Source organism: Netta rufina (genome assembly GCF_964035555.1).
Source record: "Netta rufina genome assembly, chromosome: 3".
NCBI lineage: Eukaryota > Metazoa > Chordata > Aves > Anseriformes > Anatidae > Netta > Netta rufina.
In genome coordinates, this window is record NC_140125.1 from 115,296,512 (window position 1) to 115,440,690 (window position 144,179).

General features: G+C 39.6%; 4 protein-coding genes across 6 annotated transcripts in view; 1 reads left to right on the forward strand and 3 right to left on the reverse strand.

Moving 5' to 3' along the window:
- Nucleotides 1–4,152: 4,152 nt before the first annotated feature.
- On the reverse strand, nt 4,153–79,304 carry CD2AP (CD2 associated protein). The gene is made up of 18 exons (XM_084283297.1): nt 79,153–79,304; nt 57,597–57,757; nt 39,642–39,795; nt 36,899–36,999; nt 32,509–32,629; nt 30,693–30,877; nt 27,353–27,461; nt 24,193–24,284; nt 23,334–23,438; nt 21,760–21,796; nt 21,319–21,378; nt 19,416–19,575; nt 17,156–17,298; nt 10,382–10,497; nt 9,524–9,613; nt 8,666–8,856; nt 7,526–7,589; nt 4,153–6,447 (listed from the first exon to the last, which is right to left on the reverse strand). The coding sequence occupies exons 1-18, from the start codon at nt 79,154–79,156 to the stop codon at nt 6,406–6,408; spliced, it is 1,935 nt and encodes a 644-aa protein (XP_084139423.1). The 5' UTR covers nt 79,157–79,304; the 3' UTR covers nt 4,153–6,405.
- A 32,049-nt stretch (nt 79,305–111,353) lies between these two features.
- Nucleotides 111,354–115,492, reverse strand: GLYATL3 (glycine-N-acyltransferase like 3; the record flags this gene model as incomplete). The annotated part of the gene is made up of 5 exons (XM_084284365.1): nt 111,354–111,777; nt 112,652–112,778; nt 113,760–113,901; nt 114,843–114,950; nt 115,415–115,492. The coding sequence occupies 5 exons, from the start codon at nt 115,490–115,492 to the stop codon at nt 111,354–111,356; spliced, it is 879 nt and encodes a 292-aa protein (XP_084140491.1).
- A 3,955-nt stretch (nt 115,493–119,447) lies between these two features.
- On the reverse strand, nt 119,448–125,093 carry LOC311208235 (centromere protein Q-like; the record flags this gene model as incomplete). The annotated part of the gene is made up of 9 exons (XM_084284776.1): nt 124,989–125,093; nt 124,559–124,687; nt 123,207–123,264; nt 122,403–122,517; nt 121,951–122,019; nt 120,792–120,921; nt 120,284–120,403; nt 120,022–120,099; nt 119,448–119,576 (listed from the first exon to the last, which is right to left on the reverse strand). The coding sequence occupies exons 2-9, from the start codon at nt 124,682–124,684 to the stop codon at nt 119,448–119,450; spliced, it is 825 nt and encodes a 274-aa protein (XP_084140902.1). The 5' UTR covers nt 124,685–124,687; nt 124,989–125,093.
- A 23-nt stretch (nt 125,094–125,116) lies between these two features.
- MMUT (methylmalonyl-CoA mutase) overlaps nt 125,117–144,179 on the forward strand; it is a 19,531-nt gene continuing 468 nt past the window's right edge. The window contains exons 1-13 of one of the 3 annotated variants that reach the window (XM_084283343.1): nt 125,117–125,223; nt 126,120–126,531; nt 128,658–129,025; nt 129,699–129,856; nt 131,281–131,452; nt 131,617–131,865; nt 132,880–132,991; nt 134,107–134,222; nt 134,607–134,722; nt 139,553–139,684; nt 141,902–142,049; nt 142,148–142,315; nt 143,633–144,179. The exon at nt 143,633–144,179 is cut by the window's right edge and continues 468 nt beyond it. In XM_084283343.1, coding sequence (XP_084139469.1) covers nt 126,153–126,531; nt 128,658–129,025; nt 129,699–129,856; nt 131,281–131,452; nt 131,617–131,865; nt 132,880–132,991; nt 134,107–134,222; nt 134,607–134,722; nt 139,553–139,684; nt 141,902–142,049; nt 142,148–142,315; nt 143,633–143,761 — 2,247 coding nt within the window. In that variant the 5' untranslated portion in view covers nt 125,117–125,223; nt 126,120–126,152 and the 3' untranslated portion in view covers nt 143,762–144,179. Of the gene's footprint in view, nt 125,283–126,119; nt 126,532–128,657; nt 129,026–129,698; nt 129,857–131,280; nt 131,453–131,616; nt 131,866–132,879; nt 132,992–134,106; nt 134,223–134,606; nt 134,723–139,552; nt 139,685–141,901; nt 142,050–142,147; nt 142,316–143,632 lie in introns of all 3 variants that reach the window. The other 2 variants (XM_084283344.1, XM_084283345.1) reach the window with 2 other exon arrangements.

Below are 144,179 nucleotides of genomic sequence, written 5' to 3' on the forward strand. Positions count from 1 at the left end.
CTGCCTTCAGCAGGTGCTACCTTTGATTCAGCACATGGCAAACTGTCCAGAGTTGGCAGCCAGCCCTGGCAGAGCACCCAGCCTTTATCATCAACATCATAGGATGTTGAAATATATATTGAACAGTTTTAAAGTTAGGTTTAAAGCTAGCAACCATTAGCCCTTCTAAGGACCAAAACTGATAAAGATAAGTGAACCACAGGACTCAGATCAACACTGCTGAGGAACAGGAAATGACCAGGAAGCACCTAAGGATATTAGGTAAAGGATTGTACCAACTTCTTTTCCAATTTCTGCAGTCATTAAATGATATTTATTGTATGCTCTTAGCCTGAATTCCATTTCACATTTGGAAATCCTTGACCTCGTCATGTTCCATTATTAATTCATATCCACTTTGTATTTATACACTGATGTAACTCCACCTAGGGCTGTTACCTCTAGGTGAGGTAACAGCCTGGGACAGCTCCAGGTATCTGAGGCTCATTGAGATAATGAGCCGTGTTACCGGTGAAACACAGATCTCGTTCAGTCTCATTGCTTGACTCATCATGGAAACTACCCAGCCTCAGCACTGCAAGAACATACCACAGTTACTACTACGCATCAGTAGAAACTTAAAGCAAGTAATACAGCAAGAAGTCAGTCACTTTTGGGAAAGAATATGGATACACTTATAGAAGCTCATATTAAAAGTATATAGACTTGCAGGTGTCTCCTGCCCAATTCAGGAGATGGTCACCAGATGTTGCATCTCCTCCTCCAACTAATTTCATTTGGTTGTAGCACCCCAGGAGGGCAAAGGTCCCAGCAGAAGGAAAAGAGGAGCAAGGAATGAATGGCTGGACAGTGGTTAAAGGAGAGGGAAAAAAAAAAAAAAAAAAACAAACAAAAAAAAACTTTTAAAATAGTAAAAAAAATAAAAATAAAAAAGTAAATTGATTTAAAAGTAAAAGGCAGTCTGACCTTGCATAAGCACAGCTACAAAAGGACCCTGCTCAAGAAGCAACAGTGGGAACTACACCCTCAAACTGGGGGACCCAAGGTTTCTGGCCTAAGGGTTCTCCATCACCTTAGGTTACAGCTTTCCCCTCTCCACTACCCCAGAAGCAGAACTAGAAAGAGATACCCATTCCTTTATAGGAGTAGGTATCCAGCACAGAAATTCTAAGCACATATTGTGCAAAAAGAAAGTTTACATCGGACTTTTCTATTCAGCTATACAATTTTATTCCCCCAAACTTTCACTGCAAACTTGTGCTATGTGTATGTAATATCTGAAGAAGAAAGTTATGAAAATCCTTAGTTATGGAACTGATTTATTTATTTAGGACTTGAATGCCTACATGTTTAGCTTAAAATCCAGGCAGTTCACAAACAACCATATGACCACTCATACAGCTAACTGCTGCACGGTAAGTTAAAAAGGCTACAGCAAGAGTCCTCAACGTGGTCATTTCAGGAAAAAAATTAAGGCCCTTATTTATACAAAGGCTTAATTGATTGGTATTAATTACTTTTTTAAAGGGATACAGAAAAGGTGAATATAAGTAAAGCAAGTTGTACAAGGAGAGTGATCTTTACAATAATTTCATAAGAAAATCTGAATTTTTCTGAGAACTGACAACATTGTGACTAGAGACCAATTACAAAACACCAAGCAAAAAACAGAGGTTAATTAAGATGTCTAATTACTTCCACAGACATAAAGAGCAAATACAAAATAGAGCAAACAAGCACAAAGTAAAAATAGCTTAAAGCAGTTAGATTTAGTTTAGTCATCTGATTTCACAGATGACTTCAGTTCCCTCACTGATAATTTTCAAACAGTCCTGGCAAAAATGTTTTGTGATAGTACTCACTGTTTTCGGAAGTCTGGGTTAAACTGTAAGCAAAATTAACAGAGCCAAAGATCCTCCAGATATGACGGGTTAGACTCCAACCACTCATCTGCTGCCATCTTGCCCCAGTCTCGCTATTATGGTCTTACCCAGCCTTGCTTCTGTGCTCTGATTCATTCAGTTTTCCCATGAGGAAATAACCTTTGGCATCAGCCTGCCTTTTTTTCTTGTCTGACTGGATCAACAGCAAGGAACCTGCAGATGATGATAAAGGCATTGCACTGAAAAACGCCAAAACAAGTTGCAAACACGCCCACAAAACTGCTGGATTGCCACCTTGGTCGGGAGTCCTCACGAGTGAGTCATGCCCGTGTGGTTTGCACCTTCCACCCTCGTGGAGGAGGCACCGTCTGCTCTGCTGTATTTAGGTCTTCAGATGATCAGTCTTCAAAGACGAAAAGAATTCACAACCAAAACTTAGCCAAGTTAATGCATCATGCTTCATAAATCAAAAATGACACTACCGATAATACCCTCTGCAGCTAAAAAGCTCTGTGACCAAGTGATATTTTCCTTATGGACTGCACAGAAAGGGGGCTACATTTGCCTGCTGAAGCTTGTGCCATGTTCAGCGTTAGCTTTTTTAATGTTGGCTCACCATCATTCCTGCTTTTCTGAGGATTGCAGGAGCCAGTACCGTACAGCATGCAGTTTCTCATGACAGAAGACCAATTCCCACTGCTCTACCCACAAGACTGTTTCAGATGAACTTTGGTCAAAGAAAAAGTTCTACAATCCTGCAATGTGTTTGTTATGAATTTATAGGGTTTCCAAGTCATTTTGTTTGCAACCACAATTTAAAGCCAATCATCAGCCAGAAGACAGTTCTCGTTTTAGCCCAGAGGTACGCAAGATTTACTGTGCTGTTTTGATACAGACAGCATCGCATCTCACATCGGTATCAAGCGGGAATTAAGCCAAGCACAATTAAACAGCCAACATCACCGACCTGGGGAGGTTAAATGATTTGCATTCAATACAGTACCAGGTAGAGAAGAATTAAAAGTGGCTCCTCAGCTCACCTTTAAGTCATGAATTAAGGGGTGAATACCAGATCATGTCAAAGTATGGACAGAAGTTTTAAAAGACCATTTTTATTAATACATGGAGTTGTTGTTCTACGCACACACGGAACATTTGCTGTGATGACAAATGAATACCCCCTACTCCATTCTCAACTCCCCCCCCCCCTCAACCTAAACAACTGTCAACCTTCGTATCCTTCAGAGGACATTTCAGCACAGACACACACACACTTCTCCCAGAAACAAAGAGGTGTAGATCTGTGCTCCTTGGGGCTTAGAAAGACACTCACATCTTGACTTCCCATAACCAGGATAACTGCTTCAGATGTTGAACGAGCCGCATCAGTCTCGTGCTTCACAAGTTGGTTGAGGCTGTTTGGATTTTCAAGATGGGAGGTATGTCCCTGGGCATCCCAAAGGGAGTGGTTTGTCTTTTCAGCTCTTGCAAAATCCAATTTCCCAAGATAGATGAGCAGCTGTTTTGACGCTGCTCTGAGAAAGCAATCAGGAACATCTTAAAGAATTTCAGTAACAGACAAGGCAGCTACAAAAACCTGTTTTCATCATTTCCGTCTGAAATAGCTGAGAGATGAAGAGATGTGTAAGTTTTATTTTTCCAAAACTGTACTTTGTATGCAGACAAAAGCTTTCTGGAGAATATGAAAATTGAATAAAGTATTGCATTTTTAAAATGCTCTTCTGTTGTTCTGTTCTTCATTCGCCTTTTTCCTTCATCCATACCCTTTTTAAATGTTGTAATCTCAGTCTTCAGTTCTTCACTATGTATTTAAGAGTGATTCAAGCACACATATTACTGGGTGGCATCAGGATCTTTAAAATAAACTTAAGATACACAGAAAGGTCAATTTGGACCAACAAAAAAAAAAAGAAAAAAGAAAGGAACAAGAGTTACTAAAAAGTTGAGACTTCCAGTCACAATTAAAAAAAAAAAAAAAACACCAACAGGAAGATTTTCAGCTGTTGGGATAGCTATCCTGTAAGTCAGGAACCAGAGTATCCTATTGAGTAAATTCAAATATGAAAGATGAAAGTCTCCAGTGGTGAGCTATATGAATGATAATGAATAATACACTTGTTTTTCACCCAATCTCCTCCTGCAAAGTGTTTTTTGTTTGTTTGTTTGTTTGTTTTATGGCATATACATTTCTGAACATAACCCAGAAGACATTTCAACAGTTTTAAATTATTTTATTTACTGAGTTTGGATAGCATGCGTCATTTTACAGCACCAGTAAACAAGTCAGAGAAGCATACTGCTTTTAGGAACTTGTACTATGGAATGTCTTCAAAACCATTACTCTCTTCTCATCCACTCTAGTATGTAACACTAGCTGAAGATAAGACAGACATTTATTAGGGCAACTTCTTTATGGCTATAAACACTCATAGCAGCGACTTTTAAAAGAAGGTTTTATTAAATCAAGTCATTGCACTTGGGTCATTTATTGCTATAGCGAACAAAGGCCATTAAATAATTAACACCTTTCATTTATGGTTTTAACTGATTGTCTTGTTCTGTTTGTCTGCTACGAGCTTATATGCAGACTATTTCTGTAGAGCAATCCATTACAAGGTTTGTTTCATGCTCTAATCATGATGAAGAGCTTGTATAATGAAATTTGCTATTCCATTAGGCTCAATTCTTGCTCTTCATCATCTGACTTAGAGGTATGAATTCTAAGTACGAGCTTAGTGTCTGACAAGAAGCACTACTGCACATTACTCCTCAATATAAAGATCTGGCTCAAGTCTTCATTTGTGATGCATCTAGGCAATTAAAAGTTAAAAGCATTAATATCAAATCAGCTTATTAGCGATATGACTAGCAAATATTACCTAATACCTGCATAGTATATTAATCAAATTTTACAGAAACTTTGATCAGCAACCAAGACACAGAATCCAATTGAATTTTTGATGTTTGTTTTTTTATGATGCATCAACTGTTGAGAAAGCATATTCTCAAGAATATATCTCACTTCCGTATCTCTTGCTCAAGTGACATAGTAAATAATTACTATATTTATGGCTATTCCCATGAATAGAAAGTTATTTCTCTTATTGGTTAAGTTGTCTACTAATATGGTATGTTTTTGTCATTTAAATTTCAGTAGACCAAAAGGAGATAAGTTTGTTACTAACAGAAGTAACACATTTGATTGGCTTTTTAAAATTGTTTTTCATTTTTTATCAAGTGAATAGAGCAATACATATAATTGTCTCCCACAACTTTGAATATTATCTGTATATTATTCTGGTGCACAGTGTTGAGATCAAGGGTTAAAGATAATGGCAGTCCACAAGATTTCAACGATTTTCTATATAAAAACAAAAGTGAAAGATGCTGTCTTGGATGCCAGCACAGTGCTGTCAAAGCAATCATTCCAATCACTCGTTAAATACAAAGATGTAATTAAATTTAGAAGTACACAATACACTGAGAAAGTTTATGGCATAAATATATAAATATTGAGACATTTTGAGAGTAGTAAAGTTCCAAAGTGATTTATTTTGAGCCATATTATAAACAAAAACTGACTACTGTAATAACAGATCAAAATGCATACTTAACCACTAGAAAGACTGATGACTTCAGTTTAGATACACACAAGCACAGACATTGTGAGTTAAGGTTTACTTTTTCACATTGCGTGCTGTAGTATTTTAGGCACAACAGGTTCTGTTAAGACTGGATTCTAGCCTTGTTTCTGTATTTCTTGCATTTTGTAGTATTAAAAGTTACTTTTGTTGTAACTTTGTGATGCAGTCCTAAATCCCTTTTTAATCCAATAGTGCAAGTGACAAAATGTTCTGCTAAATTACTCTGATTAGGTCATCCATTCTTACTGCAATGCATAGGTGTGTCATCCGATTCATTGCATTAACAAATTCCTATCTCACTGCTCAACTTATAAACAGCATATTATTAATATTCTCACTGCAGACAGGCACAACAGCATAACCCTGGATAAGACTGCCAAAATTAAAAAATATACAAATATTCCCTTTTTGCATGTAGGGGAAAAATAGTGACTACAATTACGATACAGCTATTCCGTCCCTCCCAGTAGATTATTTTACAGATTACTTGTAAAGATAGATCACCCTATTTATAGTATAGATCTCTTTAAAAATTAAGCTACAGGTATTCAATAAAAATCTATTAAGAATTCCCTCTTCTTTTTATACAGATTCAGTAGTATTTTCAAGCAAACCAAAAAATAAAGGTCTGCAATTCCAGCACAGTAAGAAATAAGGCCTCTTTTATATTGGCAAAAAAATTACACCATTATTCTCTTTTGTTTTCTTATCTCTGAATAAAAGACTATATTCCTCTTTACTATATTATTCTTTAAGACTGTAGAACACCAGCATCCGTTATTACGAAATAAGAGTCAGTTCTGCTTGTGTTCAGCTTGAATTCCTGGCAAGTTAAAGATAGCAAGTCCATGGGTGTCTCATGTAGACATCACTGATTTCTTCAATTTTTCTATTTCAACCTGGAAAACAGATATTTTGAAAAGTCAGTAGAGTAGCAATAACCTAAAGTTTCCAGAGCTTTCACCAAAATAACAACCTTGAAATCTCAAATGTTTAAGCAAACAAAACAGAAGCATTTGACAGCTTAATATTTACAGCTGATTTTATATTACGTTGCTTAACAAACAAGAATTTATTGGATAATCTCACTCTGAATAGTCATTTAACAAAACCGAGTTGAGAAATCATTTAACAAGTCTCTGCATAACAATGCATCATCTCAGCCTAACTTCCTGAGGCATCCTTCATGCAAAATATGATGACATGGTTAATCTTTATTTCTTCAAATGAATTTAGAAGATACTAGGAAGTTGGTTCCTTTTCATTTCCATCACATATTCCAGGCAACTTCATAGATTGCTTTAGAGATTCCTTAAAAAGAGAACTTGCCAGAAGTTCTTCTCAAGTTTTTAAAGTAGCTTTAAAGTCAGTAAAAAGTACTTTTTAACAAATATAATGCACTTTTGTATCCAACTGGAATATTTTTCTATAATGAATTCAACTTATTAACCACTTAACAGCATTATACAATAATGCAGGCAGCCTTCATGAAGAAACTAAGGGGGTGGCACTCATCATGAAGGGGAATTTTTCAGATACGCTCTATTCTTTTTGACTCTATTTAGACAGATAATAGAGAATTAAAGAAAGATGACTTTCTTCCTATTTTTCATTTGATTACAAAAACTAAATTTGTCCTTTAAAATCCACAAAAGCAAAATATTCATCATCTCTCTTGGAGTAAATCCAGTTGTGACATATTTCTAGTACAATGTAGAATCTAACAACACTAAACTGACATCCCAACACACATATAACTAAAAGTAATTATTTTGCATTGCAGGTAAGCAAAACTGAACTAAGATGAACTGTGAATGTTCTTAATACTTGCCTTATGAGGCATTCATTCAACTACACAATAGAAAAGCAGTACAAAAAAGATTGAGCATGTCCATTAAGAATTTACTTCAGCATCACGTTCTTGAACACTCTATATGTACTTCTAATTTTTTTCTCCTTTTAAGTTATTAATATTACCTCCAGAATACTTCGCTTCAGCTTTTCTTCTTCCAAATCCTTCCTTATTTTTTCCAGTTCTCTCCTGACAGTTTTTAAGATAGCAGAAATCCAAGTTAGAGAAGAAAATATTACTGAGAACAGTAAGCATAGGCCTTCTTAAAATTTTACAAGAGGGACGAACGTAAATCTGATACTATATCTTATAAATAAAACATAAAATTACAGGTCCACTAGTGGACTGGTATTTAATTTTGTTGGACCAGAAGCTTCCAACAACTCTCAACGCCTCTTAGCAATCACCATGCAACTATCCCTAACTTTTAATCGCAACTTTTAGTAGTGTAGTTAAGAAATGTTTTTACAGTTATCCCCTCCTTGGAGAGAGAAATTTAAAGTAACTTAAAGTAACCTGTCAACTTCTACATATTCCTATTCTTTAGAATAGGAATTTCCTGTTCTGTTTTACTTCATAACTGGAGTCAGATAAGAAAATATTAAGAATGATCATCACATCACTGAAAAAGTAATTCATTAATCTCCTGAACTCATAATTTACTAGTTTACTTTGGAAGCCAACTGATCCAGATGCTTTACAGCCTCTCAACTGGTTTAGTTAGTACTCATCATTCTGATAGGACAAGAATGAATGCCTGTGTTCTCCAACTAAAGAGAGAAAAATACAATTTCTGCAGATTTGTATTTGCCTAAACACAGTAAAGACCAATTTTCTTTTACATCGTCTGCCAAACACAACCCTGCCCACACGCACACATGATGGGGCCATCATGACTGAATTTAAAAGGCTCAGTAATCTTTTCCCTCCTACCAGTCACGTCAGTGCTGCAATTATTATACAATGCTAGCACATGTACTTACACTAAACACCACAAGAATTATCTAATTTTCCTTACAATGATAGTACCAACAGCTTAAGAAATATTTTCAAAAAGCAGTAATGAATGAAGGAGCACAAGGTAGAATAGAAAGTGTTTACAAATTCCAAAAATACTCTGACATCAAATTGGTATATATTTAGGTCATTTAGTTGGATCAACTTCTGAAGGAATAAGTTCTGAACATTAGTATTAATACACTTTATCTTTGTCATTAAAGATGTTAGTGTATATCCATTTGCAGATTGAGAAGAAAAATATTTACCCGTGTTCTTTTTTCAGTGTGTCTACTAAACTCATCAAATCATGAATCTGAGTCCTGAGCTCTTCCACAGATGTTTGTATTTGCGTATTCTCTGTTTCTCCTTTAAGTTGGACTTCTCCCGGAAAAAAGTTGAGTATAGCAGAACTTGGTCTCTGAGATGAAGATGTAATTGGTGGACTCAACACAGATGGCTGAAAAAATAAGTCAGTAGAAGGCTAAGAAGTGCAATCTTTATGAACTAACCACTTACAGTATATAAGTTGTACTAGTATAGTATCTTCTTGTATATACTTTTTAGCTATTAACAATTAACTATACATATACAACTTTCCATTATTTTCTACCCCAAAGATTAAAAGGAATGCCCAGTTCAAATGGACTACCGTAGTATGTAATATACGGTTATTTTAAAAGCTGTTTATTTAGCACTGCACTGAACTTCCTGTAGCCATTAAACGAAACACACTGCAGTTCTATACACTTAAAAAAAAAAAAAAAAAAAAACTTTGATTTAATCAAAAACCTTAGTTTACTATAAACAATCATTCATGTGCCCTTCTGATCTGCTTGTTTGTTTTACATGTCAGAAGATTAAAAATCAGACATTAAACTTATGTGAGAAACAATACCATAGTTTCATGCTACCTGATTATCAGAACTGAAAAACAAAACTTTATACTGAGGTATAAATTAACTTTATATTACAAATTCTAATATGAACTCTATACCAAATGACATGGTTCGCTCACATTTAAATACAATCAGTTGTATTTAGATGGTTTCATCAATCAAAAGCGGAAATACAAGCAAGATGAACAGAGAACTAGCTGCCTGGTACCTAGCTCCTTGGTGACATACCTTTTTTGTTTCAACTGGCTTTGGTTTGGCACTTTCTTCTTCTTCCTTCTGCACCTTCAGTTTTTTTTCTGCACTGTCGACTTCACTTGACTGGTAAATAAACAATTCAAAAATACCAAAAACAAAAAAGGTTTTCAGAACAAGAAAGAAAAGAGTTATGTATTTTTAAAAACGTGATAGATAAAAGCTTGAACTGCTAGACTACTATGGGTTTCTTTCCTTGCTACTCAGAACTTTCCTACCCTACAGTTTTAATTTATCTGAATTTAAATCAGATAGTAAGTTTGGGCAGGATTTGCCATTATCTCTACAGTACTTAATAGAACAAATACTTGATGCTTTTGGGAACCTTTAGGTACCTCCATAATACAAAGACAAGGCAGTAACAGTCTATAGTAATTGACATGACTGAACTATAAAACACACGATTCATATATATATAACATATATTTATATGTAAAATAAACAAAGATTCTGCACTACCTCGTTCTGTCTCGTGCCTTGGCACATATGATCACTTCTCCAACGTAACATTAAATTACAACTTTATTGAAGTGAAAGACTACATACCATTAGTATATCATTGGTGCTACTGGAAGATTTGGGGATTTATCACAGTAATACCCCACAGAACAGAGAGACTCCCTCAGGTGCAATACAGTTGTGTTGTTTTTCTTACGTACACTTTCTTCTACTTGCAAACAGATATCCCTATAGACAATCTATACAAACAACCTCTGAGCATTTTGCATTTCACTCTCTGATAAATGGTTCATAAGACTGCTTCTGAGTGCAACTCTGTTTCCTGGGAATTTAGTTCTTAGTTCACGTCTGGAAAAAACACACCGATATACTCACAGAAATACAACCACTGAAACGTGCAGGCAGCCTCCTACCAGGCATCTTGGGTCGACTTGCAGTAGGGTGAGATAGATTATCTGAGGTAGCTATTACGTCATCAAAGCTTAATAGATCTAGAGAAAGATGAAAACACAAACCACCATCAAGACTAGGAGTTTTACTATGCTCCTTTTTGTCACTTTTTTTTTTTAATGGAGAAAAAATAAAAAATAATAATTTTCGGAATTCTTATCATTTCAAAGATTTTTCAGCATATACGACAACAAGCCATGTAAAACTACATGACTTTGGCCTATCTGGGAAGTCACATCTTCCCCCTTGAAAAAAATAAGAGTTGATTCAACTAGCACTTGAATTCAAGTTCTCAACAGAATTAGTGTCAACATGGCAGCATAAAAGAGACCTAGTGTATTTGGAGAAAAAAATGCAGCTTAAACTGTTTTCTGAGAGGACTTAAAACCAATTTTGAGTTGAAAATGGCTTTTTTTTTTTTTTTAATGCCCAACTCATGAAAAACATCAAAATCCGAGTTTAGCAACTCAGAGGAAAATAAATATGGTAAAGTGCGTCCAGAGATTTATGTATGTTAACAAGACATTAACTGCAAATATTTTTGTACAGTACAGTTTTTCATATGCAATACTTTTCGTCTGCAGAAAATACACGACTCCATCAAGTCTATAATAAAATATTTTAGAATTTAGAACCCTATTTGTATACTTTCTTAAGGCACACAGATCTCTTTGCTGATTATTCTCTTTACACTCTTAACTCTAGTCTAGGTAAACTCTCTTAGATGAAGTCTTGCTTTATTCCACAATCTATTTCCTCCTTATGACCCCTGATCAGAAGAAGTTCTTTACACCCTATGGGAAGATACAACCTTATGAAAAATCTATTAATGTGTAGAGCAGAACATAAGTAATTCATCTAGTTAACAACTGGGTTTCTTACCACAAAAAAAAAAAAAAAAAATACTTACCTACCAACAGCTATACAATAAAATTTATCTATTTTTATTATTAAAGCAGTGATGTAAATTACAGATATTACATATGGTTTTACAACACAAAATCATTAACTTGTTCTTCAGACTAAATGTTTAACTAAAATGCCACAAAGCATTACTATAGATACCAGAAGTAACATTCAAACTTGGGGGGGGGGGGGGGTGGTTAGTTGGTTTTGTTTGTTTGTTTTGCAACCTCTTAGTTTTGCATTGCATCATTTCAAGCAGAAACCATAACACTTCTTCCCCTACTTTCTCACTCATTTTGACACTACAGCAAGAGGTCAGTACAGGAAAAAGCCATAGAAATACTCGTCCAGAGCTTTCATTCCACTTCAAAGTTAACATGAATTAAAATCATCTGATTAATTCAAGTTTTATTCATTCATTGTCAAAGCTAATTTATACCTGTAGAAATAAATTCAGTAGAAGCTTTCTACTGAAAGTTTTAACTAGTTTTAATGTCTACTACTGTATATTACTGTCTTTTAAGCCCTTAAAACATTTACATCTTTCAAACCTATCTGGACTTATGTACTTCATTATCTGTTGCCATGTTGAAATACAAGAATTTGCAACTTTATCAGTTACCAATCAGTTTTGCTGCTTTTCAATTTTATTAATGAAAATGTAAAGGTGGTCTTTTGTAAATATGTAACCATATTTGCAATTTAACAAAAAACAGGGAAGAACAAAGTAGGAAGAAACAGAAGAGTGATGAATGGCAAGGGGCTGACGGAAGAGAGGATGACGGAGAAATGACTATTAAGGTATTTATCTTACAGTCTTGGCCAATAAAGCATTTAGCTTGTTAGAAATCATGCAGCAGTGATCTAGGAGTGTATATTAATGTTTTTTACTCAATCTTCAGTAAGCTCAAAGCACTAACCGAAGTCCTGATTCAGATTTTGATGTATGTAGGTTAGGTATTTAATATAAAGGTAACAAGGCAGGAAAAATATAGACACATTTCCTCCCCTCTTCCCCAACATCACAACAATTTTTGCATTTCTGTGATCCTCTTTCTGCAGGAATAACAAACAAATTTAAATAAGAATTGTAAATTGAATTACTGTTACAATTGCAATGCTAGCCCTGTCTCCATGAGCAAAGAAAACGTCAGTAACTGACACCTTAAGGATAACACGTACCGCCAGAACTTCACAAACCTTGAGTATATAGATATTCAAGGCTGTAGCAGTAAATAATTTAAATTATAGATAGTGGGATGACACAAAAGCCAAGGTTCTCACCAGTTTCTTACCAATAGAAACTGGTATACCTCACTCAACAGCTCAGCCCTAAAAAATTACCAGTACATTAGCGAAATAAGGGGTGGAAGCAGGTGTTTATTATTATTTTTTAAAACAACTTTCCTAAGTATCTTAGGAGGAATCTTGGCCCCACTGAAACCAATATGGATACTGATAAAACACACCTCATTTTCACAATTTACACCCACTTCAGTGAACAAAGTGATGTATCAATTAACTTTCTTAAAGACTGTCTGCGATTAATCGTTACAGGGAACCTCGTCATTGTGACAGAAGAGCAATACCATACATCTGGAGATAATTTGAGTCCACAAATTATTTTAAGGCTGAGCTAGAACACCTTTTTCATGAGCAAGATAAACTAACCTGGAACAGTTACTTAGGAAAGACTACTAGAAGCATTTTTTCTGCAAGCTTAACCTGGATAAACGCATTATAGAATTGTTAGGTGCTTTAAGAGATAAAGTTAGGTGAGAGGCTTTGTTAAAATTTGTCAATGTTTTAGTGTATTTGTATCAGTTTCTCTTAAAAAGCCTTCACAAAAAGAAGCAAAGCTGAAGGGGTTCATATACCTCATCTTGCTGGAATTTAAAAACCCATGGTAAAAGCAAAATGTACCCAGTATTTCAGAAGACAATACTCATGTTAATCTGCAGAGTGAAAAAGCTGGCAGCCCTTTTTCCTATTACTCATCCTCCAGAGATTGAACCCCCAAAACTTAGGGGAAAGATATAAGCTTTAGAATATTGACGTTTGAAGTCAAGCAATAATAAAGTATTTGCTATAATTAAGCATTTATTTGCCCAATATGTAACTCTCATAAATGCTATTTTACAAGACTCATAATGATAAATAGCCAACACTAGAGAATTCAGTGCCAAAAAAAAAATCACAGTAACATACTTTGTGTGCACAGAAAGACAAAGACATTCAACCTAAATCTAAGTGCTATAAATATTGAATACATCATACTATAAATACTATACTTGGCTCATCAGTAGACTGATAGAAGTTAGACTGAGAAAAGGGTGTTTTGTTTTTGTCTTTTTTGTTCCTTCCCACCTATACACACACTCCTCATTGTAAAATATATTTGAAGTAACTTCTTGTTTAACAGCTAAGGAAAACAAGCATTCAAATAAACGAAAAAGCATTTTAAATTGAAACCCAAATAACTGCAACTGAAAATTACGCTTATGAAGTTAAGAAGAGGCTAGGTGTATGGCATAAAGCATTTGGATTGCCTTAGAGATTGTTATCTTACCAAAATGGAGAAGGGTAGGGTAATTTCCTGACACGTAAGAAGGGAAACATGGCAAACAGGATAGGAAACAAAATCTGGAAAGAAAAGTCAAGGAGAGGAATGTCTAGAAAAAGATTCTGAACAAAAAATTATTTTACAAAGCAGGAAAAAGAAACATTTGTAGAAGAAACAGAATTGCTTTAAATGTTCAGCATGCTAGTATTACAGCTTTAGGTCGTTTACAGAACTTTAATTCTAATAAAACAAAGAAACATTTACGCAATTTTTGAAATTAAGCTTCAAGAGAAGGAATTTAAACATGATCAAAGTTTGAGTATTTTAGAGTATTTGTCCTTCCCTATCTGATGGCTGGAACCTAGGTTATTTGTTGTCTTTTTATTGCCTTTTTTTCCACATTTTCCTCCCTCTCTTAAATATAAAGAATATCTACAGCTGCTCCTTAACCTAAATTTGAAGTGATGAACAAACTTAATTGTCAAAATAAACTGGAAAAAAAAAAGCACACTTAAAAAACTGGTCTACTAAAAATTCATCCATTTCAGAAGAAAAAGAAAGCCTGTTGGTAACTTCTACACCTTCAACAATACCCAAAAGCACCAATGCCAGCCATGTGTTTTCCCCCATATTTTAATGTCTTACAAGAACTAGAAGTCTTAAATTTAATATCACAAATACCTTCAGAGCTTTGCGTGCCATGAGCTACTGCACTGAGCATTATGTCTTTAGCAGAACAGTGGATGCAGAGACAAAGCATGAGGTTCCTCACGTTTTACTGATGGGAGCTTAGTCCCTTTTCACAAGAGCAATAAAACCTAAATCAACTTACGCAGATCATTTTAAACAAGGGTGGTTTTACTTTTGAAACTTTCCTCAAATAGCAGCTCCTTGACTTTGTCGGTGCTGCATCCCCAGGTGGGCTGCCCAAACCTCCTGTGCTCGCGCTCTGCACCAACCAAGGAGTGGAACAGACCTCACCCTTTGCTTCAAGCAAACTGAATGTATCTGTAGGTCTTTCCTAGAACATACAAATTGCAGGGAATTATCACTACTTCAGTGAAACTTCAACAGTAAAAGCAGGCCCTGTTATTTGCTGCTCTGCAAGTAATCCCCTGCCAAAGTATCAGAGTCTGCACAGAGGATGCTGCAGGACTGATGCTGCGAACTCTGCCCAGCATCTCTGGATTTTGGTAGTTTCCATCCTCCATCCTTGTTAAATGCTGCAAAAGCTAGTCTGATAGTAAAGTACTTAATATTCACTGTAATTTATCCCAGATCTAGAATTAACCCGTTTTGGATTTAAACTTCTCAGATTATTAGAAACACAGTGCTGATGACTGCAAATCACAGGCTATTTCCTGTCAGCCACTGGATACTGTTTTTTCCCCCCCTTCTATCTACGCATATAAATATTAAAAATTTCTCTTTGAGCTTGTGAACACTTATGTCAGCAAATAAGATCAAATAATTTTGTGTTTTGTTTTACCCCCATTCCTTTTTTTTTTTTTTTTTTTTTTTTAAATCTGTTAAAAAAAAATGTTGCTTTTATATACATGAATACCTAGTACGATGTCTACTACATTCCCAAGCTGGTTATTAAAGGTGTCAAGATAACTGCACCTGGGGAAAAAAGACATTCCATCTTTTTTCACAGAGCCTTCTCCTGGGGATAAATGGTACTATGCAACATGGTAATACAGCTAGCATAATCCTAGGGCTAAACCTCTGAGCAACAGGGCAAAGTTTATGTTTTTAAGGCTAGGTGGGGCATCAATCTTTCATCTCAAAGCTAACTGTGGCCTGAAAGTGTTTACTCTGTACCCTCACTCAAACTCCATATTTGAGTAACAGTGGCAGTAATTAAACTGCCAAGTAAAAACTTCTAAAACAAGGTATAGCACAACATTTATGTGTTTGACTAGTGAAAAAACAAAGGACCTTATAAATACTTCCGGGAATATTCAATGGTTATACTGATACACATACTGAAGTCCAACTTTCTGTGGCTCAGGAAAATATAACTTTATTTTTAATTAATGAAATCTGTTTTAATTAATGTATCGTTAATTATTAATCACGTGGGCTCAACCAATAGCAATTGAAAGCATACCTGAATTAGCATTTCCTCACATAGGGCACTTCAGCTTGGAAGCATATTTTAAATGCCATGAGTCTTAAATGAATAAGTCAGAAAAACTCCTTCCTATTCATAAATTGCTTCATTTGTTTGATGAATGATTTATTTAATTGGTGAACTTAATTATCATTTAGGTCAAGCTATTCTACATCCTGTATATCATAGTTGTCCTTAGAAGATCAACTTACACTAAAATTTTAAATGTATTATTAATAAAACTTTTTTTTTTTTGGACAATAAAGGTTGTGTTCAAATATGCAAGCCAAACACTGCAGGTACAATACAATAAAACTTCTTCTGCAGTGCTTAATCACACAATAAAAACAATTCAGAGCTTAAAAAAGATGTCCACAGCAGACACACTCTGCACAAGATGGACACAGATGAGAGAAATCAGTTGTACTGTCAGAAAAGGACAAAATACAACTATATTACAACCAGGCTACATGAATTATTAATGTTGGTACTCTATCTGCTATCAGTGTTTTAACTAGACAAATTCAGATTTAAAAAGATACCAGATTTGGTTCAAGGTGCATTACGCAAAGCCATAAATATGAAATTCAAACATAGAATATACTACTCTGGCCCAAATTTAAGGTATGGTAAAGGTGCAATCTATTGTAGCTATGAATTTAATTACAGAATACTGAAGTTAATGGCATTACTGAAAATAGGCAAGTTAGCTAAAAATGCAAAAGTTATCTAAAATGCAAGAGCAGAAGAACAAACAGAACCAGTCGGTAAGGAAAACAATTTCATAAAAACGCAAGATAAAACTGATAGCAAAAAACATGCTTTCAAATTAGAAGAACAAGCTATTACCTACGTTCCTTCCTATCAGCTGTTATTAACTCTGAGCTTAACCACCTCCAAATAGCCTACTGACACCTGCACACCCTTTGCTAACTCTCACCCTGAGCTATCTACAACTAACCTTTAAAAAAAAAAAAAAAAAAAGGATTTTCTACTAACAGGCATAATTACACTCCGTGGTATTTTGTATAAATTGATGACCTTATTCTAATCCTGTAAGATACTGCAATCCAAACAGAAAGACACAGAAAAAAACTGTTTGTTCTTTTCTTACCTGATTCTCGAGAGCTCTTTACCACAAGCGAATCTACCTCTACTGATTTTGGTCTAAGTGGTAAATGTTCAGAGTCTAACTTTGGTTTTGCTACTGGCTCAATTTCAGATTTTGGTCGAAGAGAAACAACTTCTCCATTAGATCTGTAACAAGAAAAGTGCAAAAATACACCTAGTAATGTATAGTAACATTAAATAGTTCATCAAAATACAAAACACACCAAGAATAAGAATTAAAAGGAAAAAGACACACCCCCCCCAGAAACAGCTTTTACGTTTTTTTATATCCTTGCTTAAAAGTTTTTCAGAGAGAAATTCTAGTACTATAGAAGTCAGCTCTTCTGTTGCAGCTTTTGTAGAGCTGTCAGACATGTACAATCCCCTTAGAAAAGCATACAAAATTTTTAGTGCATTTACTACAGAGCTTATTTTGGCACTTAACCTAAAATATCACACTTCACTGCAAGAGAAAACAAGATAGCTGAATAGCACCTTCCGTAATCTCTCCTGAAATATTTCAGAAACAAATCGTCAAATTCCTTCAAATCATTTTTTTTTTTCTGTAAAGAAAAAAAGCTATCAAGCACAAGTTATTTTTTTCTGGGTACAGAATAAAGTGTCTTGTATGTCTGGTATGCCTGGCTATGCTTCTACCATGCGTCCTTCATGCCTAGTCACATCATCCAAGGACCAAAAAAAATAAAGAGCTGACCTTTTCCTTTACAATTCGTGCCATCATTTATGTCACTGTAAAAAAAACGCAGTATGTAGACAGGCCAGTTGTCAGCTTCAATGTGTCCCTTTCATAAACTCATCGCCCATATTCTTTTTTCAAAATCCATTACAGCAGAAAAGTGCTAACAGCCTAATCTCCCTACAGCGATGTTAAACTTCCAGACGTTTAAACCTATTTTAAAAACCCTCTATATTTTTTTAAGTTTGCAATTATTAAATGACCACAGTTTACTACAGCCTCTCTTTTAGCTGCACACATGTACCCCTTCATATCCTTAACTATGAGGGAGGGGGAACCCTGTTTTGGTTAAAGATGGGAAAATCTCTACTTGGGAAACATTCCAAAATGTCAAGTGATGAAACATGATTACAAACTGGAAACCTACACAGAATGAAAGCTGCAACAGTCTAACCCTTCAGTCAAGCACCCAAATTTTCCAGGGCTGTGCAGGGCGCGACCAGATATAGGCTGTTGGAGTCAACCCTCCAAAGTCTGAACCTTTCCTCACTGCCCTCCTGTTTTCTCCCTTCACTCCTTTTGGCTCACAATATACAGGACTCGCTGGAGGGAAAAGATAAAACTCAAAGAATGTTTGTTGCCACTGTATATTTGCAGGTATTTAGGGTGCAAGCTCTTTGAGGTAGCAGCTGTCTGCTCTTTTATTGGTAGAAGGCCAAGTTCATCATGATCTCACTTTCTCGTGGTTCTTTCAAGTCAGCTGAATATCTCAAAGGGACAGTTACTTGTCAACATGGATCTGCTGTTGTCAGTAAGAATCTGGCAAATTCTTGGATGGAGGCAAAAAGGAGGGAAACCGCTGCAGGGGTTGGGTACGAGGAGGGATTGTATTGATGCAAAGCTGGTGAAACACTAAAAAAATTTCACACTTGTGAGAAAGAAATTTAGAGAAGTGAAACTAAGAGTGAGCAACTGCTTGCTATTCTGTTCTCTACTTGTCTAGTAAACTCAACTGAGAATACTCGAGACAGATCCAAGAACCACCTCCAGTCTCTGCACTGTTTTCTTCCCCATGAAAGAGGACATGAGCCATGCTGAGTACCTTTAGCATGGATACTAACTATGCTCAACTCTTCCTCTTCTTCTAGTTTACTCTGAAACACTGGACTTTGACTCTACTCAAATATTTTCCAACACAATGATATTTTTCTCAAGTACAACATCCCGAGATTCTTTTATACCATATTGCTACTTTAACTTCTTTATTTTGGGGGCAGGTTTAAAGCAAAGCAGACTAGATTCATAAATTGATCTGCTTTATGGTTATCTTGTAATATTTTCTCCAAGATGGATTCAGCATCTTAAAGAATTAGGAAGTTTTAAGTTCATATTGATAACACTTGAAGAAAAGAAAAACTGGTAGGTGCAGTGCAAACTTATCCTTATATCCTCTTTGCCTTCAAAACATACATCTTTTCCCACCTCAGTTGTGAAGGAAGACAGAAAAACAAACCACACTAAATATATGTAATATATTGTATATAACATTATATAAAGTTATACTGACTTGGATGCAGATGATGGCAAAGCAGGTTTTTCTGGACGTTTTGGGTGCTGAAACCCTGCTCTCAAAAGGCTGTTAGTCTTGCTTGGAGGAATGGGCTTCTTGGGTGGTACTTGAGGAGCTTGTGGCTTCAAAGGCTTCTGATCCAAAGCTCCTTTTTCATCTGACAAAGTAAGTCACAAAACATTAAGAAACACATTGCCTAGGTTTCTTTCAATGCTGATCAATTAGAAAGTGACTGCTGTTAGAACTACTTTCTCTAAAGTTCAGATGAACAGTGAAAAATGGATATATTGACATTAAATAGTAGTCACTTTGATTTTCATACTTTCTTCCCCTTCCTCTTTGAGAATAGGGGGAGTGAGAGAGCGGTTGTGGTGGAGTTCAGCTGCCCAGCCGAGTAAAAAAAAATTCTAGATTGACATTATTGCACTGCAAATAACACCTAATAAACAAGAATCTCTCTGTACTGCTACTGCTTTGCCCTTACTGTGAATTCATCATATCTCCCCCTAAAAAGTCAGAGGGCTTTTGTTTTAAATACTGCCTGTATACAACTAACTCCCTTCGGAAAACTTCTGCAACCCTTGTGTGTCACCTGCCCAACTGTAAAATAGGGAAATCCTGATTTTCTTTCCCAGGAATACTCTGAAAAACAGGTCATAGAGGTTTCAACAAAAAAGCATCATCCAAAACAGAATTGTATTCTTGATTTGGGACCTTCAAACATTAGGATGTGCAAACGAAACAAAACCAATACTATGTAGCTGGCAGTCTCTCTTAGTACAGAGTTACTAGTCAGTCCTTTGCAGTCTCTCAGGACAGTGTTACAAAATTAATAAAGCTCTGATGTAGCAGGACAGTACATAATTTTGCCGCTTGGTGGTGCTGACTCTCCTGTGTAAAACACATGGGGCTCACTTCTGTCTACTGATCCTATATACAAGGCTTACATTCCTAAATGCCCAGTGGCAGTATTACTGGAGATCAGTTCTTTACATTTTAGAGGAGAAAGAATTCAAGAATTATGCATTATTACTTGTAAGAACATGCAAGTTCATAAGAAGGACAAAAAATGCTGCCATCAAATTATATTCCTGAATTATCATCAGTCAGGTTTCCCTTCAGTTGCTCCCACTCAAATCTGAATATAAAAACTGTCCAGAGTTAAGTGGATGAATGTAATACTCAAAGCCAAGGTTCCTTATGAGCACAGAAATCAGCCAATTTTGCTGTAAAAATGGCATGCCATTTTTTCAGCTTTTATTATACAATGAAATAAGGGTTGACTAAAGATAAGCATTTAGTAATTGTAATAAAAATACCAGTCTTAGCCATTGATATTAGACAAAATTACTACATGATACCAACAAGCACCCTTCACTGAAAACACAAAAATAGTTATGGGAGTATTGCTTTTACCTGTTGATTAGCCAATTTTTTATTGCAATTAAAGGCAAGGTTAACATGCATTAAAAAATATATGGTTTGGTAGGTTGAGATTAGAGCTGCTCATTTATTGAATTAAAAAAATAATTACATTAAAATTTCTTAATCAGTTTGATTGCTAGTATCAACATGGTTATTTTCCACCAGTAAAGCACTGCACCGATAGACGGACATTTTTTCTAGTAAAATGCTACTACTATCTAAATACGTAACTGTTAAGGCCAGAGGAGACCACATATAATTAATTATTCAGCCTGACCTTCAACAGAATTCAAGAGAACATTTTCCTGCATCATTTCTTCTACCACAGAAAAGGATTGTTATTTATCACACAAGTTTTCAGAAGCTTTCATGTTCCTAAGCACGATACCTATTACATAGAGCAGCTAAACTAAAACTTATTACCTTACTTTTAGCAATATATCCTGAAATTCACTATAAAGTAAACAGGTCTCACCTTTTTCTTCAGTCCTCAAAGGGAATTTCTTCTCTCCAGTTGGCAATTCAGGTTTAGGAGCTGTGTGTAAAACCAAATCATAGGTATTTCTGAAAGAGCTTTAATTATCTTAGTCACTATCTAAAAATATGATATACACCAATTTGTGTTTGTATTTTTTTTCCCTTTGCAAGGAGTGTAATGCCATTTATAAACATTCATTTGAGCCCAGCAAACTGCAGGCTTGTATTAAAATGTCTGAAGTAGTCTCCATCATAATTTGGGAAAATATATAGCAGCAGCAAAATACATAAGGCATAAAAAGGTAACCTTTAACTAAGGGCAGCTGCATTACAGGGAAATACAAAGCTACTTCTGAATTTAAATTTTTTTTGAAAACATGCACTGTTTCTGAAGTTCAATACTTCTTCAGACACCTATCAGCAGGCATATTTTACGTACCTGGACCTTTAACTGGAGGAGGAGGTTTCTTTGGCTTCTGAAAAATAAGTACATAAACAAAACAGATTATCAAAACACAGAAACACATTTGCTTTCTGTTTTGCATATGGTAGTGTCCAGCTTATTTACAGCTCTTTTCAAAGCATTTCATAAACGGCAATCCCAGACAGGAAGCAAAGACATAGAACTGGAAAAATTCATCTGGTATTTCCCAGCCAACCTGATAAAAAAAAAAATGTGAACAAAATGCACAGTTTCTTCAAATCTCAGATCAGCATTTCAGCAGCAAGAGTAAGCAGAAGAGGTGCAAACAAAAATTAAGAATTACATCTTATCTAGTCCAAGGAATTGCTCCAGTCACACCCATTTTAATTTCAGTTTCAGTAAGTAAACCCCACAACGTTAGTTAGTACAACGGAAGTATCAAAAAGTAATCAGGTAAATTTTAAAATCAAAAAAGGTCACTTTCACTGAACAAGAGTTCTAAACTAAATATCATGAAAACTATTTAATTTTGCAACAAGCACTTCATTTATATGAAAAACATTTGTCTGAGCTTCTTCGTCTTATACTGGAGAAAGATGCATGAACTACTCCAGCCATTAAAAACTTGCAAAATATTAAGGTGTCACAGTTTGTACGTTGACAATAACCCTACTGTACTAGGCAGCCACTTATTGCTTTCCTTGATCTGTTAAAAATAAGTTTGAATTTCCCCCATCACGGAGTACGGCTTACCTCAAGAGAAACATCTCAAACCACCTCACCCCCAGAGTCCAGCTAATGAAAATGCTCTAGAACACCTATCTACGTGGTTGCACCAAGGACAATGCTCACTGATAAAACGGTCACAAAAGCCTACTAACCCTCAGATGTTTATAAAAACATTGCTGAAGTTGTATGGGCTCAGTCCAATGCACTCCCACTAAAGTACATGTGTTAACTTGACCATCTTTGCTACACAAACTTGTCAGAACCAAAACATCATACTAATCTTGACAAAACATGGACTAAGAATTACAAGAACAAGGAGTACCACATAAAAATATGAATTTCTTTAAGTCAACACAAGAGATAATGGAGAAAAAAAAAAAAAAGAAAAAAAAAAAAACTATTTCTAAATCCCAATCAAAGATTATACGCTGCAACCTACTGGCAGGTCTTAACACAGAAAAATCCCAGTCAGTCCCCCAGGGGTTATTCAGTATTTTGTTCTTATATTTACTTACAGAACAGGATGAAACAGAACTGACTGCTTGCTTCCTTTCAAAACGTTTAGGGTTTAATTCAATCATCAGTTACACATATCACCACAGTATCAGAACTATACGTTTTTCTATATGACCTAATCATCCTTTTTAATTACAGTTAATCTGAAAAGGCAGGTTTCAATTAAATATTTAAAAATAAGTTTAACCTTTAGATCTTCTTGGTTATAGCTACTTTGAGACAGAGTTTAAAAACTGACACAATTGTATTAATATTTGAAGCAGCAGTATGCGCTGAAGTCTTTTATTCCTTGCATTCCTGTCAATTCGTTTTTGTGACACTAGAAGAAATATATAGGAACTTACAGGGAAGTCTTTATCATGTTCGTGTATTTGAACAGCAAAATTATCAGGGAAGACTCCTTCTTTACCATTGAGTTCTCCTCTCCACCAGCCTGGCTCTCCAGTATCCTAAAACAAACAATAGGATATTTAGATCAATCCTTATTTTTCCCAGAACAGATAGATTGAAAGTGCTGTTCCTGTAGCTGTTTCTCACAATATAATTGTTTTTCCAAAATATTGCATTACTTAGAAGAATACTTTAGCTACCTTAGCAAGGGGAAACAGCTAAAGATCAGACTATGTTTGGTCACTTTGTTTTCTAAAATACAGGATATGAAATTATATTTCCTCATTTATACAAGGCTAACATCTGCAAGTGGAAGAAAAGTACATAAAACCAGCTATGATTCAATGCACAATATTTAACGTTCTCGACTTCCTCCACTAGATTTAATGTTCTCAACTTCCTCTACTAGAAACACTTTCAGTAAATACTTTCTGTAGTTGGAATAACACACAATTCTACTACATAAAAGTGATTCTGATGCAACTGATCAGGCTCACTAGTCTGAAAAGCATGAAGAAGTAAGACAGGATGGATACACTTCTGAGGAAAAAATAACCAAGTAATAATAACATAACAATAACATAAGGGGAAAAAACAAATTATTAATTCTGTGTCATAGAAATCCATCACACGATCTAACTGGATAGAAACTTTAGTTTATTTATAACAGAAGTATGTGTGTTAACATCTGAAATTATTTACATATTTTAGCAAATACTTTACTCAACCCAATAAACTCTCCTGTCTATATTCTACTTACCTGTGCATAACTTACAAAAGCTACAAATGGTTAAAGTGCACTGAACATCTTACCTTAGTGATAATTTGAATAATCTCGCCTTCTTTAAAACTCAGTTCGTCATTTGTGCCTTCGTAGGAAAATACTGTCCTGCAATATTCCTTGGCTGGAACGACACAGCATAATTACTATACTTGCATACCATGGGTAGTAAAGTACATAAAAGCTTACTTGTGCTATCCAAAAGGAGAGCTCAGAAATTAATACTATAATCATCCTTCCCTTCCGGACCAGCCATCTGACGCTGCTCTACAAAGTGTTCACTATGTCATTCACCTCATGAGAAAATCAAGTTCATAGCAATATTTACAGAGAACGAGAGATAAATCCTCATGGAGTCAGGGGATAATGCCCTAAAATATTTTTATCCACAGCAGACTGCTCACTTAAAACTATAATGGCTTATCTGACATATCTAATCCCCACTGCCTTATATATATTCAGTTCTGCTGCTTTAGACGAAAGACTGATTCATGATTTTTATTGTGAGTTTATATGAGATTTTTATAATAAGCCTAATTAAATATACACAATTGTTTCATGGTGACTTAAAATTACAGGAACTTCAAATACCCAAGCAGCACATTTGCTGAAATTCTGCAATGAGAACAAGTAATTGAAGCAAAGGAAGTCCTTGGATATAACCACCTGAAACCACAGCTCAACTGAATGACTAAACTGACAATCACAGCCCCTTCTGTAAAAGCAGAAAGAATAATTCCTGTCTTTCTACTTGGTATAGGGCAATAAGGACTCTATCGTGTGGCCACAACATACCAGGACTTGGACAACACACACAGGTGAGCAGCAGCATACACCCCTGCTCAGAGGGCAGCACAACCCTAAGCCATCTCCTGTACACAGCCCGATTCTGTAACAAGGTACGCATTTCCTTGCTGCTGGGAGAGTCGGTCAGCACCACTGTACTACGCAAACCTTTGCTTCTTTCCTTCTCCAAGCACTTCTCCTCATGCCCTGGATACACCAAGTCCCACAGCACACAAAAACCATGTCAGGAAGGACTTTCCTCTGCACCAGCTGCACAGAAGGCAGGAGGCAGCAAGTGCTGAAATCCTGCAGGCTGCATCTTTCTGCCCATCCAGGTGGTCAGCTCCACCCAAAAAATCCACCCACCTTCATTAAGAGCACGTACAATTTGCCACTTCACCGTCTTACTTTGTGAGCCTGATATTCTCTAAGTCATGGAGATAAAGAAGCCCAGTTTCACTTTCTAACACTTTCATATGCTGCTTACAAAGTAATAAATCTGAACTTTGAACTACCTTTTATTAAAACATTTACTAAGTTTTCTCCTTTCCAAGAACTCAGGGGTGACCGCAGGAATCACAGATGATGTCCTCTGACATAAAGGGGGAAGGAGAAATCACCAAGTAGAAATTTCTATTTTATTTTTTAAACAAAATATTTTACATATTTGCACCAGAGGCCAAAACAAGCTTCCCAGAAATAGCTGAGGCGTACCAAAATAAGGCACACAAGTCTAAATATTTTAGGAGACCTCTGTTGTTAACATACTGAACACAGATTATTTTAAACTCTCTCAAAACTGAGGATGCATAAACAGTGCAGTCTGTATTAAAATAAAAACATTAAGAAAGAAAACCTAGCTCTTTCAAAAGTTACAAGATACTTTCAAATTATTCTATAGGTATTTTCTACTAATAATCTCCTACAATATTTATCTGGGGAGCAGAGACTCAGCATGGCTAACTGGATTAGTCCAATTTCTATACTTGTAGCATGAAATGCACTTGAAATTATGAAAGGAGCTACGTACTGAATGCTTTGAATGTTTGGTATTGAACACCCAGATTTTTCAGACAGACTTGGGTTAATTTTTATGCAAAGTTTAAGACAGGCCAAATTTCGCAATGCTCTGGGCTGCACACTGCCTTGCTGGCTCTGCAAGAAGAGCACTTCCAGCAATAGCACTGAAACGGTTTAAAAGCTGAAAATTTTAATCTACTAAAAGTAAAATCCCTGATAGACTTCAAAATCAGGATAAAGTCCAAGTAAGCATTGATTTCCATAAAATCATACACAAACTTATTTCGATATATGCTTTGGAATGGCAAAACTGAAGTGTTAACTACTCTTACCCCCACTACATTAAACACTCCTAAACTGTAATCGGCTGTTTATAAACATGGCCGTGCATACATCTATCCCACGAAATAAAGCAACACTGCTCAAGTGGCACAGATGTCCTATTTGCTGTTAGAACTCGGCCAAAGCCCTGGTTTGGCTGTACAAACCCACCGTTTCAAGTGCGCTGTTCTGCTAGATTACACAACCCCTAAAGACAGGCAAAAAGCCAGCTGTTTGTTGAAGTTTTCGTAATTCTGCAAATGATGCGTTCCATGTAAAATAACCCATTTATGCAAAAATAACTGATTTCTACATAAAAGAAAAGTACCCTTGAAATTCCAATACAGGAGCTGAAAAGCATTGTCCCTGGAACTAGGCAAAATGAGCTGTCAACACATCACAATTTTTTTATGGGGGTTGGCACTCCCAAAAGAAGTTTTGAGTTGACTTTAAAAAAAAAAACAAAAAAAAAAACAGTAGCTCTCTAGATAAAGCTAGGCAATTTAGTAGTTAAAGTCATAAATTCTCAGAGAAAAAATTTTTTTTCTTTTTTATTACTGTAAATGGAACCAGGCTACCTGGAGAATAGACTTCAAGGGAACAACAACTTTCTGATGCAAGAAACCCAGCATACAACCATGGACAGCATGCACACGAGCAACTCCAGAGTAAGCACAGCATCATTCCTATCATCCAGGAACAGAAACCAAACTGGGGGGCTGCTCTGCAACAACAGATTTCCAGCATCCCAGCTGACCACTGAAAGCTAGGCAGAATGAAAGCCAGCTTTAGCACGTCAACACAAATTAACACAAACTTAATACCCCTGCCTTATTTGCTTCTGGGAGACAACCCTACAACTGATTTCTCACTGAAATGCAAACAAAAACTCCTTCAGACACTTTTGCATTTGAATAACTTCTCAAAGATAAAGAACATTATGCACAAAAAGCAGTATACACAGAAGTATAATGCCAACAAGGGGAAAACAGATCAGTTTTGACAACCAAATACTTCTTCACCAAAGACTATCAAGCAACAGATGCACATTTCCATTAGCCTTACCTTTTGGTTTACTTTCACCTTCTGATTTTGCTCCTTCTGACGAGTTTTCCATTTTCGTTACGCAAGGAAAATGAATTGGCTTTGATCCAGGGGGATGGTGAGGTGAGGACTACAGAAACAAAAGAGAACTTTATTAACAGAAACTCATGTTTTCAGTAGCTGAGATGATGTGAAATTATCTCCAAGAGATTCACTGCGTTTTTCTTTTAAGTACTTAATTTACTGCAGTTACTTCATTATGGCCACCACAACAAGAATTTTGTCTACTGACCAAAGACAAAGCACACTGCTTTATATCTGGCAATGTCCAGCTCAATTTTTGCAATCATATTTCAATCTTCCCAAGCGTCACTGTTCCGTTACTCTGAAATTGCCTTCTCTGGCACAGAAGTGGTCATTTAACAGCTCTGCTGAAAGTAACTCTGACCATAGTTACTTGACACTGGAATGACACAGGAATATTCAGTGACCATAAACCATCTCAGCTGAAGAGGTAATCAGTTTTTCATTACTTAGGCAAACATAAAAGCATGTGAAAGCCCGTCCCAGCTTCCCTTTGCTCTTGGAGATTCAAACAGCACAGAACCCAAACACACACTTTCTCACCAGACATTTTCTCCTACACCAAAAAAAAACACAGAGGCATCACAACTGGTATGAAGTTTCAGAGTTAACACCTAACCAAAATAATTGCTCTAGTTTTCATTTCAAGATATTTACTGAGCTGTCAGGAGGACTGCGACAGCTTCAGCTGCATTCTTTTCTTCACAGTCATAAGAGCTACAAACATTAGTCAGTGCTTACCTGAGCAACCCTAGCAGTGTTACTGACGAGAAAATTCCCATTGCTTTTACTTATTCTGTTCATTTCCCTTTATAACTAGACTTTGCAGACCTACTGATGCCACAGAAACCAGCCTGAGTCTCTTTAAGAACAGATGGTGTCTGTGGGCTGGTGTTTGGTACCTCTGACATACCATAGAGGAAGCTACGGTCATTTGGGATGTTCTCAGAGTGCATATGCAATTTAATTCACTCCAGAACATAAAGGAAGCACTAAAATAACCCACCTAGGAGATTAAAGAAGGCCAGTATGGAAAGTTTTCTACGTTCTCCCCTTCCAAAAAAAGGATGCAATTAGTGTGAGAGGAAGTTTAGGCAGGCAGGGTATAAATAACCTGAACCCATGCAGGATGCTGGAGCTGACTGAAATCTATCTTACAAAAGCAAATAAACATTTGAATTGCTCACGAGTCTAAGTGCTCAGTCTTCCTGTGCTGAGCAGTTCTTGAATTCCCATAGGGGAAAAACAAAGAAGCTCTCTCTGCTCTAGAGCTTCCTGAGGACAGCTTTTATTTCTTTACTAGCTTAAGGATGGAGAATGCCCTTCCAGCATCCCTCCATTTAAACCCAAAGTGAGTTGAGCATGTACCTGAAGAAACTGTTTTAGCAAAACCTTCATAAGAATTTTCCCCATAGGGCTCTTTACGCTGTTCTCTAAGCCTATCTGCCTTTGGGATGACTTTGGCAATAAGCATAAGTGGAATATTAAATGCAAACCTCAATTGTTTATTTCATTGTCTTCAAACTACGAGAAGTTTGTTTTCTCACTTCATTTCCCATCTTGCTGAGAAGCTGCCTACAACAACTTAGCAGACTGGCTAACAAACCAAATACAGCGCCAACGTATCTTAGTATTTCTGCACAAAGAACAGTTCAAAATGACTGAGCAGGCTTCCTGTCAACTCAGTATATTTTAGAAAGGATCTTACCGCTCCCAAGTTATAAGCTGGAAAGTGAGGAAGCATGCCTTCGGACAAGCAATCTTATAACAAGAAGGCAAATTGAGAAAGCTAGCTCTTGAAAGCCTCCTCTAACAGCAGTCATGCAACAATGTAGTGGCTCCCATGGATTCCTGTACTGAGGTATAAACCTGGAGAGAATGGAGGAAAATGCATGTGCCCTCCCTGGGACTTCACAATCAATACCCCAGCTACAAATGACAACACTTTGATAACTTTGGTTTTCTGACTTACCTGAAGTTTTGATTGATTCAGAAAAAAAAAAAAAAAAAAAAAAAAAAAAGGATGCACACAACATCTACAGTTGGATAAGCATCTTTCAGCTTTGCTACTGAGGTGGGAGTGGAACCAACACATTAAAAGTATCTGTCCCTGCCCTCTTCCTGAGGACTCTCTTCCTGCCCTCGTGTCACTTTTTGCCCCGCACCAGCGCAATTATTTCTGGGCAGGCAAAGGAAAACGAATCAGTCAGAATTGCCTTTTCCAAAAACAGTCATAACCACAGACAAAAAAAAAAAAAAAAAAAAAAAAAAAAGAATTTGGACAAAGATTTAGAAGCTTTCTTGAATTGATCACTTGAATAAAAACCGAAACACTGAATGATCTCAGCTGTCAAAAGCTCGAAAAACAAAAAAGTTCTTGGTATACACTATGCATAATTTCAAGATAAATGCATTGCTGTTGTACTTATGAGGGGTAAGAGCTTCCTTGAGTTCAGATATACCAAAACCAAATTAAAGTAAGTAAATAACATGATGTTCTGTAATACTTCCTAACTTCTAAGTTAAATTTGGAGAACAAAATGCTCACACAATCTGCACATTACGGAGACACCAATGAAGCCAAAAACTTGGCAGGATTCACTGAAGGACATTTCCATTGGTAATAACACATGACACGCGGTACGGCAATTTCAACATCCACCAAAACGTGAAGGAAAAAAAAGAAACACCCCAAATATTCCTTGATTTAAAGGCTACATTCAACTTAGAATCATAGAATATCCCAAGTTGGAAGGGACCCGTAAGGATCATCGAGTCCGAATCCTGGTACCACACAGGCCTACCCAAAATTTTAGACCATGTGACTAAGTGCGTAGTCCAAACGTTTCTTAAACTTGTATAGAAACTCAGCAGTCCTGCCCCTGATTAGATACAAAATCTGTTACAGAGAAAAGAACTACCAAAGACTACAGTAGGTACATATCCTGCTATATTTTAAACCCCTGGCTTTTGAAAGGACAATTTTCATGTTAGTTTGAATTTCCCTCTTTAAAAAAAAGTCAAAACATTTGACTAGACCTTTTGGAATCCATGGTAGATAACTTACCGTGAAAGAAGTTTGAGGTGTTTTGCTTTGTTTTATAGGCAAGACCCTCTTCTTGCCTTGCCTTTGGTATCCGACGGTTACAGCCTGATTACTGAACAATACTGACAAATCTTATAAACTGCCAGCATCTACAGGATTATGTTTTCAGTTTCCACACTTTCTTTTTTAAATACAGGAAACCCCAAAATAACAACACGAACCCCTACATACCTTATCTTGCTTTTTGTCTTCTGATTCACCACTGGATAACCTTGTCTTAAGTTTAACTGAGCCTTCTTTAAAGATATCTCCAAACCCAACACCTCGTATTTTCTTTGGCTGTGCTGGTCCAGATCCAGGTTCAGCTCCATTCCCTGGAGAAGCCACAGGTGAGGTAGGACCACTGAAAACAGACTCTGAAAGTGAAAGGATAAAAAAACACAGTTGTTTTAATAGCTGAAATTATTTCTTTGCTCTTCAGAGGAAAAAAAAAAATGGAAGAGACACAGCTGTGTGCATTGCTCTTACAGCTTATTGCAGCTACAATACCTCCCTTTTTTGTCTAGCTGTATGTTTAACATAAGATCATCTGAAACAACACACATTGAATAGTCTGGCAACTCAGTCATTAGATTATTAATATTCCTTGCCATTTCAAACATCGAGGCTCCACAGTCTGTAATCATCAGCATTAGATTTTATGAAGCACTGCTGAGTAGTGTAAGACATGGGTTTTGTCCAACACTTAAAAGCTTATCACATGCAGCAGAGCTATAGCTGCCAAAGGCTATGATCAATAAAGGGCCATCATGACGCCAAAATGAGTGCACTTGTTTCAACAACCACAACAAAGAAAACTGTGGTGCAGTAGCAGAGACTGATGCCTCTCAAGGCAGCAAGTGAAGTTTTCCTACAGCTCAAAATACCAAAAAAAAAATACCTGAAAACAGTTTCTTGTGAATTTATTTATGTTTTGGTAACACTGTGAAGTTGTGTTGCCACTTCAGTTTCTGAACTATATTACTCTTCACTTGGTTGTTTTCCTTTTAGTTCTCTAAACGGATAGCTACAAATTTCATTAATGAGAAAATTCCAAAAAATCACAGCTCAGAGAATTTACTTTTTCTCAGGAGTAAAGAAATATAGCAGATACCTGAGAACCTGACTGTCAAAGTACTGAGCATTAAATGTAAACCCCAGGCAGGAGGGTGGGTGGTGGTGGTGCTGAAAATCATAGCTTCTAAGATACTAACAGAAAATACAATCATTTCGAGATTACTGTTCAGTTTCTCTGAATCTCAGTATTCGTGAAATAAGATGGACACATACCCATTTGTACACTCATCTCACCAGATATCACTAGTCTCAGCAAAACTAAGCTCTAAATAGGTGTTGATCTATTTGGGACTGCTCAAATCAAACAACTCTTGGCTTACACTACTGAAATTATTTCCAGAATTTACAAAAAATCAATTATTTTTTCTTTCTGAGCAAACCCTTATTAGAAACTATTATTACTTAACATCTTGTAAATGTGGACAGAAAAATATTAAAAACACACACTTTTTGCCCTTGAACATTATACAGCTTTTTTTTTTTTTAAGCATTAACTCCCTTCAGGACACTACTCCCAAAGATTGCTCCCATTTCAGCAATATCATATCAAAGTTCCCCAGCCTTCAAACAGGTCTTCAAAAACATAAGGCCTCAGGAATACAGTTTCAAGGCAACAGACTAAATAATTGTCTGGAAAGCATGTACCTGCCTGGCACCCCTCAGCATTTAAACTACTGTTCAGCTACAGACGGTCTGCTTCTGTCTTAGCTATACAGTCAGAGCCAAAAAGGAATGGCTAAATTTAAAAGCTGCCTTAAAAACAATCCAAGGAATATGTTTGATCCAGTGTCCATTTTAGTATTTGTTAGACATGAAAAATACTTTATTCTTAGAATCAAATATAATAAGATTGCACAACAACCACAACGTTCCGAATTGTATGAGATTTAAAATAATTTTGCTATGAGCTTACAAGAAAACAGAATACCACCTGCGTCATCCAGAGAGTCCTGTGTTTCTCCATCATCCATCGATTCCAATTCTTTCACAAAGTTGGAAGGAAACAGCCCTGACTTGCCATTTAGTGTTCCACTCCACCAGCCTTCTTCTACCTGTACAGAAATATTTTGCACATTAATTAAGCAAAAGGAAACTAAAATACAACACCTGTTGCAACATTTAAGTACAGCAATTTAAGCAATCTAAAAAAATGTATATCAATTGAATTCATACTTCACTTAAGGCAATCTTTATGCAGTCTTGTTGCCAGTCCAGTTCCCACCAGTCCCATTTCCATTGGCCCTGTATCCGTTGACCAACTTCAACGCTTGTATCTTCTGATCAAAGATAATTTCTACAGATGACGTTCAGTAGAAAAAAGTCCTTAGGGACATCACAGCTTAGTTTTCCACTACTCTGTCATCCATTCCTTCTGGCAGGAAACAGCTGGCTGAAGAGCAGATGCCTAGCTCTAGATCAGTTAGAAGATATGGATCCCTTCCCATCTGAGTTGGCCAACCAACGTAGGCAGCCAAGATGCCTGAGTTTTGTGACTAAGGGTACAAGTCCACTGGATATGAAATGAGATGAAATTTTGTTAGCTTCGCTATTCACAAACCATCTCATTTTTGTACTAGAAACAAACCTGTTTTGGTTTGTTTTAAGGACAAACCTGTGATGATCTGTTAAGTGCTTGGATTCCTGGTGTTATTCACTCTAAAATATTTAATGGAAGGCTCATCATGAATATGACACCATTCAAAACACAAGGAAAAGCAGGGCGCACGTAGGTAATGGTGTAAAATATGATGCCAGAAAACTGAATAAGAATTGTGTTCTTTTTTTTATGAACACATTTGAAGATATCTGAAATTATGTGAAGGTAATTTGCCCAATGAACAATATGTAAAACTGAGATGAGATCAACTAAAACAAAATATTTTGAAGTTTTTCTGCTTTAAGGCTGGAAAACTGTTTTTAGAAGAGAAAGAAAAACAACAGAATAAAACAGCATCTGTTTATGTAATCTTTTTATAGCCTTGCTTTGTAGGACACTGCGCCTGACACAGACATAATTTTTAAACCCTAGCTTACCTCCAGGCAGGCAGAATGCATGCAAAGCCTGGCAGCTACAGAGACAGACAGGCAGTGGAAAAACAACGCCTTTCTTTTAAAAGACATCCTAGTTACCGAATATAGCTTCGTTGTGGATGGTTTAAATACGGAGACTGGTCCAGCAAATCAAATTTCAAGCAGATTCCTGACAGATGCTGATCACACTCCAGCTCCTCATGCTTTACATAATACATGACAGAAAACTGAAATTAAAACGCCCTGAATCACACATACTACCAAAGAGCCATGAGAAAGGGTCTTTTCATGCTTAGGATATAGAAAGAGATTGAAGCATCCCTTTATTTCTGCCATTAGAAAAGGTCAGCAAAGCACTCTACAGACTTGCAAGGCAAAGCAATGCCAGATTCAGAGACAGGCAGGAATAGATTAAACGTTATCTGAGTCAATACCCTCACCATGATGTCCTTAAAAAACCTGATGACATACAAACCAGTGTTACCAGAGAATGCATCTTTAATCAACATTAAAGAACAGATGAAGAAAATAAAAAAGGTTCTGTGTGGCTTGGTGAAGAGCAACTGTGTATTTCTGGGTGCTAATACTAATGATGACAATTTCAGGACATCTTCCATTTTAAAACCCTACTACAGGATCCAATTTCCACAAGAGGGAGATACAGCTCTGGTACAGCATCGGTACTTTTTTTGAATACCATCAAGTTGCTGCTATAAAAAGATGAACTCTCAAGACTTCTGAACAAAGGGGGAAAAAATGACTGAAACAGTTTTACCAGTCTGAACTTCAAAAAAAAAAAATCCAGTAGTTGAGCCTTATGAACTTGTATTATGCAATACAAATACAATACTACAAAAAAAGTTTCTTTTAAACCTAGTCTTTAGTGCTGCATCTGACAGGAATGTGAGAAAAGATATGAAGGAGATACAAAAAGGTTAGATAAATTATACAATTACCACATGTACTTTGTGTATACTGTATGCATAACTCACAAGTTCTGTAAACAAAAGGCCCCGATGATTCAGCCACATAGCACAAAGGCCTTCTTCCCTGCTCCTGAACCTTGTAACCTGCTCTCTTCAAAATTAGTCATTTACCTTCCAAAGCCATGACCTCCACTTTTAATTTCATGATCATTCCTGTAAATGACTAACCATTCAATTTAGGAAAACAATTGCAAGTGCTACACCTGATAACACTGCTCTGTTATCAGGTGTGGCTGGTAGAGCTTATTCCCCTGAGCAGGTGATTTTGCTTTATTATTTTCTCCAAAGAAGTGACCAAATGCTCTCTCAAAGTAATAATCCTAAGTTATCTGTAAATTTAAGTTACCCATTATATAAATAGCACCTTTTATATATAAATGAAAGCAAGAATCATTTCACAGTAATGAAGACAAGTTAGCCACAACTAACAGTATTATTTTCTATGATTCTTCACATTTCTGGCCATAGAATCATGGAATGGTTTGGGTTTGGAAGCACCTTAAAGCCCATCCAGTTCCACTCTGGAACTACAAATACTACAAATACGTATTTTCATTTCATTATTTTAAAGTGTTTTTGTTGTCTTTGTTGTTTTTAAAATATATGTGTTCCTTGCACCCATTCTGTGAGAGACATAACAGCACAAAATTGTCCTAGGCCAGCTATTTTTACAAAGTTCTGTGGAAACATATCAATTTCAAGAAGTTTAATCTTTTTTGAAAGCCAGGTGAGGTATATGAAAGGAAGGAGCACAGGCACAGAAATAAACATGAGAACAGAAACAACAAACCGTGTCTCCAAAAAAAAAAAATCAGTTCTATCTAGGAAACCAGATGAATAATTACCTTGATCTTTTTGTTTTCATTAGCTATTTGGTCTTGTGATACATCATACTGAGCACCCCTCTCAAAATAATTGCGAAAGTTAACATGTGAGACTCAAAACAGCAGCTCCCAAAGCAGTTTACTGCTTGAATGGTTTCCAGTGATATTGTTCTGTCTACTGAATGGTACAGTGCAAGCATTTATGAAGCCAGGACTGCTGCACACAAGCACTATCCACAAATTAAACTGATGAGGTTACCCAGGAGCACTCCTTTTTAAAAAAAAAAAACACTCTCACACAATGGAATTTATGAGACTGATTTTGGTGAGCAGGTTTAACAAGTCACTTGGTTTTATTCAAAGCTAACAAAACAAATTCTAGAAATCATTAGCTCAATTGCATCTAAAAGCACAATTATTTCCTTGCTATGAAAATGGACAAGTCATTCCTGGCAATTATCAGAATCCTGGAGAGTTAGCATTCTCTTCAAATGAAGTCATCCAAGTGAAAGATGCAATCTCAAAGCTACTTCAAGAGCACCAACAGACTCATGGCTAGAAAGAAATATTAAGTCTTTTTCCTTTCTTGGATTCTCAAGGAAACAACAAGGAGGGGCTGTACCAATGGAGGCCAGAGTATGCTGTGCAGTTTTCCATCCAGTTCTGAAAGGATCCTTCCGTGATCACTCTGGTCTTTTCCACAGGTTCTCTGACAGACTTAGCTCTTGTAAGAGATACTCTTCCCATATAATCAAGCCTCCCACAACACTAGTTGATATTGAATGGAACAGGTAGCAAGGAGACAAGGAAAAAGAAAATAACTCCCCCACAAAACCCCTCTCAGATGCACAGGGTGACTGCCATCAAGTTCTGAACATCAATACCAAGCTTTAATTGTTTTCTTACTCAGTGGAAAATGAAATGGAAATTACCAACACATTACCAACTACATTTGTAAGTCCCCTATTTCTGTGCAAGTGGGTAGAAGTGCATCGTACAACAAGCACAGTTTGTTGTAACAAATGCTGTTACTATTAGTTCAAAGTTTAAGCGATGAAAGACTTTGTACAAAAGCACCAAACTGGAAAATCAGGTCAAATAGCATTTTTCATCTAAACCGAGTTAGGGTATGTCATGTTAAAGGCAAATGGTCAAAGAATTTTAGTATAAGCATCCTAAAAGCAAGGATCACATTGACAGAGCCAAAGAACTGTGGAAGTCTTTTGAAAAAGAAATGAGCGTGCTGAATTACAATTTATTGCTGTGAAGATGAAATACTTCCCCTAGTATTTGTTGATTTAGGGTAAGAACCTGAGAGAAAGAACTCCTAAAATATTAGCTTTATCCTCTGCTATACCAACTCCTTTGCTATTTTCCAACATCCTTGTATTTAAAATATTACAAAATAAATTAAAAAAAAATAATAAAAAAGTCACTTTTGACCACACGAAGACAAAACCAGCTCTGTGAAATAGCTTACCTCTTCACTGATGTCGATCACATCCCCCACCTTGAGTTCCAGCTCATCCTCATTCTGTGGGACATATTCAAAGAGCACCTTACATTGCCTCTTCTTGGACTCTGATACAAAGGAAATTGAAAAATAATATTTTAAAATGAAAACTCATTTTTCCTTAGCTTCCAAGTATCAAATCTGACCAGAACACCGGTAAACCACCCCAAAAAGCTACATAAGCTTCTGCTTCTGTTTTTCCAGTTTGTTTGCGTCACTTCAGCCTAACAAGTTATACCTTAAATGTAGCTTGAAAGCCCTTGAGCGTCTCACACTGTGAGTTACAAATAAGCAAACAGTGCACAGACAATTACTAACTGCTATTAAAAAAAAAAAAAAAAAAAAAAAAAGACATGTTGACTCAAGCAAGTCCCCAGTACAATAATTTTCAAGCTACTTCCTGACTGAAACCTGCAAAGATGACAGTAGCTGCCGGCTGCAGTGTTAGCACTTGCTTGGAAGAAAATCTGCAAGTTTCAGCCTCCAGTCTTTAAGCAACCCTGCCCCTGTTCAAGCAAAAATATGTATCAAAAGCTTGACGTACATCACACTGTTTTCTTACAGTGGTCTTACAGGAGCTATACTCATGTAATTTCTGTACTCCCTCTTACATTGTGCACTCCATCCATACTCAAGCTTCAACAGATAAGATTAGCTGCGTAAAAATAATGCAAACATAGATACAGATTGATCCTTGTCTTCTTACAGCAGTATTGAAATTCCAAAGTCAGAAGTTAAGAAGATCGCCACACCCAGCATCCTCAGTACGGAACAAGCCAGACATCTGAGTAATATGCAGCATCTAAAATTTCTGAGAGCGATCACTAAATTAAGAGTTTTCTACATACTGCTATATGGCCTCTGCTTTGGAGAGCTTAAAGTCAAGATGCAAAAACATGAAGCTCTAGAGGTTGTTTCTAATAACATGTAATTGCTCACATAATACAGCCTTCTTTCAAGTCTACAGAAGTTTATACAGCAGCCAAGAAGGACTATTATGTAAACAATAATTGAAATAAACAGTTCACTGGCCTCTACTACCACCTACAATGCTTTTAGGGTTCCTTCTTTGAACGAGATTAATACCAAAAATGTGAATTAAGGAGTCACACGGCCATTTGGTATACATCTGATTTCCACTTTTCTTTTCATATTGTAATTCTCTCTAAAATAGGGTTAAAAAACAGATGCATTTTGCATCTAGAACTCTCCCTCACCAGCAAGCTGTTTTCAATGCTATCTACTTTCAAAAGTTCCAGTTTTGAAAATCCCTAGATTAACCTAAGAAGCTAACTGATCAGTTCAGAAAACAATATTCCAGCCTCACACAATGCTGGGACTGTTGGGATGGCAGCTGCCAGACAATTCTGTCCATTTCCAGAAACAAAACAAAAAAAAAAAATCTGTCTCTCATTACATTTTGTTTTCTACAGGGTAGACTAAATTTAGCCCTTTGTTACACAATTTAGTACACCTCCTGTATTTTCATTTTCCTGAATAAACGCAGCAATCTAACTGATAGGAATATCGCCTGTAGCTTTCCCACCTGATAGAATATACACGTGTTCAGTGAGAGGTGCATGAGACCAACACATGGGGCTTTCTAGACAGAGAAAACCTGCCTTGTCACGCATGGGAAACTTGCTATTAGTTTTAAAGAAGCTTAACTTTTGTTTTTGAAGTTGTAAACCTCATTTTGCCAGGTTAGGAACTAGAAACTGAAAGATGACTAAATAATCCAAAAACCTTTTGAAGGGAATGAGCGATTGCCCAGGCAAAGGCAAAAGAAAACAGCAAACAGAATCTGCAGAAGCTGTTTAAACAGCCTTCCCAGAAAGAGGGAACAGCAAGCAAAATGGAAATACAGACACTGCTGTTATGCCAAATAAACATTTGTGTGTTTCAAGGAAGGTTCCTGAACACCGTTTTGTACTAGAAAAATGAGTCTAGCCATAACACCGCTAATTTTGAGATCAAATTGTATGCACCATACTGATCATGGCTACACAGCAATCAGCATGAGGCAACGAGCCCTGTTGAACACAGAATTATTCCAAGATTAGGGATATCAGAAGAGGCAGTCGGTATATGAACTGGTATCAGATGAAGTTGATTCCTTTTCAGGGCCTGGTTGTGTTAATCTAGGGAAAAAGACTAACTTTCTGGACTAGATTTTCAAATGCTTGATGATGAAAGCACCTAATGGGCACACATGCCATCGTCAAGAACTGTATTCAGATTCAGTCATTCAAAAGTCATTTTGAGAATAGTATCATTTGTTGTCTAGAAAGCAAAACTTTTCTAGATGGAAGAAGTGACTGCAGGAAAACTTTTTAATTACCAGGAACAGGCCTGCAGTTCTCATTCAGGTACTTTGCAATACAAGCAGAGCTGACATAAAATTGAACAGCAACAGTTCCTTTCCATTGCCTTCAATGCCGATCAAAAAAAGAAAGGCAATATTCTCTGGAATCTGGAAGAGGTCTAAATTCTGCTCTCATCAGAATTCAGCCCTACTGCTGCTAAGAACTGGATCATCCAGGAGCACAGTTTGGCTTAGATTAAAAAGTTTTGGCTCCTGTATCTCTAGTTTTCTGTACATCCTTAAAACTGACAGGCTGATAATTAAAACTGACAAACTGATAATTGATGTTTATTAAAATGCTCAACAGCAGTTTATGCAAGTGAAAGAATTGTAAACGCTCCATACTCTTCTTGAAGGTTTTGGGTGGTGGATGAGGCTGGAATCCTCCTGCTGGAAGCCCACAGATATTCATACGCTGAACAAGGCTTGCTACATTGCCAGGTTTCTCCTTCTTGGCTGGTAGGGCATCATCCTTGGGCTCTACATCCTTCTTAACTTCCTGAAACAAGAGGTTAAATTACCCAAGAGGTCAGTACTGTTAGCAAGGCACTGTACAGACTAATAGATTTGGGATACTTACCATTTGGTTTGTAATTATGTACTATACCCAAAAAACATGGCCTTCTGCATCTAAACTCACTAAAGGCCTTTATAAACATGACCCTTCCATAAAATTAGAAGTCAGGTGAGTTGATGTGCCAAGAAAACTCAGAAACAAGAGCAGTATTGTAGACATCCATTCAAACTCTATGGAAAGTAGCTTCAAGGCCAGAGAAGTCCCACACAAGTCTTAAGCTCATATTGAAAACCCAAGCAAAATATGAGACAAATAAATAATGACAGAGCCATAGCATAGGACACTAAAGAAAATCAATATTCAAGTATAAGAAGCTGTATTGGGTGATCATCTCAGCCTTACAGCTCAGAAGTTGCTTACAGACAAGGTGTAATGGTACTGCTGAAAAAAAACAAATAGAAAAGAAAGCAAGATACTGAGTAACAGAGAGCATTTTGCCAATAGCACTGGAATTGACAGGAAGGCAGACAACAGTTAACACCTTAACTTAGGAAAGATATGCCAAATGAAATAAAGAAACGTATAAACAAGAAAGAATCTGCTGTTGATGGAAAAAGCCGTGTATTTAAGCAGTTATTCCACTGCATCAGCTCATTTAATGAAACTCTACCTGAGAATGAATACTCCAAGACAAGAAGGCAATCACTCAACGTAAGAAGAAACCCATTAGGTGTGGTCAGCAGCCCCTCTCGTGCAGAACACAGCTCACAACAGCAGCAATCCAGGGCTAGCATGCCACCCCGCACGCTCTCTGCTGTCTGATCTCCCACATTCCCCGATCACCCATCAGGGTTTCATTAGGAAGGTTCCCTCCAGTCCCTTTGATGTCTGCAGATGAATTTGTCTAATTCCTTTCCGAATCCATGATCCTGCCTGCCACTGCTTGCTTGGTTATAAATACCAGATACTTTTTGCTAATGCAAAGAAGCCCCTTTCTCTCTCATCTGTTTTAAACTGACACCTTCACACTCCCAATACATGCTCCTACAATCACATTTACCACTGCCTTCATGCTCACATAAACCTTGATCACATCCCCTCAGCTGGAGCCCCAGTTTTGTCAGCCCCCACATCACAGGGCAGCTGCTCCATCCCCTTGACCACCTATCTAGCTGCCTTTCCCCAGCTTTCCCGATGAGCCCTGGCACCCTGTTGGTGTTTTGGCTGTTACTGCCCCCAGAGCTGAGGATTTTGGAGAACTGAGAGTGACACCACCAAATATTCCTGAGCTGACAACCAACTCAGCTGGCATTTTCACATCGCCGCAGTACAGATTATTATTGTTTTATTTATTTATATACACGACTTGACATTTACCTACCATCAAGCTCAGCTGCCACCTTTTTCAACGCTCAACTCCACACCATCAGCGTGACATTTAAAAACTAACAGCTCTTGCAAAATGGGAGTTTCCACTGTTAGGTCTCTGCTCCCCACCACTGGAGATACTGAATAAAGCTGGCATTACAACCAACTCCTAGGAGATCCCTCTGACACATCACCCTGGCATGTCACCACTAAGTTCTTTGCTTCTTATTCTTAAACCAAATTTCAGCCCATAAAATAATTTTTCCTTCTGTATCAAAGCAGCTGCATTTCTTCAATGACTTGATGCAAAATATTTTCCAAGATTCTCTGAAAATCTAAATGTATTGCATCCACTGGGTCTTATTCACCTGTGTACTTAGCAAGAGCCTCGAAGCTCCTCAGCACTGCCACTGGCTGCTCCTTTTCTGAGGAATGCAAACATATGTAATTTGCAGCTTTTTGTGATCCAGTTGTTATTTCAGCTACAATTGCAATAGAACACTTAATATATGAAAACAATGGTTTCACTACATTTATACTTAAAATTCGAGGACTTAAAAAGAGCTTTAAGGCAGTAAAACCCACGCACGGATAAAACAACAACAACAAAAAAGTATGAGAAATGTATTCAGTAGAATGTATCTGGTGCTTTTTGGAACATTAAAGCTCTTAAAGCTACTTACTGCAGCTGTCCAGCTGGAAAACTAAACATGTCTGGAAAGCTCCTGATGCTTTCAAACATGCCACGGACCTCATGTCAAACACTTCAAGGCACCTTCCAATTTCCCCAAAGGACAGAGGAAGTAGAATAAGCAAGACTACAGACAGCACAATTTTTCCTCCCACTCATTTCCATTACATAAAGAGGCTTTTCAGCAAACAGGCAAGCTATTCTTGCTTTTACTCTCCTTCATCCGCAGGGAATTCAGCCCTGGAGATCTCGAGCTCTGCAGAGATCCTATATTCCAAGCCAAAGAAAAAAAAAGGGGGCTCCAGAAAAGCAAAGCATCGTGACCATCTCCTCCCTATAAGTAGGCGTTCCAAACAAAGACGATGTCATTTTCAGTCTATCATCAGTTTTTTGGCCAGTCACTCGCAAGTCTGATAAACCATAAAGAATCCAAGTTGGCTATAGCTAAAAAGTTTGCCTCCCCCTAAAACCTGTTTCTAGTTGCCTTCCTGACAAGGGCACTCTGCTCATCAAAGAAACATGCTGGCACTTGAAAACTTGCCTGTCGTGGCTATATCCCTGGATTTTAAAATAAGTCTTTTACTACTGAACTTTTATAACATCCAACGCTGCCAGCTGCCCCAGGAATGAATGCTTCTCCAGGTAAGCCGTTTCTCTGCCATAACACTCCCCACTAAGGAGTCAGCTGCAGGCTCGCTCTCCAGGTTTGCACTAATGCTGCACCTTGCACATAGCTTCAGGAGCTGCAGGGATTTTGTGAAATGCACAGAGATGAGAAAGAGAAGTGGGGAAGACACATACAGGCAGCTTGTATATATGGGCAAAAGTAAGATCAGCCACTTTTAAGAAATAAAATTAAAAACTACTGACAGAACCATTTTGAAATTTTTAGGTAGGCACCAGCTTTACCAGTAACTGAAGGTAGACAACAAGTCAAAAGGTAGCATCACAGGCAGCAAAGTAATTGATAGATCACAAACAAGAGAAAGATTGAGACAAAAGCAGAGACCACAACAGAAAACCAAAAACTCTAAAACGAAAGGAGGAACACTTGAGACACTTTTCTTGCCTGGGCTGAGTCAGTAATTGATATGGTCACAGGCAGGAAATACTCAGAGTCTAATACAAAACCAGCAATGGCAAATTTAACAAAATATAGTCGAATTAGATTTTTTTTAAACAATAAGATCAAAAATAATTACAAGGCAGGTTCAAAGGCTGCAAGTTTATTCAAGATTACTGAAGAAGACTTCGTACAGCAGAAACCAGGCAGAATGATGAGGCACGTACAGACTGGTACCATGGGACCTTCCTAATGCAACCAAGCTCTGCAGGTTGAGCATGCGGTTAGAATGCTTCCTGATCTAAGGTGCAAGGAGAAGAGCAAAAAGATTATGGGGTAAAAACAAGAGCAGAGTGGTATGAAACAATCAGAAAAGATTTGCAATGAACAGATGGAAGTCAAATACTGATGTCAGTGACATGTGACTCCGAGAGTGGGTAGTGGCGTGTCTGTGTGTCAGAAAGCACACTGTAAACACAGCATCATCTAAAGCTGCTTTGCATCAAGGGGAGGAACAACAACCACACAGGGGCCTATCACTCCAGCAGCTACTGATAATCTCGTTCAGACAAAAAAACAACAACAGAAGGGGCTAGTAAGCAGCACATGGATAAGCCAACAACTGCTTTCTCAGTATGTTACCTACTAACCTTTAGAACATCCTTGTAAAGCAAGGACTTGATTGTTGGCAGTGACAAGGAAGTGGAGCATTAATTATCCTTCCCCAGGGCATTAAAAACACACTGAAATCAAAACAAGGTAAAGCAAATTCTGGAATACCTGGTCTCCACACCTGTGTGCAGTCCACCACACCACAAACCCATATTTCCTATCACTCCTCTGACAGTAGGAAACTGCTCTAGATGCATTTTTAAAAGCTTGTTGGGATCCTCTCTCACCTACCACTCACCACTTCGAGCAATTTCATCCCGAACATAAATCGTTATGACTCTGACCTTTGGGACATACAAAGATTTTACGAAGGAAAATTCCTAACCGTGACACACATCAATTCAGATCACTGAAAACTGACACTAATTGAGCCAAACACTAATAAATACCCCCATGAAGTCTGCGATACTTACATCTCTGCCAAAACAACTGGCCCGAGCTTCAGTGGTCAGAAAACAACACGGCATGCAGGTCTGATTTCTTCACTCAAATCAAAATAAAACGTCCCAGTTACTGTTATATCTAATCTGAACATGCCCAACACCTAATCAGTGTCTTCAGAGCAAGTAAGGGGGTTTTGTTTTAATTGTTGCTTTTTTAAATCAGACCTGTATATTTAAATAGGGTTCACATTAGCACAATACCAACAAAAACTTTCCAGGACACTTCAGCTTGTTCTGAAATGAGACCACCACTTGCTGCCAACCAGAAAAAAAAAAAAAGGAAGAAGAGTCAGACATTAGCTGCAGCTGGAAATTTTAATATTTTTATTATGCCAGTCCACTACAGTTCGAGCCTTGTCAGTGTTTCCATTAGCAACACATATTTTATGCATTTATGACTTGGCAGTGCAAGTTCAGTACAGACTCTCTTGGCATAAAATGTTCAACTTGGAAGCAACCACCCACTCTTTCTGGGGCAAACCACAGCCCTAGTCATAAAGGTTTCAGGCTTTCATAATCTCTCTTAAACACATACGTCACATCACTTACAAACTGCTGATATCACTACAGGCTGATATGTGACATTGTGTACAAGTCTAACTCAATAGCAAAAAAAGATCGGTGTAATCCTAAGATGTCTTTGTTTTCATTGCATCTGCCACAGTTTAACAATTCCTTAAGGGGAAAAAAAAAGATATTTTATATAAATAAAATAATTTCAAAGTCATCTGCATAGATCAACGTGTGAAACAAGTCATTGTGCTTTATACATGGACAAAAATCCAACATGCCTGAAGTTCCGTGTAGCCTCCATGATGCCCATGCAAATGAGCAAATAACCAGGCAGTTTTGACCTACTTTTAAGCAAGTAAGCAGCCTTCCCACTATCAGCTGCTTAACCACACGTTGCTCAGACAAGGACAGCAGGATCCTCCCCAATTCCATCACCAGAAGCAGACAGCACTACAGTCACCAGGCACTGAGGATAGAGAAACCAGGCCAGAACATCTGAAGGGACATGAGGGATGGATGGTTATAAATTTGAAGTCTATTCCTGAATAACAAGACAAAGAGAAGTTCCATACCCAGGAAACCTAAAATCTTAGCTAGATCCTTCAAGCATAAATATTAGAATATTTTTATACCCAACCTTCTTCTATACATGCCATTTTATCAAGAACAATTCTCTTTCGTATTGTTTCCATTGTAAACTAAGAAACATCAGCTTGTGCAAAAGCCACGTGCATTTCTGTCCTTGGCTGGGTGCATTTTCCAAGTGAGAGCTTAGGCAGCAGCAAATGGTCTCAGCACCTAAAAAGACAGAGGTGAAAAGCACACAGACCTAGAAATCAGGGCCTCCACAGAGGGAAGTCTCAGCCTTTTTCTCCCCCATCAGAACAGCAATAACGGTATTGTCTATCAGTATTTTTGCAAATTAAGTTTGATTCATATTTTACTGGGCAGAAAATAAGGAGATAAGAATTGAACTTGCTGCTTATTTTATGGAAAAGGGAGGAATTGGAAGCTTACGGTAAACCTAAAGGCAATAGTTTTGTTACACAAGCTAATCTCTTTGCCTTACAGCCTGCAAAACTCCTTCACTGAAAAATAATGCATACATACATGTGTGACTATGTATATAAACATATATAACATATAGAGCTGTGAAAGTCAGCCAAAACCTCTGTTTAAGTACTGTGAAATGTGATCATTTCTAGAATACAGAAATTTTTATATACGTAACTATTTAAGAACCCATTACCTCCTGCATTTATGGTCTTAATTACAGCAGCAGACAGGCAGGCACAGGGCAGCTGTGACACCTTCAGCCTCTAAAGTCAAAGATATCCCAGGTCCTTTCATTTGGTCAGCCAGTGTCTCCTCCTTGAATAAGGAATATGTTTTCTCATCCTAAATGCAGGCATCCACAGAAAGCAGAAGTGGATGAATAACCTACCCCAATCTTCTGTCATACTTGCCATGAACTAAAAGGACAGATCTAGACAATTTATGAACCAAAATAGCAGAGAAGCTGCCTGAACTCTGTCCCTGGAGCAATTTCCATCACCCAGCAGAGGAGCTCAACTGGCAGATGTCACAAGCAGCCCTGCAACTCCCCAGAGAATTAAAAGTTATTCCTGAAAATAGAAACCAACCACTTTAAAGATGAAAGTGGTTAGAGTCCCCTGAAGCACTGAGGAATGCACAAAGTCCATAACCTTTGTTTTCTCAGACAAATTACCTCATGGGCAGTTTAATATATGTCACTGGTGTTGACTTTTTTCCCCTTAATTTATGGCTGAAACAGGAACTGCTTAACACTTTAAATACTGACCCAAGATTAGGCTGAACCAACTGTAAGGCAGCGTCAACTCTTCGTCTTCACCTCTTGCAAGATTGAAATTGCTTCATACACTGAAATCCGTACACCCCTGTCCATGCATTTCAGTTCAAGACTGTAAAGTCAGAAGTTTCTAGCTGACACTAATCTCCAATGATTTTCACAGTAGTTACAGAAACATTGCTGCATGAGCAAACAGTGCTGTAGGTTCTCAACTCCAGTGCACACTGATTCCCTAGCAGGTAGCAAGCTGCTTGTTTAAAGGCCATTATCAGCTGGGCATGGCTTTGGAAAGTCCCATTTCTTACAGCAAGTTTACACAGAGCTATCCACTTACATCTAAAGCTTCCCTGTGCTTCAAAGAAGAGAGTACAGGAAGAAAGGATACAAAGTCCTGGTAGAGAAACATATCCACTGTCGAGTGATACCAGAACACATTTGCTGCCTCTCTCAGTGTATCAGTTTCACAAAATGGTTTGAGAAGTATTTCCAGAAAGCTGAATTATTAGTGTTTGTGCTCACTGCAGATTCAGGTTGCAATTTGTAACTTTTCCGCAAAAAAATAAAATATAATTAGCTACAGAGGTGACTCCGCGAGGACAGGCTCACATCTCTGCAGTTTTCAAACAGAACCCCAAGATTTCCTCCTACTAAGACACACCTATATCAAGTCAGTGAGCACCAATTTTAAGATTACATCAATGTTTTTGCCTCTGCTATAATCTGTGCTAAATATAGACTGTGCAGTCAGAGTGCCTCCCTGCTAGGAAGAAAGGAAGCATTAATCAGGAAAGGTATTGCTTCTTTCTCACAATACCTGACATGTAGAACAAACAGGATCTCTGGAAAGCATAACAAATTACCGAGTCACTGGGAGCAGCTGAATAAATTCAACGTTTGAAACTGAAGAACAAGCAAATATCTGGATTTTCCGAAATAAGGAAAGCTCAACTCTACAGAGGAAGTACAAAAGAAGGCTTGGAGTTTCATATATAGATACAATTATCTCTATATATATGCGTCAAAATCTGAACTATACTATTTTGGAGAACTGGTTGTCTGCAAAGTATGCACAAAACATACATGTCAGAACAGATTCTGATCTCAGGTCTTTGTAATATTTGCAAAGAACAAGAGACCTAAACATTTGTCATGTCTTAGCATAGGTTTTTACAGGTGTTAAAACTGCTCCAGCCACTTTCAAAGACCAAAGACGGGCCCAGAAAAGCATGGCAGTACAATCACCAGCCCTAACAATAGCAGAATAGAGAACCCCAAACTAATAGGAGTAATTAGAGGAAGCACAGATGTTTGCATTAATTTCCCAAACATTTAATTAAAAAAAAAATCTTCAAATATTATTTAGGTATTGGTTTTAGAAGTATTTTATGGTGTTGCCACATTTGCAGACAAATAAAAACATCTTAAAACGTTAACTGAATTCCTTTTCTATTCCACTTGCTTATGCAGATGCAAATTTAATTGTATTTCTTGTAATTGCTCTTACAGACTAACAGTTAATGTCCTGTAAACCACCAGCCACGGAATAGTGCTTTAGATCAAAGATACCAGGAATCACACGTGGCAAGACCTGGATCTGGCTTCCACAGAACTCCATGCTTTATCAGGCTCCCCAGGAGGGAAGACAGGAAGACACATTTCTTTTCCGTGCCAGGATTAAGTGCCTGAACTGCTGGCCCAGGGCAATGTGTGATCCATTAACCACCACAGGCCCACTTTGATGTTAACTGGGAACATCCTTTGTTCCTTCTCACCATCATCCAGGCTTCCTGTACCTGTTAGCAGTACTTTTGTCTTCTTCTGTGCATCCCTTTTCCAAAGCACCCAGCTCTTCCCATTCCCTGTAAAACCTTCAGCACTTCACTCAGGGCCACTTCCTCAAAGGTTACAAAAAAGTTAACACTCAACAGCACCTTTAAGTCCCACCACAACTGCTGTCCATGACACAACACTAAATATTTAAGAGCTTTGCTGAATCAGGGCTAAGAAAAAAAAATGTAAACCCCCAAATTTCAGAGAGATTAAAAGATGTTTGAAGATTACATTTTAACCAAGTTCCATAAAAGTTCAATAAATTAATCAAGATTTTTAATTTAAGATGACTCTTGCACTTCTGATCCTTTTTCACAAGTGGCTAGAGATGACAGGATGCTTAATCAGCATCGTCATCACTTTCTGGCAGTTTGAAAGCTTATTACACTAAGTACAAAGCTAACTAACACACATACTTACACCCAAATCACATTTTTAGGAACTGAGAAGTATCCAAAATGATTATTAAGGATCAAAAACCCCACATTCATTTTGAGACCATTTCCTATCAGTAGACGGAACTCAAGGAAGAACTCAAACGCTCAAGGAAGCAAAATGTATATTAAAAAAAATAAACATAATGCTGAAAACACTACAGTAGAGCACAGCTAACTGCCCGTCCAAAATACCTATATATCCAAAAAAAAATCACAAGCACTCTAAATGTTACAAAATGACAGGCCAGAAGAAGTAGTCTCATGCAAGTTTTCAAGTTCACAAGTACGATTACTTCTTTCAACCTCATGAAAAACGCAAAAGAAAAGATTTATTAGTGACACCGTTGGGTGTATACGCACCTTGATTTATTAGACATGTGACAAAGTCCTAAAAATACAGTGCTGGGATGCATACCCAGAGCCTCCCAGGATGTAACAAGCATTACATACATTATCTGGATACTATCTCTGATGTTATTACACATAATAATTGCTATAATATATAACGTATGATAATGGCAGTACTTTGGATTTCTGTATAACGAAAAGGTCTAAACTTAAGTTTATGTACATGTCCTGTCAATTATTTCTGACCAAGTCACCAGTTATATTTTGTGGAGTTTCCTTAATTACAGTTGCAAACACCACCTGATGCAACCTACTCTGCAAACTTCCAGTGAGAGACCTGTTACCCTTCTCCACTGCCTGGAAAGGAAGTTACGAAATTATGCACAATGAAGTTTAAAAACTAAATAAGGAAGGGCAAAAGTGCAAAGTGTTTCACGTGGCTAAAGGAGTAACTATTTGTAGATACCGCTTTTCCTTTCTGGACTCTGTTGAGCAACAAAAAGTTACACTCGAGTGGAGCAGCACTACAGATAGCCTGGAGTACATGGTTGCAACAGAATAACACTGCAAGCAGATAGACCTTTTAGGAAAGTACGCCAGGCAGAATAATTGGCAGCTTTAGCAGTACTCAAGTCAATAATCACATTTTCTCCTGCCATCCTTGGGAACAATACCCCAAGATCCCTTCCACAGCAGTACTGCTGCTGATGCAAAATTCAGGAGCTCTCTCCATTTCCTCACATGCTCAAGCAGTGCTTTAAAATACTAAATATTCACATTCAGCCACAGAAAACTTCATAATTCTACAGATTTACTCTTAGAATGGAACAACAATCTGCAAATGTAAACTGAAACCTTCTTGAGAGGTGATTCCCTACCCCCCCAAAAAAAATTTAGAGCATGAGCGCTTGTCTAGAATGGGGAAATTGACAACTCATTCCACCAAATCTTCTGTACTTCAACAGTGCAAAATGTTTGAGGAAAGTATCTATGACATTTCAGATCTATAAATTACTTTTATTTACTGTGACAGAGTACTACAGTCATATAAATTTGTCATCCTGTATCTGTGCAGTCAGCATAGCTTCACTGCATTGTAATGTGAAATAATTCACACATCTTTGACTGATACCAATAAGGCAATAAAATCCCAGTGCGGACACAGTGATGGTGTTAAGAGACAACATCTGCTGAGCTTCTCCCCAGTTGTGATCACAGCATGAGAGCTCCAGGAGATACCCTGCTAATACACATCGCCCACAAGCAGCAGTGTTGGCAGAGGCAGCAGGCTGAAACTGCGCTGTGGAGCTCCTATCTGTAAACCCAAATCAACCTCAAGACTCTGCTTTTTCATTCCACATCAGACAGGTTAAAAAGGGAACTTGTGAGGTCAAGACCTAATTGGTATAAACCCAAGCAGTTAATTCAGGGATTCCACTTTAATATTTATTATTTATATCTCCACAGAAATGAGAATAATCAAGTTCCAAATCCTAGCATAAACAACTACTACACATGACTACCTAAGAATGTCATTAGCATTATCTGTCAATGCTTTCAGATTTTTAACTCATTTTATGAAAGAAAGGTTCCCTCCCCTTATAAGCAAGGTGCAACTGAGCCATTTATCCTGATATTTGGGTTGGAAGAAACCTGTTTCACTGTTTTTGCAGGCAGGACAAAATAGGATAGTCGAGAACTCTCTCACCCCATAAACATGGGAATCACTATCACCTTTCCCATGCTGATAGAGGGGATTAATGCGAGCAGCTTGGGCAACCACACACGGGCACTCCCCAAGAGCAAATAACAGCACTGCTGTGAAAGGTGCCCTCTGCACCATTTACTCCAAAAGCCAGAAGAAAACCAGCAGGGATGATGGATTGCACCATGGTATAAGCAGGAACTCTCAGCTCCACTTCTTGTCAGGGCAAAAGGAGTCAGCTTCTACCCATCACTGTTCACATACACATAAAATGACTTTCAATTGTACCTATTTCCTTAATTTCTGAGAAAAAAAAAAAAAAAAAGAAAAAAAAAAGCAAGAATTGCTTTCCTATCAGAAGGGCTGACTCACTGGGAAGCTAAAGAAATCTCCACGCTCCAATGTCCCTCATCCCCTAGCAAACCAAGTCTGTGACGATTTCCTCCAAACAACCAGAAAAGAACCAGAAAAGTAAGGAAGAAGCCATATAAAAATGAATACCCATTGACCGACAGGATTCATTTATAGCTAACTTTCTCCAAGCATGAATGCAAAGAATTTGGACAGAACAGGTGTCAAAACACACAGCCTGGTACAACACCTCGCATAAGCACAAATCTGAAAACTCTGGAAATAGACAGGCATTTTATTCCATTACAGAAATGAAGACAGATCTACTTCCCAACAACCAGCACAGCTTATCATGGGACTATAAACTTTGATACTTACTGGTTATTAATTGTTTCAACTGTTATTACACTAATTGTAACGGAGTTAGGATTCAAAATGAGCTAGCAGACAACAAGCTGATCTCGCCTGCAGTCCCCTCCCGACGCCACAATTCCTGTTTAGAGTTCTGGGCGAGGTCAATTTGCTATTTTTGAAGAGGAATTACAGAAGATGCTACGTTTGAAAGAGCTTCAGCCAAAGTTTCTCTCATCGGTTCACAGCATGCTCAGGACTCAACAACATCACATGAGCAAGAAGGGAGGAAGCAGGCAGCAGGAATACAGCTGGGAACTACTAGGTCAGCTGTGCTAATATTGCAACTTTTTCAATGAAAACGTGTAGATCTGGGGTGCTTTTAGGGGAAGGAAAGGGGCTTGGGTTTTGTTTTCTTTACATAGGCAAACGCACGGACCAGGAAGTTGAACTTGAAAGTAATCCCTAAAACCAAATCACCGTGGTTTAAAAGAAATCCTTCACACAAGCACTGTAGCTGACTAAAATTCCTACCTGCCTCCATACAATGAAGGAGTTAACATAAATCAAAACCAAATCATTTTGTTGCACAAACAGCTCTAAGACCAAGGATTTACAAAGTATATTAACTAAAACTGAAGAAAAAAATCATACAAGAACCACAAGTTTCTAAAGTTGCCGTTCATGCTCATTACCCCGAAACAAAGTCAGTTTACAATACAATGTTTGATTTTAAGAACGGACAGAAAATAAAGCAAGCTTACCACTTCCACGGACATATTTGCTTGAACACACCCTGTGTTGTGCTTTTTTTTTTTTTTATTTAAGGGGAGGAAGAAAAAAATGTCGTAGCGAGCAAAGTTCACAAGTTAACCTGAAAAGGATTCTGGCTCAGTGCTAAGCGAAGCAAGAGCAGCTGCACGCACCTGTGCAGGCAAAAAGTTTTCTCTGAACCAGCTCTATGGCAGAGACAGCTTCTGCTGAGCAAGTGACTGAGGCGGTACATATCCCAAATGTGCTTTCTGAATGTCCCAAAGATCATCGGCAAGCCCTTAACTGATGAAAAGTCCTAATTAATCTATCTGCTGCTCCTCCCTCCTCTGACTTACTGCCTGAAGTTTATGATAGAACTAGTTTTACTACCATGAAAAGCAGGCTCACAGCCTAGCACGTTATAGAGCTAAGATAGCAATAATTGAAATAATAGCAATAACTAAGCAATCTTTAAGACACTAAACACCTTTTAGCTATGTACCGACAAAAAACAAAATCTAAATCAAGTAGAATGAATATAAATCATCACTTTCAGCTGTCACAATGGTTGGTTGGAAAGTGAATACAACTAATAAAAAATAACACACAAAGCACACCACACACTACAAATGTTAATATCTCAAAGCACACAGGTGCAGTTATTCAATTTAGCAGCATTACGCACTGCTCTAACCCATACTGGTTTTGAATGGCTGTGTGCACATTTCACTCTGATAAATTTTAGGAAGGATAAGCCACCGTCAAGGAAAACAACAGAAGGCTGCTAGATTTCCACTGCTAACTCCTTTCAGGAATTTACAAAGTTGTTTATTTTAAGTGGTCCTTATAGGAAGAAAGAAGAGAAATGATGTCAGGAACAAGACCTCCAATTCAAATATTATAACCTCACCACAGGAGTATATGCACACAATCCAAGCTGGAATTTTAAATCAGAATTTGTTGATTAAATTGGAAACCCACATGCCTACAGAACTACACAACATCAAGAGAAAAAGGCAGTTTATTTTAACAAAGCACGTATAAACCACGAGTAAGAAACAAAACTGAAAATGTGTATTTTGTTATCAGGCAAGCAGGAAAAACAAAGTTCATTCGCAAAGCACTCTAAAATCCAACACCGCAATACAGAAAGAACATTTTTCTGAAGACCTATTACTAAAAAATGAATTCAAGGAAATTAGCTTCACAAGCAGGCAATATAATTGTTTATACCTTTTATAGACATTTGTTTGCAACTATCCACTCACTGCAAGCTCCTCCACCAGCTCTGAGTTCTCATTTCAGGACTGCTTTGGACAAACCCAACCACCCCCGACTTCCCTCCCAACCTTTACTGTTACCTTCCACTTTCCGTTCAAACGCTTGCCAACACTGTCACCCGAGGACACCATGCAGACTTTACAGGCTCCATTGAAGAGAGCCAGATGCCCTACCTCTTCTCTTTCTCTTTCTCTTAACACAAAATCCCTTCGTGCTGCTTTCAGTCAGCACGAAGAACTGCAGCGTTTGGCACAGTGCCTCAGACTGCAGTTTGACCTGTTGAGCAGTGGACCTGCAACAAATGCCCTGTCTCAGCTGGTACCAGGAGCCAGGCACCACCAACCTCCAATTCTTCTATGGATGCTACATAAACATGTTTAAAAAAAAAAAAAAAAAAAAAAAAAAAAAAAAAAAAAGGTGTAGAAGCCAAAAGAAAAAAAACAAGCAAGCAAGCAAAATCAGTACTTGGCAACATTTAAAAGATTATGTCTTCATTTTCTCTCAAGTGAAAAAGCTGTTTTCCTGCAAGACTACCATAACTCAAAATGAAGCTGACAGCACTTAGTCATGCTCTCAAAGAAGATGCGTTTGTCCAACACACAAGTCAAAGCCTGAGCAGTGGCATAAATGTCACTAAGTCCTATACATTGGCAATGCTCAGCAGCAGGGAGCAAAACAGGACTGGGATCCACCTGAGCTGTGCTGAGCTGATACAGTCTGGATCTGGGGCACCCAACACACGAAGAAGGCACACAGCCCTACTCCTCCTACTGACATTTGGGTTGTCCTTCAAACAGGCTAGAGGCAGTTGCATGCTGCCTGGCAGCCAAGGACACTTCACAGCTGCCACCTGGCAACAAGCTCTTGGGCAGTCAGACACAATTAAGAAGAAAAAAGCAAAACCAGCAAAAACCAAATGAGCTGAGTTACCGCTTTCCCCCCTCAACACTCTTGCAGCTGTCTGACAAAAATCCAAGGCTTATTTTAAAGAGCTAACTTACCTTCCCAAAAAACATCTAGGATTTGAAATCAAAGATTGTGCATCCACTTTTGCATAATTTAAACTGTCATGTATTTATTTATTACGTTTTAAAATATTTTATATGGGACAAGGCCAGGCAGATCTAGTTGATAACACACGCACTTTCAACTTCAAATGCTAGTCTTATTCATGTGAGCAGAGATTAACACCCAAATTCTGCATGGAGAGGTTATACACTGGCTCCAATTGAATTCTTAACAAATCAGAATAGACATACATAGATATTACACAAAAGCACAATAAATTAGGCATATAATGAGTTCACACCAAATCCCTACCTAATGAATGGCAGGAAAATATAGAGATCCTTTCTGAAATGAATAAAAATTCAAGTTCAGAGTCCCAGAATCTCACATTAAAATGTGCAAAACTTGATGTAAATCTTAGTCTTGTCCACACTGATCTGTTCCCTCCAGTTGTGCTTTCCACTGACCTGACGTGATTGATCCACCCCATGCTCTCTCTTCCCCACACAGAATGAAAGACACTTGGGCACCTGCACCAGGTGGATCCCAGGTCCCCCAGTCCTCCTAGCCTGGCTTCCTTCCTGCTGTTTCCCGCTCACTGCATCACTCACAGCTTCACTCTCCTCTCCCTTTCACACAGGCAATGAGTTCATGAGCAACATTTGGCCCTCTCCAGCATCCCTCTTGTCATTACCCCACACCAACTTCTTACACCTCTCCACTGCCAAGAGGGTCTGGCTCTTGCAGGAGATGCAGGGTGTTCCTGCTCAGTGCAGTAACACACCCCTTTCTATAGGAAGCCCAGAAGACACACAAGCCACCACCTCATTTAGAGTTTGAACAGCTGATGGGTGAGGTGGCAAATGAGCAAACTCATTTCTCAAAGGACCTTCCTTGTTCGTGAGGCCAAAGTACAGTGCTGCTTCAGCTTATTTCCACCTCCCTCCTGCAGTTCATCAACCCCTTAATGTGTCACACCAGCCCAAGCTGTCAAGCTGGATCATTCAAGTCTAGTTTTTAGGCCTGATGTTTGTAGTGGTCTGGTCACGATAGCATTTCACAGGTATTGCAATATCAGCAGCCTACAGCACCAGCAAACGCAGTCTGAGGAAGCTGAGGTGAAGAGAGGATGGAGAAAAAAAAAAGCCTTTCTGCACCAACAAAGTTCTCTCTCAAACTACCACTACCTGTACATTAAGCTTACATTTTTAAGAAGGAACTATAATCAAAAGGGAAATGAAAAAAAAAAGACTTAATACTTATTTTTATGCTTTCCCATCATCTAATCAATGCAAGACAGGTTTTTCAGCCTGTGCATAAAGTCTTTACAAAAAAATTTAATCATGAAATCAACCTCATAACTGTACTCCTCAATCAACTTGTCCCCATTGTCATTCACCAAATATTAAACCAAAGAGGGTTTTCTTCTACAGTTTCCTTTTCAGTTCTCCAAATTCTTCTGCTTTCCAGGAAACAGGTCCTGTAACCCAGAGTATCCAACCACACCATACACATGGTGAACAGCTGTACAATCACAAGTAATTGGAGCTGAGATGCAAAAAGATGAAAGCAATTTAAATCAAAGTTGGTAAACAGGTCTGCGGCTGCAGACAGGCAAAACAATATCAAAAAAAAAAAATTAGTTTTTAATGTACCAACAGGCCAGTTCTGACCCCTCTGTACTGTTCAGTGAAAAGATGATTTTGGTGACCCATGATCTGGAGAACCACTGTGTCTGACACCTTCTTGCTACGTGGCACTAAAGTGCTAGACAAATCAGTACAATAATCATCAAAACAATGCCTGATTTTACCTTAAGTTACTATTAATAAAGGACCCTAAACCTGAAATGGATTTTTGCACTGAACTACAGATCGGTTAAACATATTAGACAAGTGCAAGGCAATCTTACAAACTTTTCCTTGGTAGCAGGCCTTCACTAAGAAGCAACTGGATTATTTCCACCAGTACTAAAAGATAGATATCTAAATCATTCAGCAATATATAAAAAGGAATGACTTCACTTTTTCATAAAGTCAAACAGAAGTATTGTCAAATTTAACGTAAGCAAGTGTAAAGTGTCTATAACACTGGACAAATTCCCTCTTATGGTTTAACATGAAAATATCACAGTTAATAAGATATATTAGAGAATTCCTGTTTTGCAAATAATAATTTCATTTCAGAAAGACAGGAATACCTAAATTCTCTTTGATTATATTTTATGGTATTGAAGTTACACCTCGGAATCTGTGAAAGTTATTCAAAGGGAGAAGAAAGCATAAGGAAGCGAAGTATATAACACCTCAGTAACAGGTGAGTAGTTAAGAAAGAGTTTGCTGAGCTGCCAGATGCTAAGTTTCAGACGTGACACATGGAACAGCACACCTCGATTCTCTGCAGGTTTCTTCATTGTAACTGATTAATAGATAGCTGCATACTCAGTAACAGGTTTAGAAAACTTCCAGAGAAAACAGAAAACACGTCTGCAAACAAGAATTTCAGTGAAAACCAGGACACACACACAGTAAATGCAAAAAGTTGTATGATTTCACAGTTTCAGTTACCCTTTAGCAGGACCCATCTTTGCCCTCACCCTTTGCACAGCCACAAAAAGGCAGTACCAGAAGGAGGGAGTTCAGGGTAGCAAGCGCAGGAGTGTCCTTCAAACAGAACTGCTTGTAATCCAGGCTGAAGCATCCACATAACCACAGCCTGAGGATGCAGTTTTTCATTACAGCTGAGCTGACTGGGCCATGACCCTAATTTCCCAAGTCTCTCTTGACCTGATGTCTTCCGTAGGGGTAATTTTGATTTTAAAGTCAATCTGTATCACTAAAGCAGGTCACCAGCACTGCAGGCAACTGTTAATGCACTGAGCAGTAGCAAGGAGACAAGATACACAGTGCAAGGGCACAGACCAATGCTGAAGTGAGCAAGAACAAAAGTAGAAGTTACCAAGAAGAAAAAAAAAAACAAACTTTCAAAAACATTCCAAAAATTTTTAATCTGCTGAAAGGTCTTCCAATTAAAAATTCATCTCATTATAAATATAACTGGTATGTAACTCCTAACATTTCGGTAATAAGTAGGCTGCTGTATGATCACAGCAGAAACAAGTCAATGCAGAAAACTCACCTTCACAAAGTTGTCAGGGAACATGCCCCTCTTGCCATTTAGCTCCCCTTCTAGCCATCCTTCTTCTTCCAGTTTTTTCACATTCCTGATTATTTCCCCAACTTGAATCGTTAACTCGTCGTCATGCACTGCGTCATAGTCATACTCCACGATATAGTCCACTGAAGGAAAAAAAAAAACAACAGTGAGTGCAACTCAGAAATGAAACGTTAAAGCTATGCATGAACAAAAAGGCAGACCTAACAACAAATGCTTGTTTGAGAGTTGTAGTGTCCCCATACATTTTGGAAAGGAAAAATAGAAGCGTCACTTATTCAAGGAAAACCAGGAATATGGCATATTTTGGTGGCGGTAGGTTGGGTTTTTTTTGTGTGCACATGTGGTAAAAGGGGCTGGGGGGGGAGCTGTCCAAAATTCAAGTCCCAGCCTAAGACTTCGCAACCATGAACCACTGCCCACAGGGAAGGCATTTGTTATTCAATGCATATTTGGGGGTCAAACAGAAGGTTTCAAATTGTGCAGTATGGCAATGCTTTCTTAATTTTCATGCTTATATCTGCTATTACGCCTACAAAAGAAAAAGATTCAATACTTTTGCAAGTTTGAGCCGAGAAATTTAATACAAGCAAACCAGAAAGAGCACGACTGACAGCACCAAACAACTTAATATGCAGAGATATTTAAGAGACACCCTCCTTCAGAATCATCTGGTTTTGTACAAAAGATGAATAAGCAAGCAAGCTCTAATTTTGACATAATTAAGTTTACTCAGAGGAGCCTAGCATTATATTTATGTACTTGTCCATCTGTTGCACAAGATCCACTGGAGTTGCTTACTGGCAGCTGAAGGCTTGTTTGGCAATACGAGCTCATTTGTTCATCAAGAAATTCTGTTTATGCCAGGACTTTCCACAAACCTGCAGTAATCAAATAATTTTCCCTCTCACAAATCCAGCAAGGACAATCAGGTGCTACAAGACATAACACTACGCTCACCAAAACCTCCCTCTAATCTGCAGATCACAACGTACACATGCAAAGACAAGACCACAGGAGTGTTGAAAAGATAAATCTTGAACAGCTGTAGAGGGTGGTTTTTTTTGTCCTTTTTTTTTTTTTTAAACCCAGATTAGCCCTTATTTTATCAATGCATGATAATATACAAGAATTACTCCACAATTAAGGAATCAAATTGGCAAAAGTCATGTCATGTGTCCCATCCCCACCCCAGCATTGAACTTCCAGCTCCATTAAATCCATTAAATTAATGCACAGTTCTTATCCATGGGCAGCTTTTATCAAGAGCGCTGCTGCATGTTTTGAAACGCAGCCTTTGTCCCTCTGCTGCCTACAGATGAAGTCAGAAAACCAGCCTGGTAAAAATCAAAACTACAGGATTGTATCACAAATCCACGAGAAGCTAGGATGATCTGTCTGGCAAACTGTTCTGAACACACCAACTAACAAAGGAGACAGCTGCAAATAAATCATGGATCATAAAGACAATAGCTATTCATCACCTGCAGTTTGGAAATAACGTCACCTTCCAACCAACTCAACTCAGCCACTGGGGAAACCAAAATAGATAAAAATGTAAGAAATAGCTGTGTTTTGTATTTGTCTTGGGACAAACTCTATTCTGAAGCACATCAGCAGGTATTATATCTCAAAATACACAATATAGGAGTTTGCAAAGTTAAATATGCAAAATGGATCAGAACACAAAGTCAGGCATTGTAACTGCATACAACATCACTGTCTGCGACTCGACCTGCCAAGCACATGGTCCTTTTTCCCCAGGAGAGTCTGAAGAAGGAAATCATAGACACACTATGTCAATGTGAACTAATTCTTTTGAAAGCCTCTTATTTCCTTGGGGGAATTTTCTGTATTTGCTCTTGAAATACACAGCACATTCATTTTGGTCACCTCCCCAGACTGTAAAACATGGACACTGTCGTGCCAACAGCTGAAGTTGGATCTTGAGAACCTCCCAGTCATCATCCAGGAGTTCCAAAGCAAAATTGCAGCAAACACAAATAGCAGTTTTTTATTCTTGGAATTTACATGTTGAATTTCCTCTTGTATTTGTCAATGATATTTAATGCCATCCTCTTTCTCATACGTAGACAAGTCAGATCTAAATTCTATTCCCCTGCCTGGTTAAGTAGGAGGGATGACATGAAGAATGTCAAGACAGTTTCATCCCATGTATTTTTCAAGTGATGACACAGTAACAGGAACAAGTTACGAATCTCTTTACTGCTTAGTCTTCATCGGGAAGATTTACCAGTTTTGCTTTTCAACATTAGCAAGTAGCATTAGGTGAACTGTTCAGGTGGTTCAGTCTGCAGCACAGTGGGCAGAAAAACCTTCTACTGCCAAAAGAGTCCAGTTACTGAAAGACATAGTCTGCTGAAAGCTCTTGGAATTATTCTATTTTCCCAAGCAAAACACTGCTCAGTAGTGACAGAAAATGTTTTAAGAAGTCACAGCTCCTTAGAATAATGAGGAGTTGTATCAGCCTATGGAATGTACTCCTATTTCAAACACTGCGCTTGAGAGCTTTTTAAAAGCTTTAAAAAAATTAATTCAAAATTAATTTCTAAAATTTAAAAGCTTTACTCAAGAATAGACTTGATACTGAAAGTGTCAGCAACAAGTGTAGTAATAGAAGCTGGTCAAAGCTTTCAAAAAAAATATCAAAAAGTGCCAATGAGCAGAATATCTCTATAAACCACCAAAAATACCTATCCTGCCTTCCTTTTGCTTTTTACACAGCTTTCTCAATTTCAAACTCAACTCAAATCCATGATTTGTAGTTGAGTCCACAGTGACCAACTCTTAGATTCAAAATCGTCTTCTCAAGCTGCAGCATGAACACGGTGAGGTCTAAAACACTTTCCTTGCACATCCAGCAGGACCAAAGCTCCCCAAGAAGGGAGACAACATTCTTTCAAAGGAACAAGAGGCAACGGGCACCACCTGAAGCCAAACAAATTCCCTTTAAACCTATAAATACACACACGCCACCTGCCATGGGGGTGATCAACCTCTCTGGGAAGCAGTAGTGTCTCTTTGGAGGTGCTAAGGGCCCAGCTGGATGTGGCCGTGTGCTGAAGCTGAGCAGGTGTGAGCTGGACCAGACAGCCAGAGGTGCCTTCCAGCCTCAACCATTCTGTGGTCGACTCAAGTTTCACCTCTGTTGGCAGCTTTCGGTCATCCAACCATGACAGCCAACCATGACAGCCTTCAATGTCACTGCAGAACTTTCTCAGAGACCATTGAGGGGTTTGACCTGAGTTGGGCTCAAATTTAAACCAACGGTGCTAAGTTAAAAAATATAATCAATTGGACATCTTTTGGGGAAATGTGGTTATAGCAGGCTTTGTGGGACTTGTCTGTTCAGGTCTTCATTTCCAGTAAGATGACAGCTTGCTAATAGAACAGACCACATATCTCAAAGCCAGTCAGCCCCATCAACAATCGACTGCATGATTTCCCTGTGGCAGAGGAGAAAAGCGTCCTGTTTAACAGCACTGCCTTTTGGATAAAATAGTGAGCATTACTGGCCAGCACAGCGGCATTACCCAAACAAAGCATCCCAATTCTGCTGGCACAGGTGACCCCTTCACTTCTCTAAAACTTACACAACCAGTTCTCCTCTGCTGGCACCAGGACATGGCAGAAGGCAAGCCTCCTGATAAGCACAACCGCTTAACGCCCATCTTCACTGCTTCTAAACAAAGGGAGCCTTCAGCTGCACAGGCTCTTCCTGGAGTCACCTGTTCCAGGAGCCTACAGCATAGGTCCCTCTGGGAACCTACAAATATCAACAAATAAATAATGGGAAAGACTGAAAAATACACTGACATTTGAGTCTGTCTGTGTCTTGATTAGAAATAGCCAAGAGTCCCACACACCCAGCAAAAAGCACGTTTTCACATTCCTGGTCCTTTGTTTAGGATATTACAGTACCGTCAGAATTTGGAGACTTTTCTGTAGTAGCCAGAAGATGACAGAAACCAGACAAAGCAAATCCCTTGCAAAACACATAATAGCTGATAAAACAACAGCAACATTGGTAGGATAACTGAAATCGTCCTGAGCTATTCAGGAAGCCTTGCTGAAAGCTGCTGCAGGCCTAGAGGGGCAAACCCAGCATTGAGCTGCAAGGAGAACTCGAGTTTTGTGCCACGCTCCATCGAGGTCTCCTCAGGCAGAGTTTAGGTCAGTTCAGCTGAAAAGTCATTTATTGGAACCTCGAGCCTGGAAAGTTGTCTGGCCTCCAGAAGAGCCTTGCCAAGCTGCAGTTAAGGCAGAACAGAGAGTTGCTAGAAGCTTGAAATCAACCTTGTTAGCTGTATAAGTCAGGATAGTGCTGTTTATCTCAGAAAACAGTCTCAGAAAACAAAGTTTAGTCTCTAATAAACTACGAATACATACACACAAAGTTACAAAGGTACTCACTTCTATAACAGACAAAGCTTATGCTGCAGACCAAAGATAAACCCTTTTACTATCCCACATTTCTTCACAACTATCTCAAAATCAGGTGTTAATCTGAAGGAGAACGTTCCTTTACAGCTGCTTTTCCTCAGAAGCATTCCTACAGTTTCTAAGGTGACTACAATGAGTTGAAGACCTCTGTGTCCAAACAAAAAAATACAAAGCTGGTGAAGGGTCTAGGAAACAAGTATAGTAATAACATAGCATACAATCAGCCACCAAAGACAAAGCTTTACAAAAAAAGCTCTTCAGATGCTGAACACTGAAAACCCACCCATAAACACTGAACACAAGCAGTGCTCTAAGAGTGTTTTTCCCTACCCCAGAATCACATAACTCACTGTCACGCTGACTTGAGTCACACGACTACCCATATGCTCAAATAAAGAAACCCGGCAGACTCTCCATCGCCCATGAAGTTCTAGCCCCTGCTTTCAAAACTCTATGAATTTTGTCCAACAAAGCTCTCCCGGTAAGACATTTACAAAGTGAGCACCTGGCTTTGGAGAGCCCCAGCCCAAATCCTCCCCATGCTATAGCCAGGCTCCCTCTTCTGTGCTCTGAATCTGCCCCCATGATTCACTCTCCTCTTTACACAGTGACCCTAAAAGACCACGATAACCAGTTCCCCAAAGGTTAAAGTATCCTCTTGGGGTACAGACATGGGTTCAGTGTTCCTCACGCTGAGTAGGTAAGCAGCCCAAGTTTCCCACTGTCAGGGAGATGTCTCTGCCCACGGATCATGTGCAAGGAGGCAGGTACTTCCTTTCCTTTTATGCTCCAATAAGCATCAGCATGAGAAGCCCAGGCAGACTGAAGCTTGGAGAGATGGAAACACAGAACTTCCTTCTTTCCTTCTCATGGTGCCCGTTCATGGAAAGAGAGAAAACTGCAAAGTTGTGCTTTCAAGGCATCTGAATGCATGGATGCTGTGATCCCATCGTCTTCCATGCTCATCCACATGGTCCTTTCCTCCTGCTTAGTGCTGAAATCAGTACTTATTTATTTCTTTATCTGATTTAGCAGAAGTAAACAGCCCAAGCAAAGACTCCCAACTTTCCACAAGTTAATCTCCCTAAGATGGCTCACTGCAGGCTCAGAGGAGCAAGACTGCATCACAGCCAACTTAGATCCATGTCTACATCATTGCCATGTCCAGATCAGGGGCATGCTTCTCAGCGAAATTCCAACCCCTTCACTGACCATGCTTCAGCTCACAGCAAGCAACTCAGATGTCTTCACACTGAAACTTAAATTAGAGACAGGCATCACAGGAGTAGCCTCATTGAACTTTAATCACTAATAAGCACTAAATCCACAGGGTGAGACCGAAACCAGGATGATATGGAGGTGTTGAAAGCATGCAGGTCCCTAAAACCAGGGGTTTTCCCCTACAGGTCCACTTTTCTTGCCCCTCCCTGCTTACTGCTTCACACATTGCCAAAAGCTGCCCTGAAACCACACCTCAGCATAATGCATAAGTGAGCAAAGCCACTGGATTCCTGCCAGCTCTTACGCTAGGGATGTGGTTCCGAGCTGGTAAGAACTGAACACGGAAAGAGCACATTTAGCTAAGAGACCATGCAGCCGACCCTCACTTTCCAGGCCAGCTCACGGCAGCCTTCAAGAAGCCAACAGGTTTAAGCAATGGCACGTGGAACCACAGCTGGTTCCTGCAAGCTCAGCTGTGCAGCCACTGCATTCACGCTCCACATGAAGGACTTGCAAAACAGCTGTGTCACCGCAACCTACCTCAGTGCTAAGCATCACGAGCAAGATCTTCTGCCTTCAAACCAGCCCAGAAGGAAGTTGGACACCTTGTGTACAGCCTCAGAAGTACCGGTGACACATCGCAGAGCCATTGCCAACTGTGCCTGCTCCCAGATGAGCTATCCCAGCCACATCACTTTGTTCCCCATCAGCATCCCTACGCTGCTTCCTGCTGCTGCAGCTCTCCTCACCCACACCTACCCACCACAAGGAAGGGATGTGGCAGAGGAGCTGGTATTCAGTTCAAGGTGATGCTGGCCTCATGTTTAAATATTCACTTCAAGTTTTGTTTAAAGCAAAGTGCTCTCAGCTATCAGGATTCTTTATTAATTTATAATAAGAAACACCATGCCAATGGAATTGAAAGATATCTGTGCCACTCTGCATACATTTTCTTTTAAGCATATACAACTGAACCTCAATTAGCTGTCAAATAATTATTGCATTTGTGGCTTATTTCCTAGGTAGATAACCTAAATCTGTAGCATTTATTAGCCTATATGCCAGACAAACAAATACTGCTTTCCAGCAACACAGGTCCCCTCCATACAAATAAATACATACTGTTGGATCCAACCAGATTCCATATAACACCAGCTCAGCCACAACCACCCAGACTCTGGGAGCACCACAAACACCCTGCTGCCATCTGACAGAGCCTGCTCCATTTGGAGAGACAGCCTTTTTACTCACTCCAACACAGCCCGCAGCTGGGCAGGCTAATTAGGTTCGGCGCAGCATTAGACGAGCACGCAGCCACCACGCTGCAGGGCCAGGCCAAATTCTCAACAAGCCCCAGGAGATCCTCCAGTGCAGGAGCTCAGACAGAGCACGGCCCCAGCCTGAGCTCCCGTTCACACAGCTCAGTGCCTGGACACCTCAGTCTTCCAGCTCCATCCCTGCTTCTATCAGATTTTAAGAAGTCTTTAACTTAGAGAGGAACTTAAAAATCAAGTCCTTTCAATCAAAAACCATGGTAAATGTCATAAAAAACATATCATTCTTAAAGTATACAGCATCTTTTTACTATCAGAAGTCACTGAATGTATGAGGTGGTTTGCAAGACCAGTTAGAAACCCAATGAGTTTCACTGCTAAGGGTATTTTATGCTGTTCTATTTTTTTAGGATGAAAATAAATCAAACTAAACACACAAGAGTAAAAAAAAAAAAAAAAAAGCTTTCAATCATACTGTGCAAGTCTCACATTATCCAGTATTGCCTCTGGGCCTTTATTTGCCCAAATCTCAGCATCAGCAGTCCAGCTACTGTCAGCTTCCCATTTTGATTAAATACTTCGAGCTTCAAGGCAAAAAATAAAAATAAAGGAGGGGAAGGAAAGAGCCAGACTAAAAAGCTGTTCTGTTCTTTTTCTAAAGCATGGAGTCCCAAAACGTTTAACGGTAAACACAGAAAATTTTTGTACTGTGATTTTACCTGAATGTTAGATATACACAAAGAGAAGTATGTATCAGCAACTGGCTTTATCACACCCTCTTTCAGAGACATCCTGATAGGAGACCCACACAATCTGTCAGAGCCCTTAACGAAGTTTCTCACACTCCCAATTTTACTTCTACAACAGACGTGCAACTCTGCAGAAGTTGGCCAAGCTGAATGCAAATCAACTTCTCGCAAAAATACATTCCCAGTGCTATGCCACTGACACCCCAGTCATTATCTCTAGACAACCTGATTCCCAGACAGCTCTAGTCACTGCTGAAGCCAGTGACAAAGCAAAATTTGAGTAGTTTTGCTTTTTTCTTCTTCTTTCCTTTCCACACCCCCCACAAGTGTCTGATAGTCTTCATTACTCTCTGCAACTTGCCCTATGCTGCACCACCACCAGAAACACTTTCTGTGTAGACCAGTAATCCTGCTACTGCAATAGCTTCCCTAAAAAGCAGGAAAACAAAACCAGCAGTCTGCCTGTGAGACAGCTGAAAGCCAGGAGCCTTGGTTCTGCCTGTGCAGAGCTGCTCCATCTAAGTCACCCTGGATTCACCTGGCATTTGGCACAGGTCTGGTAAGTCAATGGTAGGTTCTTCAAGAAACGACTTGACACATATTTAACAAGAGATTCTATCTATTTTTACAGACCATAAATATTGAAGGAATTAGGAAAATGCACTACTGAAAACGGTAACGAGAAGTTCATTTGCATTCTAACAGTAAATCTCAAATGACAGCTTCTCAAGCTGGCTCCAGTACAATTAGCAAGAAACTTTGTGAAGGAAATTAAATACAAACACTGCAGCAGAAATCCTGCCTAGCAGCCTGCCCCAAAGCACCAAAGATGCAAACACCGCACGCCTCATTTTCCTACTCTATTCTCCCTTAGCTTCTGAAGTGTCTACCACTGCGTATGAGCAGATAAAACACGTTTTAAAAATAAGAGTTTAGTTTTGTATGTTTGTTTCCCTCTCAATTCCCTTAAGCTCTCTGAGCAAGAATTACCAGGCTCTCCCCACCCCTCATTACAGGAATGTGTCAAGAGAAGACAGGAGACAGGAAGCATCAGAGGAAAACCAGCACTAACTGCAGGTATCACATGAAAACACACAAAGTGTTTTACCTGGGAAAAAAAATACTTTAAACAGAAAGTGATGTTTTATGTTACCTGCTGTTTCTTTCACTGTGTCCGAGTAGAGCTCGCTGTAAGGAAGCAGCATGGAAATGAGAGAGGTGACACCTGCAGGAAAGGCAGCAAACGTCTTCACAAGTACAGCTGAAGAATTGCTGCTAAGCTGATAAGCACAGAAAACCAAGGATCTCAAAAGGCACAGGGAAATGTGCTGAGAAATAAAAAAAAAAATCCTCAAGCCATGACTCAGATACTGTTCTGTATATAGACTTACACCTCTTCCTCTATCCCTTCCCTGAATTTTATAATATCTATTTAGTAAAACATTCAACATCCAAGGTGAGTCACAGAAAATCTGCCTACAGAAAAACTGCCAAGAAGCTCTGAGCAAGAAGATAAACATATCTCACTCGGATCTAGTTCAAATCCTAAGCACCAAATAAGCAGAAGCGCTACAGGGTCAGCAAAGGGGTCACGCCACATTTCCAGGTTTGTTAGCATTTTTCCCTCCAAACCTCCACTAAATAGTTAATTAGCACTTAAAAATACATGTGAAAGTTCAGTTGCTTGTCTTAGCTAGAAATCTTTTTACAAAGTTACCAAAAAATATCTGTATTTGTTACATAAACGTTTCCTTCCTTCTGTATCAGGGCTCCATGATACTACAAAAGCTTCAGCTCCTCCTGCAGACTGTTGTGAGGACTCCTCTGGCCAAAAAGGCCAGAATGATCAGAGCTCCAGGTTACAAATGCATAAATGACAAAAACAAGAAAGTCTCTGAAAGCTTTCTGGGTTTAAACCAAAAGAAAACTTCTTTCACTCTACCCCAAAAAAATGCAAAAATGCTTTAATATACAGTCTACAACTTGGAACATATCTCATTCAGAATGACAATTTGTGTTTCTGCAAACATGGCAAGAAGCTGGCTTTGAAATAAACTTATGGAAACTTAAAAGCATCATTCGGAGCATGCACAAAGTGTTCTCTTCAGCTTTAAAAACAGGAATGATGCAATAGTCTGAGTGGTCCCAGACTGGGATCTTTCAAAAACCACAAAATATGCTTAGCATTAGAACAGAGGCAAGTGCTCCTATCTGACTTCACACTGTCAGGATGGCCCACACTAATTATTGCATTAATGAAGTTAATTTACTTTCTAGCGCGGACATTTCAGTCAATATAAAAATTGAATTGTTGATTGAAAAGCACAGTTAGAAATCCTTATGCAATGGATTTTTACAAAAGCCAGTCAAAACCACAAACGCTCAAGGGCACCCTACAGCCCTAATCAGATATTTTTTAAAGATGAAGTTGCTTCGTTAGCTCAATTAGGTTCTAAAATTCAGGAAATCAAGTCATTTAAACACTCATTTGTAACTTGAATTTTGAAGGGATTTAACCATATCTTATTAAGATTATGATTTAAGTCAGCATGGTTTGCAATATTGGGAATCACAGGGGGAATAAAAAGGTCTGAAAGGACCCCTGGAAGTCACTAACTCCAAACTTGTCACAGCAAGGCAGACCTCAGAGTCCAAGCAAGTCACTCAAGGCTTTGCCCAGCTCAATCTTGAAAGTCTTCAAAGGACGGAGGTAACACAATCACACCCAGGTGCCTTTCTGAGATGAGTGTGTTGGCATTCCTCTTGCATTTCAATAGAACAGGGACCAAAACTGGACATGGTATTTTAGATACAGCTTTGCAAATGCCAGGTAATAGAATCCTAGGTTGGAAAAGACCTCTATGATCATGACATCCAAGCACCAACTTGAACCTCCAAGTCCCACCACTAACTGGTGTCCCTTAGCGCCCCAAGCACTATCAGCAGGGACTGCCAGCTACTCCCCGGTCAAAGCCACCTGCCAGCAAGGCCAGTCCCAGATTTTCCCTTTGACCCCTTGGTGCTGGATTTTCTCTTTCACTCATTTCTAGGACTTACAGGAGGCTCCTGTTGGCTCAGTGCCCCCGGGGCACACCAACCATCCCCTCCTTGCTCAGCGTGCGGGGAGGACACACCATCCTATCATCTGGGCAGGTGGATATCATAACCAGCCCCGTACCAGCCCGAGGAACACCAAGTCAACGGCTACCAGTTTGGCCTTGAACTGTTGACTGGTTGGCTTGGGTCCCAGCCTCCCTCCCACCTTGCAGTCATCTAGACTATTTCTCCTCCATTTGGCAAAATGCCACGGGCAGCAATGTCAAAAGCCTTGCCTGTATATAAGAGCTCATTCTCCCCTTGTCCACAGAACCGGTTGGGTTATCATAGAAAGGAACCACGCTGTTTAAGTCAGTTGTTCTCTGGAAATCCACGCTGGCTGCCCTGTCACCTCCTTGCCCTTCGCGTACGTTGAAGCAGTTTTCCTGAGGGTCTGCTCCCTTGCTTTGCCGAGGACTGAGGTGAGGCTGACTGCCCATACCCCCAGGTCCTCCTCCTCACCTCTGATCAAGAAAGGAGGAGTAACCCCAGAATGTGACGAAGACATGAAATTGAACTAGAAAATAAATACAGAATCTTGCTAGGTATCCACAGGATGTGTTTTGTGGAACACAAGTTTCATCTTGCTGTTATTATATCCAGTCTTCTGCTAGGCACTCAGAATGGAGAAGCTAGGTCTGCCCCCAGGCTTTCCATACTTGAATATCATCTTGTACACCTTGGAGAAAATCAAGCTCACATGAGCATGCCTGTCAGCCAGTTTTCCCCCTTGTATACCTGTTTGGTTGAGACATGTCAGATTAATGTCTTAAAATAAGTGCTATACCTTTTTTTTCCCCCCCTACCCTAACACTCCTACTCCTTTAACCTGCTGGTTGGCTAACCATCAAATATGCAGCCTGGAAACAGCTACAGCATGTGCTGTGTCTTGCGTAGCTAATTGATAGTAACACAGAACTGCAGGTATTTAAGGAATTTAGGGAGGGAACAGAGACATTACAGAAGGTTATGAAAAACTGTCTGGGGCTCAGGATGGTGCTCATTGCAGTCAGGAGAGTACTGAGCACAAGTTCATAGAAAGCTTATCATCATCTCCCTTCTTCTCACCACATTCTCTTGAAGAAGCAGTTCCGATTCCAAAAACCACAGGAAATCCCTTTAGTCTGTCCCCACGTGTTTCATAACTACCGAGCACAACCCTGGTGACCCAATTACACATGCAGACAATAAATAATAATAATAATAATAATACACGTGGAGACAATGAACAATATAACTTCAGCTTTTTTTTTTTTTTTAATTAGGTCAGGATTTACCACTTCAGCCACTACGTAGAACTGCAATACAGCAAGACACGAGGTAGGAAATCAGTATGGGCTTCTCGCTGCATGGAGATGGCAGGCTGTCTTACTCTGACAGCACATTTTGTGTTTTATAAATAGATTTACTTCACCTGCTATTCATCAAGTCGAAGTCTTCCTGTTACTAGTTACCTACTGGGACATGTTTTCTTCTAATACATACATTACAAGCCATTTACATTATATCCATGTATTTCATGATTTTCTTTCATAAAAATACAGCACTAAGATTGAAAGATCTTTCCACTTCAGACTCTCCCTCCCTGTGCTGAAGGAGGCAGTGTATTTTCAGAACCACGTGTAATTTGGCTCAAGCCTATAAAGCACCATATTTGCTTTTTGAGAGCAAAAGAGCGTAGTTTATAATTTATGCTTAACACAAATACTTTATTCTGCTGTTTGCAAACACTTTTGGAGAAGATCTGCTGTCTCCTTATCTACCATAACTATGACAGTATGGGATTAACACACTCACCTTCTTCCTAATGTGTACTTACGCCCTACAGCATTTTTATTTCCAAACAGAATCCCATTTTTACCTCACTTCAGAAAAGCTCTAATTTGCCTGGGACACTGAAGTTCCCAACAGTCCATGGCCCACTCTCCCAATGATTATCTGAAGCTGCAGACACTCCCAGGCAGCTTGGAAGTATAGCTAAATTTGTGAAGTTGTACTTTAAAATCCCCCAACAAGAGACTTAACCAGTTACAAGACCAAACAGATGGGGGTCTGCTTTTCAGGAACAGTTGCTTTAGCCATTTTTTTAGAGAGCATAGACTCTTACAACTAGACCAACAATATCTGATGATGATAGAGTGACCCTGCATGCTTTCTCTCCCTACTTCTCACACCACTGCCTCTTCCCTTGCACTGGTCTCACGCTGTTGGAGGGTGTGCCGGTTTAATTTGCTGCCAAACCAGCCAGCTGGTTCTCTTCCAGTTGGATTCAGCTCTGGCCAGTTTCTTCTACTAGATCATCCCAGGGACACATGATCACTAAATCTGCCAGAAGGGAAGATTAAAGAAAGCATTGATAAAGTCCTCAGGCAGGGAATGACCATGTCTAGAAGTGATGGATCCAGCACTTCCCTTGGCAACTTGTTCTAGTGGTTAATAGCTTCACTGATAGATAAGATATCGGTAGATATTGGTAAGATAAATTATACTGCTGTTTGCACATGTTTTAAGTTTTAGGTAGTTAATATTACATTTATCAATTTTTGACAGTGCTAAATAAGCCAACTTCCACAAAAGCATTCAAATAATGGGGATGTTCAAACAATGAGAGTTCAGAAAACGTTCAAATAATGAGAGTTCAGCCCAGCTGAGGAGACACAGAAGGACAGAGGTATACTTTCACAAGCCATACTCAGGCTGCTTCTCAATACAGACAGACTACTGAGGACAACAAAAACCAAACCCACAGAAACACAAAAAATACCTCAACAACAAGTTCCAGTTGTTTATGAAGTATTTTCCCTTTAAAGCCATTATGAAGTCGATAAAGACACGGGCATAGCTTAAAAATGGCTAACATGGATAGAGGAAAATGACAAGAAGTTTTAGAATAGCCTTCTAAAATCAAGTACAAGAGAGCTATGAAATTATCAGTTTGCTGGATCATGGACATTACGGAGAGTGATTAAGATAGACTCAGAGGAGAAATTAAATGTTTCAGCTTGAATCGAGTGCAAAGTAACCGCAGGCTACACTGTACAAGGTGAGATTCTCTCCCTTCCCTGGCCCCTGAAATGTATTCCCACCCCCTCTCTCGCACAGGAGGTAATGACTGCGCAGTCGGAGCAAGGCCATTCGGCCTGCCGACAGGGCGGTAAACCAGGCAGAGCAGTTTCCCCCACATCAGGCAGCTTATCAGCTCTCACCACGGCCTCATAACCTCCAGAGCCAAAAGCAAGACAGGGAGAGTAACCGCAAAGCTTCGGCCCTTTGTGGCAGCAGCCTGGAGTTATCTCCAACGAGGCACAGCACGAAACTGTACCCACAGGATGACTTTCAGAGCAAGTCCAATTACGTGCCAGTCAGCCCTACAACAAAGCCCTTCCCAACTAGAGATACAGCTTCAGAGTTAAATGATGTGATTTGCCTTTACTAAGAGTGAAAGCTTTATGAAACCAGCGGTTTCATTTCTCAGAGCAGCAAAGATGAAGACTTTTCTCTCCCCGGTCCCAAAAAAACACATTGCATGGGAATGACTCAAACCATTCTGACAAGTTTGCTCATTGTTCTATTTTTGCATTTTTCCTGAAAAAAAAAAAAAAAAAAAAAAAAAGCAGAAACAATGCAGCTTAGGAAAAAGAAAAATGGGCTAAATTAGGGTATATCAATACATTTCCAATAAATCCAACTGAACTGAAGTTATAAGAATCCTTTCCACCAGGCTTTATTTCAGCTAATGCTATAAATGAACGCCAGCTGACTCTGCTTTAAGTAACTACCTCACCTTCCTCTTGCTTCCATCTCTTTTTTTTTCTTTTTTGCAGCCATGAGCTTCCTCTCAGTTCCTGCAGAGCCAGCCTAGCTGAAAGCTATTTCAGGAGGACAGGGAAGTTTCAGATGATTCAGCTTGTATAAACAAGGAAAGAGGACAATGATCACTGGCCGGAGCTAAGTGAAGGGTGAGACTTAATTTCAGCACCAGTTTAAAACGCTTAAGCTTCATATACAGTCAAAAACATGTGACTAAGGCTGACCACTTAATAATTTTCTCCAAAAGGTAAAAATTGATGACTTAGAGTCTTCTTTAGATGGTAAGTCAGGCAAATTTCCAGGAACTCTGGAAAAACTGCTTTCTTAATTTAAAATAATAATAATTCCAGTCCAGAAAAAAAATCTATTTACAGCTGCTGAGATGTGGCTGCTGCAGAAGCAGCAACAAAAAGAATAAAGAGAGTGCTCAGTGCCGCTTCATTCCAAAGCCATTTGCATATTTCTCTGCTATCAGAAGGTATCACATTCATGGTGATTTCAGTCCTGTTCAGAAAATAGCACGAGCTTAAGCTATTCCAATAACTTAAAAGTATATTTTATCTGGTTGAACCAACAAAGGTGATAAAATTGATTCTGAGTTTCTTAAAAAATAACGTCAAATTTAAACTCAAAGTTCTACGTTCACAAAGCTATTTGGTACCACGACACATGAACATACAGATCCCTGCTTCGTCCTCCAGTCAACAGAGCTCCAGCTGCAAGCTTCTCCTGTAACATCACAAGTCAGTGCTGTCCAAACTCATGAAAAAACAGCAAAATGCCTTATTCTGGTTTTAAATATTCTCAAGCCAAAGATTTTTAGCAACAACAGAAAAAATATATTTATCATTTTTCAAATATCAGGTTGCAGAGATTTTTTTTAATATTTCAACATTAATATTAGATTTGAAATGATTGCACTGAAAGCAAACTTGCCTAACAGCTTGTTATACCTTGATTGCATTATAGGTAATAAATGTTCCTTTAAGAAAAGTTAACTTAATATTCTAGGTGACCTTGCATGATATTTACTTCAGTGTCTATTATCCAGAAGTGGAAAGATTTAACTCATTTGGAAGACACATACTGTGATGCTTCCTTCAGTCTGATTTAGGACTTGGCAGTCACAGGCCCTAGCTATTTCAGGAAATGCAGATATGCTGCTACAATACATTATTTTAGTCATTCAGGTTTCCTGAAAAAGCAACATTTCATACTGACTTTATATGAAATCAATTGTGCATACGGCTGGAGCAATAAAATGAAATCCAAGCCCAAAATAGTTGTTACTATTAGTCAGAGAAAGTAAATATTTGTGCTGGCGCCACAATATTATTCAAATAAATTACAGTTTATGCCAAGAATCACAGAAAAAATTAGGCCGACAGGAACCTACGGAGGTCACCTAGGTGAACATCCTGCTGAAAGCAAGGCTGGCTTTGAAATTATGGTACACTTTTATTTAACAGAGCAAGCAATCACTCGAGAAAGTAGGTGACCGAGCAGATAGTTCTAGTACTTCAGCCCTGCTAAAAATCCTTGCGACAAGAAGCTGAGGGCAATGCAGAAGCAGGTTTAAGCTCACCCCATCACAGGGACAAAGTTGCACAGAGCTATTTCTCATTACTGTGTGTCTAGGGAGACTGCAAAGGCACAAAGTTAACATTTGTGGGGCACGTGGAACTTTTCAGATCACTCACAGTCTGACAGCCTAGAGTAGAAGAGAAAAATCAATGCTTACAGACAGGAAAGGAAAAGCTGAATATAATTTAACTACACTACAGGAGGCTATTTCAAATCCTTTAAAAAGGAACAGAGACAGCTCAGACAGTGTTTTAAGTGCCCAGGTTGCAAACACAGATCAGACACCCTCTATTAGCTACAGGTCAGCCATTCTCAGCCACCAGCTTTCTGCTAGAAATAGCTATACTCCAGATCCACTAGCAAAAAAAAAAAAAAAATCATTTGATCATCATACCTACTTCTGTCAAGTTGACCTGAGTCACTTTAGGCACTTCTACTGCTCTTCTTTCCTAACAAGTCACTTTTATGAAACTGGGTTAGAGAACTACTGTGCAAGCAGTCACATGTGATAGCGTATCTGCGGAAATAGAACTGACAGAAGAGCTCAGCACCAACAGCCAGACAGGGACAGACTGGAGCAATCACCCAGCTTAGCCCCAGACAGCACGGCATACCCAACCACGTATTTTGTGTGTGCATGCAGCCAAAAGACACTAAAAAGCTAACACAAGGAGACAACAGAGCCAAGGAGGTCAGCAAAGGTGAAGAGACTTCAAAGGCAAGATGCTATCTAACTGAAACAAAACACTAAGAACTGCTAGGAAAACAAAAGAAAACCGAGGAAGCAAATATAATTACGTCCCTGTGTGGAGTTAGTCTCGAACAAAACATCTCTAACATCTCTTCACAAGATTAAAGTGGCATCAAAACTTAAAATTTAAAATTAAAAAAACACACAAAGATGACCAGCATGTGTGTGTTTCCTCACACAGGAGGAAAATAAAGGCATGAAGATTTCTCAGTCTGAAAGACAAACTCCAGGGGATCAAAACCAAACCTGCAAGGTAACTATAAGGAGGTCAGCAAGCAAGCAATCTGCAATTTCTAAGAAATACAGAGACTTCAGGCTGAGAAAGCAGCTTTAGGGGAGAGAGGGGAAAAATGCACACAGACAGGAAGCATTCCCTCACACACACACACCCCATTCATGTTAAATACTCTCACTGCCGCAGGAAGCTGTGGAGGGCAGGAGCCACATTCCTCCCAGCCCCACTTGTACAAGTCCCTGATGGTCTGTCACTATGGGTTACAAGATTCAGTCAAACTCCAAACACCTTTCAAAAAGTCCCAAAGTTACCAATTGCTTGCCAACACCTTTGAGAAAGTCCATAAATTAGTAATAGCCAGGCAATGGGTGATGCCAGAAAATGGAGAAGATCCTGCGGCTGACCTGCTTTACATATCCTTTTCATAAACCTACCACAGACAGTGCATCAGCTCTTTCATTTTCTTTCTTTTGGGGATGGAGGGAAGCAGGCATGAGCCAAGCCAACAGCCTCTAGCAGGCTTTCATGGCATTTCTCCTCCACCATGACACAAACCCTGTAACCACCAACTCCTTCCAGCCACAGGGCAGCAGACTGTAGCAGCTTAGACATTTCTCTTCCAGAGGTCCTCTTTCCCTTATTTTCCCTTATAGTTTTGTCTAGAATACAAAAAAAATGATAAGAAAGCACTTTGCTCAACATTGCCAGCCAGCCTGTCAACATTACATGCAGCAACAACCGTAATACAGACAAGCTGCTTCATTTAGCAATATCTTGGACTTCTGATTAAGTCATTTTATTCTTCAGTAGCTTACTGTAAATAAAGTTCAACTGCACACTGCATCTGACACATTTCTCAGTAAAAATACTCACTGAAGGACTCATACCTCTTTTATCTTCACCAGTTACAAGAACAAGCATTGTAGTAATGTTTCATTAGTTTTTGTAATGCTGCTAGTGAATATTCAACCTCTCACTGTCCCTGTGATAATACATTAAAAGCATTCAGTCTACTTAAAAAAAAAAAAAAAGACCTAGATTTTTTTTGTTGCAATAGGAAGGTAAAGAAAGCAAAAGACCTCATGCAAGTTTAATGCTCAATGAAATTTAAAATATATTTGGTCTACAGAAACTGTTTCATATTTGTACTCATTCTGTTAGCAGTGAAGAAGCGTGTCCAGCTTCTTTAAGTATTACACACAGTTTTCCAAAGATGAAGTGCACCAAATTCAGATATATTAACTCTTGGGAACCACAAATCTGTCAGCACTGATTTTTGCCAATGAAGTAAAGGAAAAAAAGGGTAAAACTGCATGTAGCAAAAGTCCATGAAATTTCAATGTATCACTGCGGTAGAGTATCAACTGTTGCTACAATATTTCATTCTTAGTCGTGAAGAGACACAGAAATTATTTGTACACTGCAAATTCAGCTCAATCTCCTTGATAATGCCCAAATTATATAATCGTATAATTTCTCAACTATAATTAGGAAAATTACCTGCTATCCAGCCATAGAAATAAACAGGAAAGATGTCATAATGCAACTCTACTTCCCTCTAAAATGGTTGTCAACCATGGGTAGCAAACATTCAATCAATAAAAAGATCTTTCCCTAGAACATCTGAACATTTTTCCCTTAAATTCATCTACTTTCCATCTATTTGTAGAACCACACATCAAATCCCCATAATTAATGCAGTACAGAAGGCAAAGAATTATAATGACAGAGTAATCACATAACAGGGCATCATCGGTGGCTTTACAGAGTCTGTGTTTGTCACCACCGATAACTTCCTCCTCCTCGCCATCATTCACATGCTCCTGCAACATTCATTTCCAACATTATAAGAACATAAAAGTCCCTGTTTCAAGGCACTTGGTATTTCTGTCCTTCACCTTTTGGTTTCCCCTGAATCATATTCCTCCTCTGGTTCCCCATGAATCTTAGAAAACCATGCATTTGTCAAATACCTCCACGATTTCCTCCAAGCCATCCCTGACACACAAAACCTCCTTCAGAGGCTGGCATAAAAGACAAACAATCTCTTATCAAGAGCCAGCTCTACCATGACGTCAGTAATAAAGTAATTAAATAATGGCTTCTCAGAATAAACGCAAAGCCATCACTAAATATAGCTAGCATAGTGCCAACTAAAGTTAGGTCTTTTTTCACTCTAATTTTTGGAGATGTTTTACTGTATATTCTTCCCCATTTTTCAGTCAGAAGAATTGAAAATTCTGAATATTTTGAATAAAGGATTAGACCTTGATAGAAAACCCTATTTAAAAGGCTCTGGGATCCTGCTATAATCATTTGCAGACATTTGCCAGCGTTCTGGCAGAAGCACTTCTAACGTAATTGCACAGGCACACAAATTGTTATGGTTATAATAATCCACGCAGTAACAATACTTGACACAGTTTATGGACCCACTCAATTCAGCCACCTATGGAGCAGTAATAACGTGCTCGCTACTGTAATCAGAAAAGACAGAGAGAGAAGACATACTTAAGGAAGAGTAAAGAAAAAAAAACTACATCAAACAAGGTTTAACAGTGATCATAGCCTGAAAACCAGACCAAGACCTTTATTAAAAGTCTTGGACAATATTCCCAACTGCACACTAATACTTTTAATAATTCGGACCTACTCTATGGAAACCCCCAGATATTTCACATTGCAACATTACACAGGGCTGAAAACGTTTAATTAGCATACTAAACCTTTATATTATAGGCAGTGCCAGCGCTGTCTGCTGCAATGACTGATGTAAACACTTCTTGCAAGTATGACAATGCAGCTCAGAAAGTACAAAATAATAACTCCTACCTATTCTGAACCATGAAAAAGTGATTTATTAAAGCTCTGCTTATGTCAGAGCCTGCAATACCGATCTCATTTTATATTTTCAGACCTCATTTTAAGCATGCTTTCAATACAAATTACTTTGCAATAGAAAATAAATGAAATCACTTCCTTATAATCCCAAGAAACACAAGTCAGGAGGAGCGCGTATCGCTTCACTAACCACGCATTTGATTCGCACGCCATGCATTTCTTCCCCTCTATACATAAGGAGGAGAAAGAAAAGCTACGCAAAAACAACTTTGCTTCCACTTAAAAAAGCTTAAACCGTGCTCATCAATGTAGCAGACTTGCACACAGCAGCCAACGTACACACACGCCTCTGGCACAAAACAAGCAAGCTACCACCATGCACACCCCCCACAAGTACATTCAGCGGCTAAAATCGTACAGGGCAGTGCAGTGAGCAATTAACGTCATATAAGTGAGGGTAACCGAGACAGAGATGATGCACAATGGAAATTGGGGGGTGTCGGAATAAAAATACAGGAGCCTGATGAGCAGCATTTAAAACACCCCTTCATTTGTCCCTGTGCAAACACTGTTAAGTTATGGGTTCGGCCGAGTGCAGCCGATTGTTTCCAGCACAAACCTGATCTGGCACATTATAAAAATACAGCTATCTCAAGCAGCTGCACCTTTGTTGTTTTTTTTAAACGAACACCTTGGTGGAAAAATGGGTGAAGCTGAAACCTAGCTGGGGGAAAAAAGAACAACAAAACCCTACCACCTCGGAGGGGCTGGGTTTGACCAGAGCCGCTTTTAGTCTTTGCCTGCTTCCTCCACCGAGCAGCCGGTGGCAATGCGGGACTCTGTGGCTCCACAGTCCCCCATAAATCTCAGGAAACCCCATTTCCCTCATGATTTCCCCAGGGCCCCCCGTTCCCCTCAGAGTCCTCCTGAGGAACCCGCCAGGACCCCAGGCTCCCGTCAGGGCCCCTTCGCTCCCCTCAGAGGCCTCCTATTCCCCTCAGGGTCCCCTGTTCCCCTCAGAGGCTCCCCCGTTCCCCTCAGGGTCCCCTCAGGAGCCCCTGCTCCCCTCAGATCCCCCCTAGAACCCTCCCGTTCCCCTCAGAGCCCCCCGGACCCCAGACTCCCCTCAGGACCCCCCCGTTCCCCTCAGAGCCCCCCTAAGACGCCTCAAGACACCCCCGTTCCCTCAGGACCCCCTTAGGACCCCTCAAGACCCCCTTACTCCCCTCAAGGCCCCCCCAGGACTCCCTCAGAGCCCCCCACACACCCCAAAAGCCGCTCCTTCTCCCACCTGCCGCCGACCCAGCCCCACACAAACCCACCTCTCCGCCGGCACTCGCCCCCCGCCCCAACACGTTTGCACCTCACCCATCTCCAGCGAGCTCCTCTCCCCTTTTTTGGGGGTTGTAAATCCCAAAACCTCCCCAGACAAAGCGGGGCAGGCACCCGCTGCGTGTCCCCCCCCCCCTCCCCTTACCCCCTCAGCCTCGCTCACCCATGCTGCGCGCGCCCGCCCGCCCGCCCGGCGGGGCTCGGCGGCTGCGGGTCCCGCCGGTACTCGCTCAAACCGGGCACTGCGGCTCCATGCGGGCCGCTGAGGGCGCTGTGGGGCTGCTGCGGGGCCGGGGGGGGGCGAATCAGACCCGTCCCGTCCCGTCCCGTCCCGTCCCGTCGCCGCCTTCCCCCCCCCCCCTTTCCCCGCTGCCCGCCTCAGGCGAGCTCCGCCACCGGCGGCACCGCCCCCCCCCTCACCCCCTCCCACCCGCGACGGGGGGGGGGGGGCAAATCTCGCGAGATCTCCTCCCCACGCTTGCTGCGGTTGCCAGGCAGGGTGACGTCACCGCCGCCCTCCTCGCTGTTGCCAGGCAGGGTGACGTCACCGCCGCCGTCCCCTCCACACAGACTCTCCCCCCGCACCCCCCACCACCACCTTCAGTTCTTACCCCAAAAAACAGCGGTTTTGGGCAACCCACACACACAGCGAGGGGCAGGCTGTGGGGTCGTAGGGCTGAGGTCTTTCCTCCAAGCCCCCTGGGGGTACACCCGCTCCCATCCCAGGCTGCTCCTCACTTTTTGGGGGTGAAAGTCCCCTTTCTTAGCTTGGAGCGTGTGTAGGATTGGACATTGGTTTGCAGTGGTTTAGGGTGGTTTGTTTTAATAAGATGTATTTGTAGAAAGGAGGGAAGATGTATTTCTAGAAAGAAGTATTCACGATGGCATCAGGCTGCCACTGTTTAGTGCTTTTTTTTTTTTTTGCGGGAAGTGCAGGAAGGGTGAAAACGACTACTTAGAGCTAAGCTGATTTAAAGAAAAACCAGTGACCCCAAGGCCAAAAGGACAAGTAAACACGGTGTGGTTTTGGTGAAAATCAGGGAGTAGAACACAGCAGGGCTCTCCGAAATTGATATTCTCCATCTTCCCTGCCACAGACATCCTTGTGTGAACAGCTCGAGAGCCCTTGGAGCCAAGCTGGTGCCAAAATTAGCCTAAAAAGAATGCCAAGTATTTCCAGGAGTCAGCCCTTGCTTAGCATCTTCCTCATGGCATACAAGTAGAAAGTGAGTCAGATGAGTACTGAAGCACAATGTGGAGTATATGGGTGTAAACAAGCCTGTACCATATCGTAGTAGGATGTTTTATCTCTTTCACCCTATTTTGATGCAGACTGTGCTTCCATTTCTTCCAACGGCAGAAACGGAAATGTACAAGTCATTGTGAGATTTTCCCTGAAGAAGTTGCAGTGTTGTCATCCTTAGAGTCTGAAGTCAATTCCAACAAAAATTTAGAAAATAACTTTCATGGTGGCAAATTATCCTCATCTGTCTTCTCTTTAGGTGGACGTTTGTTTTCCACTTCTGAAGAACTACATGCTAAATAAGGATAAAGGACAAGATGAATTGTAAATTTGATCCCATATTTGATCCCATCTCTAACTTTTTCAGACCTGCCTCAAGGCTCAGTGTGACTGTACAAGAGGTGATAAATAAAATATTTGCAATGTACACTTCTGCAGAGTTGAAGAAGCTCTGTGTAACCTTCTTTCTGGAAGCTCTTTCCAAATAATTTAAGGGTCACTTTTTCCTTTGGATCACCCTGAATACTCTTATCTGCTTGACTACAAAACCGAATTTTACTCAGAGCCCAGCTACTCTGACCATACTGCACCAGCATCTAGCCAGCCCTGTGTTTCCAGACTGTCTCCTTTCCAGTAGCACTGAGAAGGAAATGGGATGGCTGCTGAAGGAGCTGCTGTGGTTGCTGAGCCCAAAAGTCTCCTTTTCTGCCCAATCCACCAATGCCTGGTGCAGTTTTCTATTTCACCAGTGCCTACAGCTGGCCCTTCACACGTGTCTGGTCATGCTCCGCTGAGTTTGTCAACACTTCATAGCTGTGAGTTTTTCAAAAACACAGGAGTCTGCTCACGTGTAACTTAAAGCAGCATTAGGAGCCTATATTTAGTGTTCCTATGTGAGTTGGCAATTATGGTACATGTGAGGAAAACACATCTGTGCTAAGCTAGTAACTGTTATCACGGTTCTACTGTTAAGCAGTATTTATGTACCAGTAATTACCTCCTAATTCACCTAAGCTGAATTTATTTCCTCACTTTCCACTTTTACAAAGTCTGAAAACAGATAATTAGCCATTTTCATATGGATATTATGAATGATTGGTATTTATGCTGTCAGTCTTGGTGTTAAATTGATAGACCTAGAGCTAATTTTTGCTTTTTATTCAGTCGTTTCTTTCAGTTCAAGATGAATGTAGAGCCCCAGTATTCTGCCTCTGGGGAATTCAATATGCATAAAAACACATATTTGTTTCACATTATTTTCCAATGCAATAAGTTTCCTCAAAATAACTGCACTTATTTTCATCCTAGGTGGAATTTAGTCAACAAAACTTTTGAAACAAATGAAAGATGAGCATTTTAAATTCTTTGTGGTTGAGTTTAGTGGAATAACAGAATGTATTGCTTGCATTTGAGAGATGAATTGTAGTGACATTCACAGATCAATAAAATATTTAGTTACACACATAGTAACTACTATAATTTTATTTTACAAGGGAGATCATTGCATAGAGGTTGTTATGTAAACTTATGAAATAAAATAAGAATGATACGGTCTGTCATCACTAGAGATGTTTATTTTTTCCCTCACAGAAAACAAACAAACAAACAAAAAACAACTAGGAATATATAATGATAGGCTTCCTTCCTAGTGCTACAGTGAACGTTTCACTTGAAATATTTTGTGCCACTGTGGGAATCGTAAAATTACTCCATTGCTTCCAGATTAAGAAACCTGAACTTAAAACTTTCAAAACTTCTCCCTAAAGGGCAAGGAATTATAGGAACTGTTTGTTGTTGTTCTTGTTGTTGTTATTTTGTTTAGTTTTGTTTTGTTTGTTTGTTTTGTGAACAAAATCATGTCAGTTGCTATCAAGTTAATGTCCCATGTCCATATGAATAGCACATGTACTGCAATAATTGCGCACTGCCCTTTAACCAAATAGTTTGTTCCCAAACAGTCCAGATTTATGCTTTTAACACTATTGTGTTTATCATAACAACAACTTCTTGCATAACTATACCCATAAAAATTGCATGGGAGCATACAGCCTTTAGCACTAAGGAGTTAAACAGTCTTGACTGTAAAATTTCACCTTTCATCTTCCGTAACAGTTTTTATGAGGTAAGATAACATTACTACAAAAAGAAAAGAAAAAGAAGGAAAAAAAAAAAAAAAAAAGCAGTTTTCTCTTTCAGAAGTTAAAAAACTATTTAGATGAGAAAACTCCCTCTGCTGGTTTGAAGAAGAAGCAGATGCATTTCATTTCCAAAAATACAAATTGTGGGAAATACTCATTCAGCATGCACACAGTACTTTCCTTTCATTTCATACTCATTAGAGGTTGAATTTGCCTGTTCAATCTGCCTGTTTTGAAAGAGAGAGAGAGAGAGAGAGAAATAAAGGAAAGAGAGAAAGGAAGAAAGAAAAAGAGAGAAAGAGGAAGAGAGAGAGAGAAAGAAAGAAAAACAAAAGAAGGAAGGAAGGAAGCATTTGCTTTGTACATAAAAACTGTAACAAGTTCTATTTTCAAAGAGGGTAAAATTTAAGGTTGCGCAGTAACATTTAAGCCTATTAATTCTATTATTTCATTTACTTTTGCATGTGTTTGTGTTTCTCTTTTTTCACTAAAGAAGCAAACCAACTTTCTCTTTCTTTTCTTCTTACCCCCCTAACAGATACTCCCTTATGTGGAATCTTAACAGTTATGTAGGGCCCCTAGAAAGGCTGGAACCTTTGCAGCTATGGCACAGCTCCCTCCATCCAGGAAAAGAGCAACTAGTCACAGTCTATCTTGTGTGGAACATTGCTAAGGGGGGGTAAAAATACTGTGTTAATGCAGAGAGCTGGTGATATTAAGGAATTTTGGGTGGCATTTCCCCCGCAATCGTAAATAAAAAATTATTCAGTAGAACTGTATTTTTCAAACCTTGTGGATAATTGATGATCTATGAGAGCTCAGGAACTGGTGTGGTAAATAATTGAAAATAGCTTTGTGAGCTATCTGCAATCACATCGTCACACACTGAATAAGCAAGCAACCAAACTGGAGGAAATAATACGACTACTGGAAGATTATCCTAATTCTATTTGTCTTTAGTGGAATTTGTTGTGGCAATACCACAAAAATGGTTTGTTTGTTATTGGTCAAATTCTTGGTTGAAAAAGGTTGTGGAACATCAGAAGGTGTAAACAAACTCTTCTGTCCTTGGTTTGAAATTTAACTTCTTTTAACTTATTTCCTCCATTATTATTAAAGTCGTGAGTCAATCCCATTCTCTTCCCTGTAATCAGTTGTAGTCTTGACTAGTAAGTACGGTTTTTAACTGTCTTATTCCTTTGTTTCAATTTGTTGGTGCAAAAATGCTTCCTACAAAGTGATTCAAGCATTATTGTAGATGACAGCTCATCTAGGTACTAAATACTTTTAAAATTCTGAATTAAGAAATGTCACTTCTGTTTAACAGGTATGAAGTAAAGTACTTGTAACTGTGAAATCTTGAAGGAAAAGAATTAGGACAAGGGTATACTTGAAATACAGGCTAAGTACGGGCAACAATTAATCATGTTTCTGCCACAAGGCTATTATGACAGTAAACTGAAAGAATAGTTATTCTGATGGTAGCTATTACATTTTTCTGCCATATCTCTTTGGAGGATTTGATGCATTTACATTGGGCAATTGCAACCAATTAATACAAAGCTGCAAACAGCAGGGAGTTTCTGGAGAGGCTCCATTTCCAGTCATCCTGATAAAACCCATTACACATGGACACATAGTCATAAACAGTGTAACCATGTGTATAACCATTCATGTAGTTTCAAATATATTCTTTTTTATTTAAATACAGGGGAGTTTCCATCTCCACGGTTTGGTGGTAGCGCATCACACTGTACTTAAAATGTGGGGGAAAAAATTAAAAAAAAAAAAAAAAAAAAAGCAAGCTGTGCTTTTCACTTTTTTTTTTTTTTTTTTTTTTTTTTTTTAAATAAGCAACCACTTCCCTCCTTCCCTTTCAGGTACATTTGGCATTTTGCATTTGTATTAAGTTCCTTTGGCAGGCACTGCTTGCAATTTCCTTATATTAACAACTAGCACAAAGAAATCTCATCTTCAGGGTTCAACGGGCTAATGGTTTCCTTAGGCATTTGAATAAATCAACAGCTGTGGCCTTCAGCAATTTTGTCTTACCAAAATAAAAGCAGCTGAAAAACTGCTTGTTATTGTGGCAGTTCTCACATGAGCTCTGAGAAAGGGATAAAGAAGCCTTTTCTCTGCAGAGAATGCTTCACACAAAACATAGAGTATTACAGATGTAATTCTTTCACTCCATCAGTAGTAGCAATGCAATACTAAATGCAGTGATATGGAGAAAGTGTACTCAAAAGTTTTATTAAACCATTTGAAACATCATAATGAAGACTTACATAACTGTAATTGACACATTATCATTAAATATTATTAGTATTATTATTAAATATCACACATTGTATATTAAAGTACATTTCGTGCCACAGATAAGATACAGAATGTCAACAGAAAGTGTTCTTATATTCAAATGACAGTCATTGATACGTACACTACCCCTTTGTGCTATAAGCGTGGTGCCAAGAGCAGCTGGGTTGAACAGCTCACTGCCACCATAATTGGCAAGTGTCACTCCTTGACATGAAACTTCTGCTCCTGTCCCTCTTGCTCTTGAGCTACTTCTGGTGCTCTCTGAGGTTTTTACTCAGCCAGTTCAGCTTGAAAACCCAGCAGGAATCTTATAAGGCTGTGAACTGGTCAGCCTCCAGAGCAGGTTGGTCTTGCAATTAAACTATGTTCAATTATAATTTTAAAAATTACAAATCAAACCAGCCTATCACCAAGAAGATGGATCAGGTGCAGGAACTCTGCACGTGTTACTTGTATTAGGGGAACTATTTTCAATATTATTGTTTTGTTCTCTTATTGTTGTTTTATTTTTGTTTTGTTTTTAATGGAAGTGCAGAAAAGCCCCACCCTGCAAGCTCCAGGACATGAAAACAATATTCTCTATAGTGATCTGCTATAGAGGACTCCAGGGAGCCTTTTGGAGAAAGGGATATGGGATTATCTCTACGTTTACATTTTCTGTATTGATTTTTCTAATGCAATGAGTAGTGCATTTTCATCAATATCACAATCTGTGACAGAGAGGTCAGGACACAGGAGTGCAAACATACTTGTCTATTGCTTCGTGCTTAAGCTTAACTCAGTGCCTCTTCTCTCTTCATCACCAATGTGAGATTATCATTAATTTTCGTGAAAGTGACAAGCCTTTTTGTGAATGCTCTTCAGCCTCTTTTGAGTTTATAAATAGCATTCCCAAGAGACATCTATGGAATGACCCAAATTAGCCAAACACACGGTGTTTAGAAAATTCTATTATAAAATACCACTTCCCCTGACAATTACACATCCTCGCCTTATTACACTAAATGAACTCTGGGATGAGCTCTTTTAAGCAGTAGATGTTTTTGAAAGAGTCTATAACTATTTCCAGAACGTTAAGAAATTTCCCCCCAAAAAAAAAAGTTTCCTGCATTTTTTGGTTCTGAAAGTTATCGACTAAACTGCAACTGACAAAACCATTGGGCATTAACACGGAAAGAATAACCAGGTCAAGAAGGGACACACATTTTCTCATCCCCAGACAAGCCAAAACATACCAAACAAAGGGTCAAAACCCAAACAAATGTTTAAATAAAAACAGAATTCTGACTGTATCTAAAAAAATATGAAATATTTTCAGTTAGTCTGAAAATATTCTCTTATACTCTTCTCTTAGTAAGGTACTTGTGGCTGTGAATAACTTTATTTTGTGGGGTTCCCTTGTTAGAGCTTTGGAGGGTTTCACTGTTTTATTTATTTATTTATTTATTTTAATTATCATGCAGAGTAAGAACTTAGGTATTTATCTACATTCCTGCAGGCTTGTCTATCCTCTCCCTTGGGACACTGGCTTCTGCTGCCAACAATGCACATCAGGTTTTCTAGTGAGACAGCAAGCTCAGCCTAACAGACTGAGCACTTCAGAAGCACCTTATTGCTTTATATCTTCCCTCCTAATAAGCACTGGGAATTATTCGTTTTAACAGAAAATGGGTTTTCTGCTTCACTTACTTGCTACAAGTGGAAAATGTTGACTTTATTTCGGCTTTAACGGTTATCAACATTTCAGCCTGAAGGAGAAAAAACAGCCCCATTCAGCTTTCAGAGACAGTGAAGTTGCAAAAGCAAAGAGTTTGGATTTATGTCTTGACAAATACAATGATTTTCAGTTCCAATTTTAGTGGGACCATGAACTGAGATTTTTTTGTGCTTTTCCCAATTAAAACATGAAGAATTATAGACTTTATGTATACAGTCAGAGAAAAAATATTTATATATATATATAGAGAGAGAATTATAAGGAGTAATTTTTGTTGTATTGTTTGAAATTGCACTTGCTCATCAGAAAATGCAGAAGGGGAAGTGTGACAGAAATTGGGAATGTTCTCAAACCACAATATCTCAGTCACCAAAAATGTATCACCAGATATACTTACAAAAATGATTATTATTATTTTTTCCCCAATGAAACATTTAACCAATTAATCAGCCAATTTGTGAGTGAATAGATATGGCTGAGGATAATTCATACTCTTCCTACCAAAAATTGAGTCCTTCAGCTGGCATCCTCCCAAAAACACCCACTCAGAGAGCAGTCTGCAGACACGATGTTTTCTATTCTTTCTCACTTCCCTGTCTGTTTTATTTCCAGGCCAGACTACTTGAAAGTCAGCATACCTTCTTGAATCTAATTAATCCTTCTGTCTTGGCCCTTCCCATCAAATTCCTTCCTTTTTAGAAATTCTAGTTTTAATTTGTTCCAGAGCTCCTCCTGTTCTCAGGAACTCCCAACCTCTCTCCATGACCTTGTGTGACAAACAAGCACAAAAACAATAGTATTGTTTAGCCCCACCAATATGCTAAAAGACCATATTTTTTCAGCGTGAGGTGTTACAAAACAGGATCGGTCTGATATAAGGACAGAGGGTAATGTAGGATTGGCCAGAGGCAATTTCCCATCTCAGAGGGCCATTTTTGACATCAGTTGATCAGATCTCTCCCTTGTAGGAAATCAGAATTCCAAAACTTACTCTTGTTCCTGCTTGAAATTACAGAAATGCTTGTAAGGAACATTCTGGAAAACACATGCTTCCGGAAAAAAAAAATGTTTCAAATGTCCTATGTTTTTCTATCAGTGCTCAAATTTGTCTCATGGCATGAGTTATATTAGAGCTGATGATCAAATGGAAACAGGAACACGAAATCCACTCTTGTTATAATGGTCAGAAAAGTGCTAATATCTATGCATAATTTTCAGAAAAGCGCAGCACATCGTCCTTCGTGTACCCAGCCATTTCAGTCACTGACGGGAATATTGTTTTTAATTTTGATACACAGTAAAGAAAGCCTCATTTCACCTGATTTTAACTGTATCCTTTGGTGCTATTCTGCTCATGTGGTTTCATTTGATAATCAGTGGAAAGGAAGAAGCAGGCACTGATAGGAAACACTTCACTGGATACTAAAACAAGTGCCTAAAACATGAGTGATACATTGTCCTGGAGAGGTGCCATCGTCTCTCTGGCAGTTGTATAGGGAACCTACACAACTAGCTCAGACTTAAATGACTAAAGTTTGATAAAATGAATGCCATTATTAGAGTAGATGGATACATATTCCTCTTACATCACCTCTGGATTATTTTTTCCTTTAAGTTCTGCTATTAAAATATTTTCAGTGCAAACAAAATTAGTACTGCATTTTGGACAATTTAGACTTAGATTTAGTTCAAGCTTTTGGAGATTGCTTCATGTACCCAGAAGTGAGACAAAACCTAGACACAGCTGCTTAAAGAGGAAGTCTTAAAGTGGAAAGAACATGATAAAGTACTGGCCTAATCCAACCACTCTCGTACTATTTTAAGCCTCTTGGTGTGACAGTGAATAGTTTGAAGTGCAAGGTCCCGCATTTAAGCCAATGGTGGCCATTTACTAATTTGAAATAATAAATAATGAGAAGAAAAATCTGAGAGATGTGATTGGTATACCCACTAATATTATGCAGCCACCAAAATGACAAATATGGTTTATGTACAGTCGATGTACAGCTGATGTTTTTCTTTATACTTCATGGGCTTCTCTATCACATTAGCCTTTGACAAATGAATCCAAATACTCAGGAGTGACTGCAATATAGCACAAAGATGCCTGAGCAACCATAACATTACCAAATCTGAGTACTGGTGGCAGCAGTGTAAAGATCAGAATGAGCTAGATAACTCTGCAGTCCCCAATGGGTTATCATCATCCCACTTTCACCCTGTTCTTCTCCTTTTCAGGAAGGACAGTCTTCAGTCTGTCAGAAAGGCATCCCTAAAGAGGCAGGTAGAGACGCAGACCAGTGCTAAGGAGTGAAGCTCTTCTTCCCTAAAGAAGAAAAATAAATAAATAAATAAATAGATAGATAAATAAATAAATAAATAAAATAAAGAACTGAAATCTTGTATCAGCTTTGGCTGTATTCCCATGATATGAAGCAGGTGAGTTACCACCCCAGCTCAGAAGAAATGCTTGAACAGTGCTATTTGACAGCTGCTGATTAACCTGTGTGGTCTAGCAGCAAAGTGATAGGTGCCATACAGAAGCCAGACACTTGAACTGTCACCACTTGTGCAGGCTGGTGGCCTGGAGTATCTGTTTCTGTGAGGCTGCCAATCCAGCATCTGTCGGTAGCATGTAGTTCATAGAGGAAACAAAGGGAAGTCCCAGTGACACATCGTCCAGCTGCAGTCCCGAAGAAGTGTCACAGGAGGGCAAGAGAATGCCTCTTCTGTAATGAAAGAGTGGGTATTATTACAAGGCACATAAAATATGCACAGGGTTGAATTTCACCTCTACCACAGACAGCAGACACTGAATATATATATATTGAACTGAAGGAAGCTCTGGAGTTCTGCTCTGCAAGTCCCGTGAAGAAAGCAGTAGTAGGATAAGTGCCATGGCTGCATGTCACAGCACTGTAGCTTCATTAGAAATGATGATGCATTAGATGTAGTAATCTCTTTCTTTTCCACTCCCAGGCTGTGTTTGCTATCTCCAGGGAGGGAGATAGGAAAAACACGAGCCGTGATGTCATTTTTATGTGATAACTTCTTGTCTTAGAACAGGAGAAGCTCCTTGTTCCTTCCATTTTCTTATCTCTGTAATTACAACAGCACTGCCTACCATTTCTTACTCCTGAACTTTGCCTCTATGTCTCTTGTCATGTGTTTGTTGTTTTTGTAAACAGAGCTTCTTCTCTGTCCGCCCATGCCAATTTCTCTCCTCCTCTTCATTTCCACATACACTATTTGATTTTGTTTAAATTGTGTAATCATTTTATTAACTCCATGAAACCATTCAAAGGGATCAGTTTGCCAAAGAGATGGTATTTAATCCACAGGATTGTTCTGTGTGTCTTGCTTATTTGTAGGGGATGGCTATAACCTTTGTAAAATGCCTTAAGTTGTTAGTTGGTTTTGAAGGACTGGTTATGTTCCTCTTGCTTTAAAAACCCACTGAAGTCATTTCCCTGAAGAGGCTATAACAGTCACAAACATAGCTTAGTAGCCTCTGGTTTTGACCACCTAACTGGTTACTTTATAAATCACCTAGTTTTCATATCCTAACTTCAGCAGCCTACTTCAGATACTGCAGATATTGGATCTGATCACTGCAGTAGAGGGGCAGTACTAGAGTAGAAGGGTAGAAAATCCACGGTCTGGGAAGGGAAAGGAGCTCCAGGCACAAAGGGAAACCTGTGAGAAGGTAAAAAGACAGGTCAGAAGGAGGAGAAGAAGCTGGTGAGGAGTTATAGCCGATACAGCAAGCGCAGGGGGGGGCAAACAAATGCCTTTTCCAGGAAATGAGCACAAGTATTCAAGAGGAGACTTACCCCATAACATGGCCTTTGTACCAGTTATATCTGACATAAGCCACTGATCTATAACCCTGATGCATGAGGCTTAAGGAAGAAGGGGAACCCTGTTTCCTTGCTGTGAAATCAGATAGGAAGACTTTAAATTGTTTGACTTTGTTGATTGTTTGACTTTGGGAAAGGTACGCCCAGTTATTACATGCCATTCTGTTTTTTTTTTTCTTCTCCACCTTTAATAAATTACTATCTCCTTCAATGCTGCAATTCATTATTGTGATAGGAAAGGAATTTTTTCCAGGTGTCTGGGCTGGAGCTCAAACTGAGCCTCAGAGATCATCAAAGCCAGACCTCATGGCTGCCACTTAGGTCATTCCAGAAGCACTGCAGAAAAGCTCATAATACTTTTATACCATATATTTACTTGGCTGTAGGCAAAAGGCTGTGCTAAACCCCATGAAAGCAACACCTGTCCCCACAAAACTTTGCATCCAAACACTGGGAAATGGCATGGGGCAGCAATTCTTTATTCCACGAAGTAAAACAAACCAGTCCTAATGCAGCCCCAGGTACAGAACTCAAAGGAGTTTATGTAAAAGAGGGAGCCAGCTGCAGACATAGTTTAGAAAAGTAGAGGAGTTTAGCCCAGTAAGATCTAGAGGTTGTAATTTCCTCCTTCAAAACACAAAACAACAGCCCCAGAGTGTAGTTTACCCACAAACTCTAGTAATGCTATTTCCCTGTGACAGCGCATATCATTGTTATACTGACAAAGTTTCTTTTGTGCCCCTGTGTTTTTTCTACAACAGATATTTATAGAAATCATAGGCGCAAAGCTGCCAAAAGCACTTCCTGTAAATTACGTAATTTGCCTATCTCCCTTCCAGTATCACGAGGACCTACTCACATGCTTCCCATTCCTTTTGAGACCTTTATTTCACAAGTTAGAAGAGCTCTGTTACCATACACTGCACATGTGCTCAAAGAAAACATTGCAGATGCGACAAGACTGACACAGAAACTAAGAGGCAGAGAGTAATTAAAATGATGACTGTAATCAATTCACATCATCAAGGGTGTTTTTTGTTTGTTTTTTTGTTTGTTTGTTTGTTTGCAGATCTTTAAAATGTTTTCTTGTACAGGTTTGTCTCCTGACGATGTCACTAGCATGCATGTTCTGTGCTATAGGTTTGTCACAGGGCAGAAGTGTATGTGACTGTAGCCTCTCTTTATCAGAATGGTTTATGCACCCACCCCACTCAACATTTTCACAGTAAACCAGCGGTGCAGTTTTCCCATTTAGGCCTGGGTTATATTCACCCTTATTGATGAGGCAAAGCAGCCAGAAGGCCTGAGTATATTCCCAGCAAAATTAGGTAGCTCAGAATACACATCACTCTGAAATAAAGATAATTTACTTGAGTGAATTTTATATCCAACTAAGCATAAAATGGCTGATTATAATATTCAAGAGGAAAACCTGTGAGATAAAAAGTTGTTCTAATCTGCATTGTAGTTATTAAGAAAACATCCACTCATTTTAGTGGGAATGGGTTTAGCCCTTAAGTGTGCACATTGTCTGGAGTCCAAAGGAAATTAAGATACAAGCAAAAGGTAAAAAAAATATGTAGAGAGCATGTTATGTAGTAAACAATCCCAGGAGCTCCTGCTGTGCCCTTTTCTTGCCTGTCTTTGATGTTGGATCTTCCATTTTATTTGTACAGACTTGATCCCACTGCCATTGAATTCAGTGGGAAAACTTCTCATTGACTTTGATCTTGCAAGAACTGACTTTATATTCTTACATGGCTTTTTGGAAGCAGTTTGATAGTTCTGTTGTGTGATAGGATTCTTGAGGCTCTCCCAGTGAAGGAAGAAAACAGAACCAGGACCGTGTTACTTGTGCTGGCTTTCTGCTCCAGGTAGGTGCAGGGACAGGAGGGGAGCTGCATTCCCATTTCCCTTCTGATGTCCTTTCTCCTCCTTCCACCAAAATGCCAAAAAAAGATTAGAATAATGGTGGCTTTAACACATCCCACATTCTGCCAGCCTGCAGCCTACTGCCTGGTCCCGAGTCCCCTTCGGGAGTCTGGGTCTCCCACAGGAGGATGTTAATGAGAGAGAGGAACCCCAAATCACACTGGCCCACATATTTAACAGGGTCACAGAGTATGGTAGTAGCACAGTATTTTTGATGGGGAAAGGGATAGTGCCTCACAAAGTTCAGGCAATATCACCCATTGCACATATAAGGCAGCATCCTGCCACTTCGCAAAGATGTGATATTACTTCTTGTGCAGATAGCCACAGAGAGAAGATATGACACATGATTTGCAATTTGTAATTGCTAGATAAGAAACTTGTCACCATTCTTCCCCCGGGAAAGGAAGAAAAAAACCTTCAGCCCAGGAGAAAAAAAAAAAAAAAAACTTATTTTTTCCAGCTCGCACGATCCTCAGCTGTCACTCAGAAAAGAACAATCTCCCTTGAATTTGGTGGACAGTGGTGGCCTACAGGGGTGGTCTCCCCAAAATGAGCCATCACATCACCATCATTAGAGCCCAGGGTGATGATTAACTGAGGACTGGGTCCTGCTGAGGCCACTCACAAAAGCTAAGTGAGACTTGGCCCTAATCTGTACAGCTCCTTCCTGAGTGAGGTTTACAGAGCTATAGCAAGGTTCTGGAAGTGCCAGCGGAGGCTGGTGTGTCCCACCCCCAGCTGTGGCTGCTGCCATCACTGCCCCACAGTGGACACAAAACTGTTAAAAACATCCAGTTGTGGCTTTGGGACTTTCTAGCAACATTCTAATGTTGCTTCTTCTAATTGCCTTCTAATTTAATTTGCATTCTAATTTAATTATTTAGTTTGCCTTCTAATTTTTTTGGAACCGAGGTGATTTCCCAGCACAAATATTCTGAGCTTGAAGCCTCTCCCTTAATTCCTCTTTTGTTAATTCATTATCAAATTAGGGTGTTTTTTGTAGCAGATGAAGCACCTTACATTCACAACTGCACAACACCAATTTAAAAACAGTAAGAAGAAATGTGATAGCCTGAATACAGGGTGTCTGCTTGGAGAATAAACATGTCTCCAGTGTTAGCTCAGCTTTTAAAACAAACTAATAATTGCTTCCAGAGATAAAATATTTGCAAGCTATTATTCCAGCACTGTTTCATTAAAGAGAAGGAAACACAGCTGTCTCTGGAGCAGGCAGATGGCAACAGAGAAAGTTGTGCTCCATAATTAGGCTTCAAGAACTGTCAGGTACCTGCTTCCCCTCTGACAGCTCAATATGAAAACCACATCGGCTGAGCATTCATCTATGCTGCTATATCCCAAGCCATCATCCAGACGGGGGTGTGATGTAATTGGGTAATTAATTTCTGATAAACACCCCGCTTCTGCCTCTGGAAGTGAATAACCTGGAGAGACACAGAATGTCTTGGGTGGAGGGCACAAGCTTGCAAGTTATTTAAGGGTTTGAATATTGTGCCTTCTCTAAGAGCAGCTGAAGGGATGGGACAGTGTCTGCTAGCTCATGTCCTTACACAGGGCCTTGGTACTTCTTGAAAGTGGTTGCTTCTCTTCAAAGCACCTGGTCCTGCAGCTGCTAAATTACAGCCAGTGGAGCTGCTTCACCCCAGAATGGGTCCTCAGCTGGGGACTATCTGAAGATAGAAGTTAGCACATTGCTTTCTAGAGACTTCTCTAGGTTTATGCAATACAACATATTACTGACCCTTGCTGTCTACAGAAACAGCCCTCGTACACAGCAGCATTTCCAGTCATCGTTTTAGTCCAGCTTCTCCTGTTCTCAACATAATTTGGAACAATTTTGCACTACAAATAACCTGGCAGGAAAAAATAACCAAAACAAAGAACTCAAGCAAGTCATAAATCTACATAATTTCCCTCCCAAGGGATAGTAATATTTGATATAGCAACAGGCCGTAGCAGTCAATTGCCTCACATCTACACTGCCCACATATCACATCAAAAGGGCACTTGTGTTCACAGTGGCACAGTCGAAAGTTGCTTACCAGAGCTCCACGCCAGAGCAAGCTGGGCAAAAATTACGTTTAAAAAAAGAGCAGATTCGTGGACCTGAAGGGTACAGCAGAAGCATGCGGCCTGCTTCTCCGTGTTTCACATTTTCAGTGGTAACCTGGTGCATGTGATCCCAGGATTACTCACACACTTCACAGTAAACACTTGTCTGGATTAAACCTCTAGGCACCTAATTTTTCACCAAGAGCTTATTTAGAAAATAAGCAACCTTGGCAGGGCCAATTCTCTACATCCATGTAACATAATGACAATGTTGTGTTCCCCTTAGGACACAGCCAAAGGCAACATCTGCCTTTTGTAAGAGCCCCACTGCCCAGATCTCATGCCCGAAAAGAACATGTCATATACCAGGTGCAGCTTTTCCCTGAAATGCTCTGAATTCCCACCTTACCCTGCCCTAAAGTAGATCATCTCAACAGAGACTCCTCCACCAGCTCTGTTAAACTAAGGCCCTGATGGACACGTGTCTGCACCATGCATGCATCTGGCAAGACAACAGGTAGATGGATATATATAGAGAGAGAATCATAGAATCATTCAGGTTGGAAAAGACCTTCAAGATCACCTGGTCCAACAATCCCCCTACCACCAATGTCACCCACTAAACCAAGCACCACGTCCAACCTCTCCAGGGATGGTGACTCCACCACCTCCCTGGGCAACCCGTCCCAATGCCTGACTGCTCTTTCTGAGCAGAGATGTCTCCTCATTTCCAACCTGAACCTCCCCTGACACAACTTCTGGCCATTCCCTCTAGTCCTATCACTAGTTACTGTGAGAAGAGGTCCCCCAGCTCCCCTTCCTTCCATTATGGCAGTTGCAGTGAGCAATAAGGTCTGCCCTGAGCCTCCTCTTATCCAGCCCAAACACCCCCAGTTCCCTCAGCCGCTCCTCACAGGACTTGTGCTCCAGGCCCTTCACCAGCTTCGTAGCCCTGCTCTGGACACGTTCAGGACCTCGATCTCGTTCTTGGTGAGGGGCACAAAACTGAACACAGTACTCAAGGTGTGGCCTCACCAGAGCAGAATACAAGGGGACGATCACCTCTCTGGTCCATCTAAAAGGATAGTCCTTACTAGGGACTGGAGGGTCTTAGGAGCCTGTCTGCTGTGTTTTATGTGAATCCATAAAGCCATCACTTGGAAAAGAGCAAAGAGGCCTTCAAGCTTTTATCCTTATTATGAGTCCTCCTGGTGGTTACCATCCCAGTGTTGATCTGGAACCTTCCCCATGTTGGATGAGGCCCTGGGCAACCTGGTCTAGTGGGTGGCATCCCTGTCCATAGCAGGGATTTGGAACTGGATGGACTTTAAGGTCCCTTCCAACCCAAACCATTCTGTGGTACTATGATTCTATAATCACACATAATTTGGGCATTGTGAATTCTGCTCTTGAAACATCAGTTGCTGAAATGTGCTTTTCCAGATGTGTCATGGGAACTTGCAGTGGAAAGCAAGCCAAGTCCTTTAGATTCCTAAACTACTGCCTTACCCCTGCTCCTGCAGTCTTGTACCATCTCATACACAGGCTCAAAGAAAAGAGCTTTTCTGCAGATGGTGGAGTGCTGGAATAAATGTGTGCACCAGGAGCAATATGGATGGTTGTCCAGGTTCTGTAAGCCTCCTTATTGTTCAGGAGGAGCCTCTGTACAGTGGAAGGAAGTTTTTAAGTGATTGTCTGCAAGGAATTCAGCAATCAGAACTCATGATCTGCAGGGATTATTTGTAGTTTATTGTGACCCTGGTCTCATTTGTTCTCCTAAAGAGGAAGCTCAGTGACTCACCGTTTGAAGGATAACATAATGATTTTTGCCAGATCAACTTCCAAGAAAAGAGAACATTTAGTGTAAACAGATCAGTTATAGTAGAACAGGTCTTTGGCTAATTTTTAAGGTGAAATAAGTCGGGATTTATTACACTGAACACAAACTGAAATGGTTCAGTCACTTGGAACTTCAAAGCATTACTGCAAATATAATTTCTGTAATTGAGGTTGATTGTTTTATTCCCCTTTGTACTGTACAGGAAAAATAGTTATTTTCCTCTTTCCAGAAGTCTTTTAAAGTATATAAAGGTTGTTATATTCTTACCCATCAGTTCTCTTTTCTAGCCTTGCCTGGAATTTTCTAGAAATGGATAAACTGTTGTGAGAAAAATATCAATAACTCTCTTCAGACAGGGTCTTCTGTGAAGCTGTTTTATTTGTGATTGCAATGGCAGGCATCCTGCAAACAGGAGCGCACAGTAAAAGTTTATCACAACCTTATATTCCCTATTACCCGACACCTGATTTCTTCCGTTTCCTCACTGGCTGACTACTACAGGTTCACAGCCTACTCGATGCACTTCTATACCGTATATGTATAATTTTATTTGACCAATCTTTAATTTCTCCTTTTCCCTTTTTTTTTTTTTTTTTTTCCTTCTTCCCTTGTGACTAGAGGGCCCGTGATTTTTGTTTTTACTGATTTCAAACTGCTCACCCTGTTTTTCTTAGCTATCCTCCTTGTTTTGGGACAGTGGGACTTTCCCCTTATCTGCTTAACATACTCCCCACTGCTATGCCACACAATCACTTGCATATGCAAGGTTAGTGGAATGTTCCACTGCAAAAACACCTTCTATTGCAAAAACACAACTTTGTTTCTCACAACAAACCAGCTGTGCTCTGTTTCTAGCCAAAGAGCAGATAGTGTTCAGTGAATCTTAGTTCTTTCCAGCTTCTAATTTACTGAATAAATTCACACTGTGAAAGCACCATCAATGATATCTACAACCGAAAATTGTATGCAACCTCATATTTGCTTTTCTATAATGTCAGTATCTGTGGCCCAGCAGCCGAACAAAGATATCTTTCTTTTTTTGTCTGGATATACTTAATAAAACGTAGTGTAATTAAAGTAATTACTATGGTTATGTTCTGTCAGTACTATGTATTTTTATTGCATAAAGGGTAACACAGTTTATGCAAAACTCAAGAGTGTTCTTATTTCCACCTGCTTTCTAGTGCCTTTGGGTCAAGTTCAGTCCTGATGTAAGTCCTAATGCACTGCTTGTATTTGGTACCATATTGATCAATGCTAGTTCCCCAATCAAAAGCTCTATGACTGCACAACTTCTGCATTGGAGAATGTGCTCAATTCCATCTCTATCTGTTGGAGCATTCAGCAGGAGAGCTAATTAAATAGCAGCCTTTTTCAGCTAAAATGGACTCACAAACAAGTGCAAATTGAATGTTTGCTTCAGGCAGATAGCCTTTCATTGCCCTGTATTCTCTGATTTTATGTGCAGAGGAATTCAAAAGTTATCGATTTCTACTCTCTTTAAACTACCTCTGCATTCTAGGCTTATGGTTTGGATTTGGTAGAATGAATTCTGATTTTTTTTTTAAGTTACATTCTACCTTAGAGCAGTTCCATGTTCAGTGTGTGCATGGCTTTTCTGCTGTTTCATTTACCTATTCAAAGATTTAGTGTTTATTCAACAGTGAGGTGTCCCTGTAATATCATAGTTCACAATTCATTCTGTAGTTCCTCTGTTATGTATGTTACAAGGGGATAATAAAAGCTTTTAAAAATAAATGAGGAGATTATATGAATGTGTTTGAAGATGAAATAAATTTTTCAAATAAACAGTTTTTCATGTGTCAAAAAATTATTCATTCTTCAGAATACTTATCTAATGCTCTTATCTATTATTCTGTCTGAAACCATAGCACACTACTCTGTATTTCTTAATATTGCAGTATGCTTCTTAAGTTTCTCTTCAGTTATAGCGTGGTGTATCATGAATAAGTCTGTGGAGATCAATGAAAATAATTTAATTTGAATCTGTTTGATAAGAACCATGCTATTACACTTGTGTTTTAATGGGAAAAATGCCCCTACTCAGAGGGTGGTGAGGCACTGGAACAGGTTGCCCAGAGAAGTTGTGGATGCCCCATCCCTGGAGGCTTTCAAAGCCAGGCTGGATGTGGCTCTGGGCAGCCTGCTCTAGTGGTTGGTAACCCTGCCCAGAGCAGGGGGGGTTGAAACTAGATGATCTTTAAGGTCCTTTTCAACCCAGGCCATTCAATGACTCTATGTACAACTTTATACTGGCACGAGTTTGGTGCAAACGCAAATCCAAATGTTCAAAAAGAATCTTATATAATTTATGACTTGAAGCTTATATAATTTACCACTTTTGGTCTCTGCCTCAAAACTGAATTCCCTGATTTAGAAGGAAAAAAAAAAAAAAGAGATCGAGAGAGAGAGAGAGAGAAAAAAACTCTTCTGGCCTACTCAGAGAACGTATATATACGTAAAACAAGTTTGCAATACACATAATTTGTCTTTAAATTGATTTTGGTATTTATACTTCCAGTGTAGTATGCTAAGCTTGCATACTGTTGGATACTGTCTAGAATATTGAGCTCAAAGCTGGGTAGAACGGTTATCAGACAGGAATGAGTATGTAAAGTTCAAAAAGAGGAAAGCTAGGACTTGATACAGCATCTGCTAGACCTGATTCTGTTCCCAGACAATATCAAACTTTGTAAATACATGTGGATTATGTCTGCCTTTTACCAAATATAGGCAATGTTTTTTTCCCTTTGCCTGTTCAATTGGAAAATATGTGGTGTACAGTAGAGACAGATTTCCAGCATCATGCAGAAACCTGCATGTAGCTCAATCCCTGTTTTTCTCTGATAATAGTAACAATTTAAATTGTAATGGCTTATAAAGAATAAATCAGAAACTAGATTGTGTGCCCTACTAAACAAGTTTTGGTTGGTTTGATTTCTCTAGGACATACTAAAAATTAAGCATCAGGATTTAAATATCAGCCCTGTAAATATGTAGTTTAAATGTTAAAATATGATTATTTTTTTTAATGCTGTTTGAATGGACTCTTACCAAATGAACAATGTTTGAAAACATATAAATAATTGAAATGAAATTATTTTTACGAATTTGAAGGTCCATAAATTTATAAAACTTACATTTTGACCTCAGCACAATGTATCCTCATGCTATTTTTATTATACTGAAATCAGGAAATTAGAGCTCTGATGAAACTCACAGTCCTGTGAAGGGGAACATCAAAACTCTGCCATTTCCAGCCATGGAGACCATCAGCTATATCATTGCAATGAGCAACTAGTTAATCTGGAGTAAGTTCATTGCTATCAAAAAAACCTTACTGCTTGGGCATTGCAATTTTTAATCCAAGTAAATACTTGTGTATTTCTGAAATGGAATAGGTAAGAAATCATCCTTAATAAAGCAGGAAAATAGAGATGCAATTTTCTGACAACTTTGGTAGTTGATTTCTCATCCTGTGCTTGCTAATAAGGTAACAGTGAGACATTTCCCAATGTTTTATGGATGTCTTTGTAGAACAAATACAAGAAAAGAAAGAAATTTTTACTCCCCAAAATGACCAGTCTGGAATTAAAAAAAAAACACAGAGCAAGGGGCTTAAATATGAATCCTACCTGTACTGTTTTTTGTGTTTTTTTGTTTGTTTGTTTGTTTGTTTGTTTTGTTTTGTTTTGGTGTGTGTGTGGTTTTTTTTGTTTGTTTGTTTCTTTTTTGTATGTGTGTTTTTGTTTGTTTGTTTGTTTTTCCTTTAAATCAAAATTCCACTTTGGATCTAGGGAACACTCTATGAAATTTTCACTGAATCCAATCCACTTCAAAAAAAAAACAATAAAAAAGTAAGGGTCAACTGCAAATTTTATGAGTAAAAGCCTAGTCCCTTTTTCTCTTTTTTTTTTATTTCTTTTTTAATCAACTCCAATCTTAATGGCCCTTCACCATAAATGAAGCTTGAAATAAATATGGACATCAAATACCCAGTTCACGATCTTTGCAAATTGTCATTGTCATAAGAGTATGTATTAACCATAATCACTGAATCACAGAATCACAGAATCACAGAATTTCTAGGTTGGAAGAGACCTCAAGATCATCAAGTCCAACCTCTGACCTAACGCTAACAGTCCCCACTAAACCATATCCCTAAGCTCTACATCTAAACGTCTTTTAAAGACTTCCAGGGATGGTGACTCCACCACTTCCCTGGGCAGCCTGTTCCAATGTATAAGCATAGGTTTTTCATGGAATACAAAGTCAGTACTGTTGCTCATCCCACTTTTATATTAAGGTTTTGTACAAGTTCAAGTCCATTGACTATACTGGAGGTTCTCCAAGTTTACACCAATACAAATGAGGATGAGTAAGACCAATAACCAAGGATATATATTCCTTTTGCAGTTCGGCAAAATATATGTGTTTCAAATAAGAATATTTTGGAAGTGTACTGCATCTAGGCCTGGCTTATTCTCAAATAGTTTAACATTTATTCAGAAATTACTTATTTAGAGTGTGCATTATTTGGAAGAATTCCATGTAGTTCTATCATTAAAAATAAATAAATAAGTAAATAAATAAATAAATAAATAAATAAATAAATAAAAGTCTAGGTACTAGATCATACTTACAATTTAAAATACATGTTTTAGAAATAATTGAGATGCTAGGCATTTCTATCCCAGATTGGCAGTTACTGTCATGCATCATGTCTCTGTATAAAGTAGTTCTAAAGTAAGTCCTAAGAGGTTGCTAGTCAGAGAGAAAAAGAAAGTGCAGCACTTTAAATAAGCAGTCCCAGCAGCTGCAATTTACAGGTACTGGCTATTCCTTTTGCAGTGTAAGCACACTGAACATATTGTGTGAGTGAGTGTGATTTCTTTTCCATAAGTAGTAGATAGATCAGCATCAAGGACATAACTTTAATTCAAAAAAGTGTGATAATGTTCATATACTGATTAGAACAAAGTCCAGAAAAAAGGTATCTTGTAAAGGATACATTTTTGATGTTTAGCCTGAAGCTTATCAATGCTTTCTAAATTATTCTAGTGACTCTTTAGATATACTTTCTATCTCCACTGATCTTAGAGGATTACCAAGTACAAATCAGATGTGGCTTTATGCTTGTGCCCGTGTGTTTTGGAGTAGGGCTACCATAGATTACGCAACCTACAATTGGAAATATATAATATCTGAATAGGAATATTTCAGATTTCACTCATTTCTTGTTGCCTTAATATTTGAGCAGTTATTACAGGGTTTCTCCACTTTGACAAAATCCTTTTTGATACAGGACTTCTATCCCATAGTGCAGTATGTCTATTGTCTGTTAGATAATAATACGCAAATACCATTTTAGCAAAACACCACAGAATTTTTGTAATGATGCCACTTCCTTACTCTGGTTTAATAAGACAACTAGTCCAGTTGCCTTGAACTCACGATGAAAATCCTCCTTGCATCCAGGAAAGTGAGCATCCTATCCCAAGCCTCGATAAAAATAAGCCACAGGCGTTCTGTTGCACCCAGAACAATCACTGCCTATTAAAATGTGTGCCAAGTCAGCAGGGATCTGCCCGATAAATGCAGTAAGATGGGAAGGAATACTGCATCTACTGTGACATAATGCAACTTACTTGTTGGGGAAAAATACAAGACTCAAGATTAATTTGCAACGGTGAAAATAGTACTGTGCTCTGGGATTATTAATGAACTTGAACATTTTGGCCATTTAAAGCACATTTTTAATCTCTTAGAATACCTGAAACCTAACAGGATGATTGAACCACTGCTCTGGTGAAGGCTGGGTAAACCCAAACCCCAATGCTTGCCAATATAAAACACCAACCAGGAAGCAGGAATTTAAAAGTTCTGAAGTATTTCCTTCATACTGTTTTTCTCTGTTACTTTCCAATTCTACTGTATGAGAGTTTTTATTTGAGCTGAATTGAGAGTTTTGACAGTTGTTTTTGTAACATTTCTGTAAGCACAATTCAAAACACAAAAGGAGCCTGTTCTAAAATATTTTTACTGATGAGCAGAAATGTAAAAAGCCCAGATGCTTGGCTGCCTGTGTGAACCAAGGGCGAAGTCTGAGCCACCTGGTATTTACCCACAACAATTTTCATGCTGCTTACTTCCCATCTTCAACATCCTCTTCAATCATTAACTGGTTTCTCACAGGTCAGCAATGCAGGTAGATTTCTTTCTTCATGTTTCCCAGGCAATAAAACAAGACAAAGTGATACAGCGAGTTCAGGAGCCACAGAGAGTCGTCATCAGTGCCCCATTTAGAACATGATTTAATTACCCTTTACATCATGGCAAGAATTGCTGCTTCTTCCCTTTCACTAATTGTGTCATCTGTCTCTCACATTTTCTCATCTATATCACACATCTTTCTTCCCTGGCTTGTTACAAAAGAAATTCTGACTTTTTTTTTTTTTTTTTTTTTTTCTGCATAGTCTCTTCTTTCCCTGTGAAAGCTCAGGCCCAGGGAAAAGGATCCTATGTCTTGCTTTTGGTTAATCTCTTCCTTTCTTGGCACACAGTCAGGTGGAAAGCAAAGTACAGAGCTCTGGCACAAGACAGAGGCTGAATGTTTGGTTGTTTGGGAAATTTTCTTATTGTTTTTAGGGGATTTTTTCCCCCTCTCTTCTTGGGAATGTTTCACTTCGGCTGCCCTTTAGTCTAGGGAGAGAATAGAAACCCATTATTTTAAAGGCCGAGGTTTGATATTACAGCTATTAGCAGGAAAGTGGTACTTTCCTTTTATTGTTCACAACAAACATTTTCCTTTATGAGAAGCATAACAGAAAGGCAGATCTGAAGTCAGGGAAAAAGGTGTTTTGCCTAATTCAAATCAGATATAAACTGCTTGTGAAGTTTTACAAGTAAGCATATTGTTTTGCACAAAAGAACACCAGCTGAGGCTTCCTTTCCTTTTTGGATGCACCATTCCAAAGCAAATATGGGAAAAGAGAAAGCGTAAGTATTTTGAGTTTCACTGAAAACTCCTGTTAAAAATAGGAAGGTCTTGTGACACCGGGTCTCTGCTCTGCAGGTGAGCGGGTCGGTTCCCGAGTCCACAGCACCTCCTCGTGGGCTGTGCCAGGAAAAAGGTTTCCTGCACTCTGGCCGTCGCTGGCCAGCATTTCCCACCTGCCTGATGGCTCTGGAATGAAACATCTCACTAACTAGTCCATGCTAACTGCCATATTTCCATAGTTTGATGGAAATAAACCCCCGGGAGTTTTGGAATCATCATGGCAGTGGGTCCCCGTCCATCGCCGCGATGCAGCCTGTCCTGGATTTCAGCACGTAGAGAAATGGCTATTTGCTCATTAAACCACTGAAAGACAGAGAAATGGGGCAGAAGGGGCCGGAAAATCCTGGATTTCCCTTTCCTCTACTCTGTTCCCTGCTCCTTCTTTGCCTGTGTTCAGGACAGCCCAGGAGAGCAGCGGAGCTTTATTTTCTAGCTGCAGCGACTCAGTGCGCATCAGGATCACCAAACCAAAGTCTCCAGCCATATGCCACCCAGCCTCAGGGTACAGAGGTGGTATGCCCCGTGATTTTCCCATCTCATGGCTAGCTGACAGCACTAGGCATTGTATTTGAGGGGAAAAAGGACTATTCGGTCACTCTAGCAATTGGTCTTACACATTGAGGCTCTTAAGCACACACACACACAAATGCACACACACAAATGCACACACATTAAGGATGCTGCATGGAGATGTTCCTCCTTTCTGCCAGAAGCTGCATCTCTGCATGATGCTCATACAGGATGTGCAACATTTGGAGCTTACAGTATTCCTAAGCTTTATTGACTGATGCCAAGTCCCTCAGCAATAGCTCTGATCTGGATAGTCTTTAAAGTCTTAACTATTCAGTTACCAGTTTTGTAAAGATTTTTTTTTTTTTACATTTTTTACATTATACAAGGTGATTGTGCTCTCTTTTTCTACGTGCCTCATGTCTGTGCACACAAAGCACAGGGTAAAAACCATGCTAGCATGGCTTTTTATACAGGTATTTGTGGGAAAACACTTGCTGTACTGGAGCAGGGTTCATGGGGAATTATACAACTAACGACTGAATGAAACATGGAAGAGGACAGAAATAATAAGGGAGGAAATGACCCTGTCTGTGCATGGGGAACTAAAACTAGTCAGTGCTCAGATTAAGCTGGTTTTGAAATACATTCACTTCAGTCCCGTGTTTCCACAGGAGATGCTGGCATGTGTGAATTTTGGTACGTTTCAGCAGCACGAGTTTATTGCATAACTGCAGAAGTGAAGAAAATAATTTCCAAAACAATACACCATACCAAATCTTGGCCTTGTTCCCACCCACCCCCAATAAGTAATTTCAGAAGACTCATTCATCATTTGAAAAAATTGACAATATATCTGTGTAATATTTTGGAAAAAGTCTGCAACAGTTGTTCTACAGCCAAATATTTGACATTTCTGTCATAGGAGATGATACACTAGTAAAATCTCTGATTTAAGGATCAGGTGATATGAAAACTAAACATCTATTATTCATACCATACATCTACATATGCCATGGTTGTGGAGAGATTTGAGCAATTCTGACAGACAATGGTAAAATTTGCATCAAATATGTTTTAGTGTAATTGCGGACATGTACAAATTCACTACGAGAAATCCAATATTATGAGTTCGTGTCATTTTGAAACCTTTTTTCTAATATATATCTTCTGGTATAATTTTAGTCAATCAAAATTGGAAGACGGTGAATCTCAAAAGAGCATGAAAAACTTTTTTTTAATCAAAATTACTAAAAAAAAAATACTAAGAACAATTTAATAAGCTCACACTAGATACTAAAGTTCACAAAAAACATTTAGTTGTGAAACACAACCTTTTTAGCTATCATCCAGCAAAGCATAACTAACACTGACATGCACAACTCATAGCAAACCACAACATTTTTACAGATCCTGATGTTTTCCATGGGACATTTCTAGTGGGAGTATTGAATTTACTCTGATATAAGAAAGATCATGAAGAAAACAGCTTTATTAAGGAAATACATTTAAGGAAATGTAAGGAACAATTGTTAAGGAACAATTCACCTCCCAGTGTGGTTCTCTACAGAGACATGTTTTTCTCTGTGCTTTCTTTCCTACGTGTAAATATTGGGAAAACTTTCCATGCAAAACTGGATGCACTGAGTTAGCCTTATGCCAAATCTTCTTCATGTGATCAAAACCCTTATGACAAAGATGCTTTAATGATTTTTTTCACTTCCATCAGACCCAGCAGGAGGGTTGGTCCACAAAGCCTGGCCAGCTCATTATCCAAGATTGTGTAACATCATTTAAAAAACACAACCAAAAAAAGGTCAAATGACCTCACAAGGACACCCCTGAGGAGGGAAGCATTTAGCAAAAAAAAATCAAATAAAATAAAAATTGAAAATAATTTGCAGTTCAGACCAAACTGATGAAAAGCAGGTTGAGAGGGCTGGCTCAGCTCAGAGGGATCTGCTGTCTGACTTGCTCCAGTGTTTTTCTCACGCTAGCTCTTTACCAGCTCCATCTTCTCCTTAGCTATTCAGGTCCTCCCAGAAGGGGATTATTGAGTGTTATCACCCAGCAAAAGAAGGTACCTCCTCTCTGTATGCAGCATCATCTTCCTTTGAGTGCCCCCTGCTGGGAGCAGGCAGAGAATGGCACTGTTTTATGGGACAGTTAGGTGGTGCTGGCAGATGTCTGCGAATTGTAACTGGGCTTTAATGTAACACCTGATAGATAAAAAGCTCTTGGCGGGTAGGTGGTGCAAGAGAAACAGAGGGGTCACTTACTTCAGTCAGGCAAATAAGGCACTCCAGGCCTTAACTAAGATATCCTGGAGATAGTACATTTCAGCCCAGGTTTGTTATGGAACCATAAAACAAAGCTCTGAAAACAAGCAAATCAAAAGTTATTACCTAAGCATTCTTATACATAGATAAGAATGTATTATTGTAATACAATTCTTATAAAATTTGGTGAGAAGGTGCATTTCTATATAATGGGCAAAACTGAGGCTCTTTTGACAGGATGCTGTTCTTTGAGAGAGTGGGAATTTGCATGCTTATTGTTTGTAAGACCTGGTTATTCCTGTCAGGGTTCCTATGTTTACACTGTACTAACACAGAACTGAAATATTTATTTGCTTTATACAAGTTGGCCCCTGCCCATGCACGCTAATATGAAAGCCGGTTTCCATGAACTACCAACAGGGCCAGATTAGATTATTTCTGAAGTTAACTGGGTGTCCTCTGGACAGGGAGATTCTCCCTACTGTGTTAAAAGCAGCCGAATATCAATACTGATAGTGAAGGAAACCCTAAGAAGCAGTGCTGCCCACGTTAGAGTTCCTGCTTTTTCCCCCCCTGCCCTTAACCTCAGATTTCATCCAGGCAAGCCCAGGAGAAGAGGTCAGACGTGTGCTCTGTGCCTCAGACAGCCTTTGAGGCAGGGACACCACGATCCCATGTCCTCCTTTCTGTGTGAGCTAGCCAGCACGCAGCACTCTGCCACCCTGCCCCACTCTGAAAGCCAAAAGCAGCACGAAGATCCAGCTCCCTCAGCTGCCTTCCTTCTAAAAGCTTTCCCCTTCTCCCCTGATCCTCAGGGAATGCCCATCACAGCCATTAACTTCTTGGGCCTGGTTGCTCTTTGTTCCATCTTCATTTCTGACATCGTTTCACCTCCGCCAGAGCATCACAGTGTGAATCCCCAGCGGTTCTCCATGCTGAGAAGCCCAGGCCCTGCCAGGAAAGAGGCTTTTAGGTGCAGGTGGACACAGGGCACTGGCAGCAGAAGGCGGCTGGAAGCAGCAGGAGAAGGGATGAGATGGGCAACCCGCAGATGTGCCGCTGGGGCAGGACTGGGGCAGTCACCAGGGTGGCAGCCATCACCTCTCAAACCATCTGCTAATGAAGGCAGCCACGTTTTGCCACCAAAGCAGACCAAGGGGTGGATGATGAAACTCAGCTGTGGTCAGAAGCTCAATTTTTTTAAAGTCCTTGCGTATTGAAGTTTGGCCTCATTCGCTATCATCAGTATCCCAGTATTGGAAGAAACCAAATGAGGTCTAACAAGAGCAAGTGTAAAGTCCTGCACCTGGGAAGGAACAACCACATGTATCAGTACAGGCTGGGGGGTGACCTGCTGGAGAAGAGCTCTGAGGAGAAGGACCTGGGGGTCCTGGTGGACGACAGTTTGGTCATGAGCCAGCAGTGTGCCCTGGTAGCCAAGAGGGCTGATGGGTTCCTGGTTTGCATAAAAAGAAGCATGGCCAGCAGGTCAAGGGAGGTGATCCTCCCCCTCTATTCTGCCCTGATCAGGCATCACCTGGAGTATTGTGTCCAGTTCTGGGCTCCCTGGTACAAAAAAAGACAGGGATCTCCTGGAAAGAGCCCAGCGGAGGGCCACAAAGATGATACGGGGCCTGGAGCATCTCCCCTGTGAGGAAAGGCTGAGAAACCTGGGGCTGTTCAGCCTGGAGAAAAGAAGACTGAGGGGGGATCTCATCAATGTATATAAGTACCTGAGGAGTAGGAGACAGAGGGATTTGGCCAACCTCTTTTCAGTGGTTTGCGGGGACAGGACAAGGGGGAATGGCCACAAGATGGGGCACAGGAAGTTCTGCCCCAACATGCGAAATAAATTCTTTCCGGTGAGGGTAACGGAGCACTGGGACAGACTGCCCAGGGTTGTGGAGTCTCCTTCTCTGGAGATATTCAAGGTCTGTCTGAACGCCTACCTGGGCAGCCTGCTCTAGGGAACCTGCTTGGACAGGGGGTTGGACCCAATGATCTCTTGAGCTCGTTTCCAACCCCTACAATTCTGTGATTCTGTAATTCTGTGATTAGTACCAGCAAACGAGGGAGTTGGAGCTAGTTAGAAGAGGTGCTAACCACCCGAACTGCAGCATGAAGTGCTCGGTCCATCTCACAACTGTCTTCATTTCACAACCGTGTCCCGCCATCTGCTGGCAGCTGTAGCCCTAGATCAGCCTTCTTCCAGTTCAACACACACCTGTTTTCCTGAAAGCTATAACTGCAACATTTAGCCCATTGTATCACAATATATCATTAAAGCCAACTAGTTTAATGTTTATTAAACTGACTTAATGGATTACAAGTCACGGATCTTGTCTGACCTTCACCCTGCTTTTTGCTCCATGACCTTTATTTTCCTAGGCAACCTGAAACTCTGCCTCTCATATGACTGGGTCCTACATTGTATGACCACCTCAAGCTTTTTGCTGAGGTTTTGCTGTTGCTTATCAAATGCTTATATTCTGTCTTCATATCAAACAAACACTGGATGTAGGTACCTGGAAATTATTCTTACGTTCTACAAGATCTCCAAAGCTTCTGTAAAAATGGTGTAATTGGGATGAACAAGGTAGAATCTAGAGGTAGAGACCTGGATCTATCAAAGGAAATGGCAGAACTTAACCGAACTTAAGATAAGAATTATAATATTGGTATGTTCAAATATCCTAAAATGCTAGGCTGCCTTAAGCCCATATCTGCCTTTGAGTCAGGAGTATATACAGCTGTGCACCTGCTCACTAGCATAACACTATGGTTTCCTGCAATTCTAAATTTTCTATAATCCTGTTGAAATTCTCTTATATGCCAATAGCTCTCTCCTGCCAGGAATTCTGACTTTGCTCAAAAAAAAAATATTCAGTTTTTAAAAAAATGGTGAAGTACAGTCATAGCTGGGTTTTCTGAAACCATATCTGCAAGCTATGTGTGTGAGTGACTCATATATACTGCATGTTGTTTCAAATTGCACCGCACATACAAGCGACATTATCATACTTAATGCAATATGAAATGCAAAAAGCTAAAATAATAGTGAAATATTTGAATTTTAGAAAAATGAAATGTCTCAATCCACTTTTTTTTTTTTTTTTATTTTAGAAAAACTCATAATTTTAGCCTGGAAACTGCTGGTATTTCAAAATCTCTCATGCAAAAGGTCTGCTTCAGACAAAGATTTAGCAAGAAGAGGTGCCTTCCATTAGTGCCATTCTGTCAGGTACACTGTAATTAGTGCATGGATGTGCCTAAGCATTATCCCCTCTCTGACCTGCAGGCATATATATATATGCCAAGAGAATATACCAAGGGATGTACCGAGCTTTCCCTTGGATCTGTGTATAATGCACTTTTTCCTCTCTTGCTTTCTATGATGCAGCTCCCAGTTATGTGCTGGCTGCATTAAATCTTCACAGCACAGAAACTCACTTACTTTGACAAATTACTTTTATACAGGACTAAGGGCACCCTTGCTGTTAGTACAAGAACAGGCAGAAAACATAACAAACTAGCCCAAGATTCCTCCTGAGTCCCTTCAGAGCCTTTCCATAGGCTTGGTTCTCTAAAGTCCTTTTCCTGAAGCTCCTGGCTCATTCTCAAGTCAAGAGACAAACCTGACCTTGTTTCTCCAGCAGGCTAAACCCTAAAATCTTTGTTCTCTTCCTCCCCCCATGGTTTGTCTTTCTCATCTCTTTTGATCCGTTCCCCAGTTGAATTCACGAATAAATCTGAACAGCTTTACAGGGTCCCCTTCCAACACCTGGACTCTTTGTTCTGCCTTTGTCTGTACTCCGCCTTTCTGTTCTCCTTTGTCAGAAGGGATTGCCAAAACTGGTTCTCCCTCAGGCTTTAGTTAATCTCCTTTTCAAAATAAAATAGGACTCCTTTTATTCTGGACCAGATTCATGTGAGGTGTTGCAATCATGGCCCCTTCCATTTCAGTAGATAAGCAGAAATCTATTGCTAAATTTTAATAGTCCCCATTATGTATCTAATGACTGGCTCATATCAGGTCTAAGAGGAACTTTACCAGCAGTGCTGGACATACATTTGCACAGAGATATCCCCAAAATACTAGAGATGTGCAGTAAATTCACCAGAATGCAGAAACCTTTGGCACACATTCTCTTCACAGTTGCATCCTGCTTCCAGTCGCACCCATTCAAATCCAAAATGCAACAAAACTGTGGTGCAAAACTTGAATGCCAGTAGATTCACTTGCTTACAAGACCACAGGATAATTTGAGTTGGAAGGGACTGCAGGAAGTCAAAGAAGAGTCAGCCACAAAACCAGACCAGGCTCCTCAGGGCTTTATACAATCCAACTTTGGATCCAGATGGATCCAAACAGAGTTTTGGAAGTAGACTGGGGTAACAGAAAACACACTCTATCTCCAGATCACAGCTAAGTGCCAGAGTGGTATAACAAATCTCTCACTGTCCTATTTCCCAGTAGAGATCTGATTTTGGTACAGTTCTCAGGCTGAGATCTAGGTGCTGGAAGAGGTGGCCCAGAACAGTAATTTATACAATACACGGAAATACTAATAGTTGTCAATGTGCTCTGGAATTCAGTCTTCAGATGTATTTGGAAATAAAATCAGATTCTGAAGCAGTGACATTAATTCCTAGTCCTCACCTCACTTCAGACACTTTATGCTTTAATGCTTTGCATTCATCCAGCTCTAGGGTGCCCAGAGTACACACCACTGAAGGGTAGGACACACACAGCTAAAAGCTTTCCTGCCATTGTAGGATCCACTTGGTTCAAGAAAATTCTCAACATGCCAGTTGTTCTCTCATGAATCTTTGAAGAGCTACTGGTCAGGAAAATGAATTTCTTGACGAGAGAAAGGAGACAGACTTGTCTCTCTAAAGGATGGGAAAAAAATAAATAAATAAATAAATAAAATCTACTTCTCCTTGTAGATTTTCCTGCTTCTTAATTTCACATCTTAATTTCTCTTAGGCCATCACAGGGAAAGGAAAGGTTTGAGGATTTATATCAAGACAGGCAGATGGGTTTAGAGACATCCAAGTATTGTGATGCAGATATCCCAGAAAATGGTTATACAGAAGGAATAATTAATTCTTCAGTCAGAAGCAGTACAACGGGAATATCCATTACAGTTTAATTACAAAACAATTTTTAAACTTACAACCACTTCTGAGTCTTTTGGATTTTCCATGAGCAGTTTCCTCTAAGCAGAGAAGTCATAAGTGGTTACTACATTTGGTTTTAGGCTCATGCTGTAAGATTTTTGATTTCACCCAGATTATTAAATTCTACCAAAGTGCTCCTGCAGCACACAAAAGATTGTCTGAATGCAGAAGTATGTGAGGTTTGGTTATTAGTGAGGTTTGGTTAGAAACTGAAAAGGTGTGTGAATCACTCTGAAAAATGAGCAGGGAAGGAAGTGGGCATTCATGCTTTTCAGCAATGATACAGATGGCAGGTTTGCCTCCAGGACATTACCTTGTACTGGAAAGCCACAGCTATGTAATTTCTTAGCTAAAGTGGTAGTCACAAGTCTGCTAAAACCCTTTCTCCGATGCTCTGGAAGAGTATAACTATGAATCATGGTGGCAAACTGGTCTGTCAGGCTCCAGGAGAGGGGATACCCCTTGTCATCTAAGACACAGGCACTGGGGAAGGAGCAAATGAGGTTAGCAAGGTACTTCTCACACCTCGGATTGCCTCCTCTCGACCAGGTTTTGTTGAGCAGGCTGGAATGGGAGATGTCCAGGTAAGCCAGGGTGAATTTAGGATTCATCCTAAGAGAGTACAGAAAATAGATTAGGAAAAAAAAATGTGCCTCACACTCCCCAAAATACTACACTAGGTTTAAAACCACTTTTTCCAGCTGAATGGGCTTCCAGATCTATATTAGAAAGGGGACTCAGAGACCTGAGCTCATTAGGCTGGAGTTTTGTGAATAACTGTAGAGAGGAAGGATGCTCTATTTTAGGTCTTTGTTTATACAGACTCCTGAATCCACACAACACATTCTAGAGATTCTAGAGATGCCCTATTCCTTACAGAAAAAGTGAACACTGTTAAGGAAGACAAGTAGCCCCAGCGTCATATAGCTGGCACAGAGGAGTGGAAAGGATTTGATTTCCAATCTCTCATCTTCCAAGACCCACAGAGTCTCTCTGGATTTTGAATCCACTACTTATACATTTATCCCAGGAAATAATGGAGCCTTCAGTTCCCCTGCTCTTCTGCTCTGATGTCAGACAAATCTCACTGGCAGAAGAAATGTAGAAAACTTAGAAAGTTTCAAGCAGTTGTGTAAAGCACTCTTGTGAAAAACAAATTTTTTGGAAATTCCAGATCTATCTGCCAAATCTAAGGAGCACAGGAAATGACACAGGAAAGGAGGCCTGTGGAGCTCATGTATACATCCAGAGACGAAGGGATGGGGACTATTCTGAAATATAAAACTGCAAAAGTGATAGATGTTAAAGAATGACATCAGTCAGTTTTAAGTTTCTAATTATTTCCTTAGCAAGTAATTCCTCAGTCAGATTTTTAACCCAGTCAAAGAGAAAGCCTAGCAGTCTTCCTATTATTTGTTATGTAAATATACTTTCTATAAATATATTGTAATGACATTGATAAATGATATGGTGTCCTTAGACATACTGAAGTTTGACGTCTGGCAGCATGTCTGGGTCTGAGTGGATTACCATCCGGAAGGAGGATGTTTTCACATCTACCTGCTTAGATAAAGCAACAGCTCTGGATATTCCACAGATTCCGTCCTGGAGCCCTGGGTTTACAAAGATGAACACTGAGGTACTTAAAAAAATATATATATATTTTTAATAAAGTCCACTATTACACTTTTTACAGAACTAGCCAGGTACCTGAGATCTCCAAAATTATAGAATACACTCAAATATATACATGTATATGTGTGTGTGTGTAATACATAATAAATATATTCTAAAGAAATACATTATTGTAGAATCATACAATATCCTGAGCCAGAAGGAACACACAAAAATAATTGAATCCAGCTCCCTGCTCCACACAGGACCACCCAAAACCCTATGTCTGAGAGCATTGTCCCAGTGCTTCTTGAACTCCAGCAGGCTCGGTGCTGTGACCACCGCCCTGGGGAGCCTGTCCCAGTGCCCGACCACCTCTGGGTGCAGAACCTTTCCCTCACCCTCAGCCTGACCCTGCCCTGTCCCAGCTCCATGCCATCCCCTTGGGTCCTGTCGCTGTCCCCAGAGAGCAGAGCTCAGCGCCTGCCCCTCCGCTCCCCTCATGAGGGAGCTGCAGGCTGCCATGAGGCCTCCCCTCAGCCTGCTCTGCTCTGGGCTGAACAAACCAAGGGACCTCAGCCGCTCCTCACACGCCTTCGCCTCTAGGCCGTTCACTATCTTTGTCTCTCTCCTTTGGACACTCTCTAATAGTTTTATGCCCTCTTGAGATTGTGCCGCCCAACACCGCACTAAGTGCCCAAGGTGAGGCCTCAGCAGGCAGCGGTGTCTGCATTCAACTTCCAAGCACAGGCTCTCATTAGACTTCTAATTACCACATTAACTACTGCTCAGCTCAGTCTGAGCAGTAACACAAACAAACAAACAAAAATCCTACAAAAGCAATACCTTAGAACTTGTGTTTTGTATAAGTACAAAACACCTTTATGCAGAGCAGAATGGCAGGATCCACACTCCATTAAGACTTTTTAAACCAACAAGTTCATCTATTCTGTTTCCTTTAAACCAAGTAAGGACTATACCTTGAATCTGAAAAATTTGTTCCCAGTTGATGGCATTTGTGTTTTCCAGTAGCTCCTGGTAAGCCTGTGGCTCCTTGTAGAAAACTGCATGTGCGTTAGTATAATGGTCAAGGTCATCTGTCTTATTATGGGGAGAAAAAAATACAGAATTAAACTTTAAAAAAGAAAAAATACAGAATTAACCTTTCACACTGGAATCAAAACTCACTGAAAGGTAACCCCGGAGATCCATCAATGGTTGGAGCTTCACAGTGGATTTTAATAGGACATCTTCCTTGGTGGTTTCAGTAATAGAAACATCTATTGCTCTCCATAGTGTCAAAAGTAGCAGAAAGCAGCAATGGAAGTAAACCTTCATATAACCAAGGCACAATAACCTAGGCCTGGTGGCAGTTTCCTGAAGCTCTTGCTGAATTCATTGTTCAAAACCCACCTTTTCTACCAGTTGTCCCCGAACCAATATCGTCTTATTTTGGTCACCATCGTCAACATGTTTAGACTGCACATGTTCTGGTAAACAAAATAGCAGCAATGCCTGTTCTCTGTCCTGAGTTGAAATAGCACAGTCAGTGCACGTCAATACTGTTAAATCCTCTCAGTCTCCAGAACAGGATGGCAACAACATCCAAACCTGGGGATCGTCATTGTCCTGTGCTGACTCCTGCACTGCTGGCCTAGGAGCACTGGCTGTCCCAAACAGCATGCCAAGGATCTAGCACAGGCAGCACTCATAGTACCTGATGCGAAACCACACCAACAGGAGCCTGTCTCCTGATAAGGCTCAGTCAAGTGCCATGAGTGCAGGTAAAATATGTCCCTGCATAAGCTGTGCAAGTTATTCTGCAGTCAGTGTGATCAGGATGCTTACAATTACTTAGAGCATGTACTTCACAGGTAAGTTAGGTTAGGCTATAGTCACTAGTCAGCTTGCTTCAGGAAAGAGCAGCACTCCCTGGAGTGGGCTTTGCTCTTGCACCTACCTGCATTTTATGGTTCCCACCCTCTCTGGCTACACGCTTCCCAGATAAAGCTCTCTTCATTCACAAAGCTCTCAGAAACAAAGCTAATAACATGTATATGTACCTGCCTTTGGGGACGGGTGATAACAGCTTTGAAGTCTGGCCATGAATCTACCACCACCTCCTTCCTGAAGGGGTTTCCTCTGTTGATGTTCATCACAGCTCCATAAACCTGTAGGATCAAGATCCAAGAGAAGTAAGACAGTGTGAGACGCACTCGTGGCACCTGTGTTATAAACTGCGGAATGTACCAGCAACACAGAGCTGAAAGCACACCTTTAGATTTTCATATACACACATTTATCACATAGATTGACACATTCACATCAGACATTATCTATCATGAAGATAAATCATTGTGTAACTATGGCAACCTTAATTACTCTGCAGGGAATTGGAGACTGGGAGATTGGAGATTTGGAGGGACAGGTTTGCTTCTTCCTTTCTTTTCTTAAATACATAGACTTAGTTCAGTAAGCAGGGCCACATGGATATCTCAGATGTAGTCATATAAACAGCAGCTATCAGTCAGACCAGAAGAAACACAACCTTCTCCCCAGAATATTGATTCCCAGATAAATGTCCCAATGTGCTGATGGAAGTACCACAGAAAAGAACAGGTCTGTGCTGTGTTACCTTGAGGGACACAGGAAAACTCCACCTTAACATTTTCTCCAGCTTCTGCAGCTTTGTGGAGCAGTTGAGCACCAACATCTTCCTTACAAACCTTCCTGAAAAACACACACGAGGTGTAAGAGTCACTCAGAAAAGCAGCAGTGTTAGGTAACAAGTAATTTCATACCTGCTAATTTCATAAAATGAGATAGCTCCCACAAGTCCCTTGTTTCTTCAGAAGATGGATGTAAAGAGAAAAGCAAGATGGGATGGTGTTTCACAGAAGCTGGAGTCAGAAAATCTCAGGCTTAATTTATTATCCAGCACCAGCTTTTGTGCAACATCTGCCAGGTCAGTTATAGATAAATTCACAAAGAAGTCTTTCTCATATGTCTGACACCAAAAACACAGGGAGGTGAGAGAGGAGGGAATCCTTACCACCACTTACCACCAATTTTTTAAGCCTAGGTATAACTGAACTATCTTACTAGCTACTAACTAGTAATGAGTAGCATGTTGATTCAGCCTTCAACATTTTAGGCTGTGATTTGGGACAGTTCATCAGGAGATATTGCGAGAATGACAGCCACAAATCCTATGTGGGAAACAGCTGCCTTGCCTTGGTCATTTTCTTTCTTTCCAGTTTTGCTGGGAACCCAAACCAACCCATACAAAACAACATAGCTACAGCCTGTAAAAGAGAGAGAGAGAGAGAAGCAAAAAAAAAAAAAAAAAAAAAAAAAAGAATTTTCTCTTAAGTAAGAGTCCAAGAAAAGAGTTAAAATCTTAAGGCTTTCCAGAAGTACCACATCCTTTATCCTCTTTTCTACCTCTTAAATGTGTTTCAACTCATCTAAAAAGCATCTCCTTATGCTGCATCAATCTCTCTTTGCTCCTTGTCTTCTTTCACCAAACACAAAAAAAAGAAAAAAGTAGCCCATTCTCTGATCACATGTGCATATTTGCTTTTCTTATGCTCACACTCACATCTTCTCATCATATTGAAAGGAAAATTTCCCTCTGTGTCATAACAGTGCTGTGTCAGTACATGCTATACCTAAAAGCAGAACTGGCATGCATTTGAGTACATGGCTACATTTACATAAGGACAGTTCCTACAGCTCTATGGCTGGAAATACGTTCAGATTGGAAATAAATATTGCACAGATAGACCACCTGATCACGTACCTTTCAGTCTTGTAGCTTGTCCTTCTAAATTGCAATAATAAGCTTGAAGTTAGGAGACAGTAAAATTCATTTACTTTGTTGCTGCTTCTGCATGGGGAAAGACAGCGTCATTGAACAGAGTCTTAAAACTCTAAAATACAATTTTCTTTATCCAAAAGCTTGATTCTCTCTTTCCTTTGAGAAGCATGGAAATAAAAAACAGAACCAGCTACACCTGTAAGCATAGTTAATGAAGTATTAAAAGGCTTGCGCAAGAGTATTTGAGCAGGGAGGGCTGAACCAGATGACCTCCAGAGATCCCTTCTGACCTCAGCCGTTCTGTGGTTTTATAGGATCCAGCAAGAACACTTTTTTTTTTTTCTTTTTTTTTTTTTTTTCATTAAGACATTTAATCTTTGTGCTTATAACAATGAATGATCTGCCTTGCATATACGCATAATTACCATTCTCAGTGGTAGTGAAATTAAAGTGGTCATTTCTCATTCTCTGTGCTAAATTTCATACCATAAGGGAATTAAGAACCTGAGCTAAACAGAGATGCGTTCTGCCAGAGAGAAGAATCAACCTAGTTACACAGCCCCAGGCATCATTTGAGGCAGCACTCATTTACCCTGACATTTTGTTCATTCCTCAGTTCAGTTTGATGATGCTAACCCACGTTGCCATTTTGATTAGGACTTGATAACTTATATCACAAGGTATAGAAGAGTCTATAGAATAAGGAACATGAAAGTGTTATGGGACAGCTCATGCAGAAAGATGCTTTACTTGAGCACAAGACAGTATTGATATGAGATATGGATTGATATTCCTGCTAAATCTTAAAAAATCGGAGGTTTGTAACTTACCTGAAGCCAAGGTTTGAGAAACTGAAGTTTCAGAAGTTTCCAGGTGTCACAAAAGTGACTCAGGATGTTCTGCAAGCAAGTAGGAAACTGGACTCAAGGGTAGATTTACAGTTTGTACAAAAAGTTTAGACATTTCCATGACAGCCCTCCTGAATCAGGGACACGAGGAGAAACACGCATGCTAAAATGTGTAGTATCTTACACACAGTTTGCAATAAAACACCATGCAAACACATCTAACCATATCGTTAAACCAATCCCAACTCCACAAATCACCTTCCCACATTTTCACGCACAGCAGAGCTCCTGGCACAGGTCTTCAGCTGGCTCCAGTCCTCCGTTTGTGTCTCTCCGAGACCTTGCTCTGCCCCAGAGTTGAAGCTTTCACAAAACAACACTTTCGGTGTTTTGTCATGTTACCATTTTGTTGCTCCTTGCACATCCTACTAAAGGGATCACAGCCCAGAGTGGTTAGCCCTCCACTCTCACACAGGTTCACAGCTACATGCCCACTCGTCAGTGGGGGAACCGTTCTATGAGAAGGGTCATCAATCCAAGCCAGGAACTAAACTGATCATTCTGCAACTCTGCCCAGGGGTATCCGCCATCAATTATTTGAGCTAAGCCTCCTAAAAATCAGATTTTATGCTCCTGTTTAACTTAGACCTATTTATGTATGCACAACAGCCCCAAAGTAACAACATCCATTGTCAGTCAACCGTAAATCACCCAGTGCCAAGCAAATAATAATAATTTTAAAAGTGTTCACAGAGTTATAGCAACGTGGCTTATGAAGTGCAAAATTCTCATAATAAATTGCTCACAAGTAGATAACCTTACTGTAAGGAGGGGCACATCTTCATTTCACAAAAATTAAGATAGCTGGCATACAGAAAAAAAAAATCATTAGCCCCTAATCTGAATTAAATTAGTTGGAGGTAGTGGTTATGTCTGTAAATCCTCCCCTAGTAGAGTGATCCAAAATTTAAAAAGCAGATTAGGTATTGAGAAATATTTATCTTGTGATTAAGTATAAAGCAAGCAAGTACTTAGTCTGGTATTCCTTCTACACAGAACAACTAGAGAGGCTTTTAATCTCTCATAGGAGAATGGAGATAATTACCACGTTTCATTAAGAGTATCAGGTCAGTTGCTTGTAAGCAGAAGAACCAAGAGTTTATGTGGCAAGTCAGTGGAAAGAGCACTGCTGGCAATCCAGCTGACAAGCCGGCAAGAGAAAGCACTGCATAACTGCATTGTGTAATGGAGAAACTCTACCTTGGAAAAATACAGGACATGAAAGTGCACAGGGAAAAGATCTTTGACTTCATTTTCTTTCTCTAAAGCTGCAGAATATCTGGCAACTAATGAAATATGAGACAAGTTCTCAACTTGGAGATTAGAACTTGGCTCTGTAATATTCTTACCCACTTTCTCCAATGACCTGGATAAACAACATTTGAATGTCTTTTGAGAAGCAGTGAATACAAAAATGTAGAAATAAATCTCCTGCATTTCTTTTTTTTTTTTAAATTATTATTTATTAAAAAGATGTGAAAGTTGAAAAAGAGATTTGCAACTGAGCACTAAACACTTTTATTATATGCTTCAGGTTTAAAGAGGATTTAACTCCAAAATCAATGTTAGTTTAACAGGTTCTGCTTTCACCAATTTACAGATGCAATATAAAAGTCAATCTATAATGGGTTACCTTACTACATAAAAATACACAGATAAAACTCAAGTTCCACCTCCCTCCCTTCTCCTAAGGCAGCATATATCAATATTAGAAGCCATCACAGGTCAGAAAGATAAATACGTTTCTTGACCAATATTGATTATTGATCACTTATATCATTAGAATCCCAGAATGTAGATACAGATTTATGTTCAGCGGTCAAAACAGTAAAGCCATTAGGAACAAAGTGCCATTTCTGTGATCAGCATCCCACTGCTCTACTGAGTACACCGGCATACATCATTTTGCTTCAAAAGGAGACACCATAGATTTTGGTCTCTTAAAGGAAGTCCACCTTCTCATGTATCTTTTCAATGAGGGTTAACATGTTCTTCATATCAGCTGACTGCTGAATAGTATTCATATCCTTTAGAAGGCCCTTCTGATTTGTTATCTTCAAAATTTCTTCCTAAAAGGAAAGAAATAAAAGACAACATAAATTAAAAAAATGATTATATTGAGTCCAACAGAAGTTTCACTTCATCAGACATTCATGCAGACTAACTGTATTTCGATTCAGTTAAAAATAAGATATTTAAAGGCACAGAAGGAACTCTGTTTCATTCTATCAGAGTTACAGAGATATAATTCAGAAATGATTATGTACTCTCTGGGACCATAGGGCTCATAAGAAAAGACAAGTGTTTCTTTAATTGGCATGTTTTCTAGGGTTTTGTTCTGTTTTTAAAAGACAAGCTCATTATATAGCCCTGAATGAAGAGAGGGAAAAAAAAAAAAAAAGGAAAAACTTTCAGATAAATTGCCCTCTCTGACACTGTTTAAGTAATAAAAGCACTTTCTGTTGTCTTCCTTATCATCATCAAGCTGCCTCTGAAAACACATTCCATGCTCACCTGCAAAGTGGGTGCCTGTAAACTGCGCTTGGGGAGTTCTGGAAGGCGGAGTGCCCCAGTGCCACCTTCCTGGAACACCTAGAAAGAAAAAATAAATAAAGCTAAACTTTCAGTTTGCAACTGAAGTTGAAAAAATGAAAAGACATTCTCAAAGGCAGATGAGTCCTTCTTTATACAACACTCTCTGCAGAAACAGCTCATGTGTGCTAGCTCTTGAAGCACCTTCTCCTTCGAGGAATGCAGCAAGACCTAGTGCCAATACCTTCTGGGCCTTTTTTTCATCTTCCTCTAACTGTCTCTTGAGTGTCTGGATTTTGTTCTGCAGTCTATTTATAGTTCCTTCAATGTGTTCTGCTGATCGCTCGGCTTCAGTTATTTCTTCCTAAGACAAAATATAAACAAATACAGAACAAAATCTGCTTTAGAAATCATGAGTCTTTTGTGTCCCTACACAAACAGTCCTGAAGAATGGAAAAAAAACATAACAAGAAATACATAAAATTAACTTAAAGAATTAACATTGGTTCCATCTCCTGATAGTACTTTAAAACGCATTGAGAGCTTAGTGTCTCTTCTCCACAGCATCAGCCAAGTCACTGAAAAAAAGAAAAAAAATACTCTGCTCTGTAGCTAAAGTGGATGATGGTAAACACTGGACTACTCTTCCACAAAAGTACAGGCATAGCCAGCAGTCCTTCTAATAAAAAGTTACAATGCACTGAGGAGCAGCATCACAACACCTATTTTCTTCCTTTCCATGTCTTTCATACCTGCAATTGTATCAAAGTCTCTTCATTTGCCTCAAGCATTTGTTTCTCTGCCAGCTGAAGGCTCAGGATATTCTTCAGCTCACCCAGCTTCCCTGGGGGCACCTTTAAGGTCTTGAAAAGTCTCAGCATCCTTTATAAAAGACAAAGCAAGCATGACTTGTTTGCAGTTCTTCAGAAAAAAAAAAAAAATACTAATGAATTCTCTGGGGAGAAACTAAACTCAGTTTAGCCAATTGTTGTCAGTGAGGTAAAAGTATCAAGACAGGAAGAAAAGCTGTCCCAGTTTCTTTTCCAAAATGGAATTCCAAAATTCACTAATTGAAGGTTAGCAAACATGATGCCTGTCTATAAAAAGCGCAAGAAGGAGGATCCAGGGAATTACGGGCCTGTCAGTTGTTTACTGTAGGAAACAATGTCAAATACTTTGCTAAAGTCCAAGTATCTTCTTGTTATATACATCAAACTGTCACTGTCTACACACATTTGATATGGAGGTGCAGGAGGAGTTCGGCAACTCAGAAATCAGACTGGACACATCACAAATGAAGCATAAAAAAAGAAAACAAGTTACAAAAAACTAGCTGCTTGTGTTCACATCTTGATATACTGGAAGACCAAAGAAAGCAGCATACAGGTTTAGGCCCAATGTTGATAAGGGTATGGTATACCAACCCATATGGACACCAAAATTCTCAGTCACAAACAATCGTTCCCTTAATGACATAAAAAGACTCCAAGCTATGGCCTACATTTTTTTTCCCTTTGACTTCTCTTTGAATTAACTTTAACAACCACAAAATGAATTAGAATTTAAGAAAATTTAGCTCACTGCTCCTGCCTCTATCATAAAATTATGATAACAAAATAGCTGCCAACAAACGTAAACCCTACTAAGTAAGTATAAAGCTTATTAAAGGAGCTGTTAAGAATCTTAATCCTCCTTAGTCCTGCTACTTCTGTAGAAGTAGCTAAAATGGGTCTGGATACTTTCAACAACACTTGCTTGTCCACTGTCAAAATATCTCCCTCTTTGACTTTGCATCCACTCTCCCTTCCAAGTTTTCCTAAGTGTGATGCTCCCAGGAGCAATCCTCCAACTATGGCACAGAACAACTGGGTAAACCAAATTCCCTTTTCTCTCCAAATTATGATTTCTTACCTCTCTTTCAACAAGTTCAGGTGTTTCTGAACATCTCCTTTTTTCCCACTTTGTTGGCACAAAATAGATCTAGAAAGAAAATAAAGGCAAAGTTTTTTTTTTTAAATCAGAAAACCCGCAAGCACAGAAGATATCAAGTCAAGTAAACATAGTCAGAACTTCTCTAGCTGAAAGTTTCCAGTTTCACACAAAGTTATATCACAAATTCTTCAAAAGAAAAGGACTTGTGGGTACTGATCAACAGGCAGCTGAACATGAGCCAGCAACGTGCCCAGAATGGCATCCTGACCTGCATCAGAAACAGTGCAGGAAGCAATTGCTCCTCTATGCTCACCACTGGTGAGACTGTGCCTCGAGCACTGAGTCAGCTTTTCTGACTAGGGCAATGTCATGATTTTTACTTTATTTCCTGGGGAATAAATAAAAGAAGCACCAGGATATTTGGCACTTACAGTATTCCTGAGTCCATTACACTTTCCAGAAACTTCCTGCTGCTCTCTGAGAGAGTCTGCCAAGATTCCGTTTTAGCACTGGTTAGCTTCACTTTTTTTGAATGGCCTCTTTCACCTGAGAACACAAAGAAAGGAAAAGATACAATTTGTTGAACCTGGATAAGCAGCTTTGTTACACCTCAGTCATGCAGTAGTCAAAGATGCAGTGGTTCATATTTTTCCCATCTCACAAAAACATCAGATCAAATCCATCCATATTAGGTGGTGTTTTTATTTGCAAGTGACAATTTCTTTAAAAAGCACAAAATACAAAAGGTTCTTTTCTACAGCAACTTCCATTATAACCAGATACTTTTCCAAAACTGCTGGAGATACAAACAAGACAAGGCCCCTGCTGTGTTGATTCTCTCACTTGTGTAAATTCACGTTTTATTTTTTTAATTTCATTCTGGCTTTCCTCACTTCTGCATTTGATGCAATATAAGTCTGTCTGGTCTGTTAACCTTCTGTCTTCAGACTAAGACACATGAGGTAGAAGTTAAAACATCCCAAGTGTTATAGTGGAACTTCACGTGAGAAGAACAGGATTTATACTTTTGTTTGTATGATTAATACCTGCATATACAACGTATAACATGAATGCATACTAAGACCGTACTACAAATACGAACTGTTACTGTTCAGAAAGAAAACCCTGAAACTCATTTCAGTGACATATCTTAGACATCTACAGTTTCAATATATCAGGTACTGATGGCACTGTTATTTGTGAGAGATAAAAATAAGGAAAGAACAGAATCTTACCTGCAGGGGAATAATCCTCATCTTCGTTATTTTTCCTTTTAACTGTCTGAGTGTCTCCCTGAAAAGAAAGATTTACTACAAATGTTGCAATTTTGAGACATTCTCTGCTGTGCAACCATTTATTTACTAGCATTAACCCACCATAAAAAGCACGTGAAAGCACTTCAATGCTTGACATTCAGCTGCTACTATTGACTACAGAAAAGGCTTTCTGAACTGTGACACTGTAATTCATCTCAAGGAGGTTAAGGAAAGTGATTCCTTCTTCTTAGTTCCTCCCATTCCAAGAATAGGCCATGAAATAAAAAAATACACAAGATGTTTGCCTAGCGAGCACTGAGCTCACACTGCTCATATGGTAAGCTGTTAAGCAAACTCTTTCCAACAGTAAGCGGCCGAGACCAATCCTGAGATATGGAGAAAATAGTTTCCAGGACTGAAAAAATGTCACCCAAGCCAAAGGAACTTAGATTTCATCACTCTGTTCAAATAGAGGCTATGCAGGTCTTCAAAACTACAGCCAGCTTGTCTTCTTGTTAGCCATCAGGTAACACTTCCCTCTGTTGACCAAACACACGGTAGCACACACCTGCTCCCTGGTTTCCACAGTTCCTAGTTATGGCAGGAGGTCTCTATTATGGTTTTGGTTGGGACAGTGTTAGTTTTCTTCCCAGCAGCTTATATAGCACCATAGTTTAAATTTGTGACCGAGACATTGCGGATAACACTGGGTTTTAGCTGTTCTTGAAGACTGGTTACACAGCACCAATGCTTTTTCTGCTTCTCACACTGCCCTGCCAGCAAGGCTGGGGGTACGCAAGAGGCTGGGAGGGGACACAGCCAGGACAGATGACTCCAGCTGACCAAACAGGTAATCCATACCACATGGCATCGTGCTCAGCAATAATAGCTGGGGAAAAAGAAGATGGGGTGTTTGAGGGTACGGCATTTGTCTTCCCAATTAACTCTTATGCATGATGGAGCTGTCCTGGAAACAGCTCAACATCTGCTGGCCAATAGGAAGCTGTGAGCGAATTCCTTATTTTGCTTTGTTTGGGTACTTAGCTTTTGCTTTACCTTTTACCCTACATTTATCTCAACTCACAAGTTTTCCTGTTTTCACCTTTGTATCATCCCCATCCCACTGTGGGGGAATGAGCAAGCAGCTGTGTGTGGCTGAGCTGCCTACCAAGGTTAAACCACAATGGAACTGTCCACACTGGACGTTTCTTCAAGAGGACTGCCTTTAATGAAAGGTATGAAATATACAAAATCCAGCAGAAAAATGGGTAAATGTTCATCTTTCTTTCATGGGTTATTTTTTAACTTATTTGGCCTAGAAGAGTGATTACCTTTCTTTTTTGAGCTTGTTTTCTTTTTTCTCCACCCATTCCCTTTTTTTTGCTGGTAGGTTTTCTTGCTGTTCCCTCATTAGCAATCTCCCTTCTTTTACTGGAAGATGCAGGGTGATGTTTCATTGTCTGTAAACCAAACAGCAAAGGAGGAAACAAAGAACCCAGCAATTAGAATCCATCCGATACAAAGTGCATGTTAACAAGCAAAAGGAAAGAAATGCCAGGATACACGTATACAGGATACATGTAGCGCACTACAACTCCCAGCATGCAACGCGGCGAGCCCCAACACCGCAACAGGCGCTCCGGCCGAAAAGCCTGCTGGGAGTTGTAGTCCTTACAACCAACACCGCCTTTCCCCAACCCCCTGCTCCTAGCGGCCAACACAGCGGCAGCCCCCACAACAACTCCCCGCGCACAGACTCACCCCACCGCTGTCGCCTCCTCACTGCTCCCACCGGCTCCGCGTCCCAGCGCCGAGCCGTTACCGACCCGTATTACCCGCGCAACCGAGGGCATGCGCATAGCGAAGAGGGGAGGGGAAGGGGCGGGTGAGGCGCATGCGCAGTGCGCGTGTGGGCACCGGCCGGTGGCCTGAGGGGCGCTGAGGGGAGCGCGGGGGTCGGCACCGCCCCGGGACCCGTCCCGCCCCGAGCAGCGCCGTGAGTGCCCGGGGAGGCCTCGTGGTGGGCCTGAGGTCCCTGCTGGGCACCGAGGAGGGGTGAGGGGAGGGCTTTGGGGGGGCTGGGAGGGCTTTGGAGGGGCTTTGGGGGGGGGACTGGGAGGGCTGAGTGGAGTCTCCTTCTCTGGAGATAGTCAAGGGTTTCCAGGGGTTGTGGTGAGGCAAAGAGGAGGTGGCTGGGCCCCGGAGCCAAGCTGTGGAGGTTTTGGCTTGGCTTGAAAAGTGTAGGGATGGGGGACATGGGGCAGAAGCGGAGGATCTTACAGCTTGGGGGGATTTATCCCCCATCTCAGTGTCACGCATGATGGGGTGAGCTCTGCAATTTCTGTTATTCCTGTGTTCTCGCACAGCAGGTTTTATTGCTTTGTTTCTTTCCCAGCGTAGCCCTGATTTTCATCCAGCCCAAACCACCTTTCTGAAACCTTCTGAAATGTCAGCAGTTTGCTGACAGTGCCCTCATTTCAGAGTTCCTGTTTGATGCTGGGGGCTCCTGTTTGACCTAAAGGAATTCGTAGACCAGAGACAGGTGGTAGGAAGGTGAGGAGACAGGAGACTGTGTGTGTGCACTGCACTGACTTTCACTGATTAATGGTGGTGCAGCTTAGGGACTGAAATAAGGTGCACAATTCATCTGTGGCTGTAGATTAGTTGGAATATCTTCCCTTGCTAGAGAAAAACGTAGGATTTTTCATGAAGTTTTATGCATTATTTGGTTGAAAGACAAGGGGAGACGGTGTCTGTCAAATCAGCTAGTGAATACGCTTCTCTTTTCTCCTGAGTAATTGTTTTGGCTTTAACAAACTTAAACTTTCAAGCTGATTTCTCCTATCTCAGATCTATATGGTAATGTAAAATATTTCTTTTTAATCCCTTCAGCTTGCACCGTGCTGGCCAACCACTGGAGCAAAGATGCTGAGAGCGAAGGATGCTTTCCTGCGCCTGCAGCCCTGCCGCTGCATTTGCCCGGTGCAGCTTCCAGCCTACAGGCTCACGTGGCGGTCGCTGCACAGGCAGCCGCTGCACCCCGAGTGGGCTGCCCTTGCTGAGAAGCAGCTAAAAGGCAAGAACCCAAAGGATTTAATCTGGCGTACCCCAGAGGGGATCGACATCAAGCCCTTGTACTCCAAAAGGGACACGAAAGATCTCCCCGAGGAGCTGCCGGGGGTGAAACCTTTCACTCGAGGGCCGTACCCCACCATGTACACGTACAGGCCGTGGACCATCCGCCAGTATGCTGGCTTCAGTACGGTGGAGGAGAGCAACAAGTTCTACAAGGACAATATTAAAGGTAAGAGAGCTCATGTGGGAGGCCACTCTGCCATGCAAAGCAACTGGAACCAGTCACGTGTCAAATTATATGGAAAATGCGATTATGCAGCCTGGTGGGGTTTGATTTCTGATTGTCTCTTCCCAGTGGCACTGTGTTTCTTTAATAGCCATAAATAGGATCACTTCTGAAACTCTCCTTTCTTTGATTTACTACTGAGCTGGAAAGATGAATGTGTTAAATGCTATCTTTAGTTTTGCCTTGACGCTGTCAGAGACAGAATTTGGCTGCATCCCAGGGTCCAAACAGTAGAGATCAAGGAGCACTTTGCTCTCGTTTTTTGACCATAATTGAATACTGTAGAGAACAAATCTGCTGAAATTTGTCACTTAGTTATTTCTGAGATTAAAGCATTCTGACATTTTGGGTTTCCATCTCATTTTGTAAGCTTTTAACGAACTCATGCAAATACATATGAATGGTGTCATTCATAGTATACTAGGAAAGTCAGCTTCCAAAACTATTGGTACTTTCATTATTTGAGAGCAGTTTCCCCAATATTTCTGCAGGGTATTGTGATTTGCAGCAATCTGTTTAAGTAATAGCCAGTGTCACCATAATGTACTTCTGAGTACTGCAAAAGCACCACTGAAAAGTTAATCTTGTTAGACTGACACATTTGTTTTACACCAGCTATGCTGCTTTTTGAAGCTAGTTCCAACCTTCCCAGTCAGAAGAACAGACCACTGACATTTGCATTCCAAGTAATAGATCTGTGATGCTTTTACATCCTACTTCACAGTTTTTCTTATGCAAAATGTCACTGTTGAAGGCTGGGAGGGTGATTTGGGGGGAAATTTTTACCTTTTGCCATATTTTGGTTGGCTAACATGAAGCAGTACTAGCTGCTGCGGTATTCTTGCAAGTATTGAATCTTTGCATTTGTAAAAGTCTCAGTGAATTAGGGAAACACAAATCCAGGGTATTAGAGGTTTGCAAACAAACATTTCGAAAGAGACCGTTGTGAATACACTCTGCCTTACTGCTGAAAGTTGCTGGGGAGGCAGTTTTAAGGCTTGGGCCAACTGGTAGCACTGCTCACTTTGTTCCTCCAAAATGCTTGCTGCTGGAATTTTTCATCGTTATCTGAGTTTTGACATTGTAATTTTAACTCTATTCTTGTGTTAATAGTTGTATTAATATTGAATTTGTTAGCAGTGATTCTGAATCTAACCTAGGCTTTTGTAAAGCATTTTAATAATTCAATTTAAATCACTCTTCTATTAGAGCAGTGCTGAAATATAATTAATCATCAGTTCTCACAACAGATGAAATTTGTTTTGCTTGTTTCAACAGTGAGCTAGACAAATTAAAATTGTTGTCACAGTGCTTCAGAGCTAACACCTAGTTTTTTAGAGGAACAGTGGTGGCTGGGATCTGACCATTAAGAGTTCTGATGATGATGATAAGCTGATTTGCAAAGGGATTAGATACAGTTTGTTCAGGAGCAGTGATGTTGATCAGGGGATGAATGTCTGGGATTTGTAGTCCCAAGCACTGCTCTCAGGTTGCAGCAACAAGTCTGCCAAAGAGCTCTAACAGTCCAGTTCTTCATATAAATAATTGCTACAGATTTAATAATGCATCACTTCTCATCAGGGATAATCTGCATATGTCGGAAGAGCCATGGAAACAATCAGTGTGCATGTGTTTGATTTATGATAAGAAGTTAATGGGACATGGTGTATCACGTTTTTGTTTCCAGCTACTGCTTGTTTCCACCCAGTAATACTTCTAGGTGTAAGCCCTGATGCTAATTGTATATGCACATATCTAATTTGTGGATAAAATTTTACTCAGTAGTTTGTTAGGCACAGCGAATTGATTATGTGGCTGAGCTGGAAGGATTACAATATTTTTTTTGTCAGTTAAAAGCTTTTTCATTGGAAGTTTAAATTTACCATAGATTAGATGACCTTGGACAAGTTTGGGCAGGGAGCAGTGCTGAACATTAAAAATGGGCTTATTGTACAAAGCTGGATGATGCAAAACAAAATTAATAAAATTAGATTCAGTTCTAATTCAACTGTTTAACACTTCTGAATCTGTTTTTCTGTGTTTTGTTTTGTTTCTTTCCTCTCGCTTAGCTGGCCAACAGGGATTGTCTGTTGCTTTTGACTTAGCCACCCATCGTGGTTATGATTCAGATAATCCACGAGTTCGAGGGGATGTTGGAATGGCTGGAGTTGCCATTGATACAGTGGAAGACACCAAAATCCTTTTTGATGGAATTCCTTTAGAGAAAATGTCTGTTTCTATGACAATGAATGGAGCAGTCATTCCTGTGTTGGCCACGTTCATTGTGACCGGAGAGGAGCAGGGAGTGCCTCAGGCCAAGCTGACAGGGACGATCCAGAATGACATACTGAAGGAGTTCATGGTCCGGAATACCTACATCTTCCCCCCAGAACCATCCATGCGGATTATTGCGGACATCTTCCAGTACACCTCAAAGGTATTAGTTGTTCAAGTGTATTTACTTTATTATACCTCATTACCTATGTATGAGGGACTGTGCAGAGCAACACAGAAGACAGGCAGGCCTGTTGTAGAGAAGGATGCGGTTGTGGAAGCAGACAAGTACAACTTAAGACAAGGTCCCAGATCACTTACAGCGTAAATTTTGGGATTAAGTAAATTTAAATCAGAGCCAGATTAAGACTCAGTCTGAAAGCATGGCAAGAATCATAGAGGCAAGGAGTAGAGAGGCTGTTGGTGGCATAGAGAATGAGAAGCCACGTTGTTAAGAAGCATTATGCAGCTGTAAGTGGGAGCAAGGAGGTAAGAAATCTTGAAGGACTTCTGCTGTGAAATGAAGCATGAGAAGAAAGTAATGAAAAGAGTAAAGTCCTGAAGTACCAAAGTTCAGTAGTACAAATTGTTTTCTTAGTTGCATTTTCACTGAAGAGTGGGACACATTGAGAAAGAATGATCATGATGAATGATCGCTTAAACACAATAAATAATGAAAAAAGGTAAAAGCATGTGAAATAAACATCTGAAAACACCATACAGTGTGCTGTATTTGCAATCTACAAATAATGAATTATTTCTGGGTGTTGATAGCACAATTATCTGATTCTCCCCTCCCTTCTGCTTTCATACGCTGTTGTCTTTTATTTTTGCAGTATATGCCAAAATTTAATTCCATTTCAATCAGTGGATACCACATGCAAGAGGCAGGAGCGGATGCCATTCTGGAATTAGCTTATACTATAGCAGATGGCTTGGAGTACTGCAGAACTGGACTTAAAGCTGGCCTCACCATTGATGAATTTGCACCACGGTGAGCTAAACAAACTTACAAGTACAAAACTCGTTTTTGGTAAAAGTCCTACTTTAACATTAAATGTTCTTCAGTATTTCTACATTCTCAGTCAATAGTGGCAGCGCTGTTATTGCAAATACATTTTGCTACCATTTAAACTTTGCAGCAAACAAACAAACAAACAATCAAAACAACTGTCTGGTCCACAACAGCCTCCAGACTACGTCTGTGCTAACAAACTGAACAAATTCGTTCAGAAGCCCAAGCACTGCCAATACAGTTGTAGCTTTACGACTGGAGAATGTATCACAGGCTCTTGCAATGCTATTGTCTTTTGTTAGCTAGCATTACTTTGAAATACTTGAAAAAATACATGTTTAGCAAAGGAAAAGTTAAGGTATTTACAAAGAATTTACAATTGTCTGTTTCCTAAAAGTGTCGTTTTGTTTTCACCAAGACATTGTATCATTGTTTAATTACTGCCAAACCAAACAGAATCACAATTTCAGTGTCTAGTCTTTCTGATTTACACATTGCCTAAATATACAGGGAGTCTAAGAAACAGATGTGGTTCCTGCAGCCTGTTGCACAGTCAAACTGTAGGAGACAGTTGAATTAAGCTCTGTTTCCAAGATTTGTGACAAAACTAAAGAGGATCATTTAGAAAAACATTCAGCATTGTTGACAGACTTTCTGGTGACAGAGACTGTGAGAGCCTTTGGCAAATTGTTCCAGTTGCTAATTCAGTGCATTTTTTGTATATTTAGTTTTATGGGCTTTTACTAAGCATATTTGCTTTTATAAATCTTAGAAGGTATTTATAAAAAAGTAGATCAATTGGCGTGTTCCGTGATATGCTATCCAGTATTGAACTAATGTTGAATTTGGATTAAAATTGTCAGAAGGATGGAAGCTTCCTTACAATCTGCAATGACTTCTTCTAGTTTGTGAGTGATAGCTACACAAGAAGATTGTGTCCAGGAGAATTCCTGAAAACTAGAGCATCATTGTCTGTATTGATGACCTGCTGGAGCACTGCTTCACCTGGGGTTCCCCCATACAATCACTGGGGACATTTTAGCAGTTCCAGCAACCAGTGGCACTAGCAAGAGGCACTGCCCATTGCCTCTTGTCCTCCTCTGGGCACCACTGAAAGGAGTCTGGCCACATCCTCTTGACACCCTCTCTTCAGACATTTGTATAAATTGGTAAGATCCCATCTCAGACTTCTCCAGGCTAACCAGGACAGTTTATTGGCATAGATGTGTGTCATTCTGTAGCAAGTGACATCAGTGCCCAGGAACATTCCCGACATCTCATGTTGAGGTTATATCTGTAAAAGTAAATTAATCAGAGACCTTGCTGTAGGACTTGTCCTTTAAACCGATCCAAAACCCTCTGTTTTATTAAAGTTTTATCCTGTTTATGCTCTCTTATTACAGACTTTCCTTCTTCTGGGGAATTGGCATGAATTTCTATATGGAAATAGCTAAGCTACGAGCTGGGAGGAGGCTGTGGGCTCACTTGGTAGAGAAAATGTTTAAGCCCAAGGATCCCAAATCTCTTCTGTTGAGAGCTCATTGTCAGACTTCAGGCTGGTCACTCACTGAGCAGGTTAGAAGTGGGACTCTCAACTGTTTCCTAATTAAAATACGTTTAACTTCTGTGCCTTCTCTTAATTAATTAATTAATTTTATTTGCAGTAGTATATGCATGACTGATATGCCTCAGTCCTGTAGCAGAAGCTTTGTCCTTCAGAGCTTTTCTTTTCCTTCCAGGATCCCTTTAACAACGTTATTCGTACTACCATTGAAGCAATGGCTGCAGTGTTTGGGGGTACGCAGTCCTTGCATACAAATTCCTTTGACGAAGCTTTGGGTTTGCCTACGGTGAAGAGTGCTCGCATTGCTCGGAATACGCAGATCATAATACAGGAGGAGTCAGGGATTCCTAAAGTGGCAGACCCCTGGGGGGGATCTTACCTCATGGAGTGCCTCACCGATGATGTTTATGAAGCTGCTTTAAAGGTCAGTTTGCATGACCTTTTGTATTTTGTGGGAAAATTTTAGGTATAAGCGTTTTGAGAAATGTTTTAAGGTACTCTTTGATATGTTGGTAGCTTCTGAAAAGGGAATTCTTACACTTATGCTTCAGTAATTTATTGTGTTTTTTTTAGTAATGAACTCTTTAAAAATACAATGTTTAGAGAGAGACTTGAGCCTTTTGGCAGACTACATTCAGAAAGAAAATGGCCCAGTGTAGAAAAAAAATCAAATGATCAAGTCTAAAGACATTATGGGATCTCTGTTTCACATGTAAGGAAAAAAAGGGGCTTCAAAAGTGAAAGGAGTCAGTCCAGCCTACCTAGGTACATGCCTACTCGTGCCTATGGTTGTCTGTTTGAAACCTTAAAACTAGGGGTTATTGCAAGTGAAGTTTTATAGCCAAACTATAAAGGCCTTTGACGCTGTCCTCTGTAAGAGCCTCATTAAGAACCTGTTGTAGTATGGGCTAGATGAAAACTGGCTAAACAGGCAGACCACGAGGGTAGTGGGCAGTGGTACAAAGTCCAGTTGGAGGCCGGTAACGGATGGAGTACCCCAGGGGTAAGTTATTATATCTTTATTAATAATTTGGATGAGGGCATAGAGCACACCCTCAGACAATTCAGGGATGACATGAAACTGAGTGGGAGTGGCTGTCTCACCAGAGGGCTGTGCTGCCATCCAGAGGGACCTGGACAGGCTGGAGGGATGGGCTGGCAAGAATCTCATCAAGTTCAAGAGGGAGGAGTCCTGTACCTGGGAAGGAACAACTCCAGGCACCAGGATATGCTGGAAGCACCCAGCTGGAAAGCAGCTCTGCAGAAAAGGACCTCATATTCCGAAACCTGTAGTCTGAGATGCAGAGAGAGAGGAAACACTTTTAAGAGCACAAGACTGTATATTTAAATGTAAGAATTTGAATGGTAGTATTAGTGCAAAGCTCATTTTGAGAACTTTGCTAATACTTTGTTTTTCTCAATCCTCTGCATTTCTCAGCTCATTGAGGAGATTGAAGAAATGGGTGGAATGGCCAAAGCTGTTGCTGAGGGAATTCCCAAACTTCGTATTGAAGAGTGTGCAGCCCGAAGACAAGCCAGGATTGACTCTGGTAGGGAGCAGGGTGATGAAACAAGGGGAAACTCCCAGCAGAATACCTTTTTCTAATTATTTTTTTTACATGCATTTGGTTTCATTTGTTTTCTTCTTAGTTTAGGAATAGCAGATTGCGAGTGATAAAACGGGAAGTTTTTAATTGTACGTCAGTGAGAGCTTCTGGAGATATCAGTATGCATGAAATTAGTATCCATATAAAAACAATCTTGCTTGATGTGTCAAAGACCAGATTAGACAAAGCACTATAAACACTGTTTTAACAGAGTATCTTGGGCCTGCCATAGTTGATTGCTTTATTTTTGAGATAGTATTTTTAAACTGTGGCTCCTGAATTTAAAACTCTGATCTCCAGCAGATGGCAGCATGGACTGTATCTGGCCAAATCCTTCATTTTGCTCGAGAAGTGTCCGTTTCTCCTAAAGACTGGAAAACCCAGTCATCTTGTATTAGAGGAAGATACAGTTTTTTGTTTGTGATTATAAGTATGCACATATAATAAGTGTATGTGGAAGTGTGTATATGTATAAATATATGCAAATATACATTTGTATATGTGTGATAAAAATATGCAAGAGTGAGAATGTAGTAATGTTATCAAACACTCCAAATAAAATGATAGTTAAGTCCATACGGGCTGAAAACTAAAATTCACTTTTTGAACACGATAATTTAATTTTTATTCACATGGAGTAATTTTAAGTAGGAACTTCACTTTCTTGTTTGTCTGCTGAAATAAGAAAAGTAAATGTAGAGCAGTGTAGGAGACCAGTATCTTTGCTTAATTCTGTAAAATTCAGTTACATAATCTTAAAAAGAGAAAAATAGCTGATAAATATTAGTGAGTCACTACTAAGTGAGTTTGTAAGATAAATATTCTATTTCAAATTCTTTATCTGCCCACTATTCACTGACTGTTCATGCATTTAACCATCTCTTATAAAACATGGAAAATAGACTTAAGTCCTTCTTATCATTTATTTAAGTATTTGAAGTATATAAAGTAAAGCACTGCATTATATTGCTCAAAAATTTCTTGTTGTATAATTATGGTGTCCTTTCGTAGTAGTTTGCAAAGGTATTCTAAGTTTCTGGTGTTTCCACTGCAAACAGGGTCTGAAGTAATTGTTGGAGTAAACAAGCATCAGCTAGAAAAAGAGGAGACAGTTGAAGTTCTGGCTATTGATAATTCTTCAGTCCGTAGCAAGCAGATCGAGAAGATTAATAAGGTGGGAACTACCTTCTTAAATATTAGAGTTGTTATAAGTGCAGGCAGAACCTGAGTAAATGTCACAGAAAGGTGGCTTCCTGAAAACATGACCCTCAAATATCTGAGGACATGGTGGTGTTTAGTGGGGAGGCTGGATTTCTGTTTGTTAAATTCAGTGCAGGCTGCTGGAAAACTCCAAGAAAAAAAGCATTAAAATTCAAACAAAAATGTTTTGTTCATTGGGTTTTAATCCCTGTCTTTCAGATAATGAGTATATAATTAACCTTTCAAAATTGAGAACTTGACATTTTCTAAAACTAAGATAGAAAATAGCTATGCAGTTTTGGTTTAAAAACACGTAATGCTTCTTCCTCAGACTGAGTATTTTTCTTCTGCACTTTAGGTGAAGGCTAGCAGAGATCCAGCAGCAGCCCAGCGATGTCTTGCTGCTCTAACACAGTGTGCAGCTACAGGTGAAGGCAATTTACTGGCTCTTGCGGTGGAAGCAGCACGTTCAAGGTACTGGGAGTGAGGGTGAATATCCAACTGCTGTGTAAAAAGTGATCGATCGTTTTCATCTTTCAACTCTTCTTGGCTATGGTGTCAGCAAAGTTGGTCTCTCAAGATGTTCTGTTTTGTTGTTTTTTTTGTCAGTAAGTAAATGATGGCTGCAGTTTGATATTGTAAGACAGACAATTACATTTTACACTCTTTTAAAGTTATGCTTTAATTTCTCATAAAGAACAATAGGGATACAAAATATCTCTTCAGAAATGATGTTGTTCGCGCACCTTGTGTTGTTTAAGGCTCAGACTCTTAGCAGTTTCAGCAAGTAACTAGGTTTCTCAGGCACCCTGCAGTTTCATAGGTCAGGGAGCTTGAGAAGTGTCTGAGATGTGAAAATGGATATGTGCAGTCTTCATATAGTCTGTTGCTTCATCCTTCCTTGCACCAGAGCTTGGTGTGAAAACATTTTTTGATTGAGAAATAAGTTTCCTTAGTCAGGCAAAGATGTAAAAGATGTTCTTAAGTAGAACAGCAAGACATCTTTTAGAGACCAGTGGGAATGTGTATTTTTTTCGCCTAAGGTGCTTTTAAGACTCTTCTCGTTCCTACCTCAAAGTCAGGATAGGTGCCTAGAATATGCCATGTCTATCTGTTCGTTAATTAACTAAATGCTGCAGAAATGAACAAGCCAAATCCAATTCTTATTGTGATGCGCTCCTATTTTTTACTGTGACTTCTCAAATTTCTTCATTCCTTTTCCTGGAATGCTAACAGGCATATTTTGAATACATTTTGTCCCATGGAGAGCTTGTCACAACACTGCTAGCAGAATGTCTACCTGTGCATTTACAAGAAGCCCTTCTATTAAGGGCAACATGGGAAAAGATTTTCAGGTGAGCACATTCATCCTTGACAAGTAGTAGACGAAGGTGGACAAAGGCATGAAGTGCGTGTAATGCTGCTGCTTGGTCTGCGCAGTCTGTGTCCTCATAGTGCTTTGTCACCTGATTACACACTGCTACCTCTCATTGCTTGTGAAATGCACAGAGGGGGTGGCAGTAATGTGAGACTCAACAGACGGAAGGTGACAGTCTTAACAGGCACGTTATGGTCATTGACTTTCTGATATTTGTGCAGCCAGCCTCTGCAGCTGAAGTACAGAAGTTCATAGGACACAGACAGCAGTTTATGTAGAAACAGGCTGTCCTTGCCATCAGACATGTTTTAAGGGCTACAGGCTAATAAAAAATAAAACAAGATTTTATAGCTAACTTTTGGTCTATTTCAAAATGCTAGATTGACTTAAAACCATAGATTAGGTTGTAAATTACCTGAGAACCATCAAAACAAAGGGTGTGAACAAAGTGTCGTTCCACACAAGACAACTGAGTGACAGTCATATGAAGGAAACACAAATTTATAAAATAAAGGCACAGTAACTTCTGCACTCTCAGATTTGCATAATTGTTTAGTAGGGTTATATCAGCGTGCGTTGAAATAACTATAAGTTAATAATAAGAATTACACTGATTTTAATATACTGAGATGATAACAGTCATATCTAGAACAAAATATTGCTGTAAACAGAACTGGGAAGGTTTTTGTTTATCCAGATTGTAAAGAACTTGTCTAATGTTATGATTAGGTGATAGCTGATTAAAGAAAAATGTCATTGTCATTAAAAATGTGATTTTAATCATGTCAAGAAGAGAATCTGTATTGCTGGCAGCTGTCCCACTGTGGATACATAGATGGCACTCTCTGATGCAGCAGGACTAAGAACTAATATTTTTTTTAATATTTGTTGGCAAATAGTAGGACAACGCTTGAGTAGTGTAAAAGCAAAGCTATTCTTATTTAGGAACTGTGAATTACTGTGAATTTTAAGGGTTTCAGGGACTTAAGACAGAATTTCTGAAGTACCCTAAAGAGATTTTAGAAACAGCATTTACAGAAGAAATAAATGTATTTATGCAGTACACAATTATCTTAATCCCAGCCACCAGATTATACTTCAGTAAAGCTGGTAGTCCAGACCCTTTCTTTTTCATCTGTTACATGAACTTTTTATTCACTCTTCTGCATAACAAAACAGAAGAGCACAATACAAGTATACAGACATGTTCTGCACTTCAATTTAAAACTGAAGTTGTGCTCGTAAGCTGCTTTTGCAAAAGAAGAGGAGGAGAAAGATGTATTTAAATTTAGAGTTTTCTCCAGAAAAGAAGACATGTTATGCCATGGTAAGCCTTCAGCAAACAGACTGTTTATGCATGGAATGTATCTATGTCAAGCTGCAGTCTGTGATGTCTAGCACTCTTGAGAGGGAGTCAGTATTTCTAGATACTATTTGTCAGTGCTGCAAACTTGCTGTTCAACCTTGGGGAAGTCACTTAATCTAACACTTATGTGTTAGTCTGCTTTTCAATTATTTTTTTCATAATATCAGACAACAATAATATAATTATTTAGATGTGCTGAAAAACAAAAAACAGTATCGGTGAATAAGGTCTGAAAAATACTGTAACTCAGGTAGTGCTTCCTAAGTTGTCTGAGATTCCACACCGTATTAAAATGAAGAGTATTACATAGGGATGTCAGTGGGTTCTGTTGCTGTCATGGACAGGTTGCTTTATAATTAGTACTTGTTAAAGCATTACTAATTAATAAATTTGAAGGCAGTATTCACACACAGCCTTCCAGATAATATTAATTTGATGTTACTTTGCATTGTTTTTTCTCAGCTAAGAACCTTGAATCCAGATATAAACTCTTTGTTGTGCTGAGGACGAAAGTGGATAAAAGCAGGAGAACTTTCAAAATATAATTCCAGAAGGTCAGGGGGAAGGGATGGCAAAAAAAAAAAAAATGGATCAAGCGTGAGTTAACATGAGTAAAAAATGTGTGTTCCAGCATGACGCTCTCTTCTAGACAAAGCACATCAACCATGTAGTGTAGCAGAGATAAGAGAGGACACCTTCAAGCATGTGCATTGCAGATTTCACTTTTATGCTCAAGACAGAATTTCTGCTATTTCTACCATTTTGTATTAGTTAGAGGTTGTCGAATCATAGACTCACAAATTAGTTTGGGTTGGAAGAGACCTTAAAGATCATTTTATTCCCACTCAGTTGCCATGGGCAGGGACACCTCTCACCAGACCAGCTTGCTCAAAGCCCCATCCAACCTGGCCTTGAGCACTTCCAGGGATGGGGCACCAACACCTTCTCCTCCCACAGCCTTCTGGCCACACTGCTTTTGATTCAGCCCAGGTACGGTTGGCTTTCTGGGCTGCAAGAGCACATTGCTGGCTCATGTTAACTATGGTTCAGTTTGAGTATACAACACATGAGTAAAAAAGCAAAACAGCTGGGCAGTCACAGAAAGTAAAACACCTCACTGAAATGTACTGAATCATTCTGTTAATACAGCAGAAATCCATCTGTTATATTGGAAGTGAGCAGGGTAGGAATCAGATAGTACCTATTGGAAATGCAAACAGCAAAAGGAATCCTGAGTACAATTCCATTGGCCATCCTTTTATAAACGTGTGTGGACAAGAAGTTGCATCTTGTACAAATGTCCTTTGAGCATTTTGTATTAAAAGATTTGGGGGATGCTTAAACTAATTTCACCTAAGAGTAGCTTATAGTGAAATGTAAGACGACAGGAAAAAAATGTGAATTTAATGGGTTTGAAAAGTGTTTAGCAGTAGCCAAATGGATAGCGTTTGGTCTCTGTATCTGTAAGCATACTTTCAAAATGTATTGTAAGGGTGCTATCTGTCTTCCTTTCACTTTGACAAAGTTTGCAAGTCATACTTGTATTTTGTACAAATTCTTTAAACTTCTTCTATTCAAATATAAGCTAAAATACTTTTACTGAATATATTGATGTAACATTTCATCAGGCACTTAGTGGCATACCATAAAATCATTATACAATACTAAATCGCAGTTAATTTCATACCAGAAGAAGCTTGGTGTGATGGGACTACTAGGTGAACTGTTCTTTCTCCACAGATAAGTTGTTTTTCTGTTCCAAGGAGATTCCTTTTCTTAGTATTTAGGTGTGGGCTCTTTTGGATCACAGCACTGTCTTTTTGGTTCAAGTATGCATGATGGATTTTACACAGAAAGGTGGAGTCCATTAAGCACAAGATTTTTAAATGCTTTGAAACAGAGACTTATTTCTTTTTTTTGTATGAGAAGGCAACACAACCTGGTGTGCTTCTGGCAATTTTGCTACAGCAGTAAAATGTGGTTTATTTCTACATACACAGTGTCTCCAGTAGCAAACAGAGCTTGTAATTTGCATGTAAATGGATTTTCCTAGCTTCCTCTGCATCTCAGTGGATAAAAGAGCTATGTCAGAAGCAGATAAGAAGAACAGTAAGTACTTAAAATATAAACAGCAAGGTCGAAACAAACAAATTCCAGTAAACAAGTTAGGTTGCAGTCTACTTTGGGGTATTTTCTTCTTTTTTATTCTCTTGATTTACATTTTGAGTTTGAGTCCAAGTGCAAGATAATGCAATCTGAGCATTAAAAATTTCCCAGCTGAGAGAATTTGATTCACTGAAATGTTTTGCTGTGCAACAGTCCCAGTTGCCTTGTCATATATAAAGTCACTTCTCAGATCAGCAGAACCATGCTTTCTTAAAAATACTCTCCCATGTTCTATTAGTGGATGAGTCAGATGTTCAGAGTTATAGGACCACAGGGGAAACGAGTGTAATTGAATTTGCTCCTGCAGCAAGGCACATAGTTGGGCCGCTGCCAGCGATTTCTTTATCCCATTCTCATAGAAGCCTCCTGACAGTATTAATACTCCATGTCCTAGGTGCACCGTTGGAGAAATAACAGATGCGATGAAGAAGGTGTTTGGAGAGCATAAAGCCAGTGACCGAATGGTGAGCGGGGCTTACCGCCAGGAGTTTGGAGAGAGTGATGAAATTCTTCATGCCATCAATAGGTGAGAATAGCTTCCCAGGAAGCCTCACGTAGCCTTGCATTTAATCCATGAGGTGTATGTGCTACTGCTTACTGTGCACTAAAAAAATATTCCCCAACACCTGAGATGGGGAACAGAACAACCACTGCACGGGCGTTCTCGTGCCTGTAAGCAAGTAATCAGGATGAGACGAAATAAGCATAATAAGAGTCAGAACTTTATTTAATTCTATTTGCTTGTAAACAAAATCCATGGAGCTGGCTTTATACTTTGAGGATTTTGTTCAAATAGGCAGCTTTGGGATTAAGCATCTGAGAAACACTGCATGAGATCTCAATACATTGGATTGATTTCTTTGAAAACCATGTAATAGTAGTCTCTACAAATATTTCCAGCAATTCTTATTTGCAAAATCTGGTTTTGAACATCACATAAATTGTTCCTGCACCTTCTTTCTTACTGTCTCTAACTCTGTAAAGCTAAAATATGTCTGGATATCCATACATGGCCTTCAGCCTACGGTTGTTACTTACTCATATCGCTAGGGAGAAAACAGAGGATGGCAGTATGTGTGAAAACACTGACTATTGGTGCCTTTTGGCAGCTGTCCTCTTTCTTGGGTGAAGAGGCTGAATTGCTATAGTGGGTGGCAGTGTAACATGGATCAATGCTTATAAGTCCCTGCTGTGCTGGGGCTTATCTTACAGAATCTCTTAAAAAGGAATTTCTTGATGGCTGTGCAGTGATGATGTTTAGCCTAATTTGGAGGTAGTTGTGCTGGGAGATGACACCACCTTTTCTTATTTCAAATATTTAGTTTGAATTTAAGTGTTTGTAATTATGCTTTTATATGAAGCAGAACTGAACTGATGCCTTGTGAAGCAAGATCCAGCTCCATTTTTATATATCTGCCTCTGTGTCAGAGATCGTGTGAACCGGTTGTGCACATGGTAATGAAACTTTACTACAGGTCACATTTGCACAGGTCTTCAAAAGTGGGTTTTCACTCTTGCCCCACTCTTAACTCAAGCCCTGGGTTAGAGTGCCTCAGATGATGTTACTCAGGCAGGCTTTGGAGCACGTAAGAGCTGGTTTTGTTGGAAGGGAGCATGTGGGTGGGTACATAAGAAAACAAGAATATGGGAATAAAAACAATAGAGAAGGTTTTGTAAGACATAACAAATCAATTCAGATACCTACTTTGGTGATATTCTTAACAGTCCTTAGGAATAGAGAAGGCAGACCAAACTCCTCCTATAGATCATCAAGTAGAAGTCAGTCTGCTTCCCTCAGCCACCTTGATATAATTCCTTTTTAAGATGTCAGAGTGTTGTTTTTTGTTTTTCTTTTTTTTTTAAATTGCTCTTACATGATGCATGTTGTCCTGGCAGCATCTCCTGAGGCTATTTAAATCTGTGCTGATAAATGCTCTATCTTGAGCCATTCCTTTCCCCAAACTAAACCAATGGATTCCTACAGTGATTAACCCAGCTAGGTCAGGCACACTGAGTCCATACAGCTCCATCCTTAACACAATGCTCAGAACTGTACAATATTAACAAACTCATGTTAGTAATATTTCTAAAAAACAGTTGTCTTAACATCCCACACAGGAACAGATCGTGGTGGCAGTACGCAGATAATGAGAAGCGAGATGAAAGATTAATCTCTGAGCCTGTGTTTACACGGTCACTTTAATTCAACAGAAATCTGAACTACCACCAAAAGGGTGCACACAGAAAGGGGAGCATGGTAATCCTTTTCTGGACAATCTTGTGCCCTCTTAAATGGTGATGTGCCAGTGCACAGGATGTCTAAGACCCATCACAAGCCTGTGTGCCGTGCATGCTTTTGAAATAATCAGTCATAATTATTCTTAAAATCTAAGAATTGTGTTTAAGTTAGTTGTAAGTCTACTCATTAAATCCTCAGAGAATGCAGTGTTTTTCCATTGCAAAGCAGCAAAGTAGTAGAGTGGTTTTACTCAAAAAAGAATGTTTTATTGTTCAGGATAGTTAATACATAGTTAATGGTTAGTAATTGCATGACATGAATACTAAAATATAATATTAAATGAATATTAAAATAGTGTGCAGACTACATAAGCAAACCATGAATTGGAAGATCCTTTGGTTTGATGTAAAGAAATTAGGCTTTTTTTTTTTTTTTTTTAATTTGTGGAAATGCTTCTATTGAATTTCAGCAACTTGCAATGATACAATACATGTTTTCAATCAGGGTTAACAAGTTCATGGATCGTGAAGGGCGCAGACCTCGTATACTGGTTGCAAAGATGGGTCAAGATGGCCATGACAGAGGAGCTAAAGTTATTGCTACAGGATTTGCAGACATTGGCTTTGACGTGGACATAGGTCCTCTCTTCCAGGTATGACTGATTGAGCAGTATTTCAAATAGAGTGATTTTCTAGTGCTTGCTGAAAAATCAGGCTGGGGCTATTGTCATGTAATCCTGTTTCCATGCAGACACCTCGGGAAGTGGCCCAGCAGGCAGTCGATGCGGACGTGCACTGTGTCGGGGTGAGCACACTTGCAGCAGGTCACAAAACTCTTGTGCCTGAGCTCATCAAAGAACTGGATGCCCTTGGCCGGCCAGACATCCTTGTCATATGCGGAGGTGTCATCCCACCTCAGGTATCTGTCGATGTTACTTCCATCAAGAATAGGAGACCGCCTTAATTCTGTCTGAACTGTTTTTAGCTATTTATTATATTCTCTGAATGTCAGAGGTGATTTACTGTGCTGAAGGCTGCCATGCACAATTGCCAGGCTCAGTGCAGATCCGCAGGGTGGTCGCAGAGTGCTGTCAGGTCTCTTTGGTCTGCTTTTCTGCACACCGTGTCCTGGTTTAACTTACGTTGTTTATTGGATGGAATAAAGTCATGTTATGAAAAGACTAACCTCAGGGAGCTGTTCCTTATGTTCAGTTGTTCTTGATTACCAGTATTATCTTGTATAATACTGGTAAAGGCTAGCTCCTGTCTGAATAGAATTTATGGCTACCAGTAACAGTTCTGAAGAGGCACAGGTAGTAACTAAGACACGTGGTTGGTCCCAGCATCTATAGGCTACACATCTTAGTCTCTGTTTAGCCTCTCTTCAGTTTTCTGTCATCAGGTTTAGTGCTGCCTCTCGTTCCCTCTCCTTAACTACTTCTTCTAAACTGTTGAACAGTTGTTGGGATTCCCTTGCAGGCAGATCCGTGCCTTTCTCCTGAAATTTTCAGTGGTTCATCCACAATGTGCCTGGTTGTGTCACCTTTAGGGTTACCTTCTGTCTAGAGGTATTTGCAAACAAATCTATTGTTATTCCCTTTTCCCAGACTTCTTTCTCCAGGCAATCAGGTAAGTGATCAGGAAGAACAAACATTTAAAATGAACAAACAAAGCTCACAGTGTTTTCTAAGCAACAAACTGTGTTTTGTCCAGTATCTCTTAATAGGATGCTACTAGCCTGTGGCTGGGAAAGGTGTAGAATATCCTGTAGAAAAGCACGAGAGAGTAAATAACTGCTTCTCCCTCCCCCTTTTTTTTTTTTTTTTTTTTTTGGAATTTCAAGACAATCATAAGATCAGAGTTCCTTTGATTGCAAAAGAACACTAGCAGTCTCCTGTTCCAACCTGTTGTTCAAAGCAGCATTTTCAAAATCAGAAGTTAGATCAAATTTACATTAGGTTATTCTGGGTCACATCCACGTGACTTCTGAATATTTTCAAGCATCTGACATTAGTCTGATAGTAAACAAAAGACCTTTCCTGTGGATGTTTTTTAGTATTTCTTTATTCCTCCAACTATTTTTTTTGCCATGTCCCATGATGCTGCGCTGCCTCTCTCTGGGAGTTGATGCATGTGTTTTCTCAGGCCCAGTGTGCAGGACAGAGCACACTGCAACTGTAAAGATCAATTTTGTGTTTCACTGTTAATTATGGATCTTACATTTCTTTCTGGACAGGATTATGACTTCCTGTACGAAGCTGGCGTTACCAACGTGTTTGGTCCGGGGACCCGCATTCCAAAAGCAGCTGTCCAAGTGCTGGATGATATTGAGAAGTGCCTGGAGAAGAGGCAGCAGTCTGTGTAATGCCAAAACCTCACACCTCAGCCAGCCTTATATTAATCACTTACAGAATGTAATCATCAGCAAGGGATGGCCAGACACATACCTTCGGTTCCGCTGCCCTCTGGCCTGGTGTTTTGTGCTTTCTAAGAAAGTTGTAAATTCTCTGCTTGTTGTGTTTGAGGATTATTTATATATTTACGCACAAGATAATTTTATCTCTAGAACTACAAATTCAAAGAATTAATGAATTTCAGTGGGTGGGGATTTTTGTTTTGTTTTGTTTTTCTTTTCTTTTTATTTTTTCCTGATATATTGATAAATAAAATACATGTTCTAGCCCTTTGGTTGGTCTCTTGCATTCAGATAACTTCTTTTGAATTTTTAGACTCATGCATTTGGCAGGCATTGCAGTCTTCAGGCAAAATCACTAAAGTTCAGA

Bases quoted from the DNA above. Each gene is read 5' to 3' on its own strand.
- CD2AP (XM_084283297.1), bottom strand. The intron at 30,878-32,508 runs GTGGTATTCTGT...TTTCACTTTCAG, and splicing joins GGACTCTCTGGATGACGCAG to AGTCTGTTTTCAGTGGTCCT. The intron at 21,797-23,333 runs GTAAGTTCCTAT...CTTATTTTTCAG, and splicing joins AACATGATAAAGACTTCCCT to AAGCCAAAGAAACCTCCTCC.